Source organism: Phyllobates terribilis, unplaced genomic scaffold (assembly GCF_046119375.1).
Source record: "Phyllobates terribilis strain yellow unplaced genomic scaffold, ASM4611937v1 Scaffold_8__6_contigs__length_399053987, whole genome shotgun sequence".
Lineage (NCBI taxonomy): Eukaryota > Metazoa > Chordata > Amphibia > Anura > Dendrobatidae > Phyllobates > Phyllobates terribilis.
In genome coordinates, this window is record NW_027362768.1 from 212,530,275 (window position 1) to 212,674,453 (window position 144,179).

The window sequence follows — 144,179 nt, forward strand, 5'->3', positions numbered from 1 at the left end:
TTTTTTCAGAGCTAGATGCAGAAAAAAATTATATTGAATTTGCAACCTGGTGGAGGTTAGTATAGATGGACTAATAGAACAAGTCCCACACACTGCTACAAGCCGAAATATTTTTTCAGAGCTAGATGCAGATAAAAATTATATTGAATTTGCAACCTGGTGGATTTTAGTATAGATAGACAAATAGAACAAGTCCCACACACTGCTACAAGCTGAAATATTTTTTCAGAGCTAGATGCACATAAAAATTATATTGAATTTGCAAACTGGTGGAGGTTAGTATAGATGGACTAATAGAACAAGTCCCACACATTGTTACAATCCGAAATATTTTTTCAGAACTAGATGCAGATAAAAATTATATTGAATTTGCAACCTGGTGGAGGTTAGTATAGATGGACTAATAGAACAAGTCCCACACACTGCTACAATCCGAAATATTTTTTCAGAACTAGATGCAGATAAAAATTATATTGAATTTGAAACCTGGTGGAGGTTAGTATAGATAGACTAATAGATCAAGTCCCACACACTGCTACAAGCCGAAATATTTTTTCAGAGCTAGATGCAGATAAAAATTATATTGAATTTGCAACCTGGTGGAGGTTATTATAGATGGACTAATAGAACAAATCACACACACTGCTACAAGCCAAAATCTTTTTTCAGTGCTAAATGCAGAAAAAAATTATATTGAATTTGCAACCTGGTGGAGGTTAGTATAGATGGACTAATAGAACAAGTCCCACACACTGCTACAAGCCGAAATATTTTTTCAGAGCTAGATGCAGATAAAAATTATATTGAATTTGCAACCTGGTGGAGGTTAGTATAGTTGGACTAATAGAACAAGTCCCACACACTGCTCCAAGCCGAAATATTTTTTCAGAGCTAGATGCAGATAAAAATTATATTGAATTTGCAACCTGTTGGGGGTTAGTATAGATGGACTAATAGAACAAGTCCCACACACTGCTACAAGCCGAAATATTTTTTCAGAGCTAAATGCAGATAAAAATTATATTGAATTTGCAACCTGGTAGAGGTTAGTATAGATGGACTAATAGAACAAGTCCCACACACTGCTACAAGCCGAAATATTTTTTCAGAGTAAGATGCAGATAAAAATTATATTGAATTTGCAACCTGGTGGAGGTTAGTATAGATGGACTAATAGAACAAGTCCCACACACTGCTACAAGCCGAAATATTTTTTCTGAGCTAGATGCAGATAAAAATTATAATGAATTTGCAACCTGGTGGAGGTTAGTATAGATGGACTAATAGAACAAGTCCCACAAACTGCTACAAGCAGAAATGTTTTTTCAAAGCTAGATGCAGTAAAAATTATATTGAATTTGCAACCTGGTGTAGGTTAGTATAGATGGACTAATAGAACAAGTCCCACACACTGCTGCAAGCCAAAATCTTTTTTCAGAGCTAGATGCAGAAAAAAATTATATTGAATTTGCAACCTGGTGGAGGTTAGTATAGATGGACTAATAGAACAAGTCCCACACACTGCTACAAGCTGAAATATTTTTTCAGAGCTAGATGCAGATAAAAATTATATTGAATTTGCAACCTGGTGGAGGTTAGTATAGTTGGACTAATAGAACAAGTCCCACACACTGCTCCAAGCGGAAATATTTTTTCAGAGCTAGATGCAGATAAAAATTATATTGAATTTGCAACCTGTTGGGGGTTAGTATAGATGGACTAATAGAACAAGTCCCACACACTGCTACAAGCCGAAATATTTTTTCAGAGCTAGATGCAGATAAAAATTATATTGAATTTGCAACCTGGTGGAGGTTAGTATAGATGGACTAATAGAACAAGTCCCACACACTGCTGCAAGCCGAAATATTTTTTCAGAGCCAGATGCAGATAAAAATTATATTGAATTTGCAACCTGGTGGAGGTAAGTATAGATAGACTAATAGAATAAGTCCCACACACTGCTACAAGCCGAAATATTTTTTCAGAGCTAGATGCAGATAAAAATTATATTGAATTTGCAACCTGGTGTAGGTTAGTATAGATGGACTAATAGAACAAGTCCCACACACTGCTGCAAGCCAAAATATTTTTTCAGAGCTAGATGCTAAAAAAAATTATATTGAATTTGCAACCTGGTGGAGGTTAGTATAGATGGACTAATAGAACAAGTCCCACACACTGCTACAAACCGAAATATTTTTTCAGAGCTAGATGCAGATAAAAATTATATTGAATTTGCAACCTGGTGGATTTTAGTATAGATAGACAAATAGAACAAGTCCCACACACTGCTACAAGCCGAAATATTTTTTCAGAGCTAGATGCACATAAAAATTATATTGAATTTGCAACCTGGTGGAGGTTAGTATAGATGGACTAATAGAACAAGTCCCACACACTGCTACAATCCGAAATATTTTTTCAGATCTAGATGCAGATAAAAATTATATTGAATTTGCAACCTGGTGGAGGTTAGTATAGATGGACTAAAATAACACGTCCCACACACTGCTACAAGTCGAAATATTTTTTCAGAGCTAGATGCAGAAAAAAATTATATTGAATTTGCAACCTGGTGGAGGTTAGTATAGATGGACTAATAGAACAAGTCCCACACACTGCTACAAGTCGAAATATTTTTTCAGAACTAGATGCAGATAAAAATTATATTGAATTTGCAACCTGGTGGATTTTAGTATAGATAGACAAATAGAACAAGTCCCACACAATGCTACAAGCCGAAATATTTTTTCAGAGCTAGATGCACATAAAAATTTTATTGAATTTGCAACCTGGTGGAGGTTAGTATAGATCGACTAATAGAACAAGTCCCACACACTGCTGCAAGCCGAAATATTTTTTCACAGCCAGATGCAGATAAAAATTATATTGAATTTGCAACCTGGTGTAGGTTAGTATAGATGGACTAATAGAACAAGTCCAACACACTGCTGCAAGCCAAAATATTTTTTCAGAGCTAGATGCTGAAAAAAATTATATTGAATTTGCAACCTGGTGGAGGTTAGTATAGATGGACTAATAGAACAAGTCCCACACACTGCTACAAGCCGAAATATTTTTTCAGAACTAGATGCAGATAAAAATTATATTGAATTTGCAACCTGGTGGATTTTAGTATAGATAGACAAATAGAACAAGTCCCACACACTGCTACAAGCTGAAATATTTTTTCAGAGCTAGATGCACATAAAAATTTTATTGAATTTGCAACCTGGTGGAGGTTAGTATAGATCGACTAATAGAACAAGTCCCACACACTGCTGCAAGCCGAAATATTTTTTCAGAGCCAGATGCAGATAAAAATTATATTGAATTTGCAACCTGGTGTAGGTTAGTATAGATGGACTAATAGAACAAGTCCAACACACTGCTGCAAGCCAAAATATTTTTTCAGAGCTAGATGTAGATAAAAATTATATTGAATTTGCAACCTGGTGGAGGTTAGTATAGATGGACTAAAATAACACGTCTCACACACTGCTACAAGTCGAAATATTTTTTCAGAGCTAGATGCAGAAAAAAATTATATTGAATTTGCAACCTGGTGGAGGTTAGTATAGATGGATTAATAGACCAAGTCCCACACATTGCTACAAGCCAAAATATTTTTACAGATCTAGATGCAGATAAAAATTATATTGAATTTGCAAACTGGTGGAGGTTAGTGTAGATGGACTAACAGAACAAGTCCCACACACTGCTGCAAGCCAAAATATTTTTTCAGAGCTAGATGCAGATAAAAATTATATTGAATTTGCAACCTGGTGGAGGTTAGTATAGATAGACTAATAGAACAAGTCCCACACACTGCTACAAGCCGAAATATTTTTTCAGAGCTAGATGCAGATAAAAATTATATTGAATTTGCAACCTGGTGGAGGTTAGTATAGATGGACTAATAGAACAAATCACACACACTGCTAAAAGCCAAAATCTTTTTTCAGAGCTAAATGCAGAAAAAAATTATATTGAATTTGCAACCTGGTGGAGGTTAGTATAGATGGACAAATAGAACAAGTCCCACACACTGCTACAAGCCGAAATATTTTTTCAGAGCTAGATGCAGATAAAAATTATATTGAATATGCAACTTGGTGGAGGTTAGCATAGATGGACTAATAGAACAAGTCCTACACACTGCTACAAGCCGAAATATTTTTTCAGAGCTAGATGCAGATAAAAATTATATTGAATTTGCAACCTGGTGGAGGTTAGTATAGATAGACTAATAGAACAAGTCCCACACACTGCTACAAGCCGAAATATTTTTTCAGAGCTAGATGCAGATAAAAATTATATTGAATTTGCAACCTGGTGGAGGTTAGTATAGATGGACTAATAGAACAAGTCCCACACACTGCTACAAGCCAAAATATTTTTTCAGAGCTAGATGCAGAAAAAAATTATATTGAATTTGCAACCTGGTGGAGGTTAGTATAGATGGACTAATAGAACAAGTCCCACACACTGCTACAAGCCGAAATATTTTTTCAGAGCTAGATGCAGATAAAAATTATATTGAATTTGCAACCTGGTGGATTTTAGTATAGATAGACAAATAGAACAAGTCCCACACACTGCTACAAGCTGAAATATTTTTTCAGAGCTAGATGCACATAAAAATTATATTGAATTTGCAAACTGGTGGAGGTTAGTATAGATGGACTAATAGAACAAGTCCCACACATTGCTACAATCCGAAATATTTTTTCAGAACTAGATGCAGATAAAAATTATATTGAATTTGCAACCTGGTGGAGGTTAGTATAGATGGACTAATAGAACAAGTCCCACACACTGCTACAATCCGAAATATTTTTTCAGAACTAGATGCAGATAAAAATTATATTGAATTTGCAACCTGGTGGAGGTTATTATAGATGGACTAATAGAACAAATCACACACACTGCTACAAGCCAAAATCTTTTTTCAGTGCTAAATGCAGAAAAAAATTATATTGAATTTGCAACCTGGTGGAGGTTAGTATAGATGGACTAATAGAACAAGTCCCACACACTGCTACAAGCCGAAATATTTTTTCAGATCTAGATGCAGATAAAAATTATATTGAATTTGCAACCTGGTGGAGGTTAGTATAGTTGGACTAATAGAACAAGTCCCACACACTGCTCCAAGCCAAAATATTTTTTCAGAGCTAGATGCAGATAAAAATTATATTGAATTTGCAACCTGTTGGGGGTTAGTATAGATGGACTAATAGAACAAGTCCCACACACTGCTACAAGCCGAAATGTTTTTTCAGAGCTAAATGCAGATAAAAATTATATTGAATTTGCAACCTGGTGGAGGTTAGTATAGATGGACTAATAGAACAAGTCCCACACACTGCTACAAGCCGAAATATTTTTTCAGAGTAAGATGCAGATAAAAATTATATTGAATTTGCAACCTGGTGGAGGTTAGTATAGATGGACTAATAGAACAAGTCCCACACACTGCTACAAGCCGAAATATTTTTTCTGAGCTAGATGCAGATAAAAATTATAATGAATTTGCAACCTGGTGGAGGTTAGTATAGATGGACTAATAGAACAAGTCCCACAAACTGCTACAAGCAGAAATGTTTTTTCAAAGCTAGATGCAGATAAAAATTATATTGAATTTGCAACCTGGTGTAGGTTAGTATAGATGGACTAATAGAACAAGTCCCACACACTGCTGCAAGCCAAAATATTTTTTCAGAGCTAGATGCAGAAAAAAATTATATTGAATTTGCAACCTGGTGGAGGTTAGTATAGATGGACTAATAGAACAAGTCCCACACACTGCTACAAGCCGAAATATTTTTTCAGAACTAGATGCAGATAAAAATTATATTGAATTTGTAACCTGGTGGATTTTAGTATAGATAGACAAATAGAACAAGTCCCACACACTGCTACAAGCCGAAATATTTTTTCAGAGCTAGATGCACATAAAAATTATATTGAATTTGCAACCTGGTGGAGGATAGTATAGATGGACTAAAATAACACGTCCCACACACTGCTACAAGTCGAAATATTTTTTCAGAGCTAGATGCAGAAAAAAATTATATTAAATTTGCAACCTGGTGGAGGTTAGTATAGATGGATTAATAGAACATGTCCCACACATTGCTACAAGCCAAAATATTTTTACAGATCTAGATGCAGATAAAAATTATATTGAAATTGCAAACTGGTGGAGGTTAGTATAGATGGACTAATAGAACAAGTCCCACACACTGCTGCAAGCCAAAATATTTTTTCAGAGCTAGATGCAGATAAAAATTATATTGAATTTGCAACCTGGTGGAGGTTAGTATAGATAGACTAATAGAACAAGTCCCACACACTGCTATAAGCCAAAATATTTTTTCAGAGCTAGATGCAGTTAAAAATTATATTGAATTTGCAACCTGGTGGAGGTTAGTATAGATGGACTAATAGAACAAATCGCACACACTGCTAAAAGCCAAAATCTTTTTTCAGAGCTAAATGCAGAAAAAAATTATATTGAATTTGCAACCTGGTGGAGGTTAGTATAGATGGACAAATAGAACAAGTCCCACACACTGCTACAAGCCGAAATATTTTTTCAGAGCTAGATGCAGATAAAAATTATATTGAATTTGCAACCTGGTGGAGGTTATCATAGATGGACTAATAGAACAAGTCCCACACACTGCTACAAGCCGTTTTTTTTTTCAGAGCTAGATGCAGATAAAAATTATATTGAATTTGCAACCTGGTGGAGGTTAGTATAGATGGACTAATAGAACAAGTCCCTCACACTGCTACAAGCCGAAATATTTTTTCAGAGCTAGATGCAGATAAAAATTATATTGAATTTGCAACCTGGTGGAGGTTAGTATAGATGGACTAATAGAACAAGTCACACACACTGCTACAAGCCAAAATATTTTTTCAGAGCTAGATGCAGAAAAAAATTATATTGAATTTGCAACCTGGTGGAGGTTAGTATAGATGGACTAATCGAACAAGTCCCACACACTGCTACAAGCCGAAATATTTTTTCAGAACTAGATGCAGATAAAAATTATATTGAATTTGCAACCTGGTGGATTTTAGTATAGATAGACAAATAGAACAAGTCCCACACACTGCTACAAGCCGAAATATTTTTTCAGAGCTAGATGCACATAAAAATTATATTGAATTTGCAACCTGGTGGAGGTTAGTATAGATGGACTAAAATAACACGTCCCACACACTGCTACAAGTCGAAATATTTTTACAGAGCTAGATGCAGAAAAAAATTATATTAAATTTGCAACCTGGTGGAGGTTAGTATAGATGGATTAATAGAACAAGTCCCACACATTGCTACAAGCCACAATATTTTTACAGATCTAGATGCAGATAAAAATTATATTGAATTTGCAACCTGGTGGAGGTTAGTATAGATGGACTAATAGAACAAGTCCCACACACTGCTGCAAGCCAAAATATTTTTTCAGAGCTAGATGCAGATAAAAATTATATTGAATTTGCAACCTGGTGGAGGTTAGTATAGATAGACTAATAGAACAAGTCCCACACACTGCTATAAGCCAAAATATTTTTTCAGAGCTAGATGCAGATAAAAATGATATTGAATTTGCAACCTGGTGGAGGTTAGTATAGATGGACTAATAGAACAAGTCCCACACACTGCTACAAGCCGAAATATTTTTTCAGAGCTAGATGCACATAAAAATTATATTGAATTTGCAACCTGGTGGAGGTTAGTATAGATGGACTAATAGAACAAGTCCCACACACTGCTACAATCCGAAATATTTTTTCAGAGCTAGATGCAGATAAAAATTATATTGAATTTGCAACCTGGTGGAGGTTGGTATAGATGGACTAATAGAACAAATCACACACACTGCTAAAAGCCAAAATCTTTTTTCAGAGCTAAATGCAGAAAAAAATTATATTGAATTTGCAACCTGGTGGAGGTTAGTATAGATGGACAAATAGAACAAGTCCCACACACTGCTACAAGCCGAAATATTTTTTCAGAGCTAGATGCAGATAAAAATTATATTGAATTTGCAACCTGGTGGATTTTCGTATAGATAGACAAATAGAACAAGTCCCACACACTGCTACAAGCCGAAATATTTTTTCAGAGCTAGATGCACATAAAAATTATATTGAATTTGCAACCTGGTGGAGGTTAGTATAGATGGACTAATAGAACAAGTCCCACACACTGCTACAGTCCGAAATATTTTTTCAGAACTAGATGCAGATAAAAATTATATTGAATTTGAAACCTGGTGGAGGTTAGTATAGATAGACTAATAGAACAAGTCCCACACACTGCTACAAGCCGAAATATTTTTTCAGAGCTAGATGCAGATAAAAATTTTATTGAATTTGCAACCTGGTGGAGGTTATTATAGATGGACTAATAGAACAAATCACACACACTGCTACAAGCCAAAATCTTTTTTCAGAGCTAAATGCAGAAAAAAATTATATTGAATTTGCAACCTGGTGGAGGTTAGTATAGATGGACTAATAGAACAAGTCCCACACACTGCTACAAGCCGAAATATTTTTTCAGAGCTAGATGCAGATAAAAATTATATTGAATTTGCAACCTGGTGGAGGTTTGTATAGTTGGACTAATAGAACAAGTCCCACACACTGCTCCAAGCCGAAATATTTTTTCAGAGCTAGATGCAGATAAAAATTATATTGAATTTGCAACCTGTTGGGGGTTAGTATAGATGGACTAATAGAACAAGTCCCACACACTGCTACAAGCCGAAATATTTTTTCAGAGCTAGATGCAGATAAAAATTATATTGAATTTGCAACCTGGTGGAGGTTAGTATAGATGGACTAATAGAACAAGTCCCACACACTGCTACAAGCCGAAATATTTTTTAAGAACTAGATGCAGATAAAAATTATATTGAATTTGCAACCTGGTGGATTTTAGTATAGATAGACAAATAGAACAAGTCCCACACACTGCTACAAGCCGAAATATTTTTTCAGAGCTAGATGCACATAAAAATTATATTGAATTTGCAACCTGGTGGAGGTTAGTATAGATGGACTAATAGAACAAGTCCCACACACTGCTGCAAGCCAAAATATTTTTTCAGAGCCAGATGCAGATAAAAATTATATTGAATTTGCAACCTGGTGGAGGTTAGTATAGATAGACTAATAAAAAAAGTCCCACACACTGCTACAAGCCGAAATATTTTTTCAGAGCTAGATGCAGATAAAAATTATATTGAATTTGCAACCTGGTGTAGGTTAGTATAGATGGACTAAAATAACACGTCCCACACACTGCTACAAGTCGAAATATTTTTTCAGAGCTAGATGCAGAAAAAAATTATATTAAATTTGCAACCTGGTGGAGGTTAGTATAGATGGATTAATAGAACAAGTCCCACACATTGCTACAAGCCAAAATATTTTTACAGATCTAGATGCCGATAAAAATTATATTGAATTTGCAAACTGGTGGAGGTTAGTATAGATGGACTAATAGAACAAATCACACACACTGCTAAAAGCCAAAATCTTTTTTCAGAGCTAAATGCAGAAAAAAATTATATTGAATTTGCAACCTGGTGGAGGTTAGTATAGATGGACAAATAGAACAAGTCCCACACACTGCTACAAGCCGAAATATTTTTTCAGAGCTAGATGCAGATAAAAATTATATTGAATTTGCAACCTGGTGGAGGTTAGTATAGATGGACTAATAGAACAAGTCCCTCACACTGCTACAAGCCGAAATATTTTTTCAGAGCTAGATGCAGATAAAAATTATATTGAATTTGCAACCTGGTGGAGGTTAGTATAGATGGACTAATATAACAAGTCACACACACTGCTACAATCCGAAATATTTTTTCAGAACTAGATGCAGATAAAAATTATATTGAATTTGCAACCTGGTGGAGGTTAGTTTAGATGGACTAATAGAACAAGTCCCACACACTGCTACAATCCGAAATATTTTTTCGGAACTAGATGCAGATAAAAATTATATTGAATTTGAAACCTGGTGGAGGTTAGTATAGATAGACTAATAGAACAAGTCCCACACACTGCTACAAGCCTAAATATTTTTTCAGAGATAGATGCAGATAAAAATTATATTGAATTTGCAACCTGGTGGAGGTTATTATAGATGGACTAATAGAACAAATCACACACACTGCTACAAGCCAAAATCTTTTTTCAGAGCTAAATGCAGAAAAAAATTATATTGAATTTGCAACCTGGTGGAGGTTAGTATAGATGGACTAATAGAACAAGTCCCACACACTGCTACAAGCCGAAATATTTTTTCAGAGCTAGATGCAGATAAAAATTATATTGAATTTGCAACCTGGTGGAGGTTATTATAGATGGACTAATAGAAGAAATCACACACACTGCTACAAGCCAAAATCTTTTTTCAGAGCTAAATGCAGAAAAAAATTATATTGAATTTGCAACCTGGTGGAGGTTAGTATAGATGGACTAATAGAACAAGTCCCACACACTGCTACAAGCCGAAATATTTTTTCAGAGCTAGATGCAGATAAAAATTATATTGAATTTGCAACCTGGTGGAGGTTAGTATAGTTAGACTAATAGAACAAGTCCCACACACTGCTCCAAGCCGAAATATTTTTTCAGAGCTAGATGCAGATAAAAATTATATTGAATTTGCAACCTGTTGGGGGTTAGTATAGATGGACTAATAGAACAAGTCCCACACACTGCTACAAGCTGAAATATTTTTTCAGAGCTAGATGCAGATAAAAATTATATTGAATTTGCAACCTGGTGGAGGTTAGTATAGATGGACTAATAGAACAAGTCCCACACACTGCTGCAAGCCGAAATATTTTTTCAGAGCTAGATGCAGAAAAAATTATATTGAATTTGCAACCTGGTGGAGGTTAGTATAGATGGACTAATAGAACAAGTCCCACACACTGCTACAAGCCGAAATATTTTTTCAGAACTAGATGCAGATAAAAATTATATTGAATTTGCAACCTGGTGGATTTTAGTATAGATAGGCAAATAGAACAAGTCCCACACACTGCTACAAGCCGAAATATTTTTTCAGAGCTAGATGCACATAAAAATTTTATTGAATTTGCAACCTGGTGGAGGTTAGTATAGATCAACTAATAGAACAAGTCCCACACACTGCTGCAAGCCGAAATATTTTTTCAGAGCCAGATGCAGATAAAAATTATATTGAATTTGCAACCTGGTGTAGGTTAGTATAGATGGACTAATAGAACAAGTCCAACACACTGCTGCAAGCCAAAATATTTTTTCAGAGCTAGATGCTGAAAAAAATTATATTGAATTTGCAACCTGGTGGAGGTTAGTATAGATGGACTAATAGAACAAGTCCCACACACTGATACAAACCGAAATATTTTTTCAGAGCTAGATGCAGATAAAAATTATATTGAATTTGCAACCTGGTGGATTTTAGTATAGATAGACAAATAGAACAAGTCCCACACACAGCTGCAAGCCGAAATATTTTTTCAGAGCTAGATGCACATAAAAATTATATTGAATTTGCAACCTGGTGGAGGTTAGTATAGATGGACTAATAGAACAAGTCCCACACACTGCTACAATCCGAAATATTTTTTCAGAGCTAGATGCAGATAAAAATTATATTGAATTTGCAACCTGGTGGAGGTTAGTATAGATGGACTAAAATAACACGTCTCACACACTGCTACAAGTCGAAATATTTTTTCAGAGCTAGATGCAGAAAAATTTTTTATTGAATTTGCAACCTGGTGGAGGTTAGTATAGATGGATTAATAGAACAAGTCCCACACATTGCTACAAGCCAAAATATTTTTACAGATCAAGATGCAGGTAAAAATTATATTGAATTTGCAAACTGGTGGAGGTTAGTATAGATGGACTAATAGAACAAGTCCCACACACTGCTGCAAGCCAAAATATTTTTTCAGAGCTAGATGCAGATAAAAATTATATTGAATTTGCAACCTGGTGGAGGTTAGTATAGATAGACTAATAGAACAAGTCCCACACACTGCTACAAGCCGAAATATTTTTTCAGAGCTAGATGCAGATAAAAATTATATTGAATTTGCAACCTGGTGGAGGTTAGTATAGATGGACTAATAGAACAAGTCACACACACTTGTACAAGCCAAAATATTTTTTCAGAGCTAGATGCAGAAAAAAATTATATTGAATTTGCAACCTGGTGGAGGTTAGTATAGATGGACTAATAGAACAAGTCCCACACACTGCTACAAGCCGAAATATTTTTTCAGAGCTAGATGCAGATAAAAATTATATTGAATTTGCAACCTGGTGGATTTTAGTATAGATAGACAAATAGAACAAGTCCCACACACTGCTACAAGCCGAAATATTTTTTCAGAGCTAGATGCACATAACAATTATATTGAATTTGCAACCTGGTGGAGGTTAGTATAGATGGACTAATAGAACAAGTCCCACACACTGCTACAATCCGAAATATTTTTTCAGAACTAGATGCACATAAAAATTATATTGAATTTGCAACCTGGTGGAGGTTAGTATAGATGGACTAATAGAACAAGTCCCACACACTGCTACAATCCGAAATATTTTTTCAGAACTAGATGCAGATAAAAATTATATTGAATTTGAAACCTGGTGGAGGTTAGTATAGATAGACTAATAGAACAAGTCCCACACACTGCTACAAGCCGAAATATTTTTTCAGAGCTAGATGCAGATAAAAATTATATTGAATTTGCAACCTGGTGGAGGTTATTATAGATGGACTAATAGAACAAATCACACACACTGCTACAAGCCAAAATCTTTTTTCAGAGCTAAATGTAGAAAAAAATTATATTGAATTTGCAACCTGGTGGAGGTTAGTATAGATGGACTAATAGAACAAGTCCCACACACTGCTACAAGCCGAAATATTTTTTCAGAGCTAGATGCAGATAAAAATTATATTGAATTTGCAACCTGGTGGAGGTTAGTATAGTTGGACTAATAGAACAAGTCCCACACACTGCTCCAAGCGGAAATATTTTTTCAGAGCTAGATGCAGATAAAAATTATATTGAATTTGCAACCTGTTGGGGGTTAGTATAGATGGACTAATAGAACAAGTCCCACACACTGCTACAAGCCGAAATATTTTTTCAGAGCTAGATGCAGATAAAAATTATATTGAATTTGCAACCTGGTGGAGGTTAGTATAGATGGACTAATAGAACAAGTCCCACACACTGCTGCAAGCCGAAATATTTTTTCAGAGCTAGATGCAGAAAAAAATTATATTGAATTTGCAACCTGGTGGAGGTTAGTATAGATGGACTAATAGAACAAGTCCCACACACTGCTACAAGCCGAAATATTTTTTCAGAACTAGATGCAGATAAAAATTATATTGAATTTGCAACCTGGTGGATTTTAGTATAGATAGACAAATAGAACAAGTCCCACACACTGCTACAAGCCGAAATATTTTTTCAGAGCTAGATACACATAAAAATTATATTGAATTTGCAACCTGGTGGAGGTTAGTATAGATGGACTAATAGAACAAGTCCCACACACTGCTGCAAGCCGAAATTTTTTTTCAGAGCCAGATGCAGATAAAAATTATATTGAATTTGCAACCTGGTGGAGGTAAGTATAGATAGACTAATAGAATAAGTCCCACACACTGCTACAAGCCGAAATATTTTTTCAGAGCTAGATGCAGATAAAAATTATATTGAATTTGCAACCTGGTGTAGGTTAGTATAGATGGACTAATAGAACAAGTCCCACACACTGCTGCAAGCCAAAATATTTTTTCAGAGCTAGATGCTAAAAAAAATTATATTGAATTTGCAACCTGGTGGAGGTTAGTATAGATGGACTAATAGAACAAGTCCCACACACTGCTACAAACCGAAATATTTTTTCAGAGCTAGATGCAGATAAAAATTATATTGAATTTGCAACCTGGTGGATTTTAGTATAGATAGACAAATAGAACAAGTCCCACACACTGCTACAAGCCGAAATATTTTTTCAGAGCTAGATGCACATAAAAATTATATTGAATTTGCAACCTGGTGGAGGTTAGTATAGATGGACTAATAGAACAAGTCCAACACACTGCTGCAAGCCAAAATATTTTTTCAGAGCTAGATGCTGAAAAAAATTATATTGAATTTGCAACCTGGTGGAGGTTAGTATAGATGGACTAATAGAACAAGTCCCACACACTGATACAAACCAAAATATTTTTTCAGAGCTAGATGCAGATAAAAATTATATTGAATTTGCAACCTGGTGGATTTTAGTATAGATAGACAAATAGAACAAGTCCCACACACAGCTGCAAGCCGAAATATTTTTTCAGAGCTAGATGCACATAAAAATTATATTGAATTTGCAACCTGGTGGAGGTTAGTATAGATGGACTAATAGAACAAGTCCCACACACTGCTACAATCCGAAATATTTTTTCAGAGCTAGATGCAGATAAAAATTATATTGAATTTGCAACCTGGTGGAGGTTAGTATAGATGGACTAAAATAACACGTCTCACACACTGCTACAAGTCGAAATATTTTTTCAGAGCTAGATGCAGAAAATTTTTTTATTGAATTTGCAACCTGGTGGAGGTTAGTATAGATGGATTAATAGAACAAGTCCCACACATTGCTACAAGCCAAAATATTTTTACAGATCAAGATGCAGGTAAAAATTATATTGAATTTGCAAACTGGTGGAGGTTAGTATAGATGGACTAATAGAACAAGTCCCACACACTGCTGCAAGCCAAAATATTTTTTCAGAGCTAGATGCAGATAAAAATTATATTGAATTTGCAACCTGGTGGAGGTTAGTATAGATAGACTAATAGAACAAGTCCCACACACTGCTACAAGCCGAAATATTTTTTCAGAGCTAGATGCAGATAAAAATTATATTGAATTTGCAACCTGGTGGAGGTTAGTATAGATGGACTAATAGAACAAGTCACACACACTTGTACAAGCCAAAATATTTTTTCAGAGCTAGATGCAGAAAAAAATTATATTGAATTTGCAACCTGGTGGAGGTTAGTATAGATGGACTAATAGAACAAGTCCCACACACTGCTACAAGCCGAAATATTTTTTCAGAGCTAGATGCAGATAAAAATTATATTGAATTTGCAACCTGGTGGATTTTAGTATAGATAGACAAATAGAACAAGTCCCACACACTGCTACAAGCCGAAATATTTTTTCAGAGCTAGATGCACATAAAAATTATATTGAATTTGCAACCTGGTGGAGGTTAGTATAGATGGACTAATAGAACAAGTCCCACACACTGCTACAATCCGAAATATTTTTTCAGAACTAGATGCAGATAAAAATTATATTGAATTTGCAACCTGGTGGAGGTTAGTATAGATGGACTAATAGAACAAGTCCCACACACTGCTACAATCCGAAATATTTTTTCAGAACTAGATGCAGATAAAAATTATATTGAATTTGAAACCTGGTGGAGGTTAGTATAGATAGACTAATAGAACAAGTCCCACACACTGCTACAAGCCGAAATATTTTTTCAGAGCTAGATGCAGATAAAAATTATATTGAATTTGCAACCTGGTGGAGGTTATTATAGATGGACTAATAGAACAAATCACACACACTGCTACAAGCCAAAATCTTTTTTCAGAGCTAAATGCAGAAAAAAATTATATTGAATTTGCAACCTGGTGGAGGTTAGTATAGATGGACTAATAGAACAAGTCCCACACACTGCTACAAGCCGAAATATTTTTTCAGAGCTAGATGCAGATAAAAATTATATTGAATTTGCAACCTGGTGGAGGTTAGTATAGTTGGACTAATAGAACAAGTCCCACACACTGCTCCAAGCGGAAATATTTTTTCAGAGCTAGATGCAGATAAAAATTATATTGAATTTGCAACCTGTTGGGGGTTAGTATAGATGGACTAATAGAACAAGTCCCACACACTGCTACAAGCCGAAATATTTTTTCAGAGCTAGATGCAGATAAAAATTATATTGAATTTGCAACCTGGTGGAGGTTAGTATAGATGGACTAATAGAACAAGTCCCACACACTGCTGCAAGCCGAAATATTTTTTCAGAGCTAGATGCAGAAAAAAATTATATTGAATTTGCAACCTGGTGGAGGTTAGTATAGATGGACTAATAGAACAAGTCCCACACACTGCTACAAGCCGAAATATTTTTTCAGAACTAGATGCAGATAAAAATTATATTGAATTTGCAACCTGGTGGATTTTAGTATAGATAGACAAATAGAACAAGTCCCACACACTGCTACAAGCCGAAATATTTTTTCAGAGCTAGATACACATAAAAATTATATTGAATTTGCAACCTGGTGGAGGTTACTATAGATGGACTAATAGAACAAGTCCCACACACTGCTGCAAGCCGAAATTTTTTTTCAGAGCCAGATGCAGATAAAAATTATATTGAATTTGCAACCTGGTGGAGGTAAGTATAGATAGACTAATAGAATAAGTCCCACACACTGCTACAAGCCGATATATTTTTTCAGAGCTAGATGCAGATAAAAATTATATTGAATTTGCAACCTGGTGTAGGTTAGTATAGATGGACTAATAGAACAAGTCCCACACACTGCTGCAAGCCAAAATATTTTTTCAGAGCTAGATGCTAAAAAAAATTATATTGAATTTGGAACCTGGTGGAGGTTAGTATAGATGGACTAATAGAACAAGTCCCACACACTGCTACAAGCCGAAATATTTTTTCAGAGCTAGATGCACATAAAAATTATATTGAATTTGCAACCTGGTGGAGGTTAGTATAGATGGACTAATAGAACAAGTCTCACACACTGCTACAATCCGAAATATTTTTTCAGAGCTAGATGCAGATAAAAATTATATTGAATTTGCAACCTCGTGGAGGTTAGTATAGATGGACTAAAATAGCACGTCCCACACACTGCTACAAGTCGAAATATTTTTTCAGAGCTAGATGCAGAAAAAAATTATATTAAATTTGCAACCTGGTGGAGGTTAGTATAGATGGATTAATAGAACAAGTCCCACACATTGCTACAAGCCAAAATATTTTTACAGATCTAGATGCAGATAAAAATTATATTGAATTTGCAAACTGGTGGAGGTTAGTATAGATGGACTAATAGAACAAGTCCCACACACTGCTGCAAGCCGAAATATTTTTTCAGAGCTAGATGCAGATAAAAATTATATTGAATTTGCAACCTGGTGGAGTTTAGTATAGATGGACTAATAGAACAAGTCCCACACACTGCTGCAAGCCGAAATATTTTTTCAGAGCTAGATGCAGAAAAAAATTATATTGAATTTGCAACCTGGTGGAGGCTAGTATAGATGGACTAATAGAACAAGTCCCACACACTGCTACAAGCCGAAATATTTTTTCAGAACTAGATGCAGATAAAAATTATATTGAATTTGCAACCTGGTGGATTTTAGTATAGATAGACAAATAGAACAAGTCCCACACACTGCTACAAGCCAAAATATTTTTTCAGAGCTAGATGCACATAAAAATTATATTGAATTTGCAAACTGGTGGAGGTTAGTATAGATGGACTAATAGAACAAGTCCCACACACTGCTGCAAGCCAAAATATTTTTTCAGAGCTAGATGCAGATAAAAATTATATTGAATTTGCAACCTGGTGGAGGTTAGTATAGATAGACTAATAGAACAAGTCCCACACACTGCTACAAGCCGAAATATTTTTTCAGAGCTAGATGCAGATAAAAATTATATTGAATTTGCAACCTGGTGGAGGTTAGTATAGATGGACTAATAGAACAAGTCACACACACTTGTACAAGCCAAAATATTTTTTCAGAGCTAGATGCAGAAAAAAATTATATTGAATTTGCAACCTGGTGGAGGTTAGTATAGATGGACTAATAGAACAAGTCCCACACACTGCTACAAGCCGAAATATTTTTTCAGAGCTAGATGCAGATAAAAATTATATTGAATTTGCAACCTGGTGGATTTTAGTATAGATAGACAAATAGAACAAGTCCCACACACTGCTACAAGCCGAAACATTTTTTCAGAGCTAGATGCACATAAAAATTATATTGAATTTGCAACCTGGTGGAGGTTAGTATAGATGGACTAATAGAACAAGTCCCACACACTGCTACAATCCGAAATATTTTTTCAGAACTAGATGCAGAAAAAATTATATTGAATTTGCAACCTGGTGGAGGTTAGTATAGATGGACTAATAGAACAAGTCCCACACACTGCTACAATCCGAAATATTTTTTCAGAACTAGATGCAGATAAAAATTATATTGAATTTGAAACCTGGTGGAGGTTAGTATAGATAGACTAATAGAACAAGTCCCACACACTGCTACAAGCCGAAATATTTTTTCAGAGCTAGATGCAGATAAAAATTATATTGAATTTGCAACCTGGTGGAGGTTATTATAGATGGACTAATAGAACAAATCACACACACTGCTACAAGCCAAAATCTTTTTTCAGAGCTAAATGCAGAAAAAAATTATATTGAATTTGCAACCTGGTGGAGGTTAGTATAGATGGACTAATAGAACAAGTCCCACACACTGCTACAAGCCGAAATATTTTTTCAGAGCTAGATGCAGATAAAAATTATATTGAATTTGCAACCTGGTGGAGGTTAGTATAGTTGGACTAATAGAACAAGTCCCACACACTGCTCCAAGCGGAAATATTTTTTCAGAGCTAGATGCAGATAAAAATTATATTGAATTTGCAACCTGTTGGGGGTTAGTATAGATGGACTAATAGAACAAGTCCCACACACTGCTACAAGCCGAAATATTTTTTCAGAGCTAGATGCAGATAAAAATTATATTGAATTTGCAACCTGGTGGAGGTTAGTATAGATGGACTAATAGAACAAGTCCCACACACTGCTGCAAGCCGAAATATTTTTTCAGAGCTAGATGCAGAAAAAAATTATATTGAATTTGCAACCTGGTGGAGGTTAGTATAGATGGACTAATAGAACAAGTCCCACACACTGCTACAAGCCGAAATATTTTTTCAGAACTAGATGCAGATAAAAATTATATTGAATTTGCAACCTGGTGGATTTTAGTATAGATAGACAAATAGAACAAGTCCCACACACTGCTACAAGCCGAAATATTTTTTCAGAGCTAGATACACATAAAAATTATATTGAATTTGCAACCTGGTGGAGGTTAGTATAGATGGACTAATAGAACAAGTCTCACACACTGCTGCAAGCCGAAATTTTTTTTCAGAGCCAGATGCAGATAAAAATTATATTGAATTTGCAACCTGGTGGAGGTAAGTATAGATAGACTAATAGAATAAGTCCCACACACTGCTACAAGCCGAAATATTTTTTCAGAGCTAGATGCAGATAAAAATTATATTGAATTTGCAACCTGGTGTAGGTTAGTATAGATGGACTAATAGAACAAGTCCCACACACTGCTGCAAGCCAAAATATTTTTTCAGAGCTAGATGCTAAAAAAAATTATATTGAATTTGGAACCTGGTGGAGGTTAGTATAGATGGACTAATAGAACAAGTCCCACACACTGCTACAAACCGAAATATTTTTTCAGAGCTAGATGCAGATAAAAATTATATTGAATTTGCAACCTGGTGGATTTTAGTATAGATAGACAAATAGAACAAATCCCACACACTGCTACAAGCCGAAATATTTTTTCAGAGCTAGATGCACATAAAAATTATATTGAATTTGCAACCTGGTGGAGGTTAGTATAGATGGACTAATAGAACAAGTCTCACACACTGCTACAATCCGAAATATTTTTTCAGAGCTAGATGCAGATAAAAATTATATTGAATTTGCAACCTCGTGGAGGTTAGTATAGATGGACTAAAATAGCACGTCCCACACACTGCTACAAGTCGAAATATTTTTTCAGAGCTAGATGCAGAAAAAAATTATATTAAATTTGCAACCTGGTGGAGGTTAGTATAGATGGATTAATAGAACAAGTCCCACACATTGCTACAAGCCAAAATATTTTTACAGATCTAGATGCAGATAAAAATTATATTGAATTTGCAAACTGGTGGAGGTTAGTATAGATGGACTAATAGAACAAGTCCCACACACTGCTGCAAGCCGAAATATTTTTTCAGAGCTAGATGCAGATAAAAATTATATTGAATTTGCAACCTGGTGGAGTTTAGTATAGATGGACTAATAGAACAAGTCCCACACACTGCTGCAAGCCGAAATATTTTTTCAGAGCTAGATGCAGAAAAAAATTATATTGAATTTGCAACCTGGTGGAGGTTAGTATAGATGGACTAATAGAACAAGTCCCACACACTGCTACAAGCCGAAATATTTTTTCAGAACTAGATGCAGATAAAAATTATATTGAATTTGCAACCTGGTGGATTTTAGTATAGATAGACAAATAGAACAAGTCCCACACACTGCTACAAGCCAAAATATTTTTTCAGAGCTAGATGCACATAAAAATTTTATTGAATTTGCAAACTGGTGGAGGTTAGTATAGATCGACTAATAGAACAAGTCCCACACACTGCTGCAAGCCGAAATATTTTTTCAGAGCCAGATGCAGATAAAAATTATATTGAATTTGCAACCTGGTGTAGGTTAGTATAGATGGACTAATAGAACAAGTCCAACACACTGCTGCAAGCAAAAATATGTTTTCAGAGCTAGATGTAGATAAAAATTATATTGAATTTGCAACCTGGTGGAGGTTAGTATAGATGGACTAAAATAACACGTCTCACACACTGCTACAAGTCGAAATATTTTTTCAGAGCTAGATGCAGAAAAAAATTATATTGAATTTGCAACCTGGTGGAGGTTAGTATAGATGGATTAATAGACCAAGTCCCACACATTGCTACAAGCCAAAATATTTTTACAGATCTAGATGCAGATAAAAATTATATTGAATTTGCAAACTGGTGGAGGTTAGTGTAGATGGACTAACAGAACAAGTCCCACACACTGCTGCAAGCCAAAATATTTTTTCAGAGCTAGATGCAGATAAAAATTATATTGAATTTGCAACCTGGTGGAGGTTAGTATAGATAGACTAATAGAACAAGTCCCACACACTGCTACAAGCCGAAATATTTTTTCAGAGCTAGATGCAGATAAAAATTATATTGAATTTGCAACCTGGTGGAGGATAGTATAGATGGACTAATAGAACAAATCACACACACTGCTAAAAGCCAAAATCTTTTTTCAGAGCTAAATGCAGAAAAAAATTATATTGAATTTGCAACCTGGTGGAGGTTAGTATAGATGGACAAATAGAACAAGTCCCACACACTGCTACAAGCCGAAATATTTTTTCAGAGCTAGATGCAGATAAAAATTATATTGAATATGCAACTTGGTAGAGGTTAGCATAGATGGACTAATAGAACAAGTCCCACACACTGCTACAAGCCGAAATATTTTTTCAGAGCTAGATGCAGATAAAAATTATATTGAATTTGCAACCTGGTGGAGGTTAGTATAGATGGACTAATAGAACAAGTCCCACACACTGCTACAAGCCGAAATATTTTTTCAGAGCTAGATGCAGATAAAAATTATATTGAATTTGCAACCTGGTGGAGGTTAGTATAGATGGACTAATAGAACAAGTCACACACACTGCTACAAGCCAAAATATTTTTTCAGAGCTAGATGCAGAAAAAAATTATATTGAATTTGCAACCTGGTGGAGGTTAGTATAGATGGACTAATAGAACAAGTCCCACACACTGCTACAAGCCGAAATATTTTTTCAGAGCTAGATGCAGATAAAAATTATATTGAATTTGCAACCTGGTGGATTTTAGTATAGATAGACAAATAGAACAAGTCCCACACACTGCTACAAGCTGAAATATTTTTTCAGAGCTAGATGCACATAAAAATTATATTGAATTTGCAAACTGGTGGAGGTTAGTATAGATGGACTAATAGAACAAGTCCCACACACTGCTACAATCCGAAATATTTTTTCAGAACTAGATGCAGATAAAAATTATATTGAATTTGCAACCTGGTGGAGATTAGTATAGATGGACTAATAGAACAAGTCCCACACACTGCTACAATCCGAAATATTTTTTCAGAACTAGATGCAGATAAAAATTATATTGAATTTGAAACCTGGTGGAGGTTAGTATAGATAGACTAATAGATCAAGTCCCACACACTGCTACAAGCCAAAATATTTTTTCATAGCTAGATGCAGATAAAAATTATATTGAATTTGCAACCTGGTGGAGGTTATTATAGATGGACTAATAGAACAAATCACACACACTGCTACAAGCCAAAATCTTTTTTCAGTGCTAAATGCAGAAAAAAATTATATTGAATTTGCAACCTGGTGGAGGTTAGTATAGATGGACTAATAGAACAAGTCCCACACACTGCTACAAGCCGAAATATTTTTTCAGAGCTAGATGCAGATAAAAATTATATTGAATTTGCAACCTGGTGGAGGTTAGTATAGTTGGACTAATAGAACAAGTCCCACACACTGCTCCAAGCCGAAATATTTTTTCAGAGCTAGATGCAGATAAAATTATATTGAATTTGCAACCTGTTGGGGGTTAGTATAGATGGACTAATAGAACAAGTCCCACACACTGCTACAAGCCGAAATATTTTTTCAGAGCTAAATGCAGATAAAAATTATATTGAATTTGCAACCTGGTGGAGGTTAGTATAGATGGACTAATAGAACAAGTCCCACACACTGCTACAAGCCGAAATATTTTTTCAGAGTAAGATGCAGATAAAAATTATATTGAATTTGCAACCTGGTGGAGGTTAGTATAGATGGACTAATAGAACAAGTCCCACACACTGCTACAAGCCGAAATATTTTTTCTGAGCTAGATGCAGATAAAAATTATAATGAATTTGCAACCTGGTGGAGGTTAGTATAGATGGACTAATAGAACAAGTCCCACAAACTGCTACAAGCAGAAATGTTTTTTCAAAGCTAGATGCAGATAAAAATTATATTGAATTTGCAACCTGGTGTAGGTTAGTATAGATGGACTAATAGAACAAGTCCCACACACTGCTGCAAGCCAAAATATTTTTTCAGAGCTAGATGTAGAAAAAAATTATATTGAATTTGCAACCTGGTGGAGGTTAGTATAGATGGACAAATAGAACAAGTCCCACACACTGCTACAAGCCGAAATATTTTTTCAGAGCTAGATGCAGATAAAAATTATATTGAATTTGCAACCTGGTGGAGGTTATCATAGATGGACTAATAGAACAAGTCCCACACACTGCTACAAGCCGTTTTTTTTTTTCAGAGCTAGATGCAGATAAAAATTATATTGAATTTGCAACCTGGTGGAGGTTAGTATAGATGGACTAATAGAACAAGTCACACACACTGCTACAAGCCAAAATATTTTTTCAGAGCTAGATGCAGAAAAAAATTATATTGAATTTGCAACCTGGTGGAGGTTAGTATAGATGGACTAATAGAACAAGTCCCACACACTGCTACAAGCCGAAATATTTTTTCAGAACTAGATGCAGATAAAAATGATATTGAATTTGCAACCTGGTGGATTTTAGTATAGATAGACAAATAGAACAAGTCCCACACACTGCTACAAGCCGAAATATTTTTTCAGAGCTAGATGCACATAAAAATTATATTGAATTTGCAACCTGGTGGAGGTTAGTATAGATGGACTAATAGAACAAGTCACACACACTGCTACAAGCCAAAATATTTTTTCAGAGCTAGATGCAGAAAAAAATTATATTGAATTTGCAACCTGGTGGAGGTTAGTATAGATGGACTAATAGAACAAGTCCCACACACTGCTACAAGCCGAAATATTTTTTCAGAACTAGATGCAGATAAAAATGATATTGAATTTGCAACCTGGTGGATTTTAGTATAGATAGACAAATAGAACAAGTCCCACACACTGCTACAAGCCGAAATATTTTTTCAGAGCTAGATGCACATAAAAATTATATTGAATTTGCAACCTGGTGGAGGTTAGTATAGATGGACTAAAATAACACGTCCCACACACTGCTACAAGTCGAAATATTTTTTCAGAGCTAGATGCAGAAAAAAATTATATTAAATTTGCAACCTGGTGGAGGTTAGTATAGATGGATTAATAGAACAAGTCCCACACATTGCTACAAGCCAAAATATTTTTACAGATCTAGATGCAGATAAAAATTATATTGAATTTGCAAACTGGTGGAGGTTAGTATAGATGGACTAATAGAACCAGTCCCACACACTGCTGCAAGCCAAAATATTTTTTCAGAGCTAGATGCAGATAAAAATTATATTGAATTTGCAACCTGGTGGAGGTTAGTATAGATAGACTAATAGAACAAGTCCCACACACTGCTATAAGCCAAAATATTTTTTCAGAGCTAGATGCAGATAAAAATTATATTGAATTTGCAACCTGGTGGAGGTTAGTATAGATGGACTAATAGAACAAATCGCACACACTGCTAAAAGCCAAAATCTTTTTTCAGAGCTAAATGCAGAAAAAAATTATATTGAATTTGCAACCTGGTGGAGGTTAGTATAGATGGACAAATAGAACAAGTCCCACACACTGCTACAAGCCGAAATATTTTTTCAGAGCTAGATGCAGATAAAAATTATATTGAATTTGCAACCTGGTGGAGGTTATCATAGATGGACTAATAGAACAAGTCCCACACACTGCTACAAGCCGTTTTTTTTTTTCAGAGCTAGATGCAGATAAAAATTATATTGAATTTGCAACCTGGTGGAGGTTAGTATAGATGGACTAATAGAACAAGTCCCACACACTGCTACAAGCCGAAATATTTTTTCAGAGCTAGATGCAGATAAAAATTATATTGAATTTGCAACCTGGTGGAGGTTAGTATAGATAGACTAATAGAACAAGTCACACACACTGCTACAAGCCAAAATATTTTTTCAGAGCTAGATGCAGAAAAAAATTATATTGAATTTGCAACCTGGTGGAGGTTAGTATAGATGGACTAATAGAACAAGTCCCACCCACTGCTACAAGCCGAAATATTTTTTCAGAGCTAGATGCAGATAAAAATTATATTGAAATTGCAACCTGGTGGAGGTTAGTATAGATGGACTCATAGAACAAGTCACACACACTGCTGCAAGCCAAAATATTTTTTCAGAGCTGGATGCAGAAAAAAATTATATTGAATTTGCAACCTGGTGGAGGTTAGTATAGATGGACTAATAGAACAAGTCCCACACACTGCTACAAGACAAAATATTTTTTCAGAGCTAGGTGCCGATGAAAATTATATTGAATTTGCAACCTGGTGGAGGTTAGTATAGATGGACTAACAGAACAAGTCCCACACACTGCTCCAAGCCAAAATATTTTTTCAGAGCTAGATGCAGATAAAAATTATATTGAATTTGCAACCTGGTGGAGGTTAGTATAGATGGACTAATAGAACAAGTCCCACACACTGCTACAAGCCGAAATATTTTTTCAGAGCTAGAAGCAGATAAAAATTATATTGAATTTGCAAAGTGGTGGAGGTTAGTATAGATGGACTAATAGAACAAGTCCCACACACTGCTACAAGATGGAATATTTTTTCAGAGCTAGATGCAGATAGAAATTATATTGAATTTGCAACCTGGTGGAGGTTAGTATAGATGGACTAATGGAACAAGTCACACACACTGCTACAAGCCAAAATATTTTTTCAGAGCTAGATGCAGAAAAAAATTATATTGTATTTGCAACCTGGTGGAGGTTAGTATAGATGGACTAAAAGAACAAGTACCACACACTGCTACAAGCCAAAATATTTTTTCAGAGCTAGATGCAGATAAAAATTATATTGAATTTGCAACCTGGTGGAGGTTAGTATATATGGACTAATAGAACAAGTCCCACACACTGCTACAAGCCAAAATATTTTTTCAGAGCTAGATGCAGAAAAAAATTATATTGAATTTGCAACCAGGTGGAGGTTAGTATAGATGGAGTAATAGAACAAGTCCCACACACTGCTGCAAATTAAAATATTTTTTCAGAGCTAGATGCAGAAAAAAATTATATTCAATTTGCAACCAGGTGGAGGTTAGTATAGATGGACTAATAGAACCAGTCCCACACACTGCTACAAGCCGAAATATTTTTTCATAGCTAGGTGCAGATAAAAATTATATTGAATTTGCAACCTGGTGGAGGTTAGTATAGATGGACTAATAAAACAAGTCCCACACATTGCTACATGCCGAAATATTTTTTCAGAGCTAGATGCAGATAAAAATTATATTGAATTTGCAACCTGGTGGAGGTTAGTATAGATGGACAAATAGAATAAGTCCCACACACTGCTACAAGCCGAAATATTTTTTCAGAGCTAGATGCAGAAAAAAAATATATTGAATTTGCAACCTGGTGGAGGTTAGTATAGATGGACTAATAGAACAAGTCCCACACACTGCTACAAGCTGAAATATTTTTTCAGAGCTAGATGCAGATAAAAATTATATTGAATTTGCAACCTGGTGGAGGTTAGTATAGATGGACTAATAGAACAAGTCCCACACACTGCTACAAGCCGAAATATTTTTTCAGAGCTAGATGCAGATAAAATTTTTATTGAATTTGCAACCTGGTGGAGGTTAGTATAGATAGACTAATAGAACAAGTCCCACACAATGATACAAGCCGAAATATTTTTTCTGAGCTAGATGCAGATAAAAATTATATTGAATTTGCAACCTGGTGGAGGTTAGTATAGATGGACTAATAGAACAAGTCCCACACACTGCTACAAGCCGAAATATTTTTTCAGAGCTAGATGCAGAAAAAAATTATATTGAATTTGCAACCTGGTGGAGGTTAGTATAGATGGACAAATAGAATAAGTCCCACACACTGCTACAAGCCGAAATATTTTTTCAGAGCTAGATGCAGAAAAAAACATATTGAATTTGCAACCTGGTGGAGGTTAGTATAGATGGACTAATAGAACAAGTCCCACACACTGCTACAAGCCGAAATATTTTTTCAGAGCTACATGCAGAAAAAAATTATATTGAATTTCCAACCTGGTGGAGGTTAATATAGATGGACTAATAGAACAAGTCCCACAAACTGCTTTACGCCGAAATATTTTTTCAGATCTAGATGCAGATAAAAATTATAATGAATTTGCAACCTGGTGGAGGTTAGTATAGATGGACTAATTGAACAGGTCCCACACACTGCTTCAAGCCAAAATATTTTTTTCAGAGCTAGATGCAGATAAAAATTTTATTGAATTTGCAACCTGATGGAGGTTAGTATAGATGGTCTAATAGAACAAGTCCGACACACTGCTACAAGATGATATATTTTTTCAGAGCTAGATGGAGATAAAAATTATATTGAATTTGCAACCTGGTGGAGGTTAGTATAGATCGACTAATAGAACAAGTCACACACACTGCTAAAAGCTGAAATATTTTTTCAGAGCTAGATGCAGAAAAAAATTATATTGAATTTGCAACCACGTGGAGGTTAGTATAGATGGACAAATAAAACAAGTCCCATACACTGCTACAAGCCGAATTATTTTTTCAGAGCTAGATGCAGATAAAAATTATATTGAATTTGCAACCTGGTGAAGGTTATTATAGATGGACTAATAGAACAAGTCCCACAAACTGCTACAAGTCGAAATATTTTTTCAGAGCTAGATGCAGAAAAAAATTATATTGAATTTGCAACCTGGTGGAGGTTAGTATAGATGGACAAATAGAATAAGTCCCACACACTGCTACAAGCCGAAATATTTTTTCAGAGCTAGATGCAGAAAAAAAACATATTGAATTTGCAACCTGGTGGAGGTTAGTATAGATGGACTAATAGAACAAGTCCCACACACTGCTACAAGCCGAAATATTTTTTCAGAGCTAGATGCAGAAAAAAATTATATTGAATTTCCAACCTGGTGGGGGTTAATATAGATGGACTAATAGAACAAGTACCACACACTGCTACAAGCCGAAATATTTTTTCAGAACTAGATGCAGAAAAAAATTATATTGAATTTGCAACCTGGTGGAGGTTAATATAGATGGACTAATAGAACAAGTCCCACAAACTGCTTTACGCCGAAATATTTTTTCAGAGCTAGATGCAGATAAAAATTATATTGAATTTGCAACCTGGTGGAGCTTAGTATAGATGGACTAATTGAACAGGTCCCACACACTGCTTCAAGCCAAAATATTTTTTTCAGAGCTAGATGCAGATACAAATTATATTGAATTTGCAACCTGGTGGAGGTTAGTATAGATGGTCTAATAGAACAAGTCCCACACACTGCTACAAGATGATATATTTTTTCAGAGCTAGATGCAGATAAAAATTATATTGAATTTGCAACCTGGTGGAGGTTAGTATTGATGGACTAATAGAACAAGTCACACACACTGCTACAAGCCGAAATATTTTTTCAGAGCTAGATGCAGAAAAAAATTATATTGAATTTGCATCCTGGTGGAGGTTAGTATAGATGGACTAATAGAACCAGTCCCACACACTGCTACAAGCCGAAATATTTTTTCAGAGCTAGGTGCAGATAAAAATTATATTGAATTTGCAACCTGGTGGAGGTTAGTATAGATGGACTAATAGAACAAGTCCCACACACTGCTACATGCCGAAATATTTTTTCAGAGCTAGATGCAGATAAAAATTATATTGAATTTGCAACCTGGTGGAGGTTAGTATAGATGGACTAATAGAACAAGTCACACACACTGCTAAAAGCCGAAATATTTTTTCAGAGCTAGATGCAGAAAAAAATTATATTGAATTTGCAACCTGGTGGAGGTTAGTATAGATGGACAAATAAAACAAGTCCCATACACTGCTACAAGCCGAATTATTTTTTCAGAGCTAGATGCAGATAAAAATTATATTGAATTTGCAACCTGGTGAAGGTTAGTATAGATGGACTAATAGAACAAGTCCCATAAACTGCTACAAGTCGAAATATTTTTTCAGAGCTAGATGCAGATAAAAATTCTATTGAATTTGCAACCTGGTGGAGGTTAGTATAGATGGACTAATAGAACAAGTCACACACACTGCTACAAGCCAAAATATTTTTTCAGAGCTAGATGCAGAAAAAAATTATATTGAATTTGCAACCTGATGGAGGTTAATATAGATGTACTAAAAGAATAGGTCCCACACACTGCTTCAAGCCGAAATATATTTTTAGAGCTAGATGCAGATAAAAATTATATTGAATTTGCAACCTGGTGGAGGTTAGTACAGATGGACTAATAGAACAAGTCACACACACTGCTACAAGCCAAAATATTTTTACAGAGCTAGATGCAGAAAAAAATTATATTGAATTTCCAACCTGGTGGAGGTTAATATAGATGGACTAATAGAACAAGTACCACACACTGCTACAAGCGGAAATATTTTTTCAGAGCTAGATGGAGAAAAAAATTATATTGAATTTGCAACCTGGTGGAGGTTAATATAGATGGACTAATAGAACAAGTCACACACACTACAACAAGCTGAAATATTTTTTCAGAGCAAGATGCAGAAAAAAATTATATTGAATTTGCAACCTGGTGGAGGTTAGTATAGATGGACGATTAGAACAAGTCCCACACACTGCTACAAGCCAAAATAATTTTTCAGAGCTAGATGCAGAAAAAAAATATATAGAATTTGCAACCTGGTGGAGGTTAACATAAGATGGACTAAAAGAACAAGTCCCACACACTGTTACAAGCCAAAATATTTTTTCAGAGCTAGATGCAGAAAAAAATTATATTGAATTTGGAACCTGGTGGGAATTAGTATAGATGAACTAATAGAACAAGTTCCACACACTGCTACTAGCCGAAATATTTTTTCAGAGCTAGATGCAGATAAAAATTATTTTGAATTTACAACCTGGTGGAGGTTAGTATAGATGGACTAATAGAACAAGTCCCACACACTGCTGCAAGCCGAAATATTTTTTCAGAGATAGATGCAGATAAAAATTGTTTTGAATTTGCAACCTGGTGGAGGTTAGTATAGATGGACTAATAGATCAAGGCCCACACACTGCTACAAGCCGAAATATTTTTTCAGAGCTAGATGCAGAAAAAAATTATATTGAATTTTCAACCTGGTGGAGGTTAGTATAGAATGGCTTATAGAACAAGTCCCACACACAGCTACAAGCCGAAATATTTTTTCAGAGCTAGATGCAGAAAAAAATTATATTGTATTTGCAACCTGGTAGAGGTTAGTATAGATGGACTAATAGAACAAGTCCCACTCACTGCTACAAGCTGAAATATTTTTTCAGAGCTAGATGTAGAAAAAAATTATATTGAATTTGCAACCTGGTGGAGGTTAGTATAGATGGACGAATAGAACAAGTCCCACACACTGCTACAAGCCGAAATATTTTTTCAGAGCTAGATGCAGAAAAAAATTATATTGAATTTGCAACCTGGTGGAGGTTAATATAGATGTACTAATAGAACAAGTCCCACACACTGCTACAAGCCGATATATTTTTTCAGAGCTAGATGCAGATAAAAATTATATTGAATTTGCAACCTGGTGGAGGTTAGCATAGATGGACTAATAGATCAAGTCCCACACACTGCTACAAGCCGAAATATTTTTTCAGAGCTAGATGCAGATAAAAATTATATTGAATTTGCAACCTGGTGGAGGTTAGTATAGATGGACTAATAGAACAAGTCCCACACACTGCTACAAGCCGAAATATTTTTTCAGAGCTAGATGCAAATAAAAATTATATTGAATTTGCAACCTGGTGGAGGTTATTATAGATGGGTTAATAGAACAAGTCCTACACACTGCTACAAGCTGAAATATTTTTTCAGAGCTAGATGCAAATAAAAATTACATTGAATTTGCAACCTGGTGGAGGTTAGTATAGATGGACAAATAGAACAAGTCCCACACACTTCTACAAGCCGAAATATTTTTTCAGAGCTAGATGCAGATAAAAATTGTATTGAATTTGCAACCTGGTGGAGGTTTGTATAGATGGACTAATAGATCAAGTCACACACACTGCTACAAGACGAAATATTTTTTCAGAGCTAGATGCAGAAAAAAATTATATTGAATTTGCAAGCTGGTGGAGGTTAATATAGATAGACTAATAGAACAAGTCCCACACACTGCCACAAGCCAAAATATTTTTTCAGAGCTAGATGCAGAAAAAAATTATATTGTATTTGCAACCTGGTGGAGGTTAGTAGAGATGGACTAATAGAACAAGTCCCACACACTGCTACAAGCCGAAGTATTGTTTCAGAGCTAGATGGAGAAAAAAATTATATTGAATTTGCAACCTGGTGGAGGTTAGTATAGATGGACGAATAGAACAAGTCACACACACTGCTACAAGCCAAAATATTTTTACAGAGCTAGATGCAGAAAAAAATTATATTGAATTTCCAACCTGGTGGAGGTTAATATAGATGGACTAATAGAACAAGTACCACACACTGCTACAAGCGGAAATATTTTTTCAGAGCTAGATGGAGAAAAAAATTATATTGAATTTGCAACCTGGTGGAGGTTAATATAGATGGACTAATAGAACAAGTCACACACACTACAACAAGCTGAAATATTTTTTCAGAGCTAGATGCAGAAAAAAATTATATTGAATTTGCAACCTGGTGGAGGTTAGTATAGATGGACTAATAGAACAAGTCCCACACACTGCTACAAGCCGAAATATTTTTTCAGAGCTAGATGGAGAAAAAAATTATATTGAATTTGCAACCTGGTGGAGGTTAGTATAGATGGACGAATAGAACAAGTCCCACACACTGCTACAAGCCAAAATAATTTTTCAGAGCTAGATGCAGAAAAAAAATATATAGAATTTGCAACCTGGTGGAGGTTAACATAAGATGGACTAAAAGAACAAGTCCCACACACTGTTACAAGCTAAAATATTTTTTCAGAGCTAGATGCAGAAAAAAATTATATTGAATTTGCAACCTGGTGGGAATTAGTATAGATGAACTAATAGAACAAGTCCCACACACTGCTACTAGCCGAAATATTTTTTCAGAGCTAGATGCAGATAAAAATTGTTTTGAATTTGCAACCTGGTGGAGGTTAGTATAGATGGACTAATAGATCAAGTCCCACACACTGCTACAAGCCGAAATATTTTTTCAGAGCTAGATGCAGAAAAAAATTATATTGAATTTTCAACCTGGTGGAGGTTAGTATAGAATGACTTATAGAACAAGTCCCACACACAGCTACAAGCCGAAATATTTTTTCAGAGCTAGATGCAGAAAAAAATTATATTGTATTTGCAACCTGGTAGAGGTTAGTATAGATGGACTAATAGAACAAGTCCCACTCACTGCTACAAGCTGAAATATTTTTTCAGAGCTAGATGTAGAAAAAAATTATATTGAATTTGCAACCTGGTGGAGGTTAGTATAGATGGACGAATAGAACAAGTCCCACACACTGCTACAAGCCGAAATATTTTTTCAGAGCTAGATGCAGAAAAAAATGATATTGAATATGCAACCTGGTGGAGGTTAATATAGATGGACTAATAGAACAAGTCCCACACACTGCTACAAGCCGATATATTTTTTCAGAGCTAGATGCAGATAAAAATTATATTGAATTTGCAACCTGGTGGAGGTTAGCATAGATGGACTAATAGATCAAGTCCCACACACTGCTACAAGCCGAAATATTTTTTCAGAGCTAGATGCAGATAAAAATTATATTGAATTTGCAACCTGGTGGAGGTTAGTATAGATGGACTAATAGAACAAGTCCCACACACTGCTACAAGCCGAAATATTTTTTCAGAGCTAGATGCAAATAAAAATTATATTGAATTTGCAACCTGGTGGAGGTTATTATAGATGGATTAATAATAATAATAATAATAGTTTATTTTTATAGCGCCAACATATTCCGCAGCACTTTACAAATTTTAGGGGGGACTTATACAGACAATACAGAATAAGCATATCTCATATCGAACGGAGTGAGGGCCCTGCTCGCGAGCTTACAGTCTATGAGGAAGTGGGGGAGACACAAAAAGGTAAAAAGTACATATATTGTATAATGCAGCCTTGATATACTGAATAGGATAAATAATAATACATGGACTGGTCGCCAGCCAGTATGTGTGCAGTCCTGAAAGAGGCTTTTATGTGCATGGTTGGTTTGAACCCGAAGTTGAAGAAGATTTTAATATGGGGGAAAGCTGGGATGGACAGAGTGTGTTTAGGTGATACGCCAGTCTAAAGAAATGTGTTTTTAGGGTTCGCTTGAAACTGTGGGTATTGGGAATTAATCGAACTGTCCTGGGTAGTACATTCCAGAGAATTGGCGCAGCACGCGAGAAATCTTGGAGACGGGAGTGGGAAGTTCGGATTATGGAGGATTTTAGTTTCAAGTCATTTGCAGAACGGAGGGCACGTGTAGGGTGGTAGACTGAGACAAGGGAGGAGATGTAGGGGGGTACTGAAGCATGGAGCGCTTTGTGGGTAAGCGTGATAAGTTTAAAACGAACTCTATATTGGATGGGCAACCAATGCAATGACTGGCACAGGGAAGAGGCATCGGTGTAGCGGTTGGCGAGGAATATGATCCTGGCTGCTGCGTTCAGGACGGATTGGAGAGGGGAGAGTTTAGTAAGAGGGAGACCGATTAGTAGAGCGTTGCAATAGTCAAGACGAGAATGAATAAGAGCGACAGTAAGAGTTTTTGCCGAGTCAAAGGTGAGAAAAGTCCTGATTCTTGAGATGTTTTTGAGGTGTAGATGACATGAACGAGCAAGTGATTTGATGTGAGGAGTGAAAGAAAGATCTGAATCAAAAATGACCCCAAGACAGCGGGCTTGTAGCTGGGGAGTAATGGTTGAGCCACAAACGGAGATGGCAATATCGGGCACAGGTAGATTAATGGAGGGAGGAAAGACGAGTAGTTCAGTTTTTGACAGATTCAGTTTTAGGTAGAGGGAGGACATAATGTTAGACACAGCAGAAAGACAATCACTGGTCTTTTGTAGTAATGCAGGGGTGATGTCCGGAGCAGAGGTGTATAATTGGGTGTCATCAGCATAGAGATGGTACTGAAAACCGAATCTACTGATTGTTTGTCCAATAGGAGCGGTGTATAAGGAGAAAAGAAGGGGGCCTAGGACTGATCCTTGAGGAACCCCGACAGTAAGAGGAAGTAGGGAGGAGGAGGAGCTGGCAAAAGACACAGAGAAGGAGCGGTCAGAGAGATAAGAGGAGAACCAGGAGAGAACCGTGTCCTTGAGGCCAATAGTGCGGAGCATAGTGAGGAGGAGCTGATGATCCACAGTGTCGAATGCTGCAGAGAGATCCAGGAGAATCAGCAGGGAGTAGTGACCATTAGATTTAGCTGTTAGTAGATCATTAGAGACTTTAGTGAGGGCAGTTTCAGTAGAATGTAAAGAGCGGAAACCAGATTGTAAAGGGTCAAGAAGAGAGTTGTCTGATAGATAGCGAATTAGACAGGAGTGGACCAGGCATTCCAGGAGTTTAGAGATAAAGGGAAGATTGGAAACAGGTCTGTAGTTGGCCGTGTAGTTCTGGTCGAGGGATGGTTTTTTAAGTAATGGTTGTATGCTGGCGTGTTTAAAAGAAGAGGGAAAGATACCAGATGAGAGGGAAAGGTTGAAAATTTTAGTTAGGTGAGAGGTGACAGCTGGAGCAAGGGACTGAAGGAGATGTGAGGGAATAGGGTCGCTGGTGCAGGTGGTAGGGCGAGAAGATGCAAGGAGCCTGATCACTTCATCTTCCGTGACTGGTTCGAAGTCAGAAAATGAGCAAGATACAATGTGGCGGGGGGGAGCATGCATAACATTTGGGGATTGGGAGAAAATTTCCTGTCGGATATGGTCAATTTTTTCTTTGAAATAGTTAGCCAGATCGTCAGCGCTGAGGTCGGTGGTCGGGGCCTGTGCTGTTTGATTGAGGAGAGAATGAAACGTGTCAAAGAGTCGTTTAGGATTATTGGAAAGTGAGATGATGAGGTTGTTAAAGTAGGTTTGTTTGGAGAGGTGAAGGGCAGAGTTATATGTTTTCAGCATAAATTTATAGTGGAGGAAATCTTCGGGCAGATTTGATTTTCTCCACAGCCGTTCAGCGCACCTGGAGTACCTCTGGAGAAGACGTGTTTGAGGCGTGTGCCAGGGTTGTCGCCGTCTATGCCGAATTGTTCTTTGTGTAGGAGGTGCGGCTTCATCCAGGGCGCATAGCATTATTTTGTTATAATGCTTCAATGCAGAGTCGGGACATGAGAGGGAGGAGATTGGGGCCAATGATGATTGCAACCTTTTTATAAATTTCTGGGTGTTAATGGCGCGTAAATTTCTATAAGTGTGGACGGTGGGAGTGTCTTGAGCAGAGTCACAGTTCTTGACAGAGAATGAAAGAAGATTATGGTCAGAGAGTGGAAGGGGAGAGTTAGTAAAGTCATGTACCGAGCAAAGCCGGGAGAAGATCAGGTCCAATGTGTTCCCGTCCTCATGTGTAGGAGAATTAGCAAGCTGTGAAAGGCCGAAGGAGGAGGTTAATGATAAAAGATGCGTGGCAGATGGGGAAAGAGGATCGCCAATTGGGATGTTAAAGTCTCCCATGATTATCGTGGGGATGTCGCAGGATAGAAAATTTGTAAGCCAGGCAGCAAAGTGATCCAGGAATTGACGGGGGGGACCTGGGGGGCGATAGACAACCGCCACTCGCAGGGAGAAGGGCCGGTAGAGTCTGACTGTGTGGGCCTCAAAGGACGGGAAGATAAGGGAGGGTACAGGGGGGATAACCTGAAAAGTACATTTTGTTGAAAGAAGCAGACCAACACCTCCACCTGATCTGTTGTCAGGTCGCGGGGTATGAGAGAAATGTAGGCCACCATAGGAGAGAGCTGCAGCGGCGGTGGTGTACGACTGCTGGATCCAGGTTTCAGTGAGAGCCAGAAGGTTGAGGGAATTAGAGAGGAAATAGTCATGGATGTAAGAGAGTTTATTACAAGCTGAGCGTGCATTCCAAAGGGCACAGTTGAATGAGACAGAAGATATGCAGGGAATATTAATGAGATTAGCAGGGTTTCTGAATGTAACAGGGAAAGAGTTAGTGTTATTATTACTGGAGGGTCCTGGGTTGGGAGAAATATCACCTGCGACTAATAGAAGGAAGATACAGAGAGTGAGCAGATGATTGAGTGATTTGTGAGAGCGTTTCCTGCGTTGTATGGTGGGAATGAATGGATCTGCGTGGTATAACATTGTGAAGAGAGCATGACAACTGTACATAGGAGAAGAGAGGAGTGAGGGATTAATATGGATGAAGTGTGCCGCATTTGTGGGAGAACGGTGAATGTGGATGATTGTAGCAACCAGAATATAAATGGCACAGATACAAATGGTGAATACTGTTTGCCAAAAAGATGATCTGTAAGCAAGTTTGTTGGTTTGTCCTGCATGTCTTACCTGTCTCCTGCCCTGTCCAACTGCCATTTTCTAACTGCCAGGGCACTTTGCTAAATTATGGCACTTCGATAAAGTATGCATAAATGCTATATGCATAAATGCCCCCGCATAAATGCTGCCCCTTAACGAAGTCTCAATATATAGGGGCGTATCTGCTTAGATCTGCACAGATTTAACTCATTAACAATCAATCACTAGCTTAAAAGACAACAGGAGACCATAAAGTGCAGGGAAAAAAAAAAAAAAAACAGACTAGTAAACTCGGCATGGATCATAAACTCTTAAAGTAAGTGTGATGACCTTTAAGTATCATGGAATAAAAAAGCTAGAGGAGTGAAAAAATATATACCAGAAATTGATAGGCTGCAGAGCATTGCATGGAGATATAATGCAGTTTTCAGGACAGATCACACAAGCAGTGAAAAATATATACCAGAAACTGATGATTGATAGGCTGCAGAGCATTGCATGGAGATATAATGCAGTTTTCAGGACAGATCACACAAGCAGTGAAAAATATATACCAGAAATTGATGATTGACAGGCTGCAGAGCATTGCATGGAGATATAATGCAGTTTTCAGGACAGATCACACAAGCAGTGAAAAATATATACCAGAAATTGATGATTGATAGGCTGCAGAGCATTGCATGGAGATATAATGCAGTTTTCAGGACAGATCACACAAGCAGTGAAAAATATATACCAGAAATTGATGATTGATAGGCTGCAGAGCATTGCATGGAGATATAATGCAGTTTTCAGGACAGATCACACAAGCAGTGAAAAATATATACCAGAAATTGATGATTGATAGGCTGCAGAGCATTGCATGGAGATATAATGCAGTTTTCAGGACAGATCACACAAGCTACACACTGCTACAAGCTGAAATATTTTTTCAGAGCTAGATGCAGATAAAAATTACATTGAATTTGCAACCTGGTGGAGGTTAGTATAGATGGACAAATAGAACAAGTCCCACACACTTCTACAAGCCGAAATATGTTTTCAGAGCTAGATGCAGATAAAAATTGTATTGAATTTGCAACCTGGTGGAGGTTTGTATAGATGGACTAATAGATCAAGTCACACACACTGCTACAAGACGAAATATTTTTTCAGAGCTAGATGCAGAAAAAAATTATATTGAATTTGCAACCTGGTGGAGGTTAGTGTAGATGGACTAATAGAACAAGTCCCACACACTGCTACAAGCGAAATATTTTTTCAGAGCTAGATGCAGAAAAAAATTATATTGAATTTGCAACCTGGTGGAGGTTAATATAGATAGACTAATAGAACAAGTCCCACACACTGCTACAAGCCAAAATATTTTTTCAGAGCTAGATGCAGAAAAAAATTATATTGTATTTGCAACCTGGTGGAGGTTAGTAGAGATGGACTAATAGAACAAGTCCCACACACTGCTACAAGCCGAAGTATTGTTTCAGAGCTAGATGGAGAAAAAAATTATATTGAATTTTCAACCTGGTGGAGGTTAGTATAGATGGACGAATAGAACAAGTCCCACACACTGCTACAAGCTGAAATATTTTTTCAGAGCTAGATGCAGATAAAAATTACATTGAATTTGCAACCTGGTGGAGGTTAGTATAGATGGACTAATAGAACAAGTCCCACACACTGCTACAAGCCGAAATATTTTTTCAGAGCTAGATGCAAATAAAAATTATATTGAATTTGCAACCTGGTGGAGGTTATTATAGATGGACTAATAGAACAAGTCCCACACACTGCTACAAGCTGAAATATTTTTTCAGAGCTAGATGCAGATAAAAATTACATTGAATTTGCAACCTGGTGGAGGTTAGTATAGATGGACAAATAGAAAAGTCCCACACACTTCTACAAGCCGAAATATTTTTTCAGAGCTAGATGCAGATAAAAATTGTATTGAATTTGCAACCTGGTGGAGGTTTGTATAGATGGACTAATAGATCAAGTCACACACACTGCTACAAGACGAAATATTTTTTCAGAGCTAGATGCAGATAAAAATTGTTTTGAATTTGCAACCTGGTGGAGGTTAGTATAGATGGAATAGTAGATCAAGTCCCACACACTGCTACAAGACGAAATATTTTTTCTGAGCTAGATGCAGAAAAAAATTATATTGAATTTGCATCCTGGTGGAGGTTAGTGTAGATGGACTAATACAACAAGTCCCACACACTGCTACAAGCCGAAATATTTTTTCAGAGCTAGAGGCAGAAAAAAAATATATTGAATTTGCAACCTGGTGGAGGTTAATATAGATAGACTAATAGAACAAGTCCCACACACTGCTACAAGCCAAAATATTTTTTCAGAACTAGATGCAGAAAAAAATTATATTGTATTTGCAACCTGGTGGAGGTTAGTATAGATGGACTAATAGAACAAGTCCCCCACACTGCTACAAGCCGAAATATTGTTTCAGAGCTAGATGGAGAAAAAAATTATATTGAATTTGCAACCTGGTGGAGGTTAGTATAGATGGACGAATAGAACAAGTCCCACACACTGCTACAAGCCAAAATATTTTTTCAGAGCAAGATGCAGAAAAAAATGATATTGAATTTGCAACCTGGTGGAGGTTAATATAGATGGACTAATATAACAAGTCCCACACACTGCTGCAAGCCGAAATATTTTTTCAGAGCTAGATGCAGAAAAAAATTATATTGAATTTGCAACCTGGTGGAGGTTAGTATAGATGGACTAATAGAACAAGTCCCACACACTGCTACAAGCCGAAATTTTTTTTTAGAGCTAGATGCAGATAAAAATTATATTGAATTTGCAACCTGCTGGAGGTTAGTATAGATTGACTAATAGAACAAGTCCCACACACTGCTACAAGCCGAAATATTTTTTAAGAGCTAGATGCAGATAAAAATTATCTTGAATTTGCAACCTGGTGGAGGTTAGTATAGATGGACTAATAGAACAAGTCCCACACACTGCTACAAGTCAAAATATTTTTTCAGAGCTAAATGCAGATAAAAATTATATTGAATTTGCAACCTGGTGGAGGTTAGTATAGATGGACTAATAGAACACGTCCCACACACTGCTACAAGCCGAAATATTTTTTCAGAGCTAGATGCAAATAAAAATTACATTGAATTTGCAACCAGGTGGAGGTTAGTATAGATGGACTAATAGAACAAGTCCCACACACTTCTACAAGCCGAAATATTTTTTCAGAGCTAGATGCATATAAAAATTTTATTGAATTTGCAACCTGGTGGAGGTTAGTATAGATGGACTAATAGATCAAGTCCCACACACTGCTACAAGCCAAAATATTTTTTCAGAGCTAGATGCAGAAAAAAATTATATTGAATTTGCAACCTGGTGGAGGTTAATATAGATGGACTAATAGAACAAGTCCCACACACTGCTACAAGCCAAAATATTTTTTCAGAGCTAGATGCAGAAAAAAATTAGATTGTATTTGCAACCTGGTGGAGGTTAGTATAGATGGACTAATAGAACAAGTCCCACACACTGCAACAAGCTGAAATATTTTTTCTGAGCTATATGGAGAAAAAAAATATATTGAATTTGCAACCTGGTGGAGGTTAGTATAGATGGACGAATAGAACATGTCCCACACACTGCTACAAGCCGAAATATTTTTTCAGAGCTAGATGCAGAAAAAAATTATATTGAATTTGCAACCTGGTGGAGGTTAATAAAGATAGACTTATAGAACAAGTCCCACACACTGCTACAAGCCAAAATATTTTTTCAGAGCTAGATGCAGAAAAAAATTATCTTGTATTTGCAACCTGGTGGAGGTTAGTATAGATGGACTAATAGAACAAGTCCCACACACTGCTACAAGCATAAATATTGTTTCAGAGCTAGATGGAGAAAAAAATTATATTGAATTTGCAACCTGGTGGAGGTTAGTATAGATGGACGAATAGAACAAGTCCCACACACTGCTACAAGCCAAAATATTTTTTCAGAGCTAAATGCATAAAAAAATTATATTGAATTTGCAACCTGGTGGAGGTTAATACAGATGGACTAATAGAACAAGTCACACACACTGCTGCAAGCCGAAATATTTTTACAGAGCTAGATGCAGAAAAAAAATATATTGAATTTGCAACCTGCTGGAGGTTAGTATAGATTGACTAGTAGAACAAGTCCCACACACTGCTACAAGCCGAAATATTTTTCAAGAGCTAGATGCAGATAAAAATTATCTTGAATTTGCAACCTGATGGAGGTTAGTATAGATGGACTAATAGAACAAGTCCCACACACTGCTGCAAGTCGAAATATTTTTTCAGAGCTAAATGCAGATAAAAATTATATTGAATTTGCAACCTGGTGGAGGTTAGTATAGATGGACTAATAGAACAAGTCCCACACACTGCTACAAGCCGAAATATTTTTTCAGAGCTAGTTGCAGATAAAAATTATATTGAATTTGCAACCTGCTGGAGGTTAGTATAGATTGACTAATAGAACAAGTCCCACACACTGCTGCAAGCCGAAATATTTTTTAAGAGCTAGATGCAGATAAAAGTTATCTTGAATTTGCAACCTGGTGGAGGTTAGTATAGATGGACTAATAGAACAAGTCCCACACACTGCTACAAGTCAAAATATTTTTTCAGAGCTAAATGCAGATAAAAATTATATTGAATTTGCAACCTGGTAGAGGTTAGTATAGATGGACTAATAGAACACGTCCCACACACTGCTATAAGCCGAAATATTTTTTCAGAGCTAGATGCAAATAAAAATTACATTGAATTTGCAACCAGGTGGAGGTTAGTATAGATGGACTAATACAACAAGTCCCACACACTGCTACAAGCCGAAATATTTTTTCAGAGCTAGATGCATATAAAAATAGTATTGAATTTGCAACCTGGTGGAGGTTAGTATAGATGGACTAATAGATCAAGTCCCACACACTGCTACAAGCTGAAATATTTTTTCAGAGCTAGATGCAGAAAAAAATTATATTGAATTTGCAACCTGGTGGAGGTTAATATAGATGGACTAATAGAACAAGTCCCACACACTGCTACAAGCCAAAATATTTTTTCAGAGCTAGATGCAGAAAAAAATTATCTTATATTTGCAACCTGGTGGAGGTTAGTATAGATGGACTAATAGAACAAGTCCCACACACTGCTACAAGCATAAATATTGTTTCAGAGCTAGATGGAGAAAAAAATTATATTGAATTTGCAACCTGGTGGAGGTTAGTATAGATGGACGAATAGAACAAGTCCCACACACTGCTACAAGCCAAAATATTTTTTCAGAGCTAAATGCATAAAAAAATTATATTGAATTTGCAACCTGGTGGAGGTTAATACAGATGGACTAATAGAACAAGTCCCACACACTGCTGCAAGCCGAAATATTTTTACAGAGCTAGATGCAGAAAAAAAATATATTGAATTTGCAACCTGCTGGAGGTTAGTATAGATTGACTAGTAGAACAAGTCCCACACACTGCTACAAGCCGAAATATTTTTTAAGAGCTAGATGCAGATAAAAATTATCTTGAATTTGCAACCTGATGGAGGTTAGTATAGATGGACTAATAGAACAAGTCCCACACACTGCTGCAAGTCGAAATATTTTTTCAGAGCTAAATGCAGATAAAAATTATATTGAATTTGCAACCTGGTGGAGGTTAGTATAGATGGACTAATAGAACAAGTCCCACACACTGCTACAAGCCGAAATATTTTTTCAGAGCTAGTTGCAGATAAAAATTATATTGAATTTGCAACCTGCTGGAGGTTAGTATAGATTGACTAATAGAACAAGTCCCACACACTGCTGCAAGCCGAAATATTTTTTAAGAGCTAGATGCAGATAAAAGTTATCTTGAATTTGCAACCTGGTGGAGGTTAGTATAGATGGACTAATAGAACAAGTCCCACACACTGCTACAAGTCAAAATATTTTTTCAGAGCTAAATGCAGATAAAAATTATATTGAATTTGCAACCTGGTGGAGGTTAGTATAGATGGACTAATAGAACACGTCCCACACACTGCTATAAGCCGAAATATTTTTTCAGAGCTAGATGCAGATAAAAATTACATTGAATTTGCAACCAGGTGGAGGTTAGTATAGATGGACTAATACAACAAGTCCCACACACTTCTACAAGCCGAAATATTTTTTCAGAGCTAGATGCATATAAAAATAGTATTGAATTTGCAACCTGGTGGAGGTTAGTATAGATGGACTAATAGATCAAGTCCCACACACTGCTACAAGCTGAAATATTTTTTCAGAGCTAGATGCAGAAAAAAATTATATTGAATTTGCAACCTGGTGGAGGTTAATATAGATGGACTAATAGAACAAGTCCCACACACTGCTACAAGCCAAAATATTTTTTCAGAGCTAGATGCAGAAAAAAATTATATTGTAATTGCAACCTGGTGGAGGTTAGTATAGATGGACTAATAGAACAAGTCCCACACACTGCAACAAGCTGAAATATTTTTTCTGAGCTATATGGGAAAAAAAATATATTGAATTTGCAACCTGGTGGAGGTTAGTATAGATGGACGAATAGAACAAGTCCCACACACTGCTACAAGCCGAAATATTTTTTCAGAGCTAGATGCAGAAAAAAGTTATATTGAATTTGCAACCTGGTGGAGGTTAGTGTAGATGGACTAATAGAACAATTCCCACACACTGCTACAAGCCGAAATATTTTTTCAGAGCTAGATGCAGAAAAAAATTAAATTGAATTTGCAACCTTGTGGAGGTTAGTATAGATGGACTAATAGAACAAGTCCCACACACTGCTACAAGCCGAAAAATTTTTTCAGAGCTAGATGCAGATAAAAATTATATTGAATTTGCAACCTGGTGGAAGTTAGTATAGATGGACTAATAGAACAAGTCCCACACACTGCTACAAGCAGAAATATTTTTTCAGAGCTAGATGCAGATAAAAATTATATTGAATTTGCAACCTGCTGGAGGTTAGTATAGATTGACTAATAGAACAAGTCCCACACACTGCTACAAGCCGAAATATTTTTTAAGAGCTAGATGCAGATAAAAATTATCTTGAATTTGCAACCTGGTGGAGGTTAGTATAGATGGACTAATAGAACAAGTCCCACACACTGCTACAAGTCAAAATATTTTTTCAGAGCTAAATGCAGATAAAAATTATATTGAATTTGCAACCTGGTGGAGGTTAGTATAGATGGTCTAATAGAACACGTCCCACACACTGCTAGAAGCCGAAATATTTTTTTAGAGCTAGATGCAAATAAAAATTACATTGAATTTTCAACCAGGTGGAGGTTAGTATAGATGGACTAATAGAACAAGTCCCACACACTGCTACAAGCCAAAATATTTTTTCAGAGCTAGATGCAGAAAAAAATTATATTACATTTGCAACCTGGTGGAGGTTAGTATAGATGGACTAATAGAACAAGTCCCACACACTGCAACAATCTGAAATATTTTTTCTGAGCTATATGGAGAAAAAAAATATATTGAATTTGCAACCTGGTGGAGGTTAGTATAGATGGACGAATAGAACAAGTCCCACACACTGCTACAAGCCAAAATATTTTTTCAGAGCTAGAAGCAGAAAAAAATTATATTGAATTTGCAACCTGGTGGAGGTTAATATAGATACACTAATAGAACAAGTCCCACACACTGCTGCAAGCCAAAATATTTTTTCAGAGCTAGATGCAGAAAAAAATTATATTGTATTTGCAACCTGGTGGAGGTTAATATAGATGGACTAATAGAACAAGTCCCACACACTGCTACAAGCCAAAATATTTTTTCAGAGCTAGATGCAGAAAAAAATTATATTGAATTTGCAACCTGGTGGAGGTTAGTATAGATGGACTAGTAGATCAAGTCCCACACATTGCTACAAGCCGAAATGTTTTTTCAGAGCTAGATGCAGAAAAAAATTATATTGAAATTGCAACCTGGTGGAGGTTAGTGTAGATTGACTAATACAACAAGTCCCACACACTGCTACAAGCCAAAATATCTTTTCAGGGCTAGATGCAGAAAAAAAATATATTGAATTTGCAACCTGGTGGAGGTTAATATAGATAGACTAATATAACAAGTCCCACAAACTGCTACAAGCCAAAATATTTTTTCAGAGCTAGATGCAGAAAAAAATTATATTGTATTTGCAACCTGGTGGAGGTTAGTATAGATGGACTAATAGAACAAGTCCCACACACTGCTACAAGCCGAAATATTGTTTCAGAGCTAGATGGAAAAAAAATTATATTGAATTTGCAACCTGGTGGAGGTTAGTATAGATGGACGAATAGAACAAGTCCCACACACTGCTACAAGTCAAAATATTTTTTCAGAGCTAGATGCAGATAAAAATTATATTGAATTTGCAACCTGCTGGAGGTTAGTATAGATTGACTAATAGAACAAGTCCCACACACTGCTACAAGCTGAAATATTTTTTAAGAGCTAGATGCAGATAAAAATTATCTTGAATTTGCAACCTGGTGGAGGTTAGTATAGATGGACTAATAGAACAAGTCCCACTCTTCTACAAGCCGAAATATTTTTTCAGAGCTAGATGCAGATAAAAATTGTATTGAATTTGCAACCTGGTGGAGGTTAGTATAGATGGACTAGTAGATCAAGTCCCACACATTGCTACAAGCCGAAATGTTTTTTCAGAGCTAGATGCAGAAAAAAATTATATTGAAATTGCAACCTGGTGGAGGTTAGTGTAGATTGACTAATACAACAAGTCCCACACACTGCTACAAGCCAAAATATCTTTTCAGGGCTAGATGCAGAAAAAAAATATATTGAATTTGCAACCTGGTGGAGGTTAATATAGATAGACTAATATAACAAGTCCCACAAACTGCTACAAGCCAAAATATTTTTTCAGAGCTAGATGCAGAAAAAAATTATATTGTATTTGCAACCTGGTGGAGGTTAGTATAGATGGACTAATAGAACAAGTCCCACACACTGCTACAAGCCGAAATATTGTTTCAGAGCTAGATGGAAAAAAAATTATATTGAATTTGCAACCTGGTGGAGGTTAGTATAGATGGACGAATAGAACAAGTCCCACACACTGCTTCAAGTCAAAATATTTTTTCAGAGCTAGATGCAGATAAAAATTATATTGAATTTGCAACCTGCTGGAGGTTAGTATAGATTGACTAATAGAACAAGTCCCACACACTGCTACAAGCTGAAATATTTTTTAAGAGCTAGATGCAGATAAAAATTATCTTGAATTTGCAACCTGGTGGAGGTTAGTATAGATGGAATAATAGAACAAGTCCCACACACTGCTACAAGTTGAAATATTTTTTCAGAGCTAAATGCAGATAAAAATTATATTGAATTTGCAACCTGGTGGAGGTTAGTATAGATGTACTAATAGAACACGTCCCACACACTGCTACAAGCCGAAATATTGTTTCAGAGCTAGATGCAGATAAAAATTACATTGAATTTGCAACCAGGTGGAGGTTATTATAGTTGGACTAATACAACAAGTCCCACACACTTCTACAAGCTGAAATATTTTTTCAGAGCTAGATGCATATAAAAATTGTATTGAATTTGCAACCTGGTGGAGGTTAGTATAGATGGACTAATAGATCAAGTCCCACACACTGCTACAAGCCGAAATATTTTTTCAGAGCTAGATGCAGAAAAAAATTATATTGAATTTGCAACCTGGTGGAGGTTAATATAGATGGACTAATAGAACAAGTCCCACACACTGCTACAAGCCAAAATATTTTTTCAGAGCTAGATGCAGAAAAAAATTATATTGTATTTGCAACCTGGTGGAGGTTAGTATAGATGGACTAATAGAACAAGTCCCACACACTGCAACAAGCTGAAATATTTTTTCAAAGCTATATGGAGAAAAAAAATATATTGAATTTGCAACCTGGTGGAGGTTAGTATAGATGGACGAATAGAACAAGTCCCACACACTGCTACAAGCCAAAATATTTTTTCAGAGCTAGATGCAGAAAAAAATTATATTGAATTTGCAACCTGGTGGAGGTTAATATAAATAGACTAATAGAACAAGTCCCACACACTGCTACAAGCCAAAATATTTTTTCAGAGCTAGATGCAGAAAAAAATTATCTTGTATTTGCAACCTGGTGGAGGTTAGTATAGATGGACTAATAGAACCAGTCCCACACACTGCTACAAGCCTAAATATTGTTTCAGAGCTAGATGGAGAAAAAAATTATATTGAATTTGCAACCTGGTGTAGGTTAGTATAGATGGACGAATAGAACAAGTCCCACACAATGCTACAAGCCAAAATATTTTTTCAGAGCTAGATGCATAAAAAAATTATATTGAATTTGCAACCTGGTGGAGGTTAATATAGATGGACTAATAGAACAAGTCCCACACACTGCTGAAAGCCGAAATATTTTTACAGAGCTAGATGCAGAAAAAAATTATATTGAATTTGCAACCTGCTGGAGGTTAGTATAGATTGACTAATAGAACAAGTCCCACACACTGCTACAAGCCGAAACATTTTTTAAGAGCTAGATGCAGATAAAAATTATCTTGAATTTGCAACCTGATGGAGGTTAGTATAGATGGACTAATAGAACAAGTCCCACACACTGCTGCAAGTCGAAATATTTTTTCAGAGCTAAATGCAGATAAAAATTATATTCAATTTGCAACCTGGTGGAGGTTAGTATAGATGGACTAATAGAACAAGTCCCACACACTGCTACAAGCCGAAATATTTTTTCAGAGCTAGATGCAGATAAAAATTATATTGAATTTGCAACCTGCTGGAGGTTAGTATAGATTGACTAATAGAACAAGTCCCACACACTGCTACAAACCGAAATATTTTTTAAGAGCTAGATGCAGATCAAAGTTATCTTGAATTTGCAACCTGGTGGAGGTTAGTATAGATGGACTAATAGAACAAGTCCCACACACTGCTACAAGTCGAAATATTTTTTCAGAGCTAAATGCAGATAAAAATTATATTGAATTTGCAACCTGGTGGAGGTTAGTATAGATGGACTAATAGAACACGTCCCACACACTGCTACAAGCCGAAATATTTTTTCAGAGCTAGATGCAGATAAAAATTACATTGAATTTGCAACCAGGTGGAGGTTAGTATAGATGGACTAATAGAACAAGTCCCACACACTTCTACAAGCCGAAATATTTTTTCAGAGCTAGATGCAGATAAAAATTGTATTGAATTTGCAACCTGGTGGAGGTTAGTATAGATGGACTAATAGATCAAGTCCCACACACTGCTACAAGCCGAAATATTTTTTCAGAGCTAGATGCAGAAAAAAATTATATTGAATTTGCAACCTGGTGGAGGTTAATATAGATGGACTAATAGAACAAGTCCCTCACACTGCTACAAGCCAAAATATTTTTTCAGAGCTAGATGCAGAAAAAAATTATATTGTAATTGCAACCTGGTAGGGGTTAGTATAGATGGACTAATAGAACAAGTCCCACACACTGCAACAAGCTGAAATATTTTTTCTGAGCTATATGGGAAAAAAAATATATTGAATTTGCAACCTGGTGGAGGTTAGTATAGATGGACGAATAGAACAAGTCCCACACACTGCTAACAAGCCGAAATATTTTTTCAGACCTAGATGCAGAAAAAAATTATATTGAATTTGCAACCTGGTGGAGGTTAATATAGATGGACTAATAGAACAAGTCCCACACACTGCTACAAGCCGAAATATTTTTTCAGAGCTAGATGCAGAAAAAAATTAAATTGAATTTGCAACCTTGTGGAGGTCAGTATAGATGGACTAATAGAACAAGTCCCACACACTGCTACAAGCCGAAATATTTTTTCAGAGCTAGATGCAGATAAAAATTATATTGAATTTGCAACCTGGTGGAGGTTAGTATAGATGGACTAATAGAACAAGTCACACACACTGCTACAAGCCGAAATATTTTTTCAGAGCTAAATGCAGATAAAAATTATATTGAATTTGCAACCTGCTGGAGGTTAGTATAGATTGACTAATAGAACAAGTCCCACACACTACTACAAGCCTAAATATTTTTTAAGAGCTAGATGCAGATTAAAATTATCTTGAATTTGCAACCTGGTGGAGGTTAGTATAGATGGAATAATAGAACAAGTCCCACACACTGCTACAAGTCGAAATATTTTTTCAGAGCTAAATGCAGATAAAAATTATATTGAAATTGCAACCTGGAGGAGGTTAGTATAGATGGACTAATAGAACACGTCCCACACACTGCTACAAGCCGAAACATTTTTTCAGAGCTAGAAGCAGATAAAAATTACATTGAATTTGCAACCAGGTGGAGGTTAGTATAGATGGACTAATACAACAAGTCCCACACACTTCTACAAGCCGAAATATTTTTTCAGAGCTAGATGCATATAAAAATTGTATTGAATTTGCAACCTGGTGGAGGTTAGTATAGATGGACTAATAGATCAAGTCCCACACACTGCTACAAGCCGAAATATTTTTTCAGAGCTAGATGCAGAAAAAAATTATATTGAATTTGCAACCTGCTGGAGGTTAGTATAGATTGACTAATAGAACAAGTCCCACACACTGCTACAAGCCGAAACATTTTTTAAGAGCTAGATGCAGATAAAAATTATCTTGAATTTGCAACCTGATGGAGGTTAGTATAGATGGACTAATAGAACAAGTCCCACACACTGCTGCAAGTCGAAATATTTTTTCAGAGCTAAATGCAGATAAAAATTATATTGAATTTGCAACCTGGTGGAGGTTAGTATAGATGGACTAATAGAACAAGTCCCACACACTGCTACAAGCCGAAATATTTTTTCAGAGCTAGATGCAGATAAAAATTATATTGAATTTGCAACCTGCTGGAGGTTAGTATAGATTGACTAATAGAACAAGTCCCACACACTGCTACAAACCGAAATATTTTTTAAGAGCTAGATGCAGATCAAAGTTATCTTGAATTTGCAACCTGGTGGAGGTTAGTATAGATGGACTAATAGAACAAGTCCCACACACTGCTACAAGTCGAAATATTTTTTCAGAGCTAAATGCAGATAAAAATTATATTGAATTTGCAACCTGGTGGAGGTTAGTATAGATGGACTAATAGAACACGTCCCACACACTGCTACAAGCCGAAATATTTTTTCAGAGCTAGATGCAGATAAAAATTACATTGAATTTGCAACCAGGTGGAGGTTAGTATAGATGGACTAATAGAACAAGTCCCACACACTTCTACAAGCCGAAATATTTTTTCAGAGCTAGATGCAGATAAAAATTGTATTGAATTTGCAACCTGGTGGAGGTTAGTATAGATGGACTAATAGATCAAGTCCCACACACTGCTACAAGCCGAAATATTTTTTCAGAGCTAGATGCAGAAAAAAATTATATTGAATTTGCAACCTGGTGGAGGTTAATATAGATGGACTAATAGAACAAGTCCCACACACTGCTACAAGCCAAAATATTTTTTCAGAGCTAGATGCAGAAAAAAATTATATTGTAATTGCAACCTGGTAGGGGTTAGTATAGATGGACTAATAGAACAAGTCCCACACACTGCAACAAGCTGAAATATTTTTTCTGAGCTATATGGGAAAAAAAATATATTGAATTTGCAACCTGGTGGAGGTTAGTATAGATGGACGAATAGAACAAGTCCCACACACTGCTAACAAGCCGAAATATTTTTTCAGACCTAGATGCAGAAAAAAATTATATTGAATTTGCAACCTGGTGGAGGTTAATATAGATGGACTAATAGAACAAGTCCCACACACTGCTACAAGCCGAAATATTTTTTCAGAGCTAGATGCAGAAAAAAATTAAATTGAATTTGCAACCTTGTGGAGGTCAGTATAGATGGACTAATAGAACAAGTCCCACACACTGCTACAAGCCGAAATATTTTTTCAGAGCTAGATGCAGATAAAAATTATATTGAATTTGCAACCTGGTGGAGGTTAGTATAGATGGACTAATAGAACAAGTCACACACACTGCTACAAGCCGAAATATTTTTTCAGAGCTAAATGCAGATAAAAATTATATTGAATTTGCAACCTGCTGGAGGTTAGTATAGATTGACTAATAGAACAAGTCCCACACACTACTACAAGCCTAAATATTTTTTAAGAGCTAGATGCAGATTAAAATTATCTTGAATTTGCAACCTGGTGGAGGTTAGTATAGATGGAATAATAGAACAAGTCCCACACACTGCTACAAGTCGAAATATTTTTTCAGAGCTAAATGCAGATAAAAATTATATTGAAATTGCAACCTGGAGGAGGTTAGTATAGATGGACTAATAGAACACGTCCCACACACTGCTACAAGCCGAAACATTTTTTCAGAGCTAGAAGCAGATAAAAATTACATTGAATTTGCAACCAGGTGGAGGTTAGTATAGATGGACTAATACAACAAGTCCCACACACTTCTACAAGCCGAAATATTTTTTCAGAGCTAGATGCATATAAAAATTGTATTGAATTTGCAACCTGGTGGAGGTTAGTATAGATGGACTAATAGATCAAGTCCCACACACTGCTACAAGCCGAAATATTTTTTCAGAGCTAGATGCAGAAAAAAATTATATTGAATTTGCAACCTGGTGGAGGTTAATATAAATGGACTAATAGAACAAGTCCCACACACTGCTACAAGCCAAAATATTTTTTCAGAGCTAGATGCAGAAAAAAATTATATTGTATTTGCAACCTGGTGGAGGTTAGTATGGATGGACTAATAGAACAAGTCCCACACACTGCAACAAGCTGAAATATTTTTTCTGAGCTATATGGAGAAAAAAAATATATTGAATTTGCAACCTGGTGGAGGTTAGTATAGATGGACGAATAGAACAAGTCCCACACACTGCAACAAGCTGAAATATTTTTTCTGAGCTATATGGAGAAAAAAAAAATATTGAATTTGCAACCTGGTGGAGGTTAGTATAGATGGACGAATAGAACAAGTCCCACACACTGCTACAAGCCAAAATATTTTTTCAGAGCTAGATGCAGAAAAAAATTATCTTGTATTTGCAACCTGGTGGAGGTTAATATAGATGGACTAATAGAACAAGTCCCACACACTGCTACAAGCCGAAATTTTTTTTCAGAGCTAGATGCAGAAATAAATTATATTGAATTTGCAACCTGGTGGAGGTTAGTGTAGATGGACTAATAGAACAAGTCCCACACACTGCTACAAGCCGAAATATTTTTTCAGAGCTAGATGCAGAAAAAAATTAAATCGAATTTGCAACCTTGTGGAGGTTAGTATAGATGGACTAATAGAACAAGTCCCACACACTGCTACAAGCCGAAATATTTTTTCAGAGCTAGATGCAGATAAAAATTATATTGAATTTGCAACCTGGTGGAGGTTAGTATAGATGGACTAATAGAACAAGTCACACACACTGCTACAAGCCGAAATATTTTTTTCAGAGCTAGATGCAGATAAAAATTGTATTAAATTTGCAACCTGGTGGAGGTTAGTATAGATGGACTAATAGATCAAGTCCCACACACTGCTACAAGCCGAAATATTTTTTCAGAGCTAGATGGAGAAAAAAATTATATTGAATTTGCAACCTGGTGGAGATTAGTATAGATGGACGAATAGAACAAGTCCCACACACTTCTACAAGTCGAAATATTTTTTCAGAGCTAGATGCAGAAAAAAATTATATTGAATTTTCAACCTGGTGGAGGTTAATATAGATGGACTAATAGAACAAGTCCCACACACTGCTTCAAGTCGAAATATTTTTTCAGAGCTAAATGCAGATAAAAATTATATTGAATTTGCAACCTGGTGGAGGTTAGTATAGATGGACTAATAGAACAAGTCCCACACACTGCTACAAGCCAAAATATTTTTTCAGATGTAGATGCAGATAAAAATTATATTGAATTTGCAACCTGGTGGAGGTTAGTATAGATGGACTAATAGAACAAGTCCCACACACTGCAACAAGCTGAAATATTTTTTCTGAGCTATATGGAGAAAAAAAATATATTGAATTTGCAACCTGGTGGAGGTTAGTATAGATGGACGAATAGAACAAGTCCCACACACTGCTACAAGCCGAAATATTTTTTCAGAGCTAGATGCAGAAAAAAATTATATTGAATTTGCAACCTGGTGGAGGTTAATATAGATAGACTAATAGAACAAGTCCCACACACTGCTACAAGCCAAAATATTTTTTCAGAGCTAGATGCAGAAAAAAATTATCTTGTATTTGCAACCTGGTGGAGGTTAGTATAGATGGAATAATAGAACAAGTCCCACACACTGCTACAAGCTTAAATATTGTTTCAGAGCTAGATGGAGAAAAAAATTATATTGAATTTGCAACCTGGTGGAGGTTAGTATAGATTGACGAATACAACAAGTCCCACACACTGCTACAAGCCAAAATATTTTTTCAGAGTTAGATGCATAAAAAAATTATATTGAATTTGCAACCTGGTGGAGGTTAATATAGATGGACTAATAGAACAAGTCCCACACACTGCTGCAAGCCAAAATATTTTTACAGAGCTAGATGCAGAAAAAAATTATATTGAATTTGCAACCTGCTGGAGGTTAATATAGATTGACTAATAGAACAAGTCCCACACACTGCTACAAGCCGAAATATTTTTTAAGAGCTAGATGCAGATAAAAATTATATTGAATTTGCAACCTGATGGAGGTTAGTATAGATGGACTAATAGAACAAGTCCCACACACTGCTGCAAGTCGAAATATTTTTTCAGAGCTAAATGCAGATAAAAATTATATTGAATTTGCAACCTGGTGGAGGTTAGTATAGATGGACTAATAGAACAAGTCCCACACACTGCTACACGCCGAAATATTTTTTCAGAGCTAGATGCAGATAAAAATTATGTTGAATTTGCAACCTGCTGGAGGTTAGTATAGATTGACTAATAGAACAAGTCCCACACACTGCTACAAGCCGAAATATTTTTTAAGAGCTAGATGCAGATGAAAGTTATCTTGAATTTGCAAGCTGGTGGAGGTTAGTATAGATGGACTAATAGAACAAGTCCCACACACTGCTACAAGTCGAAATTTTTTATCAGAGCTAAATGCAGATTAAAATTATATTGAATTTGCAACCTGGTGGAGGTTAGTATAGATGGACTAATAGAACACGTTCCACACACTGCAACAAGCCGAAATATTTTTTCAGAACTAGATGCAGATAAAAATTACATTGAATTTGCAACCAGGTGGAGGTTAGTGTAGATGGACTAATAGAACAAGTCCCACACACTTCTACAAGCCAAAATATTTTTTCAGAGCTAGATGCATATAAAAATTGTATTGAATTTGCAACCTGGTGGAGGTTAGTATAGATGGACTAATAGATCAAGTCCCACACACTGCTACAAGCCGAAATATTTTTTCAGAGCTAGATGCAGAAAAAAATTATATTGAATTTGCAACCTGGTGGAGGTTAATATAGATGGACTAATAGAACAAGTCCCACACACTGCAACAAGCTGAAATATTTTTTCTGAGCTATATGGGAAAAAAAATATATTGAATTTGCAACCTGGTGGAGGTTAGTATAGATGGACGAATAGAACAAGTCCCACACACTGCTAACAAGCCGAAATATTTTTTCAGACCTAGATGCAGAAAAAAATTATATTGAATTTGCAACCTGGTGGAGGTTAATATTGATGGACTAATAGAACAAGTCCCACACACTGCTACAAGTCGAAATATTTTTTCAGAGCTAGATGCAGAAAAAAATTATATTGAATTTGCAACCTGGTGGAGGTTAGTGTAGATGGACTAATAGAACAAGTCCCACACACTGCTACAAGCCGAAATATTTTTTCAGAGCTAGATGCAGAAAAAAATTAAATTGAATTTGCAACCTTGTGGAGGTTAGTATAGATGGACTAATAGAACAAGTCCCACACACTGCTACAAGCCGAAATATTTTTTCAGAGCTAGATGCAGATAAAAATTATATTGAATTTGCAACCTGGTGGAGGTTAGTATAGATGGACTAATAGAACAAGTCACACACACTGCTACAAGCCGAAATATTTTTTCAGAGCTAGATGCAGATAAAAATTGTATTAAATTTGCAACCTGGTGGAGGTTAGTATAGATGGACTAATAGATCAAGTCCCACACACTGCTACAAGCCGAAATATTTTTTCAGAGCTAGATGGAGAAAAAAATTATATTGAATTTGCAACCTGGTGGAGATTAGTATAGATGGACAAATAGAACAAGTCCCACACACTTCTACAAGCCGAAATATTTTTTCAGAGCTAGATGCAGAAAAAAATTATATTGAATTTTCAACCTGGTGGAGGTTAATATAGATGGACTAATAGAACAAGTCCCACACACTGCTACAAGCCGATATATTTCTTCAGAGCTAGATGCAGATAAAAATTATATTGAATTTGCAACCTGGTGGAGGTTAGTATAGATGGACTAATAGAACAAGTCCCACATACTGCTACAAGCCAAAATATTTTTTCAGAGCTAAATGCAGATAAAAATTATATTGAATTTGCAACCTGGTGGAGGTTAGTATAGATGGACTAATAGAACAAGTCCCATACACTGCTACAAGCCAAAATATTTTTTCAGAGCTAGATGCAGATAAAAATTATATTGAATTTGCAACCTGGTGGAGGTTAGTATAGATGGACTAATAGAACAAGTCCCATACACTTCTACAAGCCGAAATATTTTTTCAGAGCTAGATGCAGATAAAAATTGTATTGAATTTGCAACCTGGTGGATGTTAGTATAGATGGACTAATAGAACAAGTCCCACACACTGCTACAAGCCGAAATATTTTTTCAGAGCTAGATGCAGATAAAAATTATATTGAATTTGCAACCTAGTGGAGGTTAGTATAGATGGACTAATAGAACAAGTCCCACACACTGCTACAAGCCGAAATATTTTTTCAGAGCTAGATGCAGATAAAAATTATATTGAATTTGCAACCTGGTGGAGGTTAGTATAGATGGACTAATAGAACAAGTCACACACACTGCTATAAGTCGAAATATTTTTTCAGAGCTACATGCAGAAAAAAATTATATTGAACTTGCAACCTGGTGGAGGTTAATATAGATGGACTAGTGGAACAAGTCCCACACACTGCTACAAGCCGAAACATTTTTTCAGAGCTAGATGCAGAAAAAAATTATATTGAATTTGCAACCTGGTGGAGGTTAGTATAGATGGACTAAAAGAAAAAGTCCCAAACATTGCTACAAGCCAAAATATTTTTTCAGAGCTAGATGCAGATAAAAATTATATTGATTTTGAAACCTGGTCGAGGTTAGTATAGATGGACTAATAGAACAAGTCCCTCACACTGCTACAAGCCGAAATATTTTTTCAGAGCTAGATGCAGATAAAAATTATATTGAATTTGCAACCTGGTGGAGGTTAGTATAGATGGACTAATAGATCAAGTCCCACACACTGCTACAAGCCGAAATATTTTTTCAGAGCTAGATGGAGAAAAAAATTATATTGAATTTGCAACCTGGTGGAGATTAGTATAGATGGACGAATAGAACAAGTCCCACACACTTCTACAAGCCGAAATATTTTTTCAGAGCTAGATGCAGAAAAAAATTATATTGAATTTTCAACCTGGTGGAGGTTAATATAGATGGACTAATAGAACAAGTCCCACACACTGCTACAAGCCGATATATTTCTTCAGAGCTAGATGCAGATAAAAATTATATTGAATTTGCAACCTGGTGGAGGTTAGTATAGATGGACTAATAGAACAAGTCCCACACACTGCTACAAGCCAAAATATTTTTTCAGAGCTAAATGCAGATAAATATTATATTGAATTTGCAACCTGGTGGAGGTTAGTATAGATGGACTAATAGAACAAGTCCCACACACTGCTACAAGCCAAAATATTTTTTCAGAGCTAGATGCAGATAAAAATTATATTGAATTTGCAACCTGGTGGAGGTTAGTATAGATGGACTAATAGAACAAGTCCCATACACTTCTACAAGCCGAAATATTTTTTCAGAGCTAGATGCAGATAAAAATTGTATTGAATTTGCAACCTGGTGGATGTTAGTATAGATGGACTAATAGAACAAGTCACACACACTGCTACAAGCCGAAATATTTTTTCAGAGCTAGATGCAGATAAAAATTATATTGAATTTGAAAACTAGTGGAGGTTAGTATAGATGGACTAATAGAACAAGTCCCACACACTGCTACAAGCCGAAATATTTTTTCAGAGCTAGATGCAGATAAAAATTATATTGAATTTGCAACCTGGTGGAGGTTAGTATAGATGGACTAATAGAACAAGTCACACACACTGCTACAAGTCGAAATATTTTTTCAGAGCTACATGCAGAAAAAAATTATATTGAACTTGCAACCTGGTGGAGGTTAATATAGATGGACTAGTGGAACAAGTCCCACACACTGCTACAAGCCGAAATATTTTTTCAGAGCTAGATGCAGAAAAAAATTATATTGAATTTGCAACCTGGTGGAGGTTAGTATAGATGGACTAAAAGAAAAAGTCCCAAACATTGCTACAAGCCAAAATATTTTTTCAGAGCTAGATGCAGATAAAAATTATATTGATTTTGAAACCTGGTGGAGGTTAGTATAGATGGACTAATAGAACAAGTCCAACACACTGCTACAAGCTGAAATATTTTTTCAGAGCTAGATGCATATAAAAATTATATTGAATTTGCAACCTGGTGGAGTTTAGTATAGATGGACTAATAGATCAAGTCTCACACACTGCTACAAGCCGAAATATTCATTCAGAGCTAGATGGAGAAAAAAATTATATTGAATTTGCAACCTGGTGGAGGTTAGTATAGATGGACGAATAGAACAAGTCCCACACACTGCTACAAGCCGAAATATTTTTTCAGAGCTAGATGCAGAAAAAAATTATATTGAATTTGCAACCTGGTGGAGGTTAGTATAGATGGACTAATAGAACATGTCCCACACACTGCTACAAGCCGATATATTTTTTCAGAGCTAGATGCAGATAAAAATTATATTGAATTTGCAACCTAGTGGAGGTTAGTATAGATGGACTAATAGAACAAGTCCCACACACTGCTACAAGCCGAAATATTTTTACAGAGCTAGATGCAGATAAAAATTATATTGAATTTGCAACCTGGTGGAGGTTAGTACAGATGGACTAATAGAACAAATCCCACTCACTTCTACAAGTCGAAATATTTTTTCAGAGCTCGATGCAGATAAAAATTGTATTGAATTTGCAACCTGGTGGAGGTTAGTATAGATGGACTAATTGATCAAGTCCCACACACTGCTACAAGCCGAAGTATTTTTTCAGAACTAGATGCAGAAAAAAATTATATTGAATTTGCAACCTGGTGGAGGTTAGTATAGATGGACTAATAGAACAAGTCCAACACACTGCTAAAAGCCGAAATATTTTTTCAGAGCTAGATGCAGAAAAAAATTATATTGAATTTGCAACCTGGTGGAGGTTAATATAGATGGACTAATAGAACAAGTCCCACACGCTGCTACAAGCTGAAATATTTTTTCAGAGTAAGACGCAGAAAAAAATTATATTGAATTTGCAACCTGGTGGGAGTTAGTATAGAGGGACTAATAGAAAAAGTTCCACACACTGCTACAAGCCGAAATATTTTTTCAGAGCTAGATGCAGATAAAAATTATATTGAATTTGCAACCTGGTGAAGGTTAGTATACATGGACTAATAGAACTAGTCACACACACTGCTACAAGCCGAAATATTTTTTCAGAGCTAGATGCAGATAAAAATTGTATTGAATTTGCAACCTGGTGGAGGTTAGTATAGATGGACTAATAGATTAAGTCCCACACACTGCTGCAAGCCGAAATCTTTTTTCAGAGCTAGATGCAGAAAAAAATTATATTGAATTTTCAACCTGGTGGAGGTTAGTATAGAAGAACTAATAGAACAAGTCCCACACACTGCTACAAGCCGAAATATTTTTTCAGAGCTAGAAGTAGAAAAAAATTATATTGTATTTGCAACCTGGTGGAGGTTAGTATAGATGGACTAATTGAACAAGTCCCACACACTGCTACAAGCCGAAATATTTTTTCAGAGCTAGACAGAGAAAAAAATTCTATTGAATTTGCAACCTGGTGGAGGTTAGTATAGATGGACTTATTGAACAAGTCCCACACACTTCTACAAGCCGAAATATTTTTTCAGAGCTCGATGAAGATAAAAATTGTATTGAATTTGCAACCTGGTGGAGGTTTGTATAGATGGACTAATAGATCAAGTCCCACACACTGCTACAAGCCGAAGTATTTTTTCAGAACTAGATGCAGAAAAAAATTATATTGAATTTGCAACCTGGTGTAGGTTAGTATAGATGGACTAATAGAACAAGTCCAACACACTGCTACAAGCCGAAATATTTTTTCAGAGCTAGATGCAGAAAAAAATTATATTGAATTTGCAACCTGGTGAAGGTTAATATAGATGGACTAATAGAACAAGTCCCACACGCTGCTACAAGCTGAAATATTTTTTCAGAGTAAGACGCAGAAAAAAATTATATTGAATTTGCAACCTGGTGGAGGTTAGTATAGATGGACGAATAGAACAAGTTCCACACACTGCTACAAGCCGAAATATTTTTTCAGAGCTAGATGCAGATAAAAATTATATTGAATTTGCAACCTGGTGGAGGTTAGTATAGATGGACTAATAGAACTAGTCACACACACTGCTACAAGCCGAAATATTTTTTCAGAGCTAGATGCAGATAAAAATTTTATTGAATTTGCAACCTGGTGGAGGTTAGTATAGATGGACTAATAGATTAAGGCCCACACACTGCTGCAAGCCGAAATCTTTTTTCAGAGCTAGATGCAGAAAAAAATTATATTGAATTTTCAACCTGGTGGAGGTTAGTATAGAAGGACTAATAGAACAAGTCCCACACACTGCTACAAGCCGAAATATTTTTTCAGAGCTAGAAGTAGAAAAAAATTATATTGTATTTGCAACCTGGTGGAGATTAGTATAGATGGACTAATTGAACAAGTCCCACACTCTGCTACAAGCCGAAATATTTTTTCAGAGCTAGACAGAGAAAAAAATTCTATTGAATTTGCAACCTGGTGGAGGTTAGTATAGATGGACGAATAGAACAAGTCCCACACACTGCTACAAGCTGAAATATTTTTTCAGAGCTAGATGCAGAAAAAAATTTCATTGAATTTGCAACCTGGTGGGGGTTGATATAGATGGACTAATAGAACAAGTCCCACACACTGCTACAAGCCGAAATATTTTTTGAGAGCTAGATGCAGAAAAAAATTATATTGAATTTGCAACCTGGTGGAGGTTAGTATAGATGGTATAAAAGAACACGTCCCACAAAATGCTACAAGCCGAAATATTTTTTCAGAGCTAGATGCAGAAAAAAATTATATTGAATTTGCAACCTGGTGGAGGTTAGTATAGATGGACTAAAAGAAAAAGTCCTAAACATTGCTACAAGCCAAAATATTTTTTCAGAGCTAGATGCAGAAAAAAATTATATTGATTTTGAAACCTGGTGGAGTTTGGTATAGATGGACTAATAGAATAAGTCCCACACACTGCTACAAGCCGAAATATTTTTTCAGAGCTAGATGCAGATTAAAATTGTATTGAATTTGCAACCTGGTGGAGGTTAGTATAGATGGACTAATAGAACAAGTCCCACACACTACTACAAGCCGATATGTTTTTTCAGAGCTAGATGCAGATAAAAATTATATTGAATTTGCAACCTGGTGGAGGTTAGTATAGATGGACTAATAGAACAAGTCCCACACACTGCTACAAGCCGAAATATTTTTTCAGAGCTAGATGCAGATAAAAATTATATTGAATTTTCAACCTGGTGGAGGTTAGTATAGATGGACTAATAGAACAAGTCCCACACACTGCTACAAGCCGAAATATTTTTTCAGAGCTAGATGCAGATAAAAATTATATTGAATTTGCAACCTGGTGGAGGTTAGTATAGATGGACTAATAGATCAAGTCCCACACACTGCTACAAGCCGAAATATTCTTTCAGAGCTAGATGGAGAAAAAAGTTATATTGAATTTGCAACCTGGTGGAGGTTAGTATTGATGGACGAATAGAACACGTCCCACACACTGCTACAAGCCGAAATAATTTTTCAGAGCTAGATGCAGATAAAAATTATATTGAATTTGCAACCTGGTGGAGGTTAGTATAGATGGACTAATAGAACAAGTCCCACACACTGCTACAAGCCGAAATATTTTTTCAGAGCTTGATGGAGAAAAAAATTATATTGAATTTGCAACCTGGTGGAGGTTAGTATACATGGACGAATAGAACAAGCCCCACACACTGCTACAAGCCAAAATATTTTATCAGAGCTACATGCAGAAAAAAATTATATTGAACTTGCAACCTGGTGGAGGTTAATATATATGGACTAGTGGAACAAGTCCCACACACTGCTACAAGCCGAAATATTTTTTCAGAGCTAGATGCAGAAAAAAATTATATTGAATTTGCAACCTGGTGGAGGTTAGTATAGATGGACTAAAAGAAAAAGTCCCAAACATTGCTACAAGCCAAAATATTATTTCAGAGCTAGATGCAGATAAAAATTATATTGATTTTGAAACCTGGTGGAGGTTAGTATAGATGGACTAATAGAACAAGTCCCACACACTGCTACAAGCCGAAATATTTTTTCAGAGCTAGATGCAGATAAAAATTATATTGAATTTGCAACCTGGTGGAGGTTAGTATAGATGGACTAATAGAACAAGTCCCACACACTGCTACAAGCCGAAATATTCATTCAGAGCTAGATGGAGAAAAAAATTATATTGAATTTGCAACCTGGTGGAGGTTAGTAAAGATGGACGAATAGAACAAGTCCCACACACTGCTACAAGCCGAAATATTTTTTCAGAGCTAGATGCAGAAAAAAATTATATTGAATTTGCAACCTGGTGGAGGTTAATATAGATGGACTAATAGAACAAGTCCCACACACTGGTACAAGCCAAAATATTTTTTCAGAGCCAGATGCAGAAAAAAATTATATTGAACTTGCAACCTGGTGCAGGTTAATTTAGATGGACTAATAGAACAAGTCCCACACACTGCTACAAGCCGAAATATTTTTTCAGAGCTAGATGCAGATTAAAATTGTATTGAATTTGCAACATGGTGGAGGTTAGTATAGATGGACTAATAGAACAAGTCCCACACACTACTAGAAGCCGATATATTTTTTCAGAGCTAGATGCAGATAAAAATTATATTGAATTTGCAACCTGATGGAGGTTAGTATAGATGGACTAATAGAACAAGTCCCACACACTACTACAAACTGAAATATTTTTTCAGAGCTAGATGCAGAAAAAAATTATATCGAATTTGCAACCTGGTGGAGGTTAGCATAGAAGGACTAATAGAACAAGTCCCACACACTGCTACAAGCCGAAATCTTTTTTCAGAGCTAGATGCAGATAAAAATTATATTGAATTTGCAACCTGGTGGAGGTTAGTATAGATGGACTAATAGAACAAGTCCCACACACTGCTACAAGCCGAAATATTTTTTCAGAGCTAGATGGAGAAAAAAATTATATTGAATTTGCAACCTGGTGGAGGTTAGTATAGATGGACGAATAGAACAAGTCCCACACACTGCTACAAACCGAAATATTTTTTCAGAGCTAGATGCAGAAAAAAATTATATTGAATTTACAACCTGGTGGAGGTTAATACAGATGGACTAATAGAACAAGTCCCACACACTGGTACAAGCCGAAATATTTTTTCAGAGCTAGATGCAGAAAAAAATTATATTGAATTTGCAACCTGGTGGAGGTTAGTATAGATGGACTAAAAGAACAAGTCCCAAACACTGCTACAAGCCGAAATATTTTTTCAGAGCTAGATGCAGAAAAAATTATATTGAATTTGCAACCTGGTGGAGGTTAGTATAGATGGACTAATAGGACAAGTCCCACACACTGCTACAAGCCGAAATATTTTTTCAGAACTAAATGCAGAAAAAAATTATATTGAATTTGCAACCTGGTGGAGGTTAGTATAGATGGACTAATAGATCAAGTCCCACACACTGCTACAAGCCAAAATATTTTTTCAGAACTAAATGCAGATTAAAATTATATTGAATTTGCAACCTGGTGGAGGTTAGTATAGATGGACTAATTAAACTAGTCCAACACACTGCTACAAGCCGAAATATTTTTCAGAGCTAGATGCAGAAAAAAATTATATTGAATTTGCAACCTGGTGGAGGTTAATATAGGTGGACTAATAGAACAAGTCCCACACGCTGCTACAAGCCGAAATATTATTTCAGAGCTAGATGCAGATAAAAATTATATTGAATTTGCAACCAGGTGGAGGTTAGTATAGATGGACTAATAGAACTAGTTACACACACTGCTACAAGCCGAAATATTTTTTCAGAGCTAGATGCAGATAAAAATTGTATTGAATTTGCAACCTGGTGGAGGTTAGTACAGATGGACTAATAGATTAAGGCCCACACATTGCTGCAAGCCGAAATCTTTTTTCAGAGCTAGATGCAGAAAAAAATTATATTGAATTTTCAACCTGGTGGAGGTTAGTATACAAGGACTAATAGAACAAGTCCCACACACTGCTACAAGCCGAAATATTTTTTCAGAGCTAGATGCAGAAAAAAATTATATTGTATTTGCAACCTGGTGGAGGTTAGTATAGATGGACTAATTGAACAAGTCCCACACACTGCTACAAGCTGAAATATTTTTTCAGAGCTAGACAGAGAAAAAAATTCTATTGAATTTGCAACCTGGTAGACGTTAGTATAGATGGACGAATAGAACAAGTCCCACACACTGCTACAAGCCGAAATATTTTTTCAGAGCTAGATGCAGAAAAAAATTTCATTGAATTTGCAACCTGGTGGGGGTTGATATAGATGGACTAATAGAACAAGTCCCACAAACTGCTACAAGCCGAAATATTTTTTCAGAGCTAGATGCAGAAAAAAATTATATTGAATTTGCAACCTGGTGGAGGTTAGTATAGATGGACTAATAGAACAAGTCACACACATTGCTACAAGCCGAAATATTTTTTCAGAGCTAGATGCAGAAAATTTTTTTTATTGAATTTTCAACCTGGTGGAGGTTAGTATAGAACGACTAATAGAACAACTACCACACACTGCTACAAGCCAAAATATTTTTTCAGAGCTAGATGCAGAAAAAAATAATATTGTATTTGCAACCTGGTGGAGGTTAATATAGATGTACTAATAGAACACGTCCCACACACTGCTACAAGCCAAAATATTTTTTCAGAGCTAGATGGAGAAAAAAATTATATTGAATTTGCAACCTGGTGGAGGTTAGTATAGATGGACTAATAGAACATGTCCCACACACTGCTACAAGCCAAAATATTTTTTCAGAGCTAGATGCAGATAACAATTATAATGAATTTGCAACCTGGTGGAGGTTAGTATAGATGGACTAATAGAACAAGTCCCACACACTTCTACAAGCCGAAATATTTTTTCAGAGCTAGATGCAGAAAAAAATTATATTGAATTTGCAACCTGGTGGAGGTTAGTATAGATGGACTAATAGAACAAGTCCCACACACTGCTACAAGCCAAAATATTTTTTCAGAGCTAGATGCAGAAATTTTTTTTATTGTATTTGCAACCTGGTGGAGGTTAGTATAGATGGACTAATAGAACAAGTCCCACACACTGCTACAAGCCAAAATATTTTTTCAGAGCTAGATGCAGATAAAAATTATATTGAATTTGCAACCTGGTGGAGGTTAGTATAGATGGACTAATAGAACAAGTCCCACACACTGCTACAAGCCGAAATATTTTTTCAGAGCTAGATGCAGATAAAAATTATATTGAATTTGCAACCTGGTGGAGGTTAGTATAGATGTACTAATAGAACAAGTCCCATACACTTCTACAAGCCGAAATATTTTTTCAGAGCTAGATGCTGATAAAAATCGTATTGAATTTGCAACCTGGTGGATGTTTGTATAGATGGACTAATAGATCAAGTCCCACACACTGCTACAAGCCGAAATATTTTTTCAGAGCTAGATGCAGAAAAAAATTATATTGAATTTGCAACCTGGTGGAGGTTAGTATAGATGGACTAATGGAACAAGTCCCACACGCTGCTACAAGCCGAAATATTTTTTCAGAGCTAGATGCAGAAAAAAATTATATTGAATTTGAAACCTGGTAGAGGTTAGTATAGATGGACTAATAGAACAAGACCCACACACTGCTACAAGCCGAAATAATTTTTCAGAGCTAGATGCAGAAAAAAATTATATTGTATTTGCAACCTGGTGGAGGTTAGTATAGATGGACTAATAGAAAATGTCCCACACACTGCTACAAGCCAAAATATTTTTTCAGAGCTAGATGCAGATAAAAATTATATTGAATTTGCAACCTGGTGGAGGTTAGTATAGATGGACTAATAGAACAAGTCCCACACACTGCTACAAGCCGAAATATTTTTTCAGAGCTAGATGCAGATAAAAATTGTATTGAATATGCAACCTGGTGGAGGTTAGTATAGATGGACTAATAGATAAAGGCCGACACACTGCTACAAGCCAAAATATTTTTTCCGAGCTAGATGCAGAAAATTTTTTTTATTGAATTTTCAACCTGGTGGAGGTTAGTATAGAACGACTAATAGAACAAGTACCACACACTGCTACAAGCCAAAATATTTTTTCAGAGCTAGATGCAGAAAAAAATAATATTGTATTTGCAACCTGGTGGAGGTTAGTATAGATGGACTAATAGAACACGTCCCACACACTGCTACAAGACAAAATATTTTTTCAGAGCTAGATGGAGAAAAAAATTATATTGAATTTGCAACCTGGTGGAGGGTAGCATAGATGGACTAATAGAACATGTCCCACACACTGTTACAAGCCAAAATATTTTTTCAGAGCTAGATACAGATAACAATTATAATGAATTTGCAACCTGGTGGAATTTAGTATAGATGGACTAATAGAACAAGTCCCACACACTTCTACAAGCCGAAATATTTTTTCAGAGCTAGATGCAGATAAAAATTGTATTGAATTTGCAACGTGGTGGAGGTTAGCATAGATGGACTAAGAGATCAAGTCCCACACACTGCTACAAGCCAAAATATTTTTTCAGAGCTAGATGCAGAAAAAAATTATATTGAATTTGCAACCTGGTGGAGGTTAGTATAGATGGACTAATAGAACAAGTGCCACACACTGCTACAAGCCAAAATATTTTTTCAGAGCTAGATGCAGAAATTTTTTTTATTGTATTTGCAACCTGGTGGAGGTTAGTATAGATGGACTAATAGAACAAGTCCCACACACTGCTACAAGCCAAAATATTTTTTCAGAGCTAGATGCAGATAACAATTATAATGAATTTGCAACCTGGTGGAGGTTAGTATAGATGGACTAATAGAACAAGTCCCACACACTTCTACAAGCCGAAATATTTTTTCAGAGCTAGATGCAGATAAAAATTGTATTGAATTTGCAACGTGGTGGAGGTTTGCATAGATGGACTAAGAGATCAAGTCCCACACACTGCTACAAGCCGAGATATTTTTTAAGAGCTAGATGCAGAAAAAAATTATATTGAATTTGCAACCTGGTGGAGGTTAGTATAGATGGACTAATAGAACAAGTCCCACACACTGCTACAAGCCGAAATATTTTTTCAGAGCTAGATGCAGATAAAAATTATATTGAATTTGCAACCAGGTGGAGGTTAGTATAGATGTACTAATAGAACAAGTCCCATACACTTCTACAATCCGTAATATTTTTTCAGAGCTAGATGCAGATAAAAATCGTATTGAATTTGCAACCTGGTGGATGTTTGTATAGATGGACTAATAGATCAAGTCCCACACACTGCTACAAGCCGAAATATTTTTTCAGAGCTAGATGCAGAAAAAAATTATATTGAATTTGCAACCTGGTGGAGGTTAGTATAGATGGACTAATGGAACAAGTCCCACACACTGCTACAAGCCGAAATATTTTTTCAGAGCTAGAAGCAGAAAAAAATTATATTGTATTTGCAACCTGGTGGAGGTTAGTATAGATGGACTAATAGAACAAGTCCCACACACTGCTACAAGCCAAAATATTTTTTTAGAGCTAGATGCAGATAAAAATTATATTGAATTTGCAACCTGGTGGAGGTTAGTATAGATGTACTAATAGAACAAGTCCCATACACTTCTACAAGCCGAAATATTTTTTCAGAGCTAGATGCAGATAAAAATCGTATTGAATTTGCAACCTGGTGGATGTTTGTATAGATGGACTAATAGATCAAGTCCCACACACTGCTACAAGCCGAAATATTTTTTCAGAGCTAGATGCAGAAAAAAATTATATTGAATTTGCAACCTGGTGGAGGTTAGTATAGATGGACTAATGGAACAAGTCCCACATGCTGCTACAAGCCGAAATATTTTTTCAGAGCTAGATGCAGAAAAAAATTATATTGAATTTGCAACCTGGTAGAGGTTAGTATAGATGGACTAATAGAACAAGACCCACACACTGCTACAAGCCGAAATATTTTTTCAGAGCTAGATGCAGAAAAAAATTATATTGTATTTGCAACCTGGTGGAGGTTAGTATAGATGGACTAATAGAACAAGTCCCACACACTGCTACAAGCCAAAATACTTTTTCAGAGCTAGATGCAGATAAAAATTATATTGAATTTGCAACCTGGTGGAGGTTAGTATAGATGGACTAATAGAACAAGTCCCACACACTGCTACAAGCCCAAATATTTTTTCAGAGCTAGATGCAGATAAAAATTGTATTGACTTTGCAACCTGGTGGAGGTTAGTATAGATAGACTAATAGATAAAGGCCGACACACTGCTACAAGCCGAAATATTTTTTCCGAGCTAGATGCAGAAAATTTTTTTATTGAATTTTCAACCTTCTGGAGGTTAGTATAGAACGACTAATAGAACAAGTACCACACACTGCCACAAGCCAAAATATTTTTTCAGAGCTAGATGCAGAAAAAAATAATATTGTATTTGCAACCTGGTGGAGGTTAGTATAGATGGACTAATAGAACACGTCCCACACACTGCTACAAGCCAAAATATTTTTTCAGAGCTAGATGGAGAAAAAAATTATATTGAATTTGCAACCTGGTGGAGGTTAGTATAGATGTACTAATAGAACATGTCCCACACACTGCTACAAGCCAAAATATTTTTTCAGAGCTAGATGCAGATAACAATTATAATGAATTTGCAACCTGGTGGAGGTTAGTATAGATGAACTAATAGAACAAGTCCCACACACTTCTACAAGCCGAAATATTTTTTCAGAGCTAGATGCAGATAAAAATTGTATTGAATTTGCAACGTGGTTAAGGTTTGCATAGATGGACTAAGAGATCAAGTCCCACACACTGCTACAAGCCGAAATATTTTTTAAGAGCTAGATGCAGAAAAAAATTATATTGAATTTGCAACCTGGTGGAGGTTAGTATAGATGGACTAATAGAACAAGTCCCACACACTGCTACAAGCCAAAATATTTTTTCAGAGCTAGATGCAGATAAAAATTATATTGAATTTGCAACCTGGTGGAGGTTAGTATAGATGGACTAATAGAACAAGTCCCATACACTTCTACAAGCCAAAATATTTTTTCAGAGCTAGATGCAGATAAAAATTGTATTGAATTTGCAACCTGGTGGATGTTAGTATAGATGGACTAATAGAACAAGTCCCACACACTGCTACAAGCCGAAATATTTTTTCAGAGCTAGATGCAGATAAAAATTATATTGAATTTGCAACCTGGTGGAGGTTAGTATAGATGGACTAATAGAACAAGTCCCACACACTGCTACAAGCCGAAATATTTTTTCAGAGCTAGATGCAGATAAAAAGTATATTGAATTTGCAACCTGGTGGAGGTTAGTATAGATGGACTAATAGAACAAGTCCCACACACTGCTACAAGTCGAAATATTTTTTCAGAGCTAGATGCAGATAAAAATTATATTGAATTTGCAACCTGGTGGAGGTTAGTACAGATGGACTAATAGATCAAGTCCCACACACTGCTACAAGCCGAAATATTTTTTCAGAACTAGATGCAGAAAAAAATTATATTGAATTTGCAACCTGGTGGAGGTACGTAGAGATGGACTAATAGAACAAGTCCAACACACTGCTACAAGCCAAAATATTTTTTCAGAGCTAGATGCAGAAAAAAATTATATTGAATTTGCAACCTGGTGGAGGTTAATATAGATGGACTAATAGAACAAGTCCCACACGCTGCTACAAGCTGAAATATTTTTTCAGAGTAAGACGCAGAAAAAAATTATATTGAATTTGCAACCTGGTGGAGGTTAGTATAGATGAACTAATAGAACAAGTCCCACACACTTCTACAAGCCGAAATATTTTTTCAGAGCTAGATGCAGATAAAAATTGTATTGAATTTGCAACGTGGTGGAGGTTTGCATAGATGGACTAAGAGATCAAGTCCCACACACTGCTACAAGCCGAAATATTTTTTAAGAGCTAGATGCAGAAAAAAATTATATTGAATTTGCAACCTGGTGGAGGTTAGTATAGATGGACTAATAGAACAAGTCCCACACACTGCTACAAGCCGAAATATTTTTTCAGAGCTAGATGCAGATAAAAATTATATTGAATTTGCAACCTGGTGGAGGTTAGTATAGATGGACTAATAGAACAAGTCCCACACACTGCTACAAGCCGAAATATTTTTTCAGAGCTAGATGCAGATAAAAAGTATATTGAATTTGCAACCTGGTGGAGGTTAGTATAGATGGACTAATAGAACAAGTCCCACACACTGCTACAAGCCGAAATATTTTTTCAGAGCTAGATGCAGATAAAAAGTATATTGAATTTGCAACCTGGTGGAGGTTAGTATAGATGGACTAATAGAACAAGTCCCACACACTGCTACAAGTCGAAATATTTTTTCAGAGCTAGATGCAGATAAAAATTATATTGAATTTGCAACCTGGTGGAGGTTAGTACAGATGGACTAATAGATCAAGTCCCACACACTGCTACAAGCCGAAATATTTTTTCAGAACTAGATGCAGAAAAAAATTATATTGAATTTGCAACCTGGTGGAGGTACGTAGAGATGGACTAATAGAACAAGTCCAACACACTGCTACAAGCCAAAATATTTTTTCAGAGCTAGATGCAGAAAAAAATTATATTGAATTTGCAACCTGGTGGAGGTTAATATAGATGGACTAATAGAACAAGTCCCACACGCTGCTACAAGCTGAAATATTTTTTCAGAGTAAGACGCAGAAAAAAATTATATTGAATTTGCAACCTGGTGGAGGTTAGTATAGATGAACTAATAGAACAAGTCCCACACACTTCTACAAGCCGAAATATTTTTTCAGAGCTAGATGCAGATAAAAATTGTATTGAATTTGCAACGTGGTGGAGGTTTGCATAGATGGACTAAGAGATCAAGTCCCACACACTGCTACAAGCCGAAATATTTTTTAAGAGCTAGATGCAGAAAAAAATTATATTGAATTTGCAACCTGGTGGAGGTTAGTATAGATGGACTAATAGAACAAGTCCCACACACTGCTACAAGCCGAAATATTTTTTCAGAGCTAGATGCAGATAAAAATTATATTGAATTTGCAACCTGGTGGAGGTTAGTATAGATGGACTAATAGAACAAGTCCCACACACTGCTACAAGCCGAAATATTTTTTCAGAGCTAGATGCAGATAAAAAGTATTTTGAATTTGCAACCTGGTGGAGGTTAGTATAGATGGACTAATAGAACAAGTCCCACACACTGCTACAAGTCGAAATATTTTTTCAGAGCTAGATGCAGATAAAAATTATATTGAATTTGCAACCTGGTGGAGGTTAGTACAGATGGACTAATAGATCAAGTCCCACACACTGCTACAAGCCGAAATATTTTTTCAGAACTAGATGCAGAAAAAAATTATATTGAATTTGCAACCTGGTGGAGGTACGTATAGATGGACTAATAGAACAAGTCCAACACACTGCTACAAGCCAAAATATTTTTTCAAAGCTAGATGCAGAAAAAAATTATATTGAATTTGCAACCTGGTGGAGGTTAATATAGATGGACAAATAGAACAAGTCCCACACGCTGCTACAAGCTGAAATATTTTTTCAGAGTAAGACGCAGAAAAAAATTATATTGAATTTGCAACCTGGTGGAGGTTAGTATAGATGGACTAATAGAACAAGTTCCACACACTGCTACAAGCCAAAATATTTTTTCAGAGCTAGATGCAGATAAAAATTATATTGAATTTGCAACCTGGTGGAGGTTAGTATAGATCGACTAATAGAACTAGTCACACACACTGCTACAAGCCGAAATATTTTTTCAGAGCTAGATGCAGATAAAAATTGTATTGAATTTGCAACCTGGTGGAGGTTAGTATAGATGGACTAATAGATTAAGGCCCACACACTGCTGCAAGCCGAAATCTTTTTTCAGAGCTAGATGCAGAAAAAAATTATATTGAATTTTCAACCTGGTGGAGGTTAGTATAGAAGGACTAATAGAACAAGTCCCACACACTGCTACAAGCCGAAATATTTTTTCAGAGCTAGATGTAGAAAAAAATTATATTGTATTTGCAACCTGGTGGAGGTTAGTATAGATGGACTAATTGAACAAGTCCCACACACTGCTACAAGCCGAAATATTTTTTCAGAGCTAGACAGAGAAAAAAATTCTATTGAATTTGCAACCTGGTGGAGGTTAGTATAGATGGACGAATAGAACAAGTCCCACATACTGCTACAAGCCGAAATATTTTTTCAGAGCTAGATGCAGAAAAAAATTTCATTGAATTTGCAACCTGGTGGGGGTTGATATAGATGGACTAATAGAACAAGTCCCACACACTGCTACAAGCCGAAATAATTTTTCAGAGCTTGATGCAGAAAAAAATTATATTGAATTTGCAACCTGGTGGAGGTTAGTATAGATGGACTAAAAGAACACGTCCCACAAACTGCTACAAGCCGAAATATATTTTCAGAGCTAGACGTAGAAAAAATTATATTGAATTTGCAACCTAGTGGAGGTTAGTATAGATGGACTAATAGAACAAATCCCACACACTGCTACAAGCCGAAATATTTTTTCAGAGCTAGATGCAGATAAAAGTTATATTGAATTTGCAACCTGGTGGAGGTTAGTATAGATGCACTAATAGAACAAGTCCCACACACTGCTACAAGCCGAAATATTTTTTCAGAGCTAGATGCAGATAAAAATTGTATTGAATTTGCAACCTGGTGGAGGTTAGTATAAATGGACTAATAGATCAAGGCCGACACACTGCTACAAGCCGAAATATTTTTTCAGCGCTAGATGCAGAAAATTTTTTTTATTGAATTTTCAACCTGGTGGAGGTTAGTATAGAACGACTAATAAAACAAGTACCACACACTGCTACAAGCCAAAATATTTTTTCAGAGCTAGATGCAGAAAAAAATTATATTGAATTTGCAACCTGGTGGAGGTTAGTATCGATGGACTAATGGAACAAGTCCCACACACTGCTACAAGCCGAAATATTTTTCAGAGCTAGATGCAGAAAAAAATTATATTGAATTTGCAACCTGGTGGAGGTTAGTATAGATGGACTAATAGAACAAGACCCACACACTGCTACAAGCAGAAATATTTTTATAGAGCTAGATGCCGAAAAAAATTATATTGTATTTGCAACCTGGTGGAGGTTAGTATAGATGGACTAATAGAACAAGTCCCACACACTGCTACAAGCCAAAATATTTTTTCAGAGCTAGATGCAGATGAAAATTATATTGAATTTGCAACCTGGTGGAGGTTAGTATAGATGGACTAATAGAACAAGTCCCACACACTGCTACAAGCCGAAAAATTTTTTCAGAGCTAGATGCAGATAAAAATTGTATTGAATTTGCAACCTGGTGGAGGTTAGTATAGATGGACTAATAGATCAAGGCCGACACACTGCTACAAGCCGAAATATTTTTTCAGAGCTAGATGCAGAAATTTTTTTTTATTGAATTTTCAACCTGGTGCAGGTTAGTATAGAACGACTAATAGAACAAGTACCACACACTGCTACAAGCCAAAATATTTTTTCAGAGCTAGATGCAGAAAAAAATAATATTGTATTTGCAACCTGGTGGAGGTTAGTATAGATGGATTAATAGAACACGTCCCACACACTGCTACAAGCCAAAATATTTTTTCAGAGCTAGATGGAGGAAAAAATTATATTGAATTTGCAACCTGGTGGAGGTTAGTATAGATGGACTAATAGAACATGTCCCACACACTGCTACAAGCCAAAATATTTTTTCAGAGCTAGATGTAGATAACAATTATAATGAATTTGCAACCTGGTGGAGGTTAGTATAGATGGACTAATAGAACAAGTCCCACACACTTCTACAAGCCAAAATATTTTTTCAGAGCTAGATGCAGATAAAAATTGTATTGAATTTGCAACGTGGTGGAGGTTAGCATAGAAGGACTAAGAGATTAAGTCCCACACTCTGCTACAAGCCGAAATATTTTTTCAGAGCTAGATGCAGAAAAAAATTATATTGAATTTGCAACCTGGTGGAGGTTAGTATAGATGGACTAATAGAACAAGTCCCACACACTGCTACAAGCCAAAATATTTTTTCAGAGCTAGATGCAGAAAAAAATTATATTGTATTTGCAACCTGGTGGAGGTTAGTATAGATGGACTAATAGAACAAGTCCCACACACTGCTACAAGCCAAAATATTTTTTCAGAGCTTGATGCAGATAAAAATTATATTGAATTTGCAACCTGGTGGAGGTTAGTATAGACGGACTAATAGAACAAGTCCCACACACTGCTACAAGCCGAAATATTTTTTCAGAGCTAGATGCAGAAAAAAATTATATTGAATTTGCAACCTGGTGGAGGTTAGTATAGATGGACTAAAAGAACACGTCCCACAAACTGCTACAAGCCGAAATATATTTTCAGAGCTAGACGTAGAAAAAATTATATTGAATTTGCAACCTAGTGGAGGTTAGTATAGATGGACTAATAGAACAAATCCCACACACTGCTACAAGCCGAAATATTTTTTCAGAGCTAGATGCAGATAAAAGTTATATTGAATTTGCAACCTGGTGGAGGTTAGTATAGATGCACTAATAGAACAAGTCCCACACACTGCTACAAGCCGAAATATTTTTTCAGAGCTAGATGTAGATAAAAATTGTATTGAATTTGCAACCTGGTGGAGGTTAGTATAAATGGACTAATAGATCAAGGCCGACACACTGCTACAAGCCGAAATATTTTTTCAGCGCTAGATGCAGAAAATTTTTTTTATTGAATTTTCAACCTGGTGGAGGTTAGTATAGAACGACTAATAAAACAAGTACCACACACTGCTACAAGCCAAAATATTTTTTCAGAGCTAGATGCAGAAAAAAATTATATTGAATTTGCAACCTGGTGGAGGTTAGTATCGATGGACTAATGGAACAAGTCCCACACACTGCTACAAGCCGAAATATTTTTTCAGAGCTAGATGCAGAAAAAAATTATATTGAATTTGCAACCTGGTGGAGGTTAGTATAGATGGACTAATAGAACAAGACCCACACACTGCTACAAGCCGAAATATTTTTATAGAGCTAGATGCCGAAAAAAATTATATTGTATTTGCAACCTGGTGGAGGTTAGTATAGATGGACTAATAGAACAAGTCCCACACACTGCTACAAGCCAAAATATTTTTTCAGAGCTAGATGCAGATAAAAATTATATTGAATTTGCAACCTGGTGGAGGTTAGTATAGATGGACTAATAGAACAAGTCCCACACACTGCTACAAGCCGAAATATTTTTTCAGAGCTAGATGCAGATAAAAATTGTATTGAATTTGCAACCTGGTGGAGGTTAGTATAGATGGACTAATAGATCAAGGCCGACACACTGCTACAAGCCGAAATATTTTTTCAGAGCTAGATGCTGAAAATTTTTTTTATTGAATTTTCAACCTGGTGCAGGTTAGTATAGAACGACTAATAGAACAAGTACCACACACTGCTACAAGCCAAAATATTTTTTCAGAGCTAGATGCAGAAAAAAATAATATTGTATTTGCAACCTGGTGGAGGTTAGTATAGATGGATTAATAGAACACGTCCCACAGACTGCTACAAGCCAAAATATTTTTTCAGAGCTAGATGGAGGAAAAAATTATATTGAATTTGCAACCTGGTGGAGGTTAGTATAGATGGACTAATAGAACATGTCCCACACACTGCTACAAGCCAAAATATTTTTTCAGAGCTAGATGTAAATAACAATTATAATGAATTTGCAACCTGGTGGAGGTTAGTATAGATGGACTAATAGAACAAGTCCCACACACTGCTACAAGCCAAAATATTTTTTCAGAGCTAGATGCAGATAAAAATTGTATTGAATTTGCAACGTGGTGGAGGTTAGCATAGATGGACTAAGAGATCAAGTCCCACACTCTGCTACAAGCCGAAATATTTTTTCAGAGCTAGATGCAGAAAAAAATTATATTGAATTTGCAACCTGGTGGAGGTTAGTATAGATGGACTAATAGAACAAGTCCCACACACTGCTACAAGCCAAAATATTTTTTCAGAGCTAGATGCAGAAAAAAATTATATTGTATTTGCAACCTGGTGGAGGTTAGTATAGATGGACTAATAGAACAAGTCCCACACACTGCTACAAGCCAAAATATTTTTTCAGAGCTTGATGGAGATAAAAATTATATTGAATTTGCAACCTGGTGGAGGTTAGTATAGATGGACTAATAGAACAAGTCCCACACACTGCTACAAGCCGAAATATTTTTTCAGAGCTAGATGCAGATAAAAATTATATTGAATTTGCAACCTGGTGGGGGTTAGTATAGATGTACTAATAGAACAAGTCCCATACACTTCTACAAGCCGAAATATTTTTTCAGAGCTAGATGCAGATAAAAATCGTATTGAATTTGCAACCTGGTGGATGTTTGTATAGATGGACTAATAGATCAAGTCCCACACACTGCTACAAGCCAAAATATTTTTTCAGAGCTAGATGCAGAAAAAAATTATATTGAATTTGCAACCTGGTGGAGGTTAGTATCGATGGACTAATGGAACAAGTCCCACACACTGCTACAAGCCGAAATATTTTTTCAGAGCTATATGCAGAAAAAAATTATATTGAATTTGCAACCTGGTGGAGGTTAGTATAGATGGACTAATAGAACAAGACCCACACACTGCTACAAGCCGAAATATTTTTTCAGAGCTAGATGCCGAAAAAAATTATATTGTATTTGCAACCTGGTGGACGTTAGTATAGATGGACTAATAGAACAAGTCCCACACACTGCTACAAGCCAAAATATTTTTTCAGAGCTAGATGCAGATAAAAATTGTATTGAATTTGCAACCTGGTGGAGGTTAGTATAGATGGACTAATAGAACAAGCCCCACACACTGCTACAAGCCGAAATATTTTTTCAAAGCTAGATGCAGATAAAAATTATATTGAATTTGCAACCTGGTGGAGGTTAATATAGATGGACTAATAGAACAAGTCCCACACACTGCTACAAGCCGAAATCTTTTTTCAGAGCTAGATGCATATAAAAATTGTATTGAATTTGCAACCTGGTGGAGGTTAGTATAGATGGATTAATAGATCAAGTCCCACACACTGCTACAAACCAAGATATTATTTCAGAGCTAGATGCAGAAAAAAATTATATTGAATTTGTAACCTGGTGGAGGTTAGAATAGATGGATTAATAGAACAAGTCCCACACACTGCTACAAGCCGAAATATTTTTTCAGAGCTAGATGCAGAAAAATTTTTATTGAATTTTCAACCTGGTGGAGGTTAGTATAGAACGACTAATAGAACAAGTACCACACACTGCTACAAGCCAAAATATTTTTTCAGAGCTAGATGCAGAAAAAAATAATATTGTATTTGCAACCTGGTGGAGGTTAGTATAGATGGATTAATAGAACACGTCCCACACACTGCTACAAGCCAAAATATTTTTTCAGAGCTAGATGGAGAAAAAAATTATATTGAATTTGCAACCTGGTGGAGGTTTAGTATAGATGGACTAATAGAACATGTCCCACACACTGCTACAGCCAAAATATTTTTTCAGAGCTAGATGCAGATAACAATTATAATGAATTTGCAACCTGGTGGAGGTTAGTATAGATGGACTAATATAACAAGTCCCACACACTTCTACAAGCCAAATTATTTTTTCAGAGCTAGATGCAGATAAAAATTGTATTGAATTTGCAACGTGGTGGAGGTTAGCATAGATGGACTAAGAGATCAAGTCCCACACACTGCTACAAGCCGAAATATTTTTTCAGAGCTAGATGCAGAAAAAAATTATATTGAATTTGCAACCTCGTGGAGGTTAGTATAGATGGACTAATAGAACAAGTCCCACACACTGCTACAAGCCAAAATATTTTTTCAGAGCTGGATGCAGAAAAAAATTATATAGTATTTGCAACCTGGTGGAGGTTAGTATAAATGGACTAATAGAACAAGTCCCACACACTGCTACAAGCCAAAATATTTTTTCAGAGCTAGATGCAGATAAAAATTATATTGAATTTGCAACCTGGTGGAGGTTAGTATAGATTGACTAATAGAACAAGTCCCACACACTGCTACAAGCCAAAATATTTTTTCAGAGCTAGATGCAGATAAAAATTTTATTGAATTTGCAACCTGGTGGAGGTTAGTATACATGTACTAATAGAACAAGTCCCATACACTTCTACAAGCCGAAATATTTTTTCAGAGCTAGATGCAGATAAAAATCGTATTGAATTTGCAACCTGGTGGATGTTTGTATAGATGGACTAATAGATCAAGTCCCACACACTGCTACAAGCCGAAATATTTTTTCAGAGCTAGATGCAGAAAAAAATTATATTGAATTTGCAACCTGGTGGAGGTTAGTATAGATGGACTAATGGATCAAGTCCCACACACTGCTACAAGCCGAAATATTTTTTCAGAGCTAGATGCAGAAAAAAATTATATTGAATTTGCAACCTGGTGGAGGTTAGTATAGATGGACTAATGGAACAAGTCCCACACACTGCTTCAAGCCGAAATATTTTTTCAGAGCTAGGTGCAGAAAAAGATTATATTGTATTTGCAACCTGGTAGAGGTTAGTATAGATGGACTAATAGAACAAGTCCCACACACTGCTACAAGCCGAAATATATTTTCAGAGCTAGATGCAGAAAAAAATTATATTGAATTTGCAACCTGGTGGAGGTTAGTATAGATGGACTAAAAGAACAAGTCCCACACACTGCTACAAGCCAAAATTTTTTTTCAGAGCTAGATGCAGATAAAAAGTATATTGAATTTGCAACCTGGTGGAGGTTAATATAGATGGACTAATAGAACAAGTCCCACACACTGCTACAAGCCAAAATATTTTTTCAGAGCTAGATGCAGATAAAAATTGTATTGAATTTGCAACCTGGTGGAGGTTAGTATAGATGGACTAATAGAACAAGTCCCACACACTGCTACAAGCCGAAATATTTTTTCAAAGCTAGATGCAGATAAAAATTATATTGAATTTGCAACCTGGTGGAGGTTAATATAGATGGACTAATAGAACAAGTCCCACACACTGCTACAAGCCGAAATCTTTTTTCAGAGCTAGATGCATATAAAAATTGTATTGAATTTGCAACCTGGTGGAGGTTAGAATAGATGGATTAATAGATCAAGTCCCACACACTGCTACAAACCATGATATTATTTCAGAGCTAGATGCAGAAAAAAATTATATTGAATTTGCAACCTGGTGGAGGTTAGAATAGATGGATTAATAGAACAAGTCCCACACACTGCTACAAGCCGAAATATTTTTTCAGAGCTAGATGCAGATAAAAATTATATTGAATTTGCAACCTGGTGGAGGTTAGTATAGATGGACTAATAGAACAAGTCCCACACACTGCTACAAGCCGAAATATTTTTTCAGAGCTAGATGCAGATAAAAATTATATTGAATTTGCAACCTGGTGGAGGTTAGTATAGATGGACTAATAGAACAAGTTCCACACACTGCTACAAGCCGAAATATTTTTTCAGAGCTATATGCAGATAAAAATTATATTGAATTTGCAACCTTGTGGAGGTTAGTATAGGTGGACTAATAGAACAAGTCCCACACACTGCTACAAGCCGAAATATTTTTTCAGAGCTAGATGCAGATAAAATTATATTGAATTTGCAACATGGTGAAGGTTAGTATAGATGGACTAATAGAACAAGTCCCACACACTGCTACAAGCCGAAATATTTTTTCAGAGCTAGGTGCAGATAAAAATTATATTGAATTTGCAACCTGGTGGAGGTTAGTATAGATGGACTAATAGAACAAGTCCCACACACTGCTACAAGCCAAAATCTTTTTTCAGAGCTAGATGCAGATAAAAATTGTATTGAATTTGCAACCTGGTGGAGGTTAGTATAGATGGACTAATAGAACAAGTCCCACACACTGCTACAAGCCGAAATATTTTTTCAAAGCTAGATGCAGATAAAAATTATATTGAATTTGCAACCTGGTGGAGGTTAATATAGATGGACTAATAGAACAAGTCCCACACACTGCTACAAGCCGAAATCTTTTTTCAGAGCTAGATGCATATAAAAATTGTATTGAATTTGTAACCTGGTGGAGGTTAGTATAGATGGATTAATAGATCAAGTCCCACACACTGCTACAAACCAAGATATTATTTCAGAGCTAGATGCAGAAAAAAATTATATTGAATTTGCAACCTGGTGGAGGTTAGAATAGATGGATTAATAGAACAAGTCCCACACACTGCTACAAGCCGAAATATTTTTTCAGAGCTAGATGCAGATAAAAATTATATTGAATTTGCAACCTGGTGGAGGTTAGTATAGATGGACTAATATAACAAGTCCCACACACTGCTACAAGCCGAAATATTTTTTCAGAGCTAGATGCAGATAAAAATTATATTGAATTTGCAACCTGGTGGAGGTTAGTATAGATGGACTAATAGAACAAGTTCCACACACTGCTACAAGCCGAAATATTTTTTCAGAGCTATATGCAGATAAAAATTATATTGAATTTGCAACCTTGTGGAGGTTAGTATAGGTGGACTAATAGAACAAGTCCCACACACTGCTACAAGCCGAAATATTTTTTCAGAGCTAGATGCAGATAAAATTATATTGAATTTGCAACATGGTGAAGGTTAGTATAGATGGACTAATAGAACAAGTCCCATACACTGCTACAAGCCGAAATATTTTTTCAGAGCTAGGTGCAGATAAAAATTATATTGAATTTGCAACCTGGTGGAGGTTAGTATAGATGGACTAATAGAACAAGTCCCACACACTGCTACAAGCCAAAATCTTTTTTCATAGCTAGATGCAGATAAAAATTGTATTGAATTTGCAACCTGGTGGAGGTTAGTATAGATGGACTAATAGATCAAGTCCCACACACTGCTACAAGCCGAATTTTTTTTTCAGAGCTAGATGCAGATAAAAATTATATTGAATTTGCAACCTGGTGGCGGTTAGTAAAGATGGATTAATAGAACAAGTCCCACACACTGCTACATGCCAAAATATTTTTTCAGAACTAAATGCAGAAAAAAATTATTTTGTATTTGCAACCAGATGGAGGTTAGTATAGATGGACTAATAGAACAAGTCCCACACACTGCTACAAGCCGAAATATTTTTTCAGAGCTAGATGCAGAAAAAAATTATATTGAATTTGCAAACTGGAGGAGGTTAGTATAGATGGACTAATAGAACAAATCCCACACACTGCTACAAGCCAAAATATTTTTTCAGAGCTAGGTGCAGATAAAAATTATATTGAATTTGCAACCTGGTGGAGGTTAGTATAGATGGACTAATAGAACAAGTCCCACACATTGCTACAAGCCAAAAAATTTTTTCAGAGCTAGATGCAGATAAAAATTATATTGAATTTGCAACCTGGTGGAGGTTAGTATAGATGGACTAATAGAAAAAGTCACACACACTGCTACAAGCCAAAATATTTTTTCAGAGCTAGATGCAGAAAAAATTATATTGAAATTGCAACCTGGTGGAGGTTAGTATAGATGGACTAATAGAACAAGTCCCACACACTGCTACAAGCCGAAATATTTTTTCAGAGCTAGATGCAGATAAAATTATATTGAATTTGCAACATGGTGAAGGTTAGTATAGATGGACTAATAGAACAAGTCCCACACACTGCTACAAGCCGAAATATTTTTTCAGAGCTAGGTGCAGATAAAAATTATATTGAATTTGCAACCTGGTGGAGGTTAGTATAGATGGACTAATAGAACAAGTCCCACACACTGCTACAAGCCAAAATCTTTTTTCAGAGCTAGATGCAGATAAAAATTGTATTGAATTTGCAACCTGGTGGAGGTTAGTATAGATGGACTAATAGATCAAGTCCCACACACTGCTACAAGCCGAATTTTTTTTTCAGAGCTAGATGCAGATAAAATTTATATTGAATTTGCAACCTGGTGGCGGTTAGTAAAGATGGATTAATAGAACAAGTCCCACACACTGCTACAAGCCTAAATATTTTTTCAGAGCTAGATGCAGAAAAAAATTATATTGTATTTGCAACCTGATGGAAGTTAGTATAGATGGACTAATAGAATAATTCACACACACTGCTACAAGCCGAAATATTGTTTCAGAGCTAGGTGCAGATAAAAATTATATTGAATTTGCAACCTGGTGGAGGTTAGTATAGATGGACTAATAGAACAAGTCCCACACACTGCTACAAGTCAAAATATTTTTTCAGAGCTAGATGCATGTAAAAATTATATTGAATTTGCAACCTGGTGGAGGTTAATAAAGATGGACTAATTGAACAAGTCCCTCACACTGCTACTAGCCAAAATATTTTTTCAGAGCTAAATGCAGATAAAAATTATATTGAATTTGCAACCTGGTGGAGGTTAGTATAGATGGACTAATAGAACAAGTCCCACACACTGCTACAAGCCAAAATATTTTTTCAGAGCTAGATGCAGATAAAAATTATATTGAATTTGCAACCTGGTGGAGGTTAGTATAGATGGAGTAATAGATCAAGTCCCACACACTGCTACAAGCCGAAATATTTTTTCAGAGCTAGATGCAGATAAAAATTATATTGAATTTTCTACCTGGTGGAGGTTAGTATAGATGGATTAATAGAACAAGTCCCACACACTGCTACAAGCCAAAATATTTTTTCAGAGCTAGCTGCAGAAAAAAATTATATTGTATTTGCAACCTGATGGAGGTTAGTATAGATGGACTAATAGCACAAGTCCCACACACTGCTACAAGCCGAAATATTTTTTCAGAACTAGATGAAGATAAAAATTATACTGAATTTGCAACCTGGTGGAGGTTAGTATAGATGGACTAATAGAACACGTCCCACACACTGCTACAAGCCAAAATATTTTTTCAGAACTAGATGTAGATAAAAATTATATTGAATTTGCAACCTGGTGGAGGTTAGTATAGATGGACTAATAGAACAAGTCACACACACTGCTACAAGCCAAAATATTTTTTCAGAGCTAGATGCAGAAAAAAATTATATTGAATTTGCAACATGGTGGAGGTTAATATAGATGGACTAATAGAAAAAGTCCCACACACTGCTACAAGCCGATATATTTTTTCAGAGCTAGATGCAGATAAAATTTGTATTGAATTTGCAACCTGGTGGAGGTTAGTATAGATGGACTAATAGAACAAATCCCACACACTGCTACAAGCCAAAATATTTTTTCAGAGCTAGATGCAGATAAAAATTATATTGAATTTGCAACCTGGTGGAGGTTAGTATAGATGGACTAATAGATCAAGTCCCACACACTGCTACAAGCCGAAATATTTTTTCAGAGCTAGATGCAGATAAAAATTATATTGAATTTTCAACCTGGTGGAGGTTAGTATAGATGGATTAATAGAACAAGTCCCACACACTGCTACAATCCAAAATATTTTTTCAGAGCTAGCTGCAGAAAAAAATTATATTGTATTTGCAACCTGATGGAGGTTAGTATAGATGGACTAATAGCACAAGTCCCACACACTGCTACAAGCCGAAATATTTTTTCAGAGCTAGATGCAGATAAAAATTATACTGAATTTGCAACCTGGTGGAGGTTAGTATAGATGGACTAATAGAACACGTCCCACACACTGCTACAAGCCAAAATATTTTTTCAGAGCTAAATGCAGAAAAAAATTATATTGAGTTTGCAACCTGGTGGAGGTTAGTATAGATGGACTAATAGAACAAGTCCCACACACTGCTACAAGAAGAAATATTTTATCAGAGCTAGGTGCAGAAAAAAATTATATTGAATTTGCAACCTGGAGGAGGTTAGTATAGATGGACTAATAGAACAAGTCACACACACTGCTACAAGCCAAAATATTTTTTCAGAGCTAGAAGCAGAAAAAAATTATATTGAATTTGCAACCTGGTGGAGGTTAATATAGATGGACTAATAGAACAAGTCCCACACACTGCTACAAGCCAATATATTTTTTCAGAGATAGATGCAGATAAAAATTGTATTGAATTTGCAACCTGATGGAGGTTAGTATAGATGGACTAATAGAACAAGTCCCATACACTGCTACAAGCCAAAATATTTTTTCAGAGCTAGATGCAGAAAAAAATTATATTGAATTTGCAAACTGGAGGAGGTTAGTATAGATGGACTAATAGAACAAATCCCACACACTGCTACAAGCCAAAATATTTTTTCAGAGCTTAGTGCAGATAAAAATTATATTGAATTTGCAACCTGGTGGAGGTTAGTATAGATGGACTAATAGAACAAGTCCAACACACTGCTACAAGCCAAAAAATGTTTTCAGAGCTAGATGCAGATAAAAATTATATTGAATTTGCAACCTGGTGGAGGTTAGTATAGATGGACTAATAGAAAAAGTCACACACACTGCTACAAGCCAAAATATTTTTTCAGAGCTAGATGCAGAAAAAAATTATATTGAATTTGCAACCTGGTGGAGGTTAGTATAGATGGACTAATAGAACAAGTCACACACACTGCTACAAGCCGAAATATTGTTTCAGAGCTAGGTGCAGATAAAAATTATATTGAATTTGCAACCTGGTGGAGGTTAGTATAGATGGACTAATAGAACAAGTCCCACACACTGCTACAAGCCGAAATATTTTTTCAGAGCTAGATGCAGATAAAAATTATATTGAAATTGCAACCTGGTGGAGGTTAGTATAGATGGACTAATAGAACAAGTCCCACACACTGCTACAAGTCAAAATATTTTTTCAGAGCTAGATGCATGTAAAAATTATATTGAATTTGCAACCTGGTGGAGGTTAATAAAGATGGACTAATTGAACAAGTCCCTCACACTGCTACTAGCCAAAATATTTTTTCAGAGCTAAATGCAGATAAAAATTATATTGAATTTGCAACCTGGTGGAGGTTAGTATAGATGGACTAATAGAACAAGTCCCACACACTGCTACAAGCCAAAATATTTTTTCAGAGCTAGATGCAGATAAAAATTATATTGAATTTGCAACCTTGTGGAGGTTAGTATAGATGGAGTAATAGATCAAGTCCCACACACTGCTACAAGCCGAAATATTTTTTCAGAGCTAGATGCAGATAAAAATTATATTGAATTTTCTACCTGGTGGAGGTTAGTATAGATGGATTAATAGAACAAGTCCCACACACTGCTACAAGCCAAAATATTTTTTCAGAGCTAGCTGCAGAAAAAAATTATATTGTATTTGCAACCTGATGGAGGTTAGTATAGATGGACTAATAGCACAAGTCCCACACACTGCTACAAGCCGAAATATTTTTTCAGAGCTAGATGCAGATAAAATTATACTGAATTTGCAACCTGGTGGAGGTTAGTATAGATGGACTAATAGAACACGTCCCACACACTGCTACAAGCCAAAATATTTTTTCAGAGCTAAATGCAGAAAAAAATTATATTGAATTTGCAACCTGGTGGAGTTTAGTATAGATGGACTAATAGAACAAGTCCCACACACTGCTACAAGAAGAAATATTTTATCAGAGCTAGGTGCAGAAAAAAATTATATTGAATTTGCAACCTGGTGGAGGTTAGTATAGATGGACTAATAGAACACGTCCCACACACTGCTACAAGCCAAAATATTTTTTCAGAACTAGATGTAGATAAAAATTATATTGAATTTGCAACCTGGTGGAGGTTAGTATAGATGGACTAATAGAACAAGTCACACACACTGCAACAAGCCAAAATAATTTTTCAGAGCTAGATGCAGAAAAAAATTATATTGAATTTGCAACATGGTGGAGGTTAATATAGATGGACTAATAGAACAAGTCCCACACACTGCTACAAGCCGATATATTTTTTCAGAGCTAGATGCAGATAAAAATTGTATTGAATTTGCAACCTGGTGGAGGTTAGTATAGATGGACTAATAGAACAAGTCCCACACACTGCTACAAGCCAAAATATTTTTTCAGAGCTAGATGCAGATAAAAATTATATTGAATTTGCAACCTGGTGGAGGTTAGTATAGATGGACTAATAGATCAAGTCCCACACACTGCTACAAGCCGAAATATTTTTTCAGAGCTAGATGCAGATAAAAATTATATTGAATTTTCAACCTGGTGGAGGTTAGTATAGATGGATTAATAGAACAAGTCCCACACACTGCTACATTCCAAAATATTTTTTCAGAGCTAGCTGCAGAAAAAAATTATATTGTATTTGCAACCTGATGGAGGTTAGTATAGATGGACTAATAGCACAAGTCCCACACACTGCTACAAGCCAAAATATTTTTTCAGAGCTAGATGCAGAAAAAGATTATATTGTATTTGCAAACTGGTAGAGGTTAGTATAGATGGCCTAATAGAACAAGTCCCACACACTTCTACAAGCCAAAATATTTTTTCAGAGCTAGATGCAGATAAAAATTGTATTGAATTTGCAACTTGGTGGAGGTTAGCATAGATGGACTAAGAGATCAAGTCCCACACTCTGCTACAAGCCGAAATATTTTTTCAGAGCTAGATGCAGAAAAAAATTATATTGAATTTGCAACCTGGTGGAGGTTAGTACAGATGGACTAATAGAACAAGTCCCACACACTGCTACAAGCCAAAATATTTTTTCAGAGCTAGATGCAGAAAAAAATTATATTGTATTTGCAACCTGGTGGAGGTTAGTATAGATGGACTAATAGAACAAGTCCCACACACTGCTACAAGCCAAAATATTTTTTCAGAGCTTGATGCAGATAAAAATTATATTGAATTTCCAACCTGGTGGAGGTTAGTATAGATGGACTAATAGAACAAGTCCCACACACTGCTACAAGCCGAAATATTTTTTCAGAGCTAGATGCAGATAAAAATTATATTGAATTTGCAAACTGGTGGGGGTTAGTATAGATGTACTAATAGAACAAGTCCCATGCACTTCTACAAGCCGAAATATTTTTTCAGAGCTAGATGCAGATAAAAATCGTATTGAATTTGCAACCTGGTGGATGTTTGTATAGATGGACTAATAGATCAAGTCCCACACACTGCTACAAGCCAAAATATTTTTTCAGAGCTAGATGCAGAAAAAAATTATATTGAATTTGCAACCTGGTGGAGGTTACTATCGATGGACTAATGGAACAAGTCCCACACACTGCTACAAGCCGAAATATTTTTTCAGAGCTAGATGCAGAAAAAAATTATATTGAATTTGCAACCTGGTGGAGGTTAGTATAGATGGACTAATAGAACAAGTCCCACACACTGCTACAAGCCAAAATATTTTTTCAGAGCTAGATGCAGATAAAAATTGTATTGAATTTGCAACTTGGTGGAGGTTAGCATAGATGGACTAAGAGATCAAGTCCCACACTCTGCTACAAGCCGAAATATTTTTTCAGAGCTAGATGCATAAAAAAATTATATTGAATTTGCAACCTGGTGGAGGTTAGTACAGATGGACTAATAGAACAAGTCCCACACACTGCTACAAGCCAAAATATTTTTTCAGAGCTAGATGCAGAAAAAAGTTATACTGAATTTGCAACCTGGAGGAGGTTAGTATAGATGGACTAATAGAACAAGTCACACACACTGCTACAAGCCAAAATATTTTTTCAGAGCTAGAAGCAGAAAAAAATTATATTGAATTTGCAACCTGGTGGAGGTTAATATAGATGGACTAATAGAACAAGTCCCACACACTGCTACAAGCCAATATATTTTTTCAGAGCTAGATGCAGATAAAAATTGTATTGAATTTGCAACCTGGTGGAGGTTAGTATAGATGGACTAATAGAACAAGTCCACACACTGCTACATGCCAAAATATTTTTTCAGAGCTAGATGCAGATAAAAATTATATTGAATTTTCAACCTGGTGGAGGTTAGTATAGATGGATTAATAGAACAAGTCCCACACACTGCTACAAGCCAAAATATTTTTTCAGAGCTAGATGCAGAATAAAATTATATTGTATTTGCAACCTGGTGGAGGTTAGTATAGATGGACTAATAGAACAAGTCCCACACACTGCTACAAGCCGAAATATTTTTTCAGAGCTAGATGCAGATAAAAATTAGATTGAATTTGCAACTTGGTGGAGGTTAGTATAGATGGACTAATAGAACAAGTCCCACACACTGCTACAAGCCAAAATATTTTTTCAGAGCTAGATGCAGAAAAAGATTATATTGTATTTGCAAACTGGTAGAGGTTAGTATAGATGGCCTAATAGAACAAGTCCCACACACTTCTACAAGCCAAAATATTTTTTCAGAGCTAGATGCAGATAAAAATTGTATTGAATTTGCAACTTGGTGGAGGTTAGCATAGATGGACTAAGAGATCAAGTCCCACACTCTGCTACAAGCCGAAATATTTTTTCAGAGCTAGATGCAGAAAAAAATTATATTGAATTTGCAACCTGGTGGAGGTTAGTACAGATGGACTAATAGAACAAGTCCCACACACTGCTACAAGCCAAAATATTTTTTCAGAGCTAGATGCAGAAAAAAATTATATTGTATTTGCAACCTGGTGGAGGTTAGTATAGATGGACTAATAGAACAAGTCCCACACACTGCTACAAGCCAAAATATTTTTTCAGAGCTTGATGCAGATAAAAATTATATTGAATTTCCAACCTGGTGGAGGTTAGTATAGATGGACTAATAGAACAAGTCCCACACACTGCTACAAGCCGAAATATTTTTTCAGAGCTAGATGCAGATAAAAATTATATTGAATTTGCAAACTGGTGGGGGTTAGTATAGATGTATTAATAGAACAAGTCCCATGCACTTCTACAAGCCGAAATATTTTTTCAGAGCTAGATGCAGATAAAAATCGTATTGAATTTGCAACCTGGTGGATGTTTGTATAGATGGACTAATAGATCAAGTCCCACACACTGCTACAAGCCAAAATATTTTTTCAGAGCTAGATGCAGAAAAAAATTATATTGAATTTGCAACCTGGTGGAGGTTACTATCGATGGACTAATGGAACAAGTCCCACACACTGCTACAAGCCGAAATATTTTTTCAGAGCTAGATGCAGAAAAAAATTATATTGAATTTGCAACCTGGTGGAGGTTAGTATAGATGGACTAATAGAACAAGTCCCACACACTGCTACAAGCCAAAATATTTTTTCAGAGCTAGGTGCAGAAAAAAATTATATTGAATTTGCAACCTGGAGGAGGTTAGTATAGATGGACTAATAGAACAAGTCACACACACTGCTACAAGCCAAAATATTTTTTCAGAGCTAGAAGCAGAAAAAAATTATATTGAATTTGCAACCTGGTGGAGGTTAATATAGATGGACTAATAGAACAAGTCCCACACACTGCTACAAGCCAATATATTTTTTCAGAGCTAGATGCAGATAAAAATTGTATTGAATTTGCAACCTGATGGAGGTTAGTATAGATGGACTAATAGAACAAGTCCCATACACTGCTACAAGCCAAAATATTTTTTCAGAGCTAGATGCAGAAAAAAATTATATTGAATTTGCAAACTGGAGGAGGTTAGTATAGATGGACTAATAGAACAAATCCCACACACTGCTACAAGCCAAAATATTTTTTCAGAGCTAGGTGCAGATAAAAATTATATTGAATTTGCAACCTGGTGGAGGTTAGTATAGATGGACTAATAGAACAAGTCCCACACACTGCTACAAGCCAAAAAATGTTTTCAGAGCTAGATGCAGATAAAAATTATATTGAATTTGCAACCTGGTGGAGGTTAGTATAGATGGACTAATAGAAAAAGTCACACACACTGCTACAAGCCAAAATATTTTTTCAGAGCTAGATGCAGAAAAAAATTATATTGAATTTGCAACCTGGTGGAGGTTAGTATAGATGGACTAATAGAACAAGTCACACACACTGCTACAAGCCGAAATATTGTTTCAGAGCTAGGTGCAGATAAAAATTATATTGAATTTGCAACCTGGTGGAGGTTAGTATAGATGGACTAATAGAACAAGTCCCACACACTGCTACAAGCCGAAATATTTTTTCAGAGCTAGATGCAGATAAAAATTATATTGAATTTGCAACCTGGTGGAGGTTAGTATAGATGGACTAATAGAACAAGTCCCACACACTGCTACATGCCAAAATATTTTTTCAGAGCTAGATGCAGATAAAAATTATATTGAATTTTCAACCTGGTGGAGGTTAGTATAGATGGATTAATAGAACAAGTCCCACACACTGCTACAAGCCAAAATATTTTTTCAGAGCTAGATGCAGAATAAAATTATATTGTATTTGCAACCTGGTGGAGGTTAGTATAGATGGACTAATAGAACAAGTCCCACACACTGCTACAAGCCGAAATATTTTTTCAGAGCTAGATGCAGATAAAAATTAGATTGAATTTGCAACTTGGTGGAGGTTAGTATAGATGGACTAATAGAACAAGTCCCACACACTGCTACAAGCCAAAATATTTTTTCAGAGCTAGATGCAGAAAAAGATTATATTGTATTTGCAAACTGGTAGAGGTTAGTATAGATGGCCTAATAGAACAAGTCCCACACACTTCTACAAGCCAAAATATTTTTTCAGAGCTAGATGCAGATAAAAATTGTATTGAATTTGCAACTTGGTGGAGGTTAGCATAGATGGACTAAGAGATCAAGTCCCACACTCTGCTACAAGCCGAAATATTTTTTCAGAGCTAGATGCAGAAAAAAATTATATTGAATTTGCAACCTGGTGGAGGTTAGTACAGATGGACTAATAGAACAAGTCCCACACACTGCTACAAGCCAAAATATTTTTTCAGAGCTAGATGCAGAAAAAAATTATATTGTATTTGCAACCTGGTGGAGGTTAGTATAGATGGACTAATAGAACAAGTCCCACACACTGCTACAAGCCAAAATATTTTTTCAGAGCTTGATGCAGATAAAAATTATATTGAATTTCCAACCTGGTGGAGGTTAGTATAGATGGACTAATAGAACAAGTCCCACACACTGCTACAAGCCGAAATATTTTTTCAGAGCTAGATGCAGATAAAAATTATATTGAATTTGCAAACTGGTGGGGGTTAGTATAGATGTATTAATAGAACAAGTCCCATGCACTTCTACAAGCCGAAATATTTTTTCAGAGCTAGATGCAGATAAAAATCGTATTGAATTTGCAACCTGGTGGATGTTTGTATAGATGGACTAATAGATCAAGTCCCACACACTGCTACAAGCCAAAATATTTTTTCAGAGCTAGATGCAGAAAAAAATTATATTGAATTTGCAACCTGGTGGAGGTTACTATCGATGGACTAATGGAACAAGTCCCACACACTGCTACAAGCCGAAATATTTTTTCAGAGCTAGATGCAGAAAAAAATTATATTGAATTTGCAACCTGGTGGAGGTTAGTATAGATGGACTAATAGAACAAGTCCCACACACTGCTACAAGCCAAAATATTTTTTCAGAGCTAGGTGCAGAAAAAAATTATATTGAATTTGCAACCTGGAGGAGGTTAGTATAGATGGACTAATAGAACAAGTCACACACACTGCTACAAGCCAAAATATTTTTTCAGAGCTAGAAGCAGAAAAAAATTATATTGAATTTGCAACCTGGTGGAGGTTAATATAGATGGACTAATAGAACAAGTAACACACACTGCTACAAGCCAATATATTTTTTCAGAGCTAGATGCAGATAAAAATTGTATTGAATTTGCAACCTGATGGAGGTTAGTATAGATGGACTAATAGAACAAGTCCCATACACTGCTACAAGCCAAAATATTTTTTCAGAGCTAGATGCAGAAAAAAATTATATTGAATTTGCAAACTGGAGGAGGTTAGTATAGATGGACTAATAGAACAAATCCCACACACTGCTACAAGCCAAAATATTTTTTCAGAGCTAGGTGCAGATAAAAATTATATTGAATTTGCAACCTGGTGGAGGTTAGTATAGATGGACTAATAGAACAAGTCCGACACACTGCTACAAGCCAAAAAATGTTTTCAGAGCTAGATGCAGATAAAAATTATATTGAATTTGCAACCTGGTGGAGGTTAGTATAGATGGACTAATAGAAAAAGTCACACACACTGCTACAAGCCAAAATATTTTTTCAGAGCTAGATGCAGAAAAAAATTATATTGAATTTGCAACCTGGTGGAGGTTAGTATAGATGGACTAATAGAACAAGTCACACACACTGCTACAAGCCGAAATATTGTTTCAGAGCTAGGTGCAGATAAAAATTATATTGAATTTGCAACCTGGTGGAGGTTAGTATAGATGGACTAATAGAACAAGTCCCACACACTGCTACAAGCCGAAATATTTTTTCAGAGCTAGATGCAGATAAAAATTATATTGAATTTGCAACCTGGTGGAGGTTAATAAAGATGGATTAATTGAACAAGTCCCTCACACTGCTACTAGCCAAAATATTTTTTCAGAGCTAAATGCAGATAAAAATTATATTGAATTTGCAACCTGGTGGAGGTTAGTATAGATTGACTAATAGAACAAGTCCCACACACTGCTACAAGCCAAAATATTTTTTCAGAGCTAGATGCAGATAAAAATTATATTGAATTTGCAACCTGGTGGAGGTTAGTATAGATGGAGTAATTGATCAAGTCCCACACACTGCTACAAGCCGAAATATTTTTTCAGAGCTAGATGCAGATAAAAATTATATTGAATTTTCTACCTTGTGGAGGTTAGTATAGATGGATTAATAGAACAAGTCCCACACACTGCTACAAGCCAAAATATTTTTTCAGAGCTAGCTGCAGAAAAAAATTATATTGTATTTGCAACTTGATGGAGGTTAGTATAGATGGACTAATAGCACAAGTCCCACACACTGCTACAAGCCGAAATATTTTTTCAGAGCTAGATGCAGATAAAATTATACTGAATTTGCAACCTGGTGGAGGTTAGTATAGATGGACTAATAGAACACGTCCCACACACTGCTACAAGCCAAAATATTTTTTCAGAGCTAAATGCAGAAAAAAATTATATTGAATTTGCAACCTGGTGGAGTTTTGTATAGATGGACTAATAGAACAAGTCCCACACACTGCTACAAGAAGAAATATTTTATCAGAGCTAGGTGCAGAAAAAAATTATATTGAATTTGCAACCTGGTGGAGGTTAGTATAGATGGACTAATAGAACACGTCCCACACACTGCTACAAGCCAAAATATTTTTTCAGAACTAGATGTAGATAAAAATTATATTGAATTTGCAACCTGGTGGAGGTTAGTATAGATGGACTAATAGAACAAGTCACACACACTGCTACAAGCCAAAATATTTTTTCAGAGCTAGATGCAGAAAAAAATTATATTGAATTTGCAACATGGTGGAGGTTAATATAGATGGACTAATAGAACAAGTCCCACACACTGCTACAACCGATATATTTTTTCAGAGCTAGATGCAGATAAAAATTGTATTGAATTTGCAACCTGGTGGAGGTTAGTATAGATGGACTATTAGAACAAGTCCCACACACTGCTACAAGCCAAAATATTTTTTCAGAGCTAGATGCAGATAAAAATTATATTGAATTTGCAACCTGGTGGAGGTTAGTATAGATGGACTAATAGATCAAGTCCCACACACTGCTACAAGCCGAAATATTTTTTCAGAGCTAGATGCAGATAAAAATTATATTGAATTTTCAACCTGGTGGAGGTTAGTATAGATGGATTAATAGAACAAGTCCCACACACTGCTACATTCCAAAATATTTTTTCAGAGCTAGCTGCAGAAAAAAATTATATTGTATTTGCAACCTGATGGAGGTTAGTATAGATGGACTAATAGCACAAGTCCCACACACTGCTACAAGCCAAAATATTTTTTCAGAGCAAGATGCAGATAAAAATTATACTGAATTTGCAACCTGGTGGAGGTTAGTATAGATGGACTAATAGAACACGTCCCACACACTGCTACAAGCCAAAATATTTTTTCAGAGCTAAATGCAGAAAAAAATTATATTGAGTTTGCAACCTGGTGGAGGTTAGTATAGATGGACTAATAGAACAAGTCCCACACACTGCTACAAGAAGAAATATTTTATCAGAGCTAGGTGCAGAAAAAAAATATATTGAATTTGCAACCTGGAGGAGGTTAGTATAGATGGACTAATAGAACAAGTCACACACACTGCTACAAGCCAAAATATTTTTTCAGAGCTAGAAGCAGAAAAAAATTATATTGAATTTGCAACCTGGTGGAGGTTAATATAGATGGACTAATAGAACAAGTCCCACACACTGCTACAAGCCAATATATTTTTTCAGAGCTAGATGCAGATAAAAATTGTATTGAATTTGCAACCTGGTGGAGGTTAGTATAGATGGACTAATAGAACAAGTCCCACACACTGCTACATGCCAAAATATTTTTTCAGAGCTAGATGCAGATAAAAATTATATTGAATTTTCAACCTGGTGGAGGTTAGTATAGATGGATTAATAGAACAAGTCCCACACACTGCTACAAGCCAAAATATTTTTTCAGAGCTAGATGCAGAATAAAATTATATTGTATTTGCAACCTGGTGGAGGTTAGTATAGATGGACTAATAGAACAAGTCCCACACACTGCTACAAGCCGAAATATTTTTTCAGAGCTAGATGCAGATAAAAATTATATTGAATTTGTAACTTGGTGGAGGTTAGTATAGATGGACTAATAGAACAAGTCCCACACACTGCTACAAGCCAAAATATTTTTTCAGAGCTAGATGCAGAAAAAGATTATATTGTATTTGCAAACTGATAGAGTTTAGTATAGATGGCCTAATAGAACAAGTCCCACACACTTCTACAAGCCAAAATATTTTTTCAGAGCTAGATGCAGATAAAAATTGTATTGAATTTGCAACTTGGTGGAGGTTAGCATAGATGGACTAAGAGATCAAGTCCCACACTCTGCTACAAGCCGAAATATTTTTTCAGAGCTAGATGCAGAAAAAAATTATATTGAATTTGCAACCTGGTGGAGGTTAGTACAGATGGACTAATAGAACAAGTCCCACACACTGCTACAAGCCAAAATATTTTTTCAGAGCTAGATGCAGAAAAAAATTATATTGTATTTGCAACCTGGTGGAGGTTAGTATAGATGGACTAATAGAACAAGTCCCACACACTGCTACAAGCCGAAATATTTTTTCAGAGCTAGATGCAGATAAAAATTATATTGAATTTGCAACCTGGTGGAGGTTAGTATAGATGGACTAATAGAACAAGTCCCACACACTGCTACAAGCCGAAATATTTTTTCAGAGCTAGATGCAGATAAAAATTGTATTGAATTTGCAACCTGGTGGAGGTTAGTATAGATGGATTAATAGAACAAGTCCCACACACTGATACAATCCAAAATATTTTTTCAGAGCTAGATGCAGAAAAAAATTATATTGTATTTGCAACCTGATGGAGGTTAGTATAGATGGACTAATAGCACAAGTCCCACACACTGCTACAAGCCAAAATATTTTTTCAGAGCTAGATGCAGATAAAAATTATACTGAATTTGCAACCTGGTGGAGGTTAGTATAGATGGACTAATAGAACACGTCCCACACACTGCTACAAGCCAAAATATTTTTCAGAGCTAAATGCAGAAAAAAATTATATTGAGTTTGCAACCTGGTGGAGGTTAGTATAGATGGACTAATAGAACAAGTCCCACACACTGCTACAAGAAGAAATATTTTATCAGAGCTAGGTGCAGAAAAAAATTATATTGAATTTGCAACCTGGAGGAGGTTAGTATAGATGGACTAATAGAACAAGTCACACACACTGCTACAAGCCAAAATATTTTTTCAGAGCTAGAAGCAGAAAAAAATTATATTGAATTTGCAACCTGGTGGAGGTTAATATAGATGGACTAATAGAACAAGTCCCACACACTGCTACAAGCCAATATATTTTTTCAGAGCTAGATGCAGATAAAAATTGTATTGAATTTGCAACCTGATGGAGGTTAGTATAGATGGACTAATAGAACAAGTCCCATACACTGCTACAAGCCAAAATATTTTTTCAGAGCTAGATGCAGAAAAAAATTATATTGAATTTGCAAACTGGAGGAGGTTAGTATAGATGGACTAATAGAACAAATCCCACACACTGCTACAAGCCAAAATATTTTTTCAGAGCTAGGTGCAGATACAAATTATATTGAATTTGCAACCTGGTGGAGGTTAGTATAGATGGACTAATAGAACAAGTCCCACACACTGCTACAAGCCAAAAAATGTTTTCAGAGCTAGATGCAGATAAAAATTATATTGAATTTGCAACCTGGTGGAGGTTAGTATAGATGGACTAATAGAAAAAGTCACACACACTGCTACAAGCCAAAATATTTTTTCAGAGCTAGATGCAGAAAAAAATTATATTGAATTTGCAACCTGGTGGAGGTTAGTATAGATGGACTAATAGAACAAGTCACACACACTGCTACAAGCCGAAATATTGTTTCAGAGCTAGGTGCAGATAAAAATTATATTGAATTTGCAACCTGGTGGAGGTTAGTATAGATGGACTAATAGAACAAGTCCCACACACTGCTACAAGCCGAAATATTTTTTCAGAGCTAGATGCAGATAAAAATTATATTGAATTTGCAACCTGGTGGAGGTTAATAAAGATGGACTAATTGAACAAGTCCCTCACACTGCTACTAGCCAAAATATTTTTTCAGAGCTAAATGCAGATAAAAATTATATTGAATTTGCAACCTGGTGGAGGTTAGTATAGATGGACTAATAGAACAAGTCCCACACACTGCTACAAGCCAAAATATTTTTTCAGAGCTAGATGCAGATAAAAATTATATTGAATTTGCAACCTGGTGGAGGTTAGTATAGATGGAGTAATTGATCAAGTCCCACACACTGCTACAAGCCGAAATATTTTTTCAGAGCTAGATGCAGATAAAAATTATATTGAATTTTCTACCTTGTGGAGGTTAGTATAGATGGATTAATAGAACAAGTCCCACACACTGCTACAAGCCAAAATATTTTTTCAGAGCTAGCTGCAGAAAAAAATTATATTGTATTTGCAACTTGATGGAGGTTAGTATAGATGGACTAATAGCACAAGTCCCACACACTGCTACAAGCCGAAATATTTTTTCAGAGCTAGATGCAGATAAAATTATACTGAATTTGCAACCTGGTGGAGGTTAGTATAGATGGACTAATAGAACACGTCCCACACACTGCTACAAGCCAAAATATTTTTTCAGAGCTAAATGCAGAAAAAAATTATATTGAATTTGCAACCTGGTGGAGTTTTGTATAGATGGACTAATAGAACAAGTCCCACACACTGCTACAAGAAGAAATATTTTATCAGAGCTAGGTGCAGAAAAAAATTATATTGAATTTGCAACCTGGTGGAGGTTAGTATAGATGGTCTAATAGAACACGTCCCACACACTGCTACAAGCCAAAATATTTTTTCAGAACTAGATGTAGATAAAAATTATATTGAATTTGCAACCTGGTGGAGGTTAGTATAGATGGACTAATAGAACAAGTCACACACACTGCTACAAGCCAAAATATTTTTTCAGAGCTAGATGCAGAAAAAAATTATATTGAATTTGCAACATGGTGGAGGTTAATATAGATGGACTAATAGAACAAGTCCCACACACTGCTACAACCGATATATTTTTTCAGAGCTAGATGCAGATAAAAATTGTATTGAATTTGCAACCTGGTGGAGGTTAGTATAGATGGACTATTAGAACAAGTCCCACACACTGCTACAAGCCAAAATATTTTTTCAGAGCTAGATGCAGATAAAAATTATATTGAATTTGCAACCTGGTGGAGGTTAGTATAGATGGACTAATAGATCAAGTCCCACACACTGCTACAAGCCAATATATTTTTTCAGAGCTAGATGCAGATAAAAATTATATTGAATTTGCAACCTGGTGGAGGTTAGTATAGATGGACTAATAGAACAAGTCCCACACACTGCTACATGCCAAAATATTTTTTCAGAGCTAGATGCAGATAAAAATTATATTGAATTTTCAACCTGGTGGAGGTTAGTATAGATGGATTAATAGAACAAGTCCCACACACTGCTACAAGCCAAAATATTTTTTCAGAGCTAGATGCAGAATAAAATTATATTGTATTTGCAACCTGGTGGAGGTTAGTATAGATGGACTAATAGAACAAGTCCCACACACTGCTACAAGCCGAAATATTTTTTCAGAGCTAGATGCAGATAAAAATTATATTGAATTTGTAACTTGGTGGAGGTTAGTATAGATGGACTAATAGAACAAGTCCCACACACTGCTACAAGCCAAAATATTTTTTCAGAGCTAGATGCAGAAAAAGATTATATTGTATTTGCAAACTGATAGAGTTTAGTATAGATGGCCTAATAGAACAAGTCCCACACACTTCTACAAGCCAAAATATTTTTTCAGAGCTAGATGCAGATAAAAATTGTATTGAATTTGCAACTTGGTGGAGGTTAGCATAGATGGACTAAGAGATCAAGTCCCACACTCTGCTACAAGCCGAAATATTTTTTCAGAGCTAGATGCAGAAAAAAATTATATTGAATTTGCAACCTGGTGGAGGTTAGTACAGATGGACTAATAGAACAAGTCCCACACACTGCTACAAGCCAAAATATTTTTTCAGAGCTAGATGCAGAAAAAAATTATATTGTATTTGCAACCTGGTGGAGGTTAGTATAGATGGACTAATAGAACAAGTCCCACACACTGCTACAAGCCGAAATATTTTTTCAGAGCTAGATGCAGATAAAAATTATATTGAATTTGCAACCTGGTGGAGGTTAGTATAGATGGACTAATAGAACAAGTCCCACACACTGCTACAAGCCGAAATATTTTTTCAGAGCTAGATGCAGAAAAAAATTGTATTGAATTTGCAACCTGGTGGAGGTTAGTATAGATGGATTAATAGAACAAGTCCCACACACTGATACAATCCAAAATATTTTTTCAGAGCTAGATGCAGAAAAAAATTATATTGTATTTGCAACCTGATGGAGGTTAGTATAGATGGACTAATAGCACAAGTCCCACACACTGCTAGAAGCCAAAATATTTTTTCAGAGCTAGATGCAGATAAAAATTATACTGAATTTGCAACCTGGTGGAGGTTAGTATAGATGGACTAATAGAACACGTCCCACACACTGCTACAAGCCAAAATATTTTTCAGAGCTAAATGCAGAAAAAAATTATATTGAGTTTGCAACCTGGTGGAGGTTAGTATAGATGGACTAATAGAACAAGTCCCACACACTGCTACAAGAAGAAATATTTTATCAGAGCTAGGTGCAGAAAAAAATTATATTGAATTTGCAACCTGGAGGAGGTTAGTATAGATGGACTAATAGAACAAGTCACACACACTGCTACAAGCCAAAATATTTTTTCAGAGCTAGAAGCAGAAAAAAATTATATTGAATTTGCAACCTGGTGGAGGTTAATATAGATGGACTAATAGAACAAGTCCCACACACTGCTACAAGCCAATATATTTTTTCAGAGCTAGATGCAGATAAAAATTGTATTGAATTTGCAACCTGATGGAGGTTAGTATAGATGGACTAATAGAACAAGTCCCATACACTGCTACAAGCCAAAATATTTTTTCAGAGCTAGATGCAGAAAAAAATTATATTGAATTTGCAAACTGGAGGAGGTTAGTATAGATGGACTAATAGAACAAATCCCACACACTGCTACAAGCCAAAATATTTTTTCAGAGCTAGGTGCAGATAAAAATTATATTGAATTTGCAACCTGGTGGAGGTTAGTATAGATGGACTAATAGAACAAGTCCCACACACTGCTACAAGCCAAAAAATGTTTTCAGAGCTAGATGCAGATAAAAATTATATTGAATTTGCAACCTGGTGGAGGTTAGTATAGATGGACTAATAGAAAAAGTCACACACACTGCTACAAGCCAAAATATTTTTTCAGAGCTAGATGCAGAAAAAAATTATATTGAATTTGCAACCTGGTGGAGGTTAGTATAGATGGACTAATAGAACAAGTCACACACACTGCTACAAGCCGAAATATTGTTTCAGAGCTAGGTGCAGATAAAAATTATATTGAATTTGCAACCTGGTGGAGGTTAGTATAGATGGACTAATAGAACAAGTCCCACACACTGCTACAAGCCGAAATATTTTTTCAGAGCTAGATGCAGATAAAAATTATATTGAATTTGCAACCTGGTGGAGGTTAATAAAGATGGACTAATTGAACAAGTCCCTCACACTGCTACTAGCCAAAATATTTTTTCAGAGCTAAATGCAGATAAAAATTATATTGAATTTGCAACCTGGTGGAGGTTAGTATAGATGGACTAATAGAACAAGTCCCACACACTGCTACAAGCCAAAATATTTTTTCAGAGCTAGATGCAGATAAAAATTATATTGAATTTGCAACCTGGTGGAGGTTAGTATAGATGGAGTAATTGATCAAGTCCCACACACTGCTACAAGCCGAAATATTTTTTCAGAGCTAGATGCAGATAAAAATTATATTGAATTTGCAACCTGGTGGAGGTTAGTATAGATGGACTAATAGAACAAGTCCCACACACTGCTACAAGCCGAAATATTTTTTCAGAGCTAGATGCAGAAAAAAATTGTATTGAATTTGCAACCTGGTGGAGGTTAGTATAGATGGATTAATAGAACAAGTCCCACACACTGATACAATCCAAAATATTTTTTCAGAGCTAGATGCAGAAAAAAATTATATTGTATTTGCAACCTGATGGAGGTTAGTATAGATGGACTAATAGCACAAGTCCCACACACTGCTAGAAGCCAAAATATTTTTTCAGAGCTAGATGCAGATAAAAATTATACTGAATTTGCAACCTGGTGGAGGTTAGTATAGATGGACTAATAGAACACGTCCCACACACTGCTACAAGCCAAAATATTTTTCAGAGCTAAATGCAGAAAAAAATTATATTGAGTTTGCAACCTGGTGGAGGTTAGTATAGATGGACTAATAGAACAAGTCCCACACACTGCTACAAGAAGAAATATTTTATCAGAGCTAGGTGCAGAAAAAAATTATATTGAATTTGCAACCTGGAGGAGGTTAGTATAGATGGACTAATAGAACAAGTCACACACACTGCTACAAGCCAAAATATTTTTTCAGAGCTAGAAGCAGAAAAAAATTATATTGAATTTGCAACCTGGTGGAGGTTAATATAGATGGACTAATAGAACAAGTCCCACACACTGCTACAAGCCAATATATTTTTTCAGAGCTAGATGCAGATAAAAATTGTATTGAATTTGCAACCTGATGGAGGTTAGTATAGATGGACTAATAGAACAAGTCCCATACACTGCTACAAGCCAAAATATTTTTTCAGAGCTAGATGCAGAAAAAAATTATATTGAATTTGCAAACTGGAGGAGGTTAGTATAGATGGACTAATAGAACAAATCCCACACACTGCTACAAGCCAAAATATTTTTTCAGAGCTAGGTGCAGATAAAAATTATATTGAATTTGCAACCTGGTGGAGGTTAGTATAGATGGACTAATAGAACAAGTCCCACACACTGCTACAAGCCAAAAAATGTTTTCAGAGCTAGATGCAGATAAAAATTATATTGAATTTGCAACCTGGTGGAGGTTAGTATAGATGGACTAATAGAAAAAGTCACACACACTGCTACAAGCCAAAATATTTTTTCAGAGCTAGATGCAGAAAAAAATTATATTGAATTTGCAACCTGGTGGAGGTTAGTATAGATGGACTAATAGAACAAGTCACACACACTGCTACAAGCCGAAATATTGTTTCAGAGCTAGGTGCAGATAAAAATTATATTGAATTTGCAACCTGGTGGAGGTTAGTATAGATGGACTAATAGAACAAGTCCCACACACTGCTACAAGCCGAAATATTTTTTCAGAGCTAGATGCAGATAAAAATTATATTGAATTTGCAACCTGGTGGAGGTTAATAAAGATGGACTAATTGAACAAGTCCCTCACACTGCTACTAGCCAAAATATTTTTTCAGAGCTAAATGCAGATAAAAATTATATTGAATTTGCAACCTGGTGGAGGTTAGTATAGATGGACTAATAGAACAAGTCCCACACACTGCTACAAGCCAAAATATTTTTTCAGAGCTAGATGCAGATAAAAATTATATTGAATTTGCAACCTGGTGGAGGTTAGTATAGATGGAGTAATTGATCAAGTCCCACACACTGCTACAAGCCGAAATATTTTTTCAGAGCTAGATGCAGATAAAAATTATATTGAATTTTCTACCTTGTGGAGGTTAGTATAGATGGATTAATAGAACAAGTCCCACACACTGCTACAAGCCAAAATATTTTTTCAGAGCTAGCTGCAGAAAAAAATTATATTATATTTGCAACTTGATGGAGGTTAGTATAGATGGACTAATAGCACAAGTCCCACACACTGCTACAAGCCGAAATATTTTTTCAGAGCTAGATGCAGATAAAATTATACTGAATTTGCAACCTGGTGGAGGTTAGTATAGATGGACTAATAGAACACGTCCCACACACTGCTACAAGCCAAAATATTTTTTCAGAGCTAAATGCAGAAAAAAATTATATTGAATTTGCAACCTGGTGGAGTTTTGTATAGATGGACTAATAGAACAAGTCCCACACACTGCTACAAGAAGAAATATTTTATCAGAGCTAGGTGCAGAAAAAAATTATATTGAATTTGCAACCTGGTGGAGGTTAGTATAGATGGTCTAATAGAACACGTCCCACACACTGCTACAAGCCAAAATATTTTTTCAGAACTAGATGTAGATAAAAATTATATTGAATTTGCAACCTGGTGGAGGTTAGTATAGATGGACTAATAGAACAAGTCACACACACTGCTACAAGCCAAAATATTTTTTCAGAGCTAGATGCAGAAAAAAATTATATTGAATTTGCAACATGGTGGAGGTTAATATAGATGGACTAATAGAACAAGTCCCACACACTGCTACAACCGATATATTTTTTCAGAGCTAGATGCAGATAAAAATTGTATTGAATTTGCAACCTGGTGGAGGTTAGTATAGATGGACTATTAGAACAAGTCCCACACACTGCTACAAGCCAAAATATTTTTTCAGAGCTAGATGCAGATAAAAATTATATTGAATTTGCAACCTGGTGGAGGTTAGTATAGATGGACTAATAGATCAAGTCCCACACACTTCTACAAGCCGAAATATTTTTTCAGAGCTAGATGCAGATAAAAATTATATTGAATTTTCAACCTGGTGGAGGTTAGTATAGATGGATTAATAGAACAAGTCCCACACACTGCTACATTCCAAAATATTTTTTCAGAGCTAGCTGCAGAAAAAAATTATATTGTATTTGCAACCTGATGGAGGTTAGTATAGATGGACTAATAGCACAAGTCCCACACACTGCTACAAGCCAAAATATTTTTTCAGAGCAAGATGCAGATAAAAATTATACTGAATTTGCAACCTGGTGGAGGTTAGTATAGATGGACTAATAGAACACGTCCCACACACTGCTACAAGCCAAAATATTTTTTCAGAGCTAAATGCAGAAAAAAATTATATTGAGTTTGCAACCTGGTGGAGGTTAGTATAGATGGACTAATAGAACAAGTCCCACACACTGCTACAAGAAGAAATATTTTATCAGAGCTAGGTGCAGAAAAAAATTATATTGAATTTGCAACCTGGAGGAGGTTAGTATAGATGGACTAATAGAACAAGTCACACACACTGCTACAAGCCAAAATATTTTTTCAGAGCTAGAAGCAGAAAAAAATTATATTGAATTTGCAACCTGGTGGAGGTTAATATAGATGGACTAATAGAACAAGTCCCACACACTGCTACAAGCCAATATATTTTTTCAGAGCTAGATGCAGATAAAAATTGTATTGAATTTGCAACCTGGTGGAGGTTAGTATAGATGGACTAATAGAACAAGTCCCACACACTGCTACATGCCAAAATATTTTTTCAGAGCTAGATGCAGATAAAAATTATATTGAATTTTCAACCTGGTGGAGGTTAGTATAGATGGATTAATAGAACAAGTCCCACACACTGCTACAAGCCAAAATATTTTTTCAGAGCTAGATGCAGAATAAAATTATATTGTATTTGCAACCTGGTGGAGGTTAGTATAGATGGACTAATAGAACAAGTCCCACACACTGCTACAAGCCGAAATATTTTTTCAGAGCTAGATGCAGATAAAAATTATATTGAATTTGTAACTTGGTGGAGGTTAGTATAGATGGACTAATAGAACAAGTCCCACACACTGCTACAAGCCAAAATATTTTTTCAGAGCTAGATGCAGAAAAAGATTATATTGTATTTGCAAACTGGTAGAGTTTAGTATAGATGGCCTAATAGAACAAGTCCCACACACTTCTACAAGCCAAAATATTTTTTCAGAGCTAGATGCAGATAAAAATTGTATTGAATTTGCAACTTGGTGGAGGTTAGCATAGATGGACTAAGAGATCAAGTCCCACACTCTGCTACAAACCGAAATATTTTTTCAGAGCTAGATGCAGAAAAAAATTATATTGAATTTGCAACCTGGTGGAGGTTAGTACAGATGGACTAATAGAACAAGTCCCACACACTGCTACAAGCCAAAATATTTTTTCAGAGCTAGATGCAGAAAAAAATTATATTGAATTTCCAACCTGGTGGAGGTTAGTATAGATGGACTAATAGAACAAGTCCCACACACTGCTACAAGCCGAAATATTTTTTCAGAGCTAGATGCAGATAAAAATTATATTGAATTTGCAAACTGGTGGGGGTTAGTATAGATGTACTAATAGAACAAGTCCCATACACTTCTACAAGCCGAAATATTTTTTCAGAGCTAGATGCAGATAAAAATCGTATTGAATTTTCAACCTGGTGGATGTTTGTATAGATGGACTAATAGATCAAGTCCCACACACTGCTACAAGCCAAAATATTTTTTCAGAGCTAGGTGCAGAAAAAAATTATATTGAATTTGCAACCTGGTGGAGGTTACTATCGATGGACTAATGGAACAAGTCCCACACACTGCTACAAGCCGAAATATTTTTTCAGAGCTAGATGCAGAAAAAAATTATATTGAATTTGCAACCTGGTGGAGGTTAGTATAGATGGACTAATAGAACAAGTCCCACACACTGCTACAAGCCGAAATATTTTTTCAGAGCTAGATGCCGAAAAAAATTATATTGTATTTGCAACCTGGTGGAGGTTAGTACAGATGGACTAATAGAACAAGTCCCACACACTGCTACAAGCCAAAATATTTTTTCAGAGCTAGATGCAGATAAAAATTATATTGAATTTGCAACCTGGTGGAGGTTAGTATAGATGGACTAATAGAACAAGTCCCACAAACTGCTACAAGCCGAAATATTTTTTCAGAGCTAGATGCAGATAAAAATTGTATTGAATTTGCAACCTGGTGGAGGTTAGTATAGATGGACTAATAGATCAAGGCCGACACACTGCTACAAGCCGAAATATTTTTTCAGAGCTAGATGCAGAAAATTTTTTTTATTGAATTTTCAACCTGGTGGAGGTTAGTATAGAACGACTAATAGAACAAGTACCACACACTGCTACGAGCCAAAATATTTTTTCAGAGCTAGATGCAGAAAAAAATAATATTGTATTTGCAACCTGGTGGAGGTTAGTATAGATTGATTAATAGAACACGTCATACACACTGCTACAAGCCAAAATATTTTTTCAGAGCTAGATGGAGAAAAAAATTATATTGAATTTGCAACCTGGTGGAGGTTTAGTATAGATGGACTAATAGAACATGTCCCACACACTGCTACAAGCCAAAATATTTTTTCAGAGCTAGATGCAGATAACAATTATAATGAATTTGCAACCTGGTGGAGGTTAGTATAGATGGACTAATATAACAAGTCCCACACAGTTCTACAAGCCAAACTATTTTTTCAGAGCTAGATGCAGATAAAAATTGTATTGAATTTGCAACGTGGTGGAGGTTAGCATAGATGGACTAAGAGATCAAGTCCCACACACTGCTACAAGCCGAAATATTTTTTCAGAGCTAGATGCAGAAAAAAATTATATTGAATTTGCAACCTGGTGGAGGTTAGTATAGATGGACTAATAGAACAAGTCCCACACACTGCTACAAGCCAAAATATTTTTTCAGATCTGGATGCAGAAAAAATTATATAGTATTTGCAACCTGGTGGAGGTTAGTATAAATGGACTAATAGAACAAGTCCCACACACTGCTACAAGCCAAAATATTTTTTCAGAGCTAGATGCAGATAAAAATTATATTGAATTTGCAACCTGGTGGAGGTTAGTATAGATGGACTAATAGAACAAGTCCCACACACTGTTACAAGCCTAAATATTTTTTCAGACCTAGATGCAGATAAAAATTATATTGAATTTGCAACCTGGTGGAGGTTAGTATAGATGTACTAATAGAACAAGTCCCATACACTTCTACAAGCCGAAATATTTTTTCAGAGCTAGATGCAGATAAAAATCATATTGAATTTGCAACCTGGTGGATGTTTGTATAGATGGACTAATAGATCAAGTCCCACACACTGCTACAAGCCGAAATATTTTTTCAGAGCTAGATGCAGAAAAAAATTATATTGAATTTGCAACCTGGTGGAGGTTAGTATAGATGGACTAATGGAACAAGTCCCACACACTGCTACAAGCCGAAATATTTTTTCAGAGCTAGATGCAGAAAAAAATTATATTGAATTTGCAACCTGGTGGAGGTTAGTATAGATGGACTAATAGAACAAGACCCACACACTGATACAAGCCGAAATATTTTTTCAGAGCTAGATGCAGAAAAAAATTATATTGTATTTGCAACCTGGTGGAGGTTAGTATAGATGGACTAATAGAACAAGTCCCACACACTGCTACAAGCCAAAATATTTTTTCAGAGCTAGATGCAGAAAAAAATTATATTGAATTTGCAACCTGGTGGAGGTTAGTATAGATGTACTAATAGAACAAGTCCCATACACTTCTACAAGCCGAAATATTTTTTCAGAGCTAGATGCCGATAAAAATCGTATTGAATTTGCAACCTTGTGGATGTTTGTATAGATGGACTAATAGATCAAGTCCCACACACTGCTACAAGCCGAAATATTTTTTCACAGCTAGATGCAGAAAAAAATTATATTGAATTTGCAACCTGGTGGAGGTTAGTATAGATGGACTAATGGAACAAGTCCCACACACTGCTTCAAGCCGAAATATTTTTTCAGAGCTAGGTGCAGAAAAAGATTATATTGTATTTGCAACCTGGTGGAGGTTAATACAGATGGACTAATAGAACAAGTCCCCCACACTGCTACAAGCCGAAATCTTTTTTCAGAGCTAGATGCATATAAAAATTGTATTGAATTTGCAACCTGGTGGAGGTTAGTATAGATGGACTAATAGATCAAGTCCCACACACTGCTACAAACCAAGATATTATTTCAGAGCTAGATGCAGAAAAAAATTATATTGAATTTGCAACCTGGTGGAGGTTAGAATAGATGGATTAATAGAACAAGTCCCACACACTGCTACAAGCCGAAATATTTTTTCAGAGCTAGATGCAGATAAAAATTATATTGAATTTGCAACCTGGTGGAGGTTAGTATAGATGGACTAATAGAACAAGTCCCACACACTGCTACAAGCCGAAATATTTTTTCAGAGCTAGATGCAGATAAAAATTATATTGAATTTGCAACCTGGTGGAGGTTAGTATAGATGGACTAATAGAACAAGTTCCACACACTGCTACAAGCAGAAATATTTTTTCAGAGCTATATGCAGATAAAAATTATATTGAATTTGCAACCTTGTGGAGGTTAGTATAGGTGGACTAATAGAACAAGTCCCACACACTGCTACAAGCCGAAATATTTTTTCAGAGCTAGATGCAGATAAAATTATATTGAATTTGCAACATGGTGAAGGTTAGTATAGATGGACTAATAGAACAAGTCCCACACACTGCTACAAGCAGAAATATATTTTCAGAGCTAGGTGCAGATAAAAATTATATTGAATTTGCAACCTGGTGGAGGTTAGTATAGATGGACTAATAGAACAAGTCCCACACACTGCTACAAGCCAAAATCTTTTTTCAGAGCTAGATGCAGATAAAAATTGTATTGAATTTGCAACCTGGTGGAGGTTAGTATAGATGGACTAATAGATCAAGTCCCACACACTGCTACAAGCCGAATTTTTTTTTCAGAGCTAGATGCAGATAAAAATTATATTGAATTTGCAACCTGGTGGCGGTTAGTAAAGATGGATTAATAGAACAAGTCCCACACACTGCTACAAGCCAAAATATTTTTTCAGAGCTAGATGCAGAAAAAAATTATATTGTATTTGCAACCTGATGGAAGTTAGTATAGATGGACTATTAGAACAAGTCCCACACACTGCTACAAGCCGAAATATTTTTTCAGAGCTAGATGCAGAAAAAAATTATATTGAATTTGCAACCTGGTGGAGGTTAATATAGATGGACTAATAGAACAAGTCCCTCATACAGCTACTAGCCGAAATATTTTTTCAGAGCTAAATGATGATAAAAATTATATTGAATTTGCAACCTGGTGGAGGTTAGTATAGATGGACTAAAAGAAAAAGTCCCACACACTGCTACAAGCCAAAATATTTTTTCAGAACTAAATGCAGAAAAAAATTAAATTGTATTTGCAACCTGATGGAGGCTAGTATAGATGGACTAATAGAACAAGTCCCACACACTGCTACAAGCCGAAATATTTTTTCAGAGCTAGATGCAGAAAAAAATTATATTGAATTTGCAAACTGGAGGAGGTTAGTATAGATGGACTAATAGAACAAATCCCACACACTGCTACAAGCCAAAATATTTTTTCAGAGCTAGGTGCAGATAAAAATTATATTGAATTTGCAACCTGGTGGAGGTTAGTATAGATGGACTAATAGAACAAGTCCCACACACTGCTACAAGCCGAAATATTTTTTCAGAGCTAGATGCAGATAAAAATTATATTGAAATTGCAACCTGGTGGAGGTTAGTATAGATGGACTAATAGAAAAAGTCCCACACACTGCTACAAGTCAAAATATTTTTTCAGAGCTAGATGCATGTAAAAATTATATTGAATTTGCAACCTGGTGGAGGTTAATAAAGATGGACTAATCGAACAAGTCCCTCACACTGCTACTAGCCAAAATATTTTTTCAGAGCTAAATGCAGATAAAAATTATATTGAATTTGCAACCTGGTGGAGGTTAGTATAGATGGACTAATAGAACACGTCCCACACACTGCTACAAGCCAAAATATTTTTTCAGAACTAGATGTAGATAAAAATTATATTGAATTTGCAACCTGGTGGAGGTTAGTATAGATGGACTAATAGAACAAGTCACACACACTGCTACAAGCCAAAATATTTTTTCAGAGCTAGATGCAGAAAAAAATTATATTGAATTTGCAACATGGTGGAGGTTAATATAGATGGACTAATAGAACAAGTCCCACACACTGCTACAAGCCGATATATTTTTTCAGAGCTAGATGCAGATAAAAATTGTATTGAATTTGCAACCTGGTGGAGGTTAGTATAGATGGACTAATAGAACAAGTCCCACACACTGCTACAAGCCAAAATATTTTTTCAGAGCTAGATGCAGATAAAAATTATATTGAATTTGCAACCTGGTGGAGGTTAGTATAGATGGACTAATAGATCAAGTCCCACACACTGCTACAAGCCGAAATATTTTTTCAGAGCTAGATGCAGATAAAAATTATATTGAATTTTCAACCTGGTGGAGGTTAGTATAGATGGATTAATAGAACAAGTCCCACACACTGCTACAATCCAAAATATTTTTTCAGAGCTAGCTGCAGAAAAAAATTATATTGTATTTGCAACCTGATGGAGGTTAGTATAGATGGACTAATAGCACAAGTCCCACACACTGCTACAAGCCAAAATATTTTTTCAGAGCTAGATGCAGATAAAAATTATACTGAATTTGCAACCTGGTGGAGGTTAGTATAGATGGACTAATAGAACACGTCCCACACACTGCTACAAGCCAAAATATTTTTTCTGAGCTAAATGCAGAAAAAAATTATATTGAGTTTGCAACCTGGTGGAGGTTAGTATAGATGGACTAATAGAACAAGTCCCACACACTGCTACAAGAAGAAATATTTTATCAGAGCTAGGTGCAGAAAAAAATTATATTGAATTTGCAACCTGGAGGAGGTTAGTATAGATGGACTAATAGAACAAGTCACACACACTGCTACAAGCCAAAATATTTTTTCAGAGCTAGATGCAGAAAAAGATTATATTGTATTTGCAAACTGGTAGAGGTTAGTATAGATGGCCTAATAGAACAAGTCCCACACACTGCTAGAAGCCGAAATATATTTTCAGAGCTAGATGCAGAAAAAAATTGTATTGAATTTGCAACCTGGTGGAGTTTAGTATAGATGGACTAATAGAACAAGTCCCACACACAGCTACAAGCTGAAATATTTTTTCAGAGCTAGATGCAGATAAAAATTATATTGAATTTGCAACCTGGTGGAGGTAAGTATAGATGGACTAATAGAACAAGTCCCACACACTGCTACAAGCCGAAATATTTTTTCAGAGCTAGATGCAGATAAAAATTGTATTGAATTTGCAACCTGGTGGAGGTTAGTATAGATGGACTAATAGAACAAGTCCCACACACTGCTACAAGCCAAAATATTTTTTCAGAGCTAGATGCTGAAAAAGATTATATTGTATTTGAAACCTGGTAGAGGTTAGTATAGATGGCCTAATAGAACAAGTCCCACACACTGCTAGAAGCCGAAATATTTTTTCAGAGCTAGATGCAGAAAAAAAATATATTGAATTTGCAACCTGGTGGAGGTTTGTATAGATGGACTAATAGGACAAGTCCTACACTTTGCTACAAGCCGAAATATTTTTTCACAGCTAGATGCAGATAAAAATTATATTGAATTTGCAACCTGGTGGAGGTTAGTATAGATGGACTAATAGAACAAGTCCCACACACTGCTGCAAGCCAAAATATTTTTTCAGAGCTAGATGCAGAAAAAAATTATATTGAATTTGCAACCTGGTGGAGGTCAGTATAGATGGACTAATAGAACAAGTCCCACACACTGCTACAAGCCAAAATATTTTTTCAGAGCTAGATGCAAAAAAAAATTATATTGAATTTGCAACCTGGTGGAGGTTAGTATAGATGGACTAATAGAACAAGTCCCACACACTGCTACAAGCCGAAATCTTTTTTCAGAGCTAGATGCAGAAAAAAATTATATTGAATTTGCAACCTGGTGGAGGTTAGTATAGATGGACTAATAGAACAAGTTCCACACACTGCTACAAGAAGAAATATTTTTTCAGAGCTAATTGCAGATAAAAATTATATTGAATTTGCAACCTGGTGGAGGTTAGTATAGATGAACTAATAGAACACGTCCCACACACTGCTACAAGCCGAAATATTTTTTCAGAACTAGATGCAGATAAAAATTATATTGAATTTGCAACCTGGTGGAGGTTAGTATAGATGGACTAATAGAACACGTCCCACATACTGCTACAAGCCGAAATGTTTTTTCAGAACTAGATGCAGATAAAAATTATATTGAATTTGCAACCTGGTGGAGGTTAGTATAGCTGGACTAATAGATCAAGTCCCACACACTGCTACAAGCCGAAATATTTTTTCAGAGCTAGATGCAGATAAAAATTATATTGAATTTGCAACCTGGTGGAGGTTAGTATAGATGGACTAATAGAACAAGTCCCACACACTGCTACAAGCCAAAATATTTTTTCAGAGCTAGATGCAGAAAAAAATTATATTGAATTTGCAACCTGGTGGAGGTCAGTATAGATGGACTAATAGAACAAGTCCCACACACTGCTACAAGCCGAAATATTTTTTCAGAGCTAGATGCAAAAAAAAATTATATTGAATTTGCAACCTGGTGGAGGTTAGTATAGATGGACTAATAGAACAAGTCCCACACACTGCTACAAGCCAAAATATTTTTTCAGAGCTAGATGCAGAAAAAAATTATATTGAATTTGCAACCTGGTGGAGGTTAGTATAGATGGACTAATAGAACAAGTCCCACACACTGCTACAAGAAAAAATATTTTTTCAGAGCTAGGTGCAGATAAAAATTATATTGAATTTGCAACCTGGTGTAGGTTAGTATAGATGGACTAATAGAACACGTCCCACACACTGCTACAAGCCGAAATATTTTTTCAGAACTAGATGCAGATAAAAATTATATTGAATTTGCAACCTGGTGGAGGTTAGTATAGATGGACTAATAGAACACGTCCCACACACTGCTACAAGCCGAAATATTTTTTCAGAACTAGATGCAGATAAAAATTATATTGAATTTGCAACCTGGTGGAGGTTAGTAGAGCTGGACTAATAGATCAAGGCCCACACACTGCTACAAGCCAAAATATTTTTTCAGAGCTAGATGCAGATAAAAATTATATTGAATTTGCAACCTGGTGGAGGTTAGTATAGATGAACTAATAGAACAAGTCCCACACACTGCTACAAGCCGAAATATTTTTTCAGAGCTAGATGCAGAAAAAAATTATATTGAATTTGCAACCTGGTGGAGAATATTATAGATGGACTAATAGAACAAGTCCCACACACTGCTACAAGCCGAAATATTTTTTCAGAGCTAGATGCAGACAAAAATTATATTGAATTTGCAACGTGGTGGAGGTTAGTATAGATGGACTAATAGAGCAAGTCCCACACACTGCTACAAGCCAAAATATTTTTTCAGAGCTAGATGCAGATAAAAATTGTATTGAATTTGCAACCTGGTGGAGGTTAGTATAGATGGACTAATAGATCATGTCCCACACACTGCTACAAGCCGAAATATTTTTTCAGAGCTAGACGCAGATAAAAATTATATTGAATTTGCAACCTGGTGGAGGTTAGTATAGATGGACTAATAGAACAAGTTCCACACACTGCTACAAGAAGAAATATTTTTTCAGAGCTAGGTGCAGATAAAAATTATATTGAATTTGCAACCTGGTGGAGGTTAGTATAGATGAACTAATAGAACACGTCCCACACACTGCTACAAGCCGAAATATTTTTTCAGAACTAGATGCAGATAAAAATTATATTGAATTTGCAACCTGGTGGAGGTTAGTATAGATGGACTAATAGAACACGTCCCACACACTGCTACAAGCCGAAATATTTTTTCAGAACTATATGCAGATAAAAATTATATTGAATTTGCAACCTGGTGGAGGTTAGTATAGCTGGACTAATAGATCAAGTCCCACACACTGCTACAAGCCGAAATATTTTTTCAGAGCTAGATGCAGAAAAAAATTATATTGAATTTGCAACCTGGTGGAGGTCAGTATAGATGGACTAATAGAACAAGTCCCACACACTGCTACAAGCCGAAATATTTTTTCAGAGCTAGATGTAAAAAAAAATTATATTGAATTTGCAACCTGGTGGAGGTTAGTATAGATGGACTAATAGAACAAGTCCCACACACTGCTACAAGCCAAAATATTTTTTCAGAGCTAGATGCAGAAAAAAATTATATTGAATTTGCAACCTGGTGGAGGTTAGTATAGATGGACTAATAGAACAAGTCCCACACACTGCTACATGAAGAAATATTTTTTCAGAGCTAGGTGCAGATAAAAATTATATTGAATTTGCAACCTGGTGTAGGTTAGTATAGATGGACTAATAGAACACGTCCCACACACTGCTACAAGCCGAAATATTTTTTCAGAACTAGATGCAGATAAAAATTATATTGAATTTGCAACCTGGTGGAGGTTAGTATAGATGGACTAATAGAACACGTCCCACACACTGCTACAAGCCGAAATATTTTTTCAGAACTAGATGCAGATAAAAATTATATTGAATTTGCAACCTGGTTGAGGTTAGTATAGCTGGACTAATAGATCAAGGCCCACACACTGCTACAAGCCAAAATATTTTTTCAGAGCTAGATGCAGATAAAAATTATATTGAATTTGCAACCTGGTGGAGGTTAGTATAGATGGACTAATAGAACAAGTCCCACACACTGCTACAAGCCAAAATATTTTTTCAGAGCTAGATGCAGATAAAAATTATATTGAATTTGCAACCTGGTGGAGGTTAGTATAGATGAATTAATAGAACAAGTCCCACACACTGCTACAAGCCGAAATATTTTTTCAGAGCTAGATGCAGATAAAAATTATATTGAATTTGCAACCTGGTGGAGAATAGTATAGATGAACTAATAGAACAAGTCCCACACACTGCTACAAGCCGAAATATTTTTTCAGAGCTAGATGCAGATAAAAATTATATTGAATTTGCAACGTGGTGGAGGTTAGTATAGATGGACTAATAGAGCAAGTCCCACACACTGCTACAAGCCAAAATATTTTTTCAGAGCTAGATGCAGATAAAAATTGTATTGAATTTGCAACCTGGTGGAGGTTAGTATAGATGGACTAATAGATCATGTCCCACACCCTGCTACAAGCCGAAATATTTTTTCAGAGCTAGACGCAGATAAAAATTATATTGAATTTGCAACCTGGTGGAGGTTAGTATAGATGGACTAATAGAACAAGTCCCACACACTGCTACAAGCCGAAATATTTTTTCAGAGCTAGATGCAGAAAAAAAATATATTGAATTTGCAACCTGGTGGAGGTCAGTATAGATGGACTAATAGAACAAGTCCCACACAATGCTACAAGCCGAAATATTTTTTCAGAGCTAGATGCAGAAAAAAATTATATTGAATTTGCAACCTGGTGGAGGTTAGTATAGATGGACTAATAGAACAAGTCCCACACACTGCTACAAGCTAAAATATTTTTTCAGAGCTAGATGCAGAAAAAAATTATATTGAATTTGCAACCTGGTGGAGGTTAGCATAGATGGACTAATAGAACAAGTCCCACACACTGCTACAACAAGAAATATTTTTTCAGAGCTAGGTGCAGATAAAAATTATATTGAATTTGCAACCTGGTGGATGTTAGTATAGATGGACTAATAGAACACGTCCCACACACTGCTACAAGCCGAAATATTTTTTCAGAACTAGATGCAGATAAAAATTATATTGAATTTGCAACCTGGTGGAGGTTAGTATAGATGGACTAATAGAACACGTCCCACACACTGCTACAAGCCGAAATATTTTTTCAGAACTAAATGCAGATAAAAATTATATTGAATTTGCAACCTGGTGGAGATTAGTATAGCTGGACTAATAGATCAAGTCCCACACACTGCTACAAGCCGAAATATTTTTTCAGAGCTAGATGCAGATAAAAATTATATTGAATTTGCAACCTGGTGGAGGTTAGTATAGATGGACTTATAGAACAAGTCCCACACACTGCTACAAGAAGAAATATTTTTTCAGAGCTAGGTGCAGATAAAAATTATATTGAATTTGCAACCTGGTGGAGGTTAGTATAGATGGACTAATAGAACAAGTCCCACACACTTCTACAAGTCGAAAGATTTTTTCAGAGCTAGATGCAGATAAAAATTGTTTGGAATTTGCAACCTGGTGGAGGTTAGTATAGATGTACTAATAGATCAAGTCCCACACACTGCTACAAGCCGAAATAATTTTTCAGAGCTGGATGCAGAAAAAAATTATATTGAATTTGCAACCTGGTGGAGGTTAATATAGATGGACTAATAGAACAACTCCCACACACTGCTACAAGCCGAAATATTTTTTCAGAGCTAGATGCAGATAAAAATTATATTGAATTTGCAACCTGGTGGAGGTTAGTATAGATGGACTAATAGAACAACTCCCACACACTGCTACAAGCGAAAATATTTTTTCAGAGCTAGATGCAGAAAAAAATTATATTGAATTTGCAACCTGGTGGAGGTTAGTATAGATGGACTGATAGAACAAGTCCCACACACTGCTACAAGAAGAAATATTTTTTCAGAGCTAGGTGCAGATAAAAATTATATTGAATTTGCAACCTGGTGGAGGTTAGTATAGATGGACTGATAGAACAAGTCCCACACACTGCTACAAGCCGAAATATTTTTTCAGAACTAGATGCAGATAAAAATTATATTGAATTTGCAACCTGGTGGAGGTTAGTATAGATGGACTAATAGAACAAGTCCCACACACTGCTACAAGCCGAAATATTTTTTCAGAACTAGATGCAGATAAAAATTATATTGAATTTGCAACCTGGTGGAGGTTAGTATAGATGGACTAATAGATGAAGTCCCACACACTGCTACAAGCCGAAATATTTTTTCAGAGCTAGATGCAGATAAAAATTATATTGAATTTGCAACCTGGTGGAGGTTAGTATAGATGGACTAATAGAACAAGTCCCACACACTGCTACAAGCCGAAATATTTTTTCAGAGCTAGATGCAGAAATAAATTATATTGTATTTGCAACCTGGTAGAGGTTAGTATAGATGGACTAATAGAACAAGTCCCACACACTTCTACAGGCCAAAATATTTTTCAGAGCTAGATGCAGATAAAAATTGTATTGAATTTGCAACCTGGTGGAGGTTAGTATAGATGGACTATAAGATCAAGGCCCACACACTGCTACAAGCCAAAATATTTTTACAGTGCTAGATGCAGAAAAAAATTAAATTGTATTTGAAACCTGGTGGAGTTTAGAATAGATGGACTAATAGAACAAGTCCCACACACTGCTACAAGCTGAAATATTTTTTCAGAGCTAGATGCAGAAAAAAATTATATTGAATTTGCAACCTGGTGAAGGTTAGTATAGATGGACTAATAAAACAAGTCCCACACACTGCTACAAGCCGAAATATTTTTTCAGAGCTAGATGCAGATAAAAATTATATTGAATTTGCAACCTGGTGGAGGTTAGTATAGATGGACTAATAGAACAAGTCCCACACACTTCTACAAGTCGAAAGATTTTTTCAGAGCTAGATGCAGATAAAAATTATATTGAATTTGCAACCTGGTGGAGGTCAATATAGATGGACTAATAGAACAAGTCCTACACACTGCTACAAGCCGAAATATTTTTTCAGAGCTAGATGCAGAAAAAAATTATATTGAATTTGCAATCTGGTGGAGGTTAGTATAGATGGACTAATAGAACAAGTCCAACACACTGCTACAAGCCAAAATATATTTTCAGAGCTAGATGCAGAAAAAAATTATATTGAATTTGCAACCTGGTGGAGGTCAATATAGATGGACTAATAGAACAAGTCCTACACACTGCTACAAGCCGAAATATTTTTTCAGAGCTAGATGCAGAAAAAAATTATATTGAATTTGCAACCTGGTGGAGGTTAGTATAGATGGGCTAAAAGAACAAGTCCCACACACTGCTACAAGCCAAAATATTTTTTCAGAGCTAGATGCAGAAAAAAATTATATTGAATTTGCAACCTGGTGGAGGTTAGTATAGATGGACTTATAGAACAAGTCCCACACACTGCTACAAGAAGAAATATTTTTTCAGAGCTAGGTGCAGATAAAAATTATATTGAATTTGCAACCTGGTGGAGGTTAGTATAGATGGACTAATAGAACAAGTCCCACACACTTCTACAAGTCGAAAGATTTTTTCAGAGCTAGATGCAGATAAAAATTGTTTGGAATTTGCAACCTGGTGGAGGTTAGTATAGATGGACTAATAGATCAAGTCCCACACACTGCTACAAGCCGAAATATTTTTTCAGAACTAGATGCAGATAAAAATTATATTGAATTTGCAACCTGGTGGAGGTTAGTATAGATGGACTAATAGAACATGTCCCACACACTGCCACAAGCCGAAATATTTTTTCAGAACTAGATGCAGATAAAAATTATATTGAATTTGCAACCTGGTGGAGGTTAGTATAGCTGGACTAATAGAACAAGTCCCACACACTGCTACAAGCCAAAATATTTTTTCAGAGCTAGATGCAGATAAAAATTATATTGAATTTGCAACCTGGTGGAGGTTATTATAGATGGACTAATAGAACAAGTCCCACACACTGCTACAAGCCGAAATATTTTTTCAGAGCTAGATGCAGATAAAAATTATATTGAATTTGGAATCTGGTGGAGGATAGTATAGAAGGACTAATAGAACAAGTCCCACACGCTGCTGCAAGCCGAAATATTTTTTCAGTGCTAGATGCAGATGAAAATTATATTGAATTTGCAACCTGGTGGAGGTTAGTATAGATGGACTAATAGAACAAGTCCCACACACTGCTACAAGCCGAAATATTTTTTCAGAGCTAGATGCAGATAAAAATTATATTGAATTTGCAACCTGGTGGAGGTTAGTATAGATGGACTTATAGAACAAGTCCCACACACTGCTACAAGAAGAAATATTTTTTCAGAGCTAGGTGCAGATAAAAATTATATTGAATTTGCAACCTGGTGGAGGTTAGTATAGATGGACTAATAGAACAAGTCCCACACACCTCTACAAGTCGAAAGATTTTTTCAGAGCTAGATGCAGATAAAAATTGTTTGGAATTTGCAACCTGGTGGAGGTTAGTATAGATGGACTAATTGATCAAGTCCCACACACTGCTACAAGCCGAAATATTTTTTCAGAACTAGATGCAGATAAAAATTATATTGAATTTGCAACCTGGTGGAGGTTAGTATAGATGGACTAATAGAACATGTCCCACACACTGCCACAAGCCGAAATATTTTTTCAGAACTAGATGCAGATAAAAATTATATTGAATTTGCAACCTGGTGGAGGTTAGTATAGCTGGACTAATAGAACAAGTCCCACACACTGCTACAAGCCAAAATATTTTTTCAGAGCTAGATGCAGATAAAAATTATATTGAATTTGCAACCTGGTGGAGGTTAGTATAGATGGACTAATAGAACAAGTCCCACACACTGCTACAAGCCGAAATATTTTTTCAGAGCTAGATGCAGATAAAAATTATATTGAATTTGGAATCTGGTGGAGGATAGTATAGAAGGACTAATAGAACAAGTCCCACACACTGCTGCAAGCCGAAATATTTTTTCAGTGCTAGATGCAGATGAAAATTATATTGAATTTGCAACCTGGTGGAGGTTAGTATAGATGGACTAATAGAACAAGTCCCACACACTGCTACAAGCCGAAATATTTTTTCAGAGCTAGATGCAGATAAAAATTATATTGAATTTGCAACCTGGTGGAGGTTAGTATAGATGGACTAATAGAACAAGTCCCACACACTGCTACAAACCGAAATATTTTTCAGAGCTAGATGCAAATAAAAATTATATTGAATTTGCAACCTGGTGGAGGTTAGTATAGATAGATTAATAGAACAAGTCCCACACACTGCTACAAGCCGAAATATTTTTTCAGAGCTAGATGCAGAAATAATTTATATTGTATTTGCAACCTGGTAGACGTTAGTATAGATGGACTAATAGAACAAAACACACACCCTGCTACAAGCTGAAATGTTTATTCAGAGCTAGATGCAGATAAAAATTATATTGAATTTGCAACCTGGTGGAGGTTAGTATAGATGGACTAATAGAACAAGTCCCACACACTGCTACAAACCGAAATATTTTTTCAGAGCTACATGCAGATGAAAATTGTATTGAATTTGCAACCTGGTGGAGGTTAGTTTAGATGGACTAATAGATCAAGTCCCACACAATGCTACAAGCCAAAATATTTTTTCAGAGCTAGATGCAGAAAAAAATTATATTGAATTTGCAACCTGGTGGAGGTTAGTATAGATGGACTAATAGAACATGTCCCACACACTGCCAGAAGCCGAAATATTTTTTCAGAACTAGATGCAGGTAAAAATTATATTGAATTTGCAACCTGGTGGAGGTTAGTATAGCTGGACTAATAGAACAAGTCCCACACACTTCTACAAGCCAAAATATTTTTTCAGAGCTAGATGCAGATAAAAATTATATTGAATTTGCAACCTGGTGGAGGTTAGTATAGATGGACTAATAGAACAAGTCCCACTCACTGCTACAAGCCGAAATATTTTTCCAGAGCAAGATGCAGATAAAAATTATATTGAATTTGGAATCTGGTGGAGGATAGTATAGAAGGACTAATAGAACAAGTCCCACACACTGCTGCAAGCCGAAATATATTTTCAGTGCTAGATGCAGATGAAAATTATATTGAATTTGCAACCTGGTGGAGGTTAGTATAGATGAACTAATAGAACAAGTCCCACACACTGCTACAAGCCGAAATATTTTTTCAGAGCTAGATGCAGATAAAAATTATATTGAATTTGCAACTTGGTGGAGGTTAGTATAGATGGACTAATAGAACAAGTCCCACACACTGCTACAAACCGAAATATTTTCTCAGAGCTAGATGCAAATAAAAATTATATTGAATTTGCAACCTGGTGGAGGTTAGTATAGATAGATTAATAGAACAAGTCCCACACACTGCTACAAGCCGAAATATTTTTTCAGAGCTAGATGCAGAAATAATTTATATTGTATTTGCAACCTGGTAGAGGTTAGTATAGATGGACTAATAGAACAAGACCCACACCCTGCTACAAGTTGAAATGTTTATTCAGAGCTAGATGCAGATAAAAATTATATTGAATTTGCAACCTGGTGGAGGTTAGTATAGATGTACTAATAGAACAAGTCCCACACACTGCTACAAACCGAAATATTTTTTCAGAGCTAGATGCAGATAAAAATTGTATTGAATTTGCAACCTGGTGGAGGTTAGTATAGATGGACTAATAGATCAAGCCCCACATACTGCTACAAGCCAAAATATTTTTTCTGAGCCAGACGCAGATAAAAATTATATTGATTTTGCAACCTGGTGGAGTTTAGAATAGATAGACTAATAGAACAAGTCCCACACACTGCTACAAGCTGAAATATTTTTTCAGAGCTAGATGCAGAAAAAAGTTATAATGAATTTGCAACCTGGTGGAGGTTAGTATAGATGGACTAATAAAACAAGTCCCACACACTGATACAAGCCAAAATAATTTTTCAGAGCTAGATGCAGATAAAAATTATATTGAATTTGCAAACTGGTGGAGGTTAGTATAGATGGACTAATAGAACAAGTCCCACACACTTCTACAAGCCGAAAGATTTTTACAGAGCTAGATGCAGATAAAAATTGTTTGGAATTTGCAACATGGTGGAGGTTAGTATAGATGGACTAATAGATCAAGTCCCACACACTGCTACAAGCCGAAATAATTTTTCAGAGCTAGATGCAGAAAAAAATTATATTGAATTTGCAACCTGGTGGAGGCTAATATAGATGTACTAAAAGAACAACTCCCACACACTGCTACAAGCCAAAATATATTTTCAGAGCTAGATGCAGAAAAAAATTATATTGAATTTGCAACCTGGTGGAGGTTAGTATAGATGGGCTAATAGAACAAGTCCCACACACTGCTACAAGCCAAAATATTTTTTCAGAGCTAGATGCAGAAAAAAAATATATTGAATTTGCAACCTGGTGGAGGTTAGTATAGATGGACTGATAGAACAAGTCCCACACACTGCTGCAAGAAGAAATATTTTTTCAGAGCTAGGTGCAGATAAAAATTATATTGAATTTGCAACCTGGTGGAGGTTAGTATAGATGGACTAATAGAACACGTCCCACACACTGCCACAAGCCGAAATAATTTTTCAGAACTAGATGCAGATAAAAATTATATTGAATTTGCAACCTGGTGGAGGTTAGTATAGCTGGACTAATAGAACAAGTCCCACACATTGCTACAAGCCAAAATATTTTTTCAGAGCTAGATGCAGATAAAAATTATATTGAATTTGCAACCTGGTGGAGGTTAGTATAGATGGACTAATAGAACAAGTCCCACACAATGCTACAAGCCGAAATATTTTTTCAGAGCTAGATGCAGATAAAAATTATATTGAATTTGGAATCTGGTGGAGGATAGTATAGAAGGACTAATAGAACAAGTCCCACACACTGCTGCAAGCCGAAATATTTTTTCAGTGCTAGATGCAGATGAAAATTATATTGAATTTGCAACCTGGTGGAGGTTAGTATAGATGGACTAATAGAACAAGTCCCACACACTGCTACAAGCCGAAATATTTTTTCAGAGCTAGATGCAGATAAAAATTATATTGAATTTGCAACCTGGTGGAGGTTAGTATAAATGGACTAATAGAACAAGTCCCACACACTGCTACAAACCGAAATATTTTTTTAGAGCTAGATGCAAATAAAAATTATATTGAATTTGCAACCTGGTGGAGGTTGGTATAGATTGACTAATAGAACAAGTCCCACACACTGCTACAAGCCGAAATATTTTTTCAGAGCTAGATGCAGAAAAAAATTATTTTGAATTTGCAACCTGGTGGAGGTTAGAATAGATAGATTAATAGAACAAGTCCCACACACTGCTACAAGCCAAAATATTTTTTCAGAGCTAGATGCAGAAATAATTTATATTGTATTTGCAACCTGGTAGAGGTTAGTATAGATGGACTAATAGAATAAGTCCCACACCCTGCTACAAGCTGAAATGTTTATTCAGAGCTAGATGCAGATAAAAATTATATTGAATTTGCAACCTGGTGGAGGTTAGTATAGATGGACTAATAGAACAAGTCCCACACACTGCCACAAGCCGAAATATTTTTTCAGAGCTAGATGCACATAAATATTATATTGAATTTGCAACCTGGTGGAGGTTAGTATAGATGGACTAATAGAACAAGTCCCACACACTGCTACAAGCTAAAATATTTTTTCAGAGTTAGATGCAGATTAAAATTATATTGAATTTGCAACCTGGTGAAGGTTAGTACAGATGGACTAATAGAACAAGTCCCTCACACTACTACAAGCCGAAATATTTTTTCAGAGCTAGATGCAGAAAAAAGTTATATTGAATTTGCAACCTGGTGGAGGTTAGTATAGATGGACTAATAGAACAAGTCCCACACACTGCTTCAAGCCAAAATATTTTTTCAGAGCTAGATGCAGAAAAAAATTATTTTGAATTTGCAACCTGGTGGAGGTTAGTATAGATGGACTAATAGAACAAGTCCCACACACTACTACAAGCCGAAATATTTTTTCAGAGCTAGATGCAGATAAAAATAATATTGAATTTACATCCTTGTGGAGGTTAGTATAGATGGACTAATAGAACAAGTCCAACACACTGCTACAAGCCAAAATATTTTTTCAGAGCTAGATGCAGAAAAAAATTATTTTGAATTTGCAACCTGGTGGAGGTTAGTATAGATGGACTAATAGAACAAGTCCCCCACACTGCTACAAGCCAAAATATTTTTTCAGAGCTAGATGCAGATAAAAATTATATTGAATTTGAAACCTGGTGGAGGTTAGTACAGATGGACTAATAGAACAAGACCCATACACTGCTACAATCCCAAATATTTTTTCAGAGCTAGATGCAGAAAATATTTATATTGAATTTGCAACCTGGTGGAGGTCAGTATAGATGGACTAATAAAACTAGTCACACACACTGCTACAAGCCGAAATATTTTTTCAGAGATAGATGCAGAAAAAAATTATATTGAATTTGCAGCCTGGTGGAGGTTAATAGAGATGGACTAATAGATCAAGTCCCACACACTGCTACAAGCCGAAATATTTTTTCAGAGCTAGATGGCGATAAAAATTATATTGAATTTGCAACCTTGTGGAGGTTAGTATAGATGGACTGATAGAACAAGTCCCACTCACTGCTACAAGCCGAAATATTTTTTTAAGAGCTAGATGTTGATAAAAATTATATTGAATTTGCAACCTGGTGGAGGTTAGTATAGAAGGACTAATAGAACAAGTCCCACACACTGCTGCAAGCCAAAATATTTTTTCAGAGCTAGATGTAGAAAAAAATTATATTCAATTTGCAACCTGGTGGAGGTTAGTATAGATGGACTAATAGAACAAGTCCCACACATTGCTGCAAGCCAAAATATTTTTTCAGAGCTAGATGCAGAAAAAAATTATTTTGAATTTGCAACCTGGTGGAGGTTAGTATAGATGGACTAATAGAACAAGTCGCACACACTGCTGCAAGCCAAAATATTTTTTCAGAGCTAGATGCAGATAAAAATTATATTGAATTTGCATCCTTGTGGAGGTTAGTATAGATGGACTAATAGAACAAGTCCCACACACTGCTACAATCCAAAATATTTTTTCAGAGCTAGATGCAGAAAAAAATTATTTTGAATTTGCAACCTGGTGGAGGTCAGTATAGATGGACTAATAGAACAAGTCCCACACACTGCTACAAGCGAAAATATTTTTTCAGAGCTAGATGCAGAAAAAATTATATTGAATTTGCAACCTGGTGGAGGTTAGCATAGATGGACCAATAGAACAAGTCCCACACACTGCTAGAAGCCAAAATATTATTTCAGAGCTAGATGCAGGTAAAAATTATATTGAATTTGCAACCTGGTGGAGGTTAGTATAGATGGACTAATAGAACAAGTCCCACACACTGCTACAAGCCAAAATATTTTTTCAGAGCTAGATGCAGATAAATTTTTATTGAATTTGCAACCTGGTGGAGGTTAGTATAGATGGACTAATAGAACAAGTCCCACACACTGCTACAAGCCGAAATATTTTTTCAGAGCTAGATGCAGATAAAAATTATATTGAATTTGCATCCTGGTGGAGGTTAGTATAGATGGACTAATAAAACAAGTCCCACACACTGCTACAATCCAAAATATTTTTTCAGAGCTAGATGCAGAAAAAAATTATATTAAATTTGCAACCTGGTGGAGGTCCGTATAGATGGACTAATAGAACAAGTCCCACACACTGCTACAAGCTAAAATATTTTTTCAGAGTTAGATGCAGATTAAAATTATATTGAATTTGCAACCTGGTGAAGGTTAGTACAGATGGACTAATAGAACAAGTCCCTCACACTACTACAAGCCGAAATATTTTTTCAGAGCTAGATGCAGAAAAAAGTTATATTGAATTTGCAACCTGGTGGAGGTTAGTATAGATGGACTAATAGAACAAGTCCCACACACTGCTTCAAGCCAAAATATTTTTTCAGAGCTAGATGCAGAAAAAAATTATTTTGAATTTGCAACCTGGTGGAGGTTAGTATAGATGGACTAATAGAACAAGTCCCCCACACTGCTACAAGCCGAAATATTTTTTCAGAGCTAGATGCAGATAAAAAATTTATTGAATTTTAAACCTGGTGGGGGTTAGTATAGATGGACTAGTAGAACAAGTCCCACACACTGCTACAATCCAAAATATTTTTTCAGAGCTAGATGCAGAAAATAATTATATTGAATTTGCAACCTGGTGGAGGTTAGTATAGATGGACTAATAGAACAAGTTCCCCACACTGCTACAAGCCGAAATATTTTTTCAGAGCTTGATGCAGATTAAAATTATATTGAATTTGCAACCTGGTGGAGGTTATTATAGATGGACTAATAGAACAAGTCACACACATTGCTTCAAGCCAAAATATTTTTTCAGAGCTAGATGCAGAAAAAAATTATATTGAATTTGCAGCCTGGTGGAGGTTAATAGAGATGGACTAATAGAACAAGTCCCACACACTGCTACAAGCCGAAATATTTTTTTAAAGCCAGATGCAGATAAATATTATATTGAATTTGCAACCTGGTGGAGGTTAGTATAGATGGACTGATAGAACAAGTCCCACTCACTGTTACAAGCCAAAATATCTTTTCAGAGCTAGATGTTGATAAAAATTATATTGAATTTGCAACCTGGTGGAGGTTAGTATAGATGGACTCATAGAACAAGTCCCACACACTGCTACAAGCCAAAATATTTTTTCAGAGCTAGATGTAGATAAAAATTATATTGAATTTGCATCCTTGTGGAGGTTAGTATAGATGGACTAATAGAACAAGTCCCACACACAGCTGCAAGCCAAAATATTTTTTCAGAGCTAGATGTAGAAAAAAATTATATTCAATTTGCAACCTGGTGGAGGTTAGTATAGATGGACTAATAGAACAAGTCCCACACATTGCTGCAAGCCAAAATATTTTTTCAGAGCTAGATGCAGAAAAAAATTATTTTGAATTTGCAACCTGGTGGAGGTTAGTATAGATGGACTAATAGAACAAGTCCCACACACTGCTGCAAGCCAAAATATTTTTTCAGAGCTAGATGCAGATAAAAATTATATTGAATTTGCATCCTTGTGGAGGTTAGTATAGATGGACTAATAGAACAAGTCCCACACACTGCTACAATCCAAAATATTTTTTCAGAGCTAGATGCAGAAAAAAATTATTTTGAATTTGCAACCTGGTGGAGGTCAGTATAGATGGACTAATAGAACAAGTCCCACACACTGATACAAGCCAAAATATTTTTTCAGAGCTAGATGCAGAAAAAATTATATTGAATTTGCAACCTGGTGGAGGTTAGCATAGATGGACTAATAGAACAAGTCCCACACACTGCTAGAAGCCAAAATATTATTTCAGAGCTAGATGCAGGTAAAAATTATATTGAATTTGCAACCTGGTGGAGGTTAGTATAGATGGACTAATAGAACAAGTCCCACACACTGCTACAAGCCAAAATATTTTTTCAGAGCTAGATGCAGATAAATTTTTATTGAATTTGCAACCTGGTGGAGGTTAGTATAGATGGACTAATAGAACAAGTCCCACACACTGCTACAAGCCGAAATATTTTTTCAGAGCTAGATGCAGATAAAAATTATATTGAATTTGCATCCTGGTGGAGGTTAGTATAGATGGACTAATAAAACAAGTCCCACACACTGCTACAATCCAAAATATTTTTTCAGAGCTAGATGCAGAAAAAAATTATATTAAATTTGCAACCTGGTGGAGGTCCGTATAGATGGACCAATAGAACAAGTCCCACACACTGCTACAAGCTAAAATATTTTTTCAGAGTTAGATGCAGATTAAAATTATATTGAATTTGCAACCTGGTGAAGGTTAGTACAGATGGACTAATAGAACAAGTCCCTCACACTACTACAAGCCGAAATATTTTTTCAGAGCTTGATGCAGATTAAAATTATATTGAATTTGCAACCTTGTGGAGGTTAGTATTCATGGACTGATAGAACAAGTCCCACTCACTGCTACAAGCCAAAATATTTTTTTAAGAGCTAGATGTTGATAAAAATTATATTGAATTTGCAACATGGTGGAGGTTAGTATAGATGGACTAATAGAACAAGTCCCACACACTGCTACAAGCCAAAATATTTTTTCAGAGCTAGATGCAGATAAAAATTATATTGAATTTGCAACCTGGTGGAGGTTAGTATATATGGACTAATAAAACAAGTCCCACACACTGCTGCAAGCCAAAATATTTTTTCAGAGCTAGATGCAGAAAAAAATTATATTAAATTTGCAACCTGGTGATGGTCATTATAGATGGACTAATAGAAACAAGTCCCACACACTGCTGCAAGCAAAAATATTTTTTCAGAGTTAGATGCAAATTAAAATTATATTGAGTTTGCAACCTGGTGAAGGTTAGTACAGATGGACTAATAGAACAAGTCCCTCACACTACTAAAAGCCGAAATATTTTTCAGAGCTATATGCAGAAAAAAATTATATTGAATTTGCAACCTGGTGGAGGTTAGTATAGATGGACTAATAGAACAAGTCCAACACACTGCTACAAGCCAAAATATTTTTTCAGAGCTAGATGCAGAAAAAAATTATTTTGAATTTGCAACCTGGTGAAGGTTAGTATAGATGGACTAATAGAACAAGTCCCCCACACTGCTCCAAGCTGAAATATTTTTTCAGAGCTAGATGCAGATAAAACTTATATTGAATTTGAAACCTGGTGGAGGTTAGTATAGATGGACTAATAGAACAAGTCCCACACACTGCTACAATCCAAAATATTTTTTCAGAGCTAGATGCAGAAAATAATTTTATTGAATTTGCAACCTGGTGGAGGTCAGTATAGATGGACTAATAGAACAACTCCCACACACTGCTACAAGCTGAAATATTTTTTCAGAGCTAGATGCAGATTAAAATTGTATTGAATTTGCAACCTGGTGGAGGTTAGTATAGATGGACTAATAGAACAAGTCACACACATTGCTACAAGCCGAAATATTTTTTCAGAGCTAGATGCAGAAAAAAATTATATTGAATTTGCAGCCTGGTGGAGGTTAATAGAGATGGACTAATAGAACAAGTCCCACACACTGCTACAAGCCAAAATATTTTTTCAGAGTTAGATGCAGATTAAAATTATATTGAATTTGCAACCTGGTGAAGGTTAGTACAGATGGACTAATAGAACAAGTCCCACACACTACTACAAGCCGAAATATTTTTTCAAAGCTAGATGCAGATAAATATTATATTTAATTTGCAACCTGTTGGAGGTTAGTATAGATGGACTGATAGAACAAGTCCCACTCACTGCTACAAGCCGAAATATTTTTTCAGAGCTAGATGTTGATAAAAATTATATTGAATTTGCAACCTGGTGTAGGTTAGTATAGATGGACTAAAAGAACAAGTCCCACACACTGCTACAAGCCAAAAAATTTTTCAGAGCTAGATGCAGATAAAAATTATATTGAATTTGCATCCTTGTGGAGTTTAGTATAGATGGACTAATAGAAAAAGTCCCACACACTGCTACAATCCGAAATATTTTTTCAGAGCTAGATGTAGAAAAAAATTATATTGAATTTGCAACCTGGTGGATGTCAGTATAGATGGACTAATAGAACAAGTCCCACACACTGCTACAAGCCAAAATATTTTTTCAGAGCTAGATGCAGAAAAAATTATATTGAATTTGCAACCTGGTGGAGGTTAGTATAGATGGACTAATAGAACAAGTCCCACACACTGCTACAAGCCAAAATATTTTTCAGAGCTAGATGCAGAAAAAAATTATATTGAATTTGCAACCTGGTGGAGGTTAGTATAGATGGACTAATAGAACAAGTCCCACACACTGCTAGAAGCCGAAATATTTTTTCAGAGCTAGATGCAGATAAAAATTATATTGAATTTGCAACCTTGTGGAGGTTAGTATACATGGACTGATAGAACAAGTCCCACTCACTGCTACAAGCCGAAATATTTTTTTAAGAGCTAGATTTTGATAAAAATTATATTGAATTTGCAACATGGTGGAGGTTAGTATAGATGGACTAATAGAACAAGTCCCACATACTGCTACAAGTCAAAATATTTTTTTCAGAGCTAGATGCAGATAAAAATTATATTGAATTTGCAACCTGGTGGAGGTTAGTATAGATGGACTAATAGAACAAGTCCAACACACTGCTGCAAGCCAAAATATTTTTTCAGAGCTAGATGCAGAAAAAAATTATATTGAATTTGCAACCTGGTGGAGGTTAGTATAGATGGACTAATAGAACAAGTCCCACACACTGTTACAAGCCGAAATGTTTTTTCAGAGCTAGATGCAGATAAAAATTATATTGAATTTGCAACCTGGTGAAGGTTAGTACAGATGGACTAATAGAACAAGTCCCACACAATACTACAAGCCGAAATGTTTTTTCAGAGCTATATGCAGAAAAAAATTATATTGAATTTGCATCCTGGTGGAGGTTAGTATAGATGGACTAATAAAACAAGTCCCACACACTGCTACAAGCCAAAATATTTTTTCAGAGCTAGATGCAGATAAAAATTATATTGAATTTGCAACCTGGTGGAGGTTAGTATATATGGACTAATAAAACAAGTCCCACACACTGCTGCAAGCCAAAATATTTTTTCAGAGCTAGATGCAGAAAAAAATTATATTAAATTTGCAACCTGGTGATGGTCATTATAGATGGACTAATAGAAACAAGTCCCACACACTGCTGCAAGCAAAAATATTTTTTCAGAGTTAGATGCAAATTAAAATTATATTGAGTTTGCAACCTGGTGAAGGTTAGTACAGATGGAATAATAGAACAAGTCCCTCACACTACTAAAAGCCGAAATATTTTTCAGAGCTATATGCAGAAAAAAATTATATTGAATTTGCAACCTGGTGGAGGTTAGTATAGATGGACTAATAGAACAAGTCCAACACACTGCTACAAGCCAAAATATTTTTTCAGAGCTAGATGCAGAAAAAAATTATTTTGAATTTGCAACCTGGTGAAGGTTAGTATAGATGGACTAATAGAACAAGTCCCCCACACTGCTACAAGCCAAAATATTTTTTCAGAGCTAGATGCAGATAAAAATTATATTGAATTTGAAACCTGGTGGAGGTTAGTACAGATGGACTAATAGAACAAGACCCACACACTGCTACAATCCCAAATATTTTTTCAGAGCTAGATGCAGAAAATATTTATATTGAATTTGGAACCTGGTGGAGGTCAGTATAGATGGACTAATAAAACAAGTCCCACACACTGCTACAAGCCGAAATATTTTTTCAGAGATAGATGCAGAAAAAAATTATATTGAATTTGCAGCCTGGTGGAGGTTAATAGAGATGGACTAATAGAACAAGTCCCACACACTGCTACAAGCCGAAATATTTTTTTATAGCTAGAAGCAGAAAAAAATTATATTGAATTTGTAACCTTGTGAAGGTTAGTATAGATGGACTAATAGAACAAGTCCCACACACTGCTACCATCCAAATATTTTCTCAGAGCTAGATGCAGAAAAAAATTATTTTGAATTTGCAACCTGGTGGAGGTTAGTACAGATGGACTAATAGAACAAGTCCCCCACACTGCTGCAAGCCAAAATATTTTTTCTGAGCTAGATGCAGATAAAAATTATATTGAATTTGCAATCTGGTGGAGGTTAGTATAGATGCAATAATAGAACAAGTCCCACACACTGCTTCAAGCCAAAATATTTTTTCAGAGCTAGATGCAGAAAAAAATTATTTTGAATTTGCAACCTGGTGGAGGTTAGTATAGTTGGACTAATAGAACAAGTCCCCCACACTGCTCCAAGCTGAAATATTTTTTCAGAGCTAGATGCAGATAAAACTTATATTGAATTTGAAACCTGGTGGAGGTTAGTATAGATGGACTAATAGAACAAGTCCCACACACTGCTACAATCCAAAATATTTTTTCAGAGCTAGATGCAGAAAATAATTTTATTGAATTTGCAACCTGGTGGAGGTCAGTATAGATGGACTAATAGAACAACTCCCACACACTGCTACAAGCTGAAATATTTTTTCAGAGCTAGATGCAGATTAAAATTGTATTGAATTTGCAACCTGGTGGAGGTTAGTATAGATGGACTAATAGAACAAGTCACACACATTGCTACAAGCCGAAATATTTTTTCAGAGCTAGATGCAGAAAAAAATTATATTGAATTTGCAGCCTGGTGGAGGTTAATAGAGATGGACTAATAGAACAAGTCCCACACACTGCTACAAGCCAAAATATTTTTTCAGAGTTAGATGCAGATTAAAATTATATTTAATTTGCAACCTGTTGGAGGTTAGTATAGATGGACTGATAGAACAAGTCCCACTCACTGCTACAAGCCGAAATATTTTTTCAGAGCTAGATGTTGATAAAAATTATATTGAATTTGCAACCTGGTGTAGGTTAGTATAGATGGACTAAAAGAACAAGTCCCACACACTGCTACAAGCCAAAAAATTTTTCAGAGCTAGATGCAGATAAAAATTATATTGAATTTGCATCCTTGTGGAGTTTAGTATAGATGGACTAATAGAAAAAGTCCCACACACTGCTACAATCCGAAATATTTTTTCAGAGCTAGATGTAGAAAAAAATTATATTGAATTTGCAACCTGGTGGATGTCAGTATAGATGGACTAATAGAACAAGTCCCACACACTGCTACAAGCCAAAATATTTTTTCAGAGCTAGATGCAGAAAAAATTATATTGAATTTGCAACCTGGTGGAGGTTAGTATAGATGGACTAATAGAACAAGTCCCACACACTGCTACAAGCCAAAATATTTTTCAGAGCTAGATGCAGAAAAAAATTATATTGAATTTGCAACCTGGTGGAGGTTAGTATAGATGGACTAATAGAACAAGTCCCACACACTGCTAGAAGCCGAAATATTTTTTCAGAGCTAGATGCAGATAAAAATTATATTGAATTTGCAACCTTGTGGAGGTTAGTATACATGGACTGATAGAACAAGTCCCACTCACTGCTACAAGCCGAAATATTTTTTTAAGAGCTAGATTTTGATAAAAATTATATTGAATTTGCAACATGGTGGAGGTTAGTATAGATGGACTAATAGAACAAGTCCCACATACTGCTACAAGTCAAAATATTTTTTTCAGAGCTAGATGCAGATAAAAATTATATTGAATTTGCAACCTGGTGGAGGTTAGTATAGATGGACTAATAGAACAAGTCCAACACACTGCTGCAAGCCAAAATATTTTTTCAGAGCTAGATGCAGAAAAAAATTATATTGAATTTGCAACCTGGTGGAGGTTAGTATAGATGGACTAATAGAACAAGTCCCACACACTGTTACAAGCCGAAATGTTTTTTCAGAGCTAGATGCAGATAAAAATTATATTGAATTTGCAACCTGGTGAAGGTTAGTACAGATGGACTAATAGAACAAGTCCCACACAATACTACAAGCCGAAATGTTTTTTCAGAGCTATATGCAGAAAAAAATTATATTGAATTTGCATCCTGGTGGAGGTTAGTATAGATGGACTAATAAAACAAGTCCCACACACTGCTACAAGCCAAAATATTTTTTGAGAGCTAGATGCAGAAAAAAACTATTTTGAATTTGCAACCTGGTGGAGGTTAGTATAGATGGACTAATAGAACAAGTCCCCCAAACTGCTACAAGCCGAAATATTTTTTCAGAGCTAGATGCAGATAAAAATTATATTGAATTTGCATCCTGGTGGAGGTTAGTATAGATGGACTAATAGAACAAGTCCCACACACTGCTACAATCCGAAATCTTTTTTCAGAGCTAGATGCAGAAAAAAATTATATTAAATTTGCATCCTGGTGGAGGTCAGTATAGATGGACTAATAGAACAAGTCACATACCCTGCTACAAGCCAAAATATTTTTTCAGAGTTAGATGCAGAAAAAATTATTTTGAATTTGCAACCTGGTGGAGGTTAGTAAAGATGGACTAATAGAACAAGTCCCCCACACTGCTGCAAGCCGAAATATTTTTTCAGAGCTAGATGCATATAAAAATTATATTTAATTTGAAACCAGGTGGAGGTTAGTATAGATGGACTAATAGAACAAGTCACACACATTGCTACAAGCCGAAATATTTTTTCAGAGCTAGATGCAGGAAAAAATTATATTGAATTTGCAGCCTGGTGGAGGTTAATAGAGATGGACTAATAGAACAAGTCCCACACACTGCTACAAGCCAAAATATTTTTTCAGAGTTAGATACAGATTAAAATTATATTGAATTTGCAACCTGGTGAAGGTTAGCACAGATCGACTAATAGAACAAGTCCCACACACTACTACAAGCCGAAATATTTTTTCAGAGCTAGATGCAGAAAAAAATTATATAGAATATACTGTAGGTAAGTAGTTTGAACAGCAAGCTGTGGTGAATTGCTTCAATGACACACAAAAGGAAATTTTTAATGGAGGCCAGAAATGGCAGTATTTTCTGACAAAGTATATGTGATTCGAGAGACGGAGAAAACAGAGTTTTGTACACCTGGCCTGTAGGTAAGTAGTTTGAACAGCAAATTGCGGTGAATTGCTTAAATGACACACTAATGGAAATTTTTAATGGAGGCCAGAAATGGCAGTATTTTCTGACAACGTATTCTGATCCGTGTGATGGAGAAAACAGAGTTTTGTACACCGGGCCTGTAGGTAAGTAGTTTGAACAGCAAACTCCGGTGAATTGCTTCAATGACACACTAAAGGAAATTTTTAATGGAGGCCAGAAATAGCAGTATTTTCTCACAACGTATTGTGAGCCGCGTGACAGAGAAAACAGAGTTATGTTCACCTGGCCTTTAGGTAAGTAGTTTGAACAGCAAACTGCGGTGAATTGCTTAAATGACACACTGAAGGAAATTTTTAATGGACGCCAGAAATGGAAGTATTTTCTGACAATGTTTTCTGATCCGTGTGACGGAGAAAACAGAGTTTTGTACACCTGGCCTGTAGGTAAGTAGTTTGAACAGCAAACTCCGGTGAATTGCTTCAATGACACACTAAAGGAAATTTTTAATGGAGGCCAGAAATGGCAGTATTTTCTGACAACGTATATGTGATCCGTGTGATGGAGAAAACAGAGTTTTAAATACCTGGCCTGTAGCTAAGTAGTTTGAACAGCAAACTGGTGTGAATTGCTTCCATGACACACTATAGGAAATTTTTAATGGAGGCCAGAAATGGCAGTATTTTCTGACAACTTATATGTGATGCGTGTGATGGAGAAGACAAAGTTTTAAACACCTGGCCTGTATGTAAGTAGTTTGAACAGCAAACTGGTGTGAATTGCTTCAATGACACACTAAAGGAAATTTTTAATGGAGGCCAAAAATGGCAGTATTTTCTGACAACGTATTCTGATCCGTGGGATGGAGAAAAGAGAGTTGTAAATACCTGGCCTGTAGCTAAGTAGTTTGAACAGCAAACTGTGTTGAATTGCTTCAATGACACACTAAAGGAAAATTTAATGGAGGCCAGAAATGGCAGTATTGTCTGACAACGTATTCTGATCCGTGTGACGGAGAAAACAGAGTTTTGTACACCTGGCCTGTAGGTAAGTAGTTTGAACAGCAAACTGCGGTGAATTGCTTAAATGACACACTAATGGAAATTTTTAATGGAGGCCAAAAATGGCAGTATTTTCGGACAACGTATATGTGATCCTTGTGACGGAGAAAACAGAGTTTTGTACACCTGGCCTGTAGGTAAGTAGTTTGAACAGCAAAGTGCGGTGAATTGCTTAAATGACACACTAAATGAAATTTTTAATGGAGGCCAGAAATGGCAGTATTTTCTGACAACGTATATGTGATCCGTGTTAAGGAGAAAACAGAGTTTTAAACAAATGGCCTGTAGGTAAGTAGTTTGAACAGCAAACTGCGGTGAATTGTTTCAATGACACACTAAAGGAAATTTTTAATGGAGGCCAGTAATGGTAGTATTTTCTGACAACGTATTCTGATCCTTGTGATGGAGAAAACAGAGTTATATACACCAGGCCTGTAGGTAAGTAGTTTGAACAGCAAACGGCGGTGAATTGCTTCAATGACACACTAAAGGAAATTTTTAATGGAGGCCAGAAATGGCAGTATTTTCTGACAAAGTATATGTGATCCGAGAGACGGAGAAAACAGAGTTTTGTACACCTGGCCTGTAGGTAAGTAGTTTGAACAGCAAACTGCGGTGAATTGCTTAAATGACACACTAATGGAAATTTTTAATGGAGTCCAGAAATGGCAGTATTTTCTGACAACGTATTCTGATCCGTGTGATGGAGAAAACAGAGTTTTGTACACCTGGCCTGTAGGTAAGTAGTTTGAACATCAAACTGTGGTGAATTGCTTCAATGACACACTAAAGGAAATTTTTAATGGAGGCCAGAAATGGCAGTATTTTCTGACAAAGTATATGTGATCCGTGTGATGGAGAAAACAGAGTTTTAAGTACCTGGCCTGTAGCTAAGTAGTTTGAACAGCAAACTGGTGTGAATTGCTTCAATGACACACTACAGGAAATTTTTAATGGAGGCCAGAAATGGCAGTATTTTCTGACAACTTATATGTGATGCGTGTGATGGAGAAAACAGTGTTTTAAAGACATGGCCTGTAGGTAAGTAGTTTGAACAGCAAACTGGTGTGAATTGCTTCAATGACACACTAAAGGAAATTTTTAATGGAGGCCAAAAATGGCAGTATCAGCGGACAAAGTATTCTGGTCCGTGTGATGGAGAAAACAGAGTTGTAAATTCCTAGCCTGTAGCTAAGTAGTTTGAACAGCAAACTGCGGTGAATTGCTTCAATGACACACTAAAGGAAATTTTTAATGGAGGCCAGAAAAGGCAGTATTTTCTGACAACGTATATGTGATCAGTGTTAAGGAGAAAATAGAGTTTTAAACACCTGGCCTCTAGGTAAGTAGTTTGAACAGCACACTGCGGTGAATTGTTTCAATGACACACTAAATGAAATTTTTAATGGAGGCCAGAAATGGCAGTATTTTCTGACAGTGTATTCTGATCCGTGTGACGGAGAAAACAGAGTTTTGTACAACTGGCCTGTGGGTAAGTAGTTTGAGCAGCAAACTGCGGTGAATTGTTTCATTGACACACTAAATGAAATTTTTAATGGAGGCCAGTAATGGTACTATTTTCTGAAAACGTATTCTTATCTGTGTGATGGAGAAAACAGAGTTATATACACCTGGCCTGTAGGTAAGTAGTTTGAACAGCAAACTGCGGTGAATTGCTTCATAGACACACTAAAGGAAATTTTTAATGGAGGCCAGAAATGGCAGTATTTTCTGACAAAGTATATGTGTTCCGAGAGACGGAGAAAACAGAGTTTTGTACACCCGGCCTGTAGGAAAGTAGTTTGAACCGCAAACTGCGGTGTATTGCTTAAATGACACACTAATGGAAATTTTTAATGGAGGCCAGAAATGGCAGTATTTTCTGACAACGTATTCTGATCCGTGTGATGGAGAAAACAGAGTTTTGCACACCTGGCGTGTAGGTAAGTAGTTTGAGCAGCAAACTGCGGTGAACTGCTTCAATGACACACTAAAGGAAATTTTTAATGGAGGCCAGAAATGGCAGTATTGTCTGACAACGTATTCTGATCCGTGTGACGGAGAAAACAGAGTTTTGTACACCTGGCCTGTAGGTAAGTAGTTTGAACAGCAAACTGCGGTGAATTGCTTAAATGACACACTAATGGAAATTTTTAATGGAGGCCAAAAATGGCAGTATTTTCGGACAACGTATATGTGATCCGTGTGACGGAGAAAACAGAGTTTTGTACACCTGGCCTGTAGGTAAGTAGTTTGAACAGCAAAGTGCGGTGAATTGCTTAAATGACACACTAAAGGAAATTTTTAATGGAGGCCAGAAATGGCAGTATTGTCTGACAACGTATTCTGATCCGTGTGACGGAGAAAATAGAGTTTTGTACACCTGGCCTGTAGGTAAGTAGTTTGAACAGCAAACTGCGGTGAATTGCTTAAATGACACACTAATGGAAATTTTTAATGGAGGCCAAAAATGGCAGTATTTTCGGACAACGTATATGTGATCCTTGTGACGGAGAAAACAGAGTTTTGTACACCTGGCCTGTAGGTAAGTAGTTTGAACAGCAAAGTGCGGTGAATTGCTTAAATGACACACTAAATTAAATTTTTAATGGAGGCCAGAAATGGCAGTATTTTCTGACAAAGTATATGTGATCCGAGAGACGGAGAAAACAGAGTTTTGTACACCTGGCCTGTAGGTAAGTAGTTTGAACAGCAAACTGCGGTGAATTGCTTAAATGACACACTAATGGAAATTTTTAATGGAGTCCAGAAATGGCAGTATTTTCTGACAACGTATTCTGATCCGTGTGATGGAGAAAATAGAGTTTTGCACACCTGGCCTGTAGGTAAGTAGTTTGAACAGCAAACTGCAGTTAATTGCTCCAATGACACACTAAATGAAATTTTTAATGGAGGCCAGTAATGGTAGTATTTTCTGACAACGTATTCTGATTCTTGTGACGGAGAAAACAGAGTTATGTACACCTGGCCTTTAGGTAAGTAGTTTGAACAGCAAACTGCGGTGAATTGCTTAAATGACACACTGAAGGAAATTTTTAATGGACGCCAGAAATGGAAGTATTTTCTGACAATGTTTTCTGATCCGTGTGACAGAGAAAACAGAGTTTTGTACACCTGGCCTGTAGGTAAGTAGTTTGAACAGCAAACTCCGGTGAATTGCTTCAATGACACACTAAAGGAAATTTTTAATGGAGGCCAGAAATAGCAGTATTTTCTCACAGCGTATTGTGAGCAGCGTCACAGAGAAAACAGAGTTTTGTACACCTGGCCTGTAGGTAAGTAGTTTGAACAGCAAACTGTGGTGAATTGCTTCAATGACACACTAAAGGAAATTTTTAATGGAGGCCAGAAATGGCAGTATTTTCTGACAACGTATATGTGATCCTTGTGATGGAAAAAACAGAGTTTTAAATACCTGGCCTGTAGCTAAGTAGTTTGAACAGCAAACTGGTGTGAATTGCTTCAATGACACACTACAGGAAATTTTTAATGGAGGCCATAAATGGCAGTATTTTCTGACAACTTATATGTGATGCGTGTGATGGAGAAGACAGAGTTTTAAACACCTGGCCTGTATGTAAGTAGTTTGAACAGCAAACTGGTGTGAATTGCTTCAATGACACACTAAAGGAAATTTTTAATGGAGGCCAAAAATGGCAGTATTTTCTGACCACATATTCTGATCCGTGGGATGGAGAAAAGAGAGTTGTAAATACCTGGCCTGTAGCTAAGTAGTTTGAACAGCAAACTGGTGTGAATTGCTTCAATGACACACTAAAGGAAATTTTTAATGGAGGCCAAAAATGGCAGTATCAGCGGACAAAGTATTCTGGTCCGTGTAATGGAGAAAACAGAGTTGTAAATTCCTAGCCTGTAGCTAAGTAGTTTGAACAGCAAACTGCGGTGAATTGCTTCAATGACACACTACAGGAAATTTTTAATGGAGTCCAGAAATGGCAGTATTTTCTGACAACTTATATGTGATGCGTGTGATGTAGAAAACAGTGTTTTAAAGACATGGCCTGTAGGTAAGTAGTTTAAACAGCAAACTGGTGTGAATTGCTTCAATGACACACTAAATGAAATTTTTAATGGAGGCCAGAAATGGCAGCATTTTCTGACAGTGTATTCTGATCCGTGTGACGGAGAAAACAGAGTTTTGTACAACTCCCCTGTGGGTAAGTAGTTTGAGCAGCAAACTGCGGTGAATTGTTTCATTGACACACTAAAGGATATTTTTAATGGAGGCCAATAATGGTAGTATTTTCTGACAACGTATTCTGATCCGTGTGATGGAGAAAACAGAGTTATATACACCTGGCCTGTAGGTAAGTAGTTTGAACAGCAAACTGCGGTGAATTGCTTAAATGACACACTAATGGAAATTTTTAATGGAGTCCAGAAATGGCAGTATTTTCTCACAACGTATTGTGAGCCGCGTGACAGAGAAAACAGAGTTTTGTACACCTGGCCTGTAGGTAAGTAGTTTGAACAGCAAACTTTGGTGAATTGCTTCAATGACACACTAAAGGAAATTTTTAATGGAGGCCAGAAATTGCAGTATTTTCTGACAAAGTATATGTGATCCGTGTGATGGAGAAAACAGAGTTTTAAATACCTGGCCTGTAGCTAAGTAGTTTGAACAGCAAACTGGTGTGAATTGCTTCAGTGACACACTACAGGAAATTTTTAATGGAGGCCAGAAATGGCAGTATTTTCTGACAACTTATATGTGATGCGTGTGATGGAGAAAACAGTGTTTTAAAGACATGGCCTGTAGGTAAGTAGTTTGAACAGCAAACTGGTGTGAATTGCTTCAATGACACACTAAAGGAAATTTTTAATGGAGGCCAAAAATGGCAGTATTTTCTGACAACGTATTCTGCTCCGTGGGATGGAGAAAAGAGAGTTGTAAATACCTGGCCTGTAGCTAAGTAGTTTGAACAGCAAACTGCGGTGAATTGCTTCAATGACACACTAAAGGAAATTTTTAATGGAGGCCAGAAATGGCAGTATTTTCTGGCAATGTATTCTGATCCGTGTGACGGAGAAAACAGAGTTTTCTACACCTGGCCTGTAAGTATGTAGTTTGAACAGCAAACTGCGGTGAATTGCTTAAATGACACACTAAAGGAAACTTTTAATGGAGGCCAGAAATGGCAGTATTTTCTGACAACGTATTCTGTTCCGTGTGATGGAGAAAACAGAGTTTTGTACACCTGGCCTGTAGGTAAGTACTTTGAACAGCAAACTGCAGTGAATTGCTTAAATGACACACTAAAGGAAATTTTTAATGGAGTCCAGAAATGGCAGTATTTTCTGACAACTTATATGTAATGCGTGCGATGGAGAAAACAGAGTTTTAAATACATGGCCTGTAGCTAAGTATTTGAACAGCTAACTGGTGTGAATTGCTTCAATGACACACTACAGGAAATTTTTAATGGAGGCCAGAAATGGCAGTATTTTCTGACAACTTATATGTGATGCGTGTAACGGAGAAAACAGAGTTTTGTACACCTAGCCTGTAGGTAAGTAGTTTGAGCAGCAAACTGCGGTGAATTGCTTCAATGACACACTACAGGAAATTTTTAATGAAGGCCATAAATGGCAGTATTTTCTGACAACTTATATGTGATGCGTGTGATGGAGAAGACAGAGTTTTAAACACCTGGCCTGTATGTAAGTAGTTTGAACAGCAAACTGGTGTGAATTGCTTCAATGACACACTAAAGGAAATTTTTAATGGAGGCCAAAAATGGCAGTATTTTCTGACCACATATTCTGATCCGTGGGATGGAGAAAAGAGAGTTGTAAATACCTGGCCTGTAGCTAAGTAGTTTGAACTGCAAACTGCGTTGAATTGCTTCAATGACACACTAAAGGAAATTTTTAATGGAGGCCAAAAATGGCAGTATTTTCTGACCACATATTCTGATCCGTGGGATGGAGAAAACAGTGTTTTAAAGACATGGCCTGTAGTTAAGTAGTTTGAACAGCAAACTGGTGTGAATTGCTTCAATGACACACCAAAATAAATTTTTAATGGAGGCCAAAAATGGCAGTATCAGCGGACAAAGTATTCTGGTCCGTGTAATGGAGAAAACAGAGTTGTAAATTCCTAGCCTGTAGCTAAGTAGTTTGAACAGCAAACTGCGGTGAATTGCTTCAATGACACACTACAGGAAATTTTTAATGGAGGCCAGAAATGGCAGTATTTTCTGACAACTTATATGTGATGCGTGTGATGGAGAAAACAGTGTTTTAAAGACATGGCCTGTAGGTAAGTAGTTTAAACAGCAAACTGGTGTGAATTGCTTCAATGACACACTAAATGAAATTTTTAATGGAGGCCAGAAATGGCAGTATTTTCTGACAGTGTATTCTGATCCGTGTGACGGAGAAAACAGAGTTTTGTACAACTGGCCTGTTGGTAAGTAGTTTGAGCAGCAAACTGCGGTGAATTGTGTCATTGACACACTAAAGGATATTTTTAATGGAGGCCAATAATGGTAGTATTTTCTGACAACGTATTCTGATCCGTGTGATGGAGAAAACAGAGTTATATACACCTGGCCTGTAGATAAGTAGTTTGAACAGCAAACTGCGGTGAATTGCTTAAATGACACACTAATGGAAATTTTTAATGGAGTCCAGAAATGGCAGTATTTTCTCACAACGTATTGTGAGCCGCGTGACAGAGAAAACAGAGTTTTGTACACCTGGCCTGTAGGTAAGTAGTTTGAACAGCAAACTTTGGTGAATTGCTTCAATGACACACTAAAGGAAATTTTTAATGGAGGCCAGAAATTGCAGTATTTTCTGACAAAGTATATGTGATCCGTGTGATGGAGAAAACAGAGTTTTAAATACCTGGCCTGTAGCTAAGTAGTTTGAACAGCAAACTGGTGTGAATTGCTTCAATGACACACTACAGGAAATTTTTAATGGAGGCCAGAAATGGCAGTATTTTCTGACAACTTATATGTGATGCGTGTGATGGAGAAAACAGTGTTTTAAAGACATCGCCTGTAGGTAAGTAGTTTGAACAGCAAACTGGTGTGAATTGCTTCAATGACACACTAAAGGAAATTTTTAATGGAGGCCAAAAATGGCAGTATTTTCTGACAACGTATTCTGCTCCGTGGGATGGAGAAAAGAGAGTTTTAAATACCTGGCCTGTAGCTAAGTAGTTTGAACAGCAAACTGGTGTGAATTGCTTCAATGACACACTACAGGAAATTTTTAATGGAGGCCAGAAATGGCAGTATTATCTGACAACTTATATGTGATCCGTGTTAAGGAGAAAACAGAGTTTTAAACACCTGGCCTTTAGGTAAGTAGTTTGAACAGCAAACTCCTGTAAATTGCTTCAATGACACACTAAAGGAAATATTTAATGGAGGCCAAAAATGACAGTATTTTCTGACAACGAATATGTGATCCGTGTGATGGAGAAAACAGAGTTTTAACACCTGGCCTGTAGGTAAGTAGTTTGAACAGCAAACTGGTGTGAATTGCTTCAATGACACACCAAAGGAATTTTATAATGGAGGCCAAAATTGGCAGTATTTTCTGACAACGTATATGTGATCCGTGTGACGGAGAAAACAGAGTTTTGTACACCTGGCCTGTAGGTAAGTAGCTTGAACAGCAAACTGCGGTGAATTGCTTAAATGACACACTAAAGGAAATTTTTAATGGAGGCCAGTAATGGTAGTATTTTCTGACAACGTATTCTAATCCGTGTGATGGAGAAAACAGAGTTATGTACACCTGGCCTATAGGTAAGTAGTTTGAACAGCAAACTGCGGTGAATTGCTTCAATGACACACTAAAGGAAATTTTTAATGGAGGCCAGAAATGGTAGTATTTTCTGACAACGTATATGTGACCCGAGTGACGGAGAAAACAGAGTTTTGTACACCTGGCCTGTAGGTAAGTAGTTTGAACAGCAAACTGCGGTGAAGGGCTTAAATGACACACTAAAGGAAATTTTTAATGGAGGCCAGAAATGGCAGTATTTTCTGACAATGTATTCTGATCCGTGTGACAGAGAAAACAGAGTTTTGTACACCTGGCCTGTAGGTAGTAGTTTGAACAGCAAACTGCGGTGAATTGCTTAAATGACACACTAAAGGAATTTTTTAATGGAGGCCAGAAATGGCAGTATTTTCTGACAACGTATTCTGATCCGTGTTACGGAGAAAACAGAGTTTTGTACACCTGACCTGTAGGAAAGTAGTTTGAACAGCAAACTGCGTTGAATTGTTTAAATGACACACCAAAGGAAATTTTTAATGGAGGCCAGAAATAGCAATAATTTCTCACAAGGTATTGTGAGCCGTGTGACGCAGAAAACAGAGTTTTGTACAACTGGCCTGTAGGTAATTAGTTTGAACAGCAATCTGCGGTGAATTATTTCAATGACACACTAAAGGAAATTTTTAATGGAGGCCAGTAATGGTAGTATTTTCTGACAATGTATTCTGATCCGTGTGACGCAGAAAACAGAGTTTTGTACAACTGGCCTATAGGTAAGTAGTTTGAACAGCAAACTGCGGTGAATTGCTTCAATGACACACTACAGGAAATTTTTAATGGAGGCCAGAAATGGCAGTATTTTCTGACAACTTATATGTGATGCGTGTGATGGAGAAAACAGTGTTTTAAAGACATGGCCTGTAGGTAAGTAGTTTAAACAGCAAACTGGTGTGAATTGCTTCAATGACACACTAAATGAAATTTTTAATGGAGGCCAGAAATGGCAGTATTTTCTGACAGTGTATTCTGATCCGTGTGACGGAGAAAACAGAGTTTTGCACACCTGGACTGTAGGTAAGTAGTTTGAGCAGCAAACTGCGGTGAATTGCTTCAGTGACACAATAAAGGAAATTTTTAATGGAGGCCAGAAAAGGCAGTATTTTCTGACAACGTATATGTGATCCGTGTTAAGGAGAAAACAGAGTTTTAAATACCTAGCCTGTAGCTAAGTAGTTTGAACAGCAAACTGGTGTGAATTGCTTCAATGACACACTACAGGAAATTTTTAATGGAGGCCAGAAATGGCAGTATTTTCTGACAACGTATATGTGATCAGTGTTAAGGAGAAAACAGAGTTTTAAACACCTGGCCTGTAGGTAAGTAGTTTGAACAGCACACTGCGGTGAATTGTTTCAATGACACACTAAATGAAATTTTTAATGAAGGCCAGAAATGGCAGTATTTTCTGACAACGTATTCTGTTCCGTGTGATGGAGAAAACAGAGTTTTGTACACCTGGCCTGTACTTAAGTACTTTGAACAGCAAACTGCGGTGAATTGCTTAAATGACACACTACAGGAAATTTTTAATGGAGGCCAGATATTACAGTATTTTCTGACAACGTATATGTGATCCGTGTTAAGGTGAAAACAGAGTTTTAAACACCTGGCCAGTAGG